This window comes from Bombina bombina, chromosome 3 (genome assembly GCF_027579735.1).
Source record: "Bombina bombina isolate aBomBom1 chromosome 3, aBomBom1.pri, whole genome shotgun sequence".
NCBI lineage: Eukaryota > Metazoa > Chordata > Amphibia > Anura > Bombinatoridae > Bombina > Bombina bombina.
This window is the reverse complement of record NC_069501.1, coordinates 501,304,345-501,448,523: the sequence shown is the minus strand read 5'-3', so window position 1 is coordinate 501,448,523 and position 144,179 is coordinate 501,304,345. Positions and strand designations below refer to the sequence as shown.

The 144,179-nt window shown below is 39.4% G+C and overlaps 1 protein-coding gene across 1 annotated transcript; it reads right to left on the bottom strand.

Moving 5' to 3' along the window:
* Positions 1–29,142: 29,142 nt before the first annotated feature.
* DRAM2 (DNA damage regulated autophagy modulator 2) lies at positions 29,143–142,430 on the bottom strand. The gene is made up of 7 exons (XM_053704733.1): positions 142,191–142,430; positions 92,672–92,739; positions 82,125–82,267; positions 43,910–44,087; positions 40,312–40,394; positions 34,003–34,095; positions 29,143–29,280 (listed from the first exon to the last, which is right to left on the bottom strand). Exons 1-7 carry the CDS (start codon positions 142,319–142,321, stop codon positions 29,200–29,202), a joined length of 777 nt encoding a protein of 258 aa, XP_053560708.1. The 5' UTR covers positions 142,322–142,430; the 3' UTR covers positions 29,143–29,199.
* Positions 142,431–144,179: the final 1,749 nt, after the last annotated feature.

The window sequence follows — 144,179 nt, the reverse complement described above, 5'->3', positions numbered from 1 at the left end:
TGTGCACGTCAAACAAGTTCTTCAATGCCTCAGAGATAATTTGCTTGTTGCTAGGCTGGAGAAATGCAAATTCGATCAAGTCCAAATCCAGTTTCTTGGTTATGTTATTTCTAAAGAATGTTTTGCCATGGATCTTTCAAAGCTAAGAGCAGTTTTGGAATGGCTTCAACCTACCACACTTAAAGAATTACAAAGATTCTTGGGTTTCACAAATTACTATTGTAAGTTTATAAAGAATTTCTCCAAAATCACTGCTCCACTTACTGACTTGACTAAGCCAATAGGGATTGCAAGAACTGGCCCTCAGCTGCTGTGAATGCTTTTTCACACTTAAAAGAAGCCTTTTGCATGCTCCAGTATTACGCTATCCTGATCTTGATCTTCAGTTCACTCTTGAAGTTGATGCCTCTGAGATTGGTGCTGGTGCAGTTCTGACCCAAAGGGAACCTTCCACATCCAAAATGCACCCAGTAGCCTTCTTGTCAGACAATTTTCCCCTGCTGAGAGGATTTAAGATGTGAGAAATTGTGAACTTTTAGCCATTAAGATGGGCCTCACAGAATGGCATAATAGGCTGGAAGGTACTGCTACTCCAATTCAGATCCTTACTGACCATAAGAACTTGACGTATTTGGAGACTGCTCACTGACTCAATCCTAGACAGGCCAGATGGGCTCTATTCTTTTCTGGTTTTAACTTTGTAGTCTTACCTTCCTGGAACCAAGAACAAGAAGGCTGACGCTTTTTCCCGTCAGTTTCTTCAGTCAAAAGAAACCCCTGAAACTCTTATTAAGCATAATAATACTGTAATTTGGGTTGTGGTAGATTGATTTTCTAAGCTTGCCCATTTCGTATCTTTACCTAAGCTGCTCACTGCTCAAGAACTGGCAGACCTTTTTCTTTTACATTTTGTTTGACTTCATGGCATACCCTTGAAAATAGTCTCTGATAGAGGACCTCAATTTGTCTCTACATTCTGTAGAGGTTTGTGCAAATTACTTGGTACTACCATCTCATTGTCCTCTAGTTATCATCTCCAAACTAATGGTTAGATGGAAAGAACGAACCAAGATCTTGAAGCCTATCTCAGAGCCTATGTCAATTTACAGCATTCCAACTAGTCTGAATTGTTAACCTTAGCTGAACTAGCTAAAAATAGTAATTGACACTCTTCTCTACAATGTTCTCCTTTTCAAACTGCTGCAGGTTATCAACCTTGTGTCTTTCCTCTCTCCACTTCTTCTACAGGGGTTCCAGCTGCTGAATGTCAGTTTTCCGACCTCTCTGCTCATTGGCATCGAATACGGTCTGTTATGCTCTGCTGTCTCCAGATACAAGGTATTTGCTCATCATCATCAAGCTACTATTCATGTCTTTTTGGTAGGTGATTGTGTTTTGGTCTCTACCAGACGTATTCTCCCTCCCATAAATTGGGTCCTCATTTTATAGGTCCATACAAAATCCTTAAGAGACTCTCTCCTGTTGCCTATAGAATTGCCTTGCCTAAGACCTTGCATTTCAATCCGGTCTTTCATGTGTCCTTGCTCACGCCCTATCTTGTTAATAGATATACCCAAGTCAGGTCTCCTCCTCCTCCACTCTTGGTCCCAGGTGAACCGGAATATGAGTATAATGCTTGTAGGATATTCCTCTATCAGACCGAACTCGGCCAGTAGTCTTGTTATCCCGGCGTCGAGCCTGAAACATAGGGAATATCCCAGAGCAGAGAAAGTAAGTAAGATGAGGTAGGCGACACTCACCACAGGCAGGACAGTCCCCAGTGACAACAGCAGAGCGGTCCAAGGCAAACCAGTAGAATGGTCAGGCAGGCAGGGATTCGGCAACAGTAAAGCATTCCAAGGGCACACCGCTAGAATGGTCAGGCAGGCAGGATTCAGCAACAGTAAAGCAGTCCAAGGGCACACCACTAGAATGGTCAGGCAGGCAGGCAGGATTCGGCAACAGTAAAGCAGTCCAGCAATTATAGGGTTAAGAGGCAGAGAAGTCAGACAGGCAAAGTTCAGCAGCAAAAACCAATTCAGCAATTATAGGGTTAAGAGGCAGAGTAGTCAGACAGGCAAAGTTTCGCAAGCAATAATTAATCCAGCAATTATAGTACGATCTATCACACCCAGGATCACACAAAGTATCACCTATACTTGGGCGGTGATAGATTGCACTGAACAGATTTAAATAGTGTAGGATTGGCGCCACAGCGTGAGACCAGCATCAGGGAGCGTGCGGCGATGATGTGAGCGCTGCACGCCTCCAGAGCCGACACAGCCCTAGGCAACGAGCAAAGAAGAAGACGCCGCGCCCCTAGCAACGGCTGGAGCGACGCAGAGTGACAATGAGATTGCTAAGATCCTGGACTCCAGACGCTGGAGCAGGCAGCTACAATACCTTGTACATTGGAAGGGCTACAATGTGGCTGACCATTAATGGGTCCCTGCCCATGATGCTCATGCTCCTTCTCTTGTCTCCACGTTTCATGCTGCTTACCCCTCCAAGCCAGCTTATGTCACATACCCGCCGCCTCCGCTCCTCTTTGCTGCTTGATGTTGTGTCCTGCATGCCCGCGGCGCTGCTGTGAAGTCAGTGGTGTCTTTGTGTGCATCCTTGTGCCCCACTGGGCGCACCTTTGTGTCTTGTCCCCTGGAACTCAAGAAGATTCCTTTTATCCTATTTTTGTGGCTGTCACTGCTCTACTCTATTCCTGTAATCCCTTTAATTTTTAGTCCTGGGATTTTTCTTTATCTTTCCACTTGATGCCGGGATAAGAAGACTACTGACCTGGATTGGTCTGATAGAAAAATATCCCATGGAAATAACATTATACTTGGGCCATAGACCCGAATAAGGTAGCAATAGCCATCTCCCTTTAGGGACAAATGTTGGGATCTCATGCCACCCACTTTCAGAATCCTTATTGTATTCCAAATTGGAGACTATCGCTACTCTGCTTGCCTCTCTAGGCACAAGCTGACCCAGTTCCTCGGATTCTGATTCTACCTATCCTGCTACTACTGCGACTGGGATTTTTCTTTATATTTCCACTTGACGGAGAAAGTGAAAGAAGACTACTGGCCAGGATTGGTCTGATAGAGAAATATCCCAAGGACATAACACTGATCAATAGAATTCAGCTACATTTGAGTTCTTTTTCTCTTGTTCTATGTGAGTCACATAAGATATTTTTGCCTCACTACTATCATTTCATGCATAGTTTTACTGTGAAGTTTTTAGCGTTGGCCAACTCAGGTATATATATATATATATATATATATATATATATATATCTGGTTTTGGGAATGAAGGGCACTCTCAGGATTTGTGATAATTGCGTGTCACAAATCCTGAGAGTGCCCTTCATTCCCAAAACCAGTTTTGTATGTTATTTTGAGGATTGCACCCAGGTACTTGAGATTTACCAAGGTTGGAGTGCTGGAACGCCCGCTGTTTCAATTATATATATATATTTTTTTTTTTTTTATTTTTTTTTTATTATTTTAAATTTCCATGTGTCATAGGGATAAGACCATCATTTAACAGTGTTAATAAAATGTTTATTTATATTATTTATAATTCTTAAGGAGGTTTTATCTTTTCTCTAGCTCACTTAGATACATTGTAGTGTGTAAACTGATATTTAAAGGGACAGTCAAGTCCAAAAAAAACTTTCATGTTTCAAATAGGACATGTAATTTTAAACAACTTTCCAATTTACTTTTTTTTTTTTTAAAATATTTTTATTGAGGCAAATAATATAACAGTATAGCACATAGTAACCACAAACATAGGCCCTTAACCTGTAAGGGCAATTATCAAAAATATATATCACTGTCGATACATTGAGCATGACAAATCATAATCAAAGTCATAAATGAGATCTTACATTTCAAAAACCATACATATTAGAGAACTAATAGACAAGAATAATCTAGAAACATAAAGCAGAAAATAGTAGAATTGGACATGAGCTAGTACTAGGAGTGTTAATAGGGCTGTCCAGCGTCCTCTAAACTGAAAATCATCCTTGCTGTAATATTGTGATATATACAGGTTGAGTCTTGGGTTGTTATCTAATAGCATGAAGGAATAATAGCACATTTAAATATTCTATACCCTAAATATAATATATAGTGTAGTATGCAACCTTATATTGCTTCTAGATCTACAATAATACATTTCTAGCATTATGTATTGCAAGATAGTTATAAGACAAGAGTATAATATAGGATTCTTGTTCAATCATCCTTACTGTAATGTTACTATGGATACAGGTTAAATCCTGGGCTTTTATCCAGTAGCCTGAAGGAAAAGTAGCGTATGTAGATATACTATACCCTTAATACAATGCATAATATGGAACCTTGTCCTATTTCCAGATCTACCATAATACATTTCTAGCCTTGAGCACTGGCAGCTCAAATAATGAATTCTTAACATATCAAACTTGCAGATAAAGCCTACAAACACTATAGATGTACAGGTTATATCTTTAAGTATAAAAGTAATGAAATACTTGAAACTAGGCCATTAGCCATATAAGTATAACAAAAGGCTTAAAGGTGGCTTCTTGATAAACATAGTATGGGTTAACAATTTAACATCCTATATAGAAATCCTCTAGGGATAATATATGCATATAAATATCAGTATAACATAGCAGGCTTAATATATCAACCTCAAACATACAATAATAACCGGGATTCTTGAGTATATACTTATGAAAGTTTCAACATACACACTATTAACAGCTCTAAGTGCTTATGTGTCAGCTATGAAAAGATGTGGTAAATAACCTAGAGTCAATGGTAATTTGTAATCTGTCCATTGAGATATGGTATTACGATGGTGTTTAAACAATCCCAATCTTATACCCACAGGCACCAGATTTCATCTGTAATACACGACCCCGCTCCAAACCCATAGGGATGAAACCTGCAGATTCCTCATTAGGGGTTAACTCACTTATGTGACCATAATGTGGCTCCTGTAGTTGGATGCCGATGTCGCGTCTGTCCCACACCACCGCAGCCGATGGTGTTTGCCAGGCATACTCGATGTAAAAATGTCTCCATGGGACTGCAGTTGAAACGCCTGGCCTCAGCAGGTATATCCTGTCATCAGGTAGTTGCACTAAAGAAAGCCCAAGGACTGGGCCTAATATATCCACAGCAACCAGTTTCTGCTATTCACTACTAAGGTCGCCTAGTTCCAACGCCGCCAACTTCTTCTTGTCCTGCTCCTCAGTCAGGACCATATAGAGTTGATCATCGACTCCCCAGCCAAGTTCCCCATCTGACCTTTGAAGACTCCTATAATGTGCGGCTTGATGTCTCCACTGGCGTCCAGCCACAACCCCTAGTGAAGGAATAAGTGGGGTAGGTGGCAGGGGTCCCAATGCCACAACTGTCGGCGAAGTTGGAAAACCCGACAGTGGCAAAACAGTCTTCTGTCTTTGAATTGGATCCTCTGCATTAGTTGGCAATTGCAGAGCAGCACCCTCAGAACCAGCACTTTTCAATTCTGCATTCACTATCCGTTGTAGCGAGATCTCAAATTCATCAAATAAAGTGAGAAGGGCTGTGCAAATGTCCTCCATGTTGGAAAGTCAAAGCAGAAATGTAACTCTTACTAATACCAGTCCCGGGATATTACTATAGTTAGGTCTATGGAAGTTTCTTAACTGCACGCATTATAGAAAGCTCCCACGTGGCTCCATCCAGGGCTCTTATGCAGTCAAATAGGTCGTGAAAGATCAAGTTCACTCCAAGAACTAGTTATGTGTCACTGATCAATGGGTTCCCAATCAGCGAGGTGTATAATTTTTAAGAATCTCAACTTAATTTGGCCTCTAATGTCGGCTATAAGCAGGAGCTCACAGAATATGCGACTTGCCGCTGTGGTAGTTAGCTCCGCCCCCCCACTTTCCAATTTACTTTTATCCCCAATTTTGCTTTGTTCTCTTGGTATTCTTAGTTGAAAGCTAAACCTAGGAGGTTCATATACTAATTTATTAGACCTTGAAGGCCGCCTCTAATCTAAATGCATTTTGATAGTTTTTCACCACTAGAGGGCATTAGTTTACGTATTTCATATAGATAACATTGAGCTCATGCACGTGAATTTACCATGGAGACAGCTCTGATTGGTTAAAATGCAAGTCTGTCCAAAGAACTGAAATAAGGGGGCAGTCTGCTGAGGCTTAGTTACAAAGTAATTACAGAGGTAAAACATGTATTATTATAACTGTATTGGTTATGCAAAACTGGGGAATTGTTAATTAAGGGATTATCTATCTTTTAAAACAACAAAATTCTGGTGTTGACTGTCCCTTTAAACACTGGACATCTCTCAAAGCTCTGCACTTGACGCACTTAACGCACCTCATACAATTGATCCACATCCAGCTCTTAATACAACAGGCCAACGTTAAAGGAGACATTGAACACAGAATCAAATCCTCCATAACTAATTGGGATCCTTATTTACTTCATTTTTTGCAGTACGTACTCAGCTGCTATCTCCCTTTTTCAATAGCATCTTTTTAATGACTGAACAACTTAAGGTACAATTGAATTTAGTAACACAGGACACTTCACAATCATTTTCATTTGAGACTTGTAGCAGGACGCTTCATTGGCTAGACTCATTGACGATCATCTAGAAGTTAATGTTCCTGGGCGGGCCTCAGGCCTCCTCCTGATGCCGACCCTGGACTCATCTAGCGAGAAAGTTTAGTTTAATGCTGTGGCCACTGCGTGGCTTTAGTTAGTTCAATAATATTTCTTAGCTAGCTAGTTTGTTAGTTACTTTTCTTTTAGTTAAACTCACAATAAATCAAAACTTCCTCAAGTCGGTACTAACAAAATTGTTTGACGTAATTTTTTTTTTTTTTTTAGAGGTCATGAGATACAATATCAAACAATCATAACAAGCATTCATTTAACATTGATAATGAAGGGGTCGATCCGATATAAAGCGTCGCCCGCAAAAGCCGGCGACGCCAATATTTGCGCGGATTTGGTATCACATATACGGCGTAACCTAGAAGTTACGCGCGTATATTTCTGCCGTCGCCCGCAGTTTTTTGGGCCATAGGCAGGTATACCAAACCCGCGCAGTTTGGTATCCAATATGCAGCGTAAGGACTTACGTGGCGAAAATGGAGAAAACTTACTCCATTTTCACCTCGCCACAAAAAGCAGCCGTAAGAAGCCTTACGCTGACTATTGGAGCCCCGTAACTCCCTAAACTAACTAGAAAATAAACCTAACACCTATCGCATGCGCAATGTCTATCTCCCTGTCAACCGCGATCTGCTAAAATAAACCTAACACCTAACGCATGCGCAATGTCTATCTACCTGTCAACCGCGATCCCCCCCCCCCCCCGAAATCCCTAATAAAGTTATTACCCCCCTAAACCGCCGCTCCCGGACCCCGCCGCCATCTACATAAACTAACCCCCTACTGTGAGCCTCTAAAACCGCCGCCATCTACCTTATCTATCCCCTAATCTGACCCCTTACACCGCCGCCACCTATATAAAAATGATTAACCCCTAATGTAAGCCCCTTACACCGCCGCCATCTATATTAAAATTATTAACCCCTAATTTAATCTACCTACCCCGCCGCCAGCTATATTATCTATATTAACCCTAAGTATATTATAGTTAATATAGGTATTACATTATATATATTAACTATATTAACCCTAATTATATTAGGGTTAATATAGTTAATATAGTTACTATAGTATTTATATTAACTATATTAACTCTATCTAACCCTAACTAAATTTATATTAAATTAATCTAATTCATTTATAAACTAAAATGTTCCTATTTAAATCTAAATACTTACCTATAAAATAAACCCTAAGATAGCTACAATATAATTAATAATTACATTGTAGCTATGTTAGGGTTAATATTTATTTTACAGGTAAATTGTTAATTATTTTAACTAGGTATAAGAGATATTAAATAGTTATTAACTATTTAATATCTACCTAGTTAAAATAATTACCCAATTACCTGTAAAATAAATCCTAACCTAAGTTACAAATACACCTACACTATCAATAAATTTAATAAACTACTAACATCTATCTAAAAATACAATTAAATTAACTAAACTAAATTACAAAAAAAAAAAAAAACACTAAATTACAAAAAATAAAAAAAAGATTACAAGATATTTACACCTATTCTAAGCCCCCTAATAAAATAATAAACCCCCAAAATAAAAAAAATTCCCTGCCCTATTCTAAATTCAACAAATTTCAAAGCTCTTTACCTTACCAGCCCTTTTGTGGGGCATGCCCCAAAGAATTCAGCTCTTTTGCATACAAGAAATACAATACCCCCCCCCATTACAACCCACCACCCACATACCCCTATTCTAAACCCACCCAAACCCCCCTTAAAAAAGCCTAACACTACCCCCCTGAAGATCTCCCTACCTTGTCTTCACCACACCGGGCCGAACTCCTGATCTGATCCGGGCGATGTCTTCCTCCAAGCGGCAAAGAAGAATTCTTCCTCCGGCGATGTCTTCCTCCAAGCGGCAAAGAAGAATTCTTCCTCCGGCGATGTCTTCCTCCAAGCGGCAAAGAAGAATTCTTCCTCCGGCGACGTCTTCCTCCAAGCGGCAGCAAAGTCTTCATTCTTCCGGCGGCATCTTCAATCTTCTTTCTTCGCTCCGCCGCCGCGGAGCATCCATCCCGGCCGACTGCTGAACTTGGAATGATGTACCTTTAAATGACGTCATCCAAGATGGCGTCCGCCGAATTCCGATTGGCTGATAGGATTCTATCAGCCAATCGGAATTAAGTTAAAAAAATCTGATTGGCTGATTGAATCAGCCAATCAGATTCAAGTTCAATCCGATTGGCTGATCCAATCAGCCAATCAGATTGAGCTCGCATTCTATTGGCTGTTCCGATCAGCCAATAGATCCGGATCGGATCAGGAGTTCGGCCCGGTGTGGTGAAGACAAGGTAGGGAGATCTTCAGGGGGGTAGTGTTAGGCTTTTTTAAGGGGGGTTTGGGTGGGTTTAGAATAGGGGTATGTGGGTGGTGGGTTGTAATGGGGGGGGGGGGTATTGTATTTCTTGTATGCAAAAGAGCTGAATTCTTTGGGGCATGCCCCACAAAAGGCCCTTTTAAGGGCTGGTAAGGTAAAGAGCTTTGAAATTTGTTGAATTTAGAATAGGGCAGGGAATTTTTTTTATTTTGGGGGTTTATTATTTTATTAGGGGGCTTAGAATAGGTGTAATTAGCTTAAATATCTTGTAATCTTTTTTTATTTTTTGTAATTTAGTGTTTGTTTTTTTTTGTAGTTTAGTTAATTTAATTGTATTTTTAGATAGATGTTTGTAGTTTATTAAATTTATTGATAGTGTAGGTGTATTTGTAACTTAGGTTAGGATTTATTTTACAGGTAATTGGGTAATTATTTTAACTAGGTAGATATTAAATAGTTAATAACTATTTAATATCTATTATACCTAGTTAAAATAATTAACAATTTACCTGTAAAATAAATATTAACCCTAACATAGCTACAATGTAATTATTAATTATATTGTAGCTATCTTAGGGTTTATTTTATAGGTAAGTATTTAGATTTAAATAGGAACATTTTAGTTTATAAATGAATTAGATTAATTTAATATAAATTTAGTTAGGGTTAGATAGAGTTAATATAGTTAATATAAATACTATAGTAACTATATTAACTATATTAACCCTAATATAATTAGGGTTAATATAGTTAATATATATAATGTAATACCTATATTAACTATAATATAAAGAAAGAAAAGAGGGCGCAGCTTCATCCGGTAAAAAAGTTCATCTTTATTTATTTAAGTACATGGATAAAATTCCAGCAGCAGCAGGAAACATAGAACAGGGATGAAAGGTCTGACTAGTTTCGGCTATCTCGCCGTAATCGTAAACCTCAGGTTTACGATTACGGCGAGATAGCCGAAACTAGTCAGACCTTTCATCCCTGTTCTATGTTTCCTGCTGCTGCTGGAATTTAATCCATGTACTTAAATAAATAAAGATGAACTTTTTTACCGGATGAAGCTGCGCCCTCTTTTCTTTCTTATTATTCACACATTGGATTACAAGGAATCCTCTTTTGCAGTCTCTGTCCGACATCCCCGGTCCTACCTTCTTAGCGTTTAATGCTTCAGTTTGGAAGCGGATTGTCATCTCAGGAAGGATTCACCACGGAGCGGTTCAGCCAATGGGCTCGCAGTCTCACACACACCCCCAGTTTAGACGTCATGCCTAGGCGCCGGGACGCTTGAAACAGAGAAAGATCAGCAGCGTTACACACCAAGCGGAGGATCTCTATCAGCGCATACCTTGTACAGCCTTGAGCAGTTAATCGTCTAGAATCGGAGAAGATTTTGGCAGAAGGGTGAGTTTGTTTCACTCTATTCCGCAATGGTGGATGCCTGTTTTTCCTTATCACTGGGGGTGTTTGCTGTGTAGACCTGCTGGGGCACATACCGCCACTACTAAACTGACCTTTGTGAAGATTCCACGATATTGGTTTGGAATATTAATATTGGAGAGACACACTAGTTTTCAATTTGGGAATATTTTCTTTGTTGCTATAACTATAATATACTTAGGGTTAATATAGATAATATAGCTGGCGGCGGGGTAGGTAGATTAAATTAGGGGTTAATAATTTTAATATAGATGGCGGCGGTGTAAGGGGCTTACATTAGGGGTTAATAATTTTAATATAGATGGCGGCGGTGTTAGGGGCTCACTTTAGGGGGTTATAGATATAATATAGCTGGCGGCGGGGTACGGGAGCGGCGGTTTAGGGGTTAATAATTTTATTAGGTTGCGGCAGGGTATAGGAGCGGCGGTTTAGGGGTTAATAGCATTTTTATTGTTAGGCTAGTGAGGGGGGATAGCGGATAGAGGGTTAGACAGTGCGGGCTATGTTAGGGAGGCGTGTTAGACAGTGCGGGTGTTTTAGACTTTAGTCAGGTTTTATAGGCGCCGGCAGATTCTAACGTGGCGCAAGTCACTGGCGACACCAGAAATTTGTACTTACGCAGATTTCTGGACATCGCTGGTTTGTCAGACTTACGGCACGTTAGCATCTGACGGCGACCTATATGGGATGGCTCGAGTTGCGAGCTGAAACTGCGGGCGACGCCGGTTCCCTCGCTTGCGCCACAAACTGCGATCGATATCGGATCGTGCCCGAAGTATATATCTAGAAGCATTGCTTTATGACACAATAAAATGTGAATATGCCCTTTCAATATGCATAGTTAGGTATTGCTTGAATATAGAGACAAAAATAAAAGAAACAGCCATTTAAATAGCGTTACGGAACCTGTTGGCGCTCTACCAATACCTGATAATAATAATAGCAACACCGAATTGGAACCTGTTTTTTTTTTAAAGATATTATTTCCTCTCATTTTTCAAGGGGTTACTCATGGACCCATGAGAATCTATTTTACTTACAGAGGAAATTGAATGATATAAATGGACTTTTGGACGTTAGTAAAATATAGAAATATAGGAGATAACTAAGAATTGTCAACTGCTACAACACTCTTAGATCGTAGAAGAGTACAGTAATAATATATATAGTATAGGTGATGTAGTTATAGTGTAGAACAAACTCCAACTATTACCATATAAAAAATAAAACAAAAAAATGATCATCTTCAATCTGTATGCATGATAGATATGGGAATAAGCTAGTTATCCAACTAAGCCATGGAGGAAAAGTGTATTTTAAAGGGGTATTGGTCATATCTGACGAGCTCCTGCTGCCAGATATAATGAGGAAGTTAATGGTTTGCGGTGACTGTTATAATAAGTATGCAATCAATAGGTGTATTAGGGTATGGATAGGAAACCCTAATATTTTGGTGTTGAGGAAGTAAGTAGAACTAGCCACAGGTATTGCTCATATCTGTATTTCTCGCCCTAACGAGTTTGGTTATCTGCCTGTATGCATGTACTTTTTTCCCTTTGTGAGCTCCCTGGTACTATCCAGTAGTTTGTATTTATGGAAACAAGAAGTATTGAAAATGCTCAACCATCTGTCCATTTAACTAGCCCAGTTTTAGAAAGGCTTATTAACTTATTTATTTGTGTCATTATGAGCAAAACATTGACTAATTAAAATATATATATGTAGGGCTAAGTAAAAAATCTGCAGGGTTTCATATTAGTTACTCCACCTTAGACAATGCGAGCAGTCCTGTTCATCAATACAATGTAGCTTCCGTCTAGAAGGATTACAAAGAACTAATTGTCTGTCTCAAGTACAGATGGGTATGATTCAAATGAATATAGAATATACCACAATCCTTTCGCTAGCTTGATGACTGAATCCTATCTAGGTTTGGTATAAATTGTGATATATGAAATGTGCCAACTTGACTGAAATAAAAACAATTGCAAACAGACTCAGTAGGTAAACAGTGCCACATACAATATTAAACATGCTGTCATTAGGACGGTTGGGGAATTTTAAGAACCTCCTATAACTCTATGGGGGGATACCATAGAAAGACATAAATCAAAAAATTAACTGTTTAAACAGCCAGGGTTATGTCCAAGTCCCCATGGAAAGAACACTATAAATAATAGGAGGGGAGCCTGCCAACCTACTGTCTTTGCTACTGTCCTAGCTATCCAATACCAGATTTCTGAATCCAATGTCCCATAACAATCAGGTGGTAATGAAGAGCCTTTTCAGGGGGCTTCAGCACATGAGCCGGACACAGGAAATGAAGGTAACTGCTGTCGACTTTGCTCTTTGGTAAGCGGCTCACCTGCGATCTCTACTGCTACACTTTTTGGGTCATAGCCTCAGAGTGGTAAGGCACAGTGATGCATGCCACTGAGGGGCCGGACATACCCCTCAATGAGAATAAAGCAGTGTTGCAGATTTGGTGCCAAGTATCCGGGACCTGCAAAACATTTTCCACTGCAGGCTGTTGACCTATGCGGTCATCCCTGGCTTTGCCATCAGGCAGAGTAGCTATCATGAAGTCTGTCATCTGTGTGCCTTTGGGATGAGTAGTATTGCTTGGTCGCTTCTGATCTCGTTCAGTATGGGCTTTGGTTTCCTGACCTGGTGTGACAGGTGGCTTCTGAGGTAAGAAGTTAGATGATTTTGGTGATCGTAGGTTGTGTCTCAGATCTGCATTCGGCTTGCATTGTTCAGTGCTTAAAGAGAAGTAAGCAGGGCCGCCTCACTCTGAGTGCAAAAACTAAATCAAGTCGTCAAACTTATTTCAGAGGTTTTTTTTTTTTTAAAGTTAGTGAGGGCTGCAATTATGGCCTAGTAGGGTTCATCTATGGTTAGTGGATATATGACAGGCTATTAAGAATTGTCTGACCTGTGTTACCGGTGGGGTGTGATGGGGCCTCAATAGTAGGCTGCCTCCTGAGTCCTCAACGTTCCGGTTCTGGGCTGAAGGCTCATAAATACAGCAATCTGATCCAGCAAGGTGAGTATGAACCATATATATAGCTATATAGCTATTGCATATAGATACTGTGAATTCCCCTGGATAATTGGCAGATTCTGGAGATCACCTTATCAGCTTCAGAAAATGCGACCGATCATGGCTGCTGCCCGGACACGCCCCCTATTTTCCCCTTATATTATGCTTGTGTAGACATTGCAATTAGACTGCTCCTTTCTTTTCTTCTAGTTAGATTTGAGTTACAAAAATTCTCAAGTGGGAATTAGATCATTGTATGAGTTTGAGATGACATCTGCAAAAAAAATTATTCTTTTGAACTATACTCAAGCTGATATTGTATCTTGTTTTGCATTATTTCTCTTTTGTAATTCCAATTGAGTATTGTTAAATAAAGAGATTTAAAAAAACTTGGATGCAAGATTATAGACCTAAATAATCTGGGGAAAAAAATGGTGGCATATTCAGCATTCTGGAGAAATTGCTCCACACCCTCTTCCTGCTTACCAGATAGGGGCATTCTAAAAAGTTTAAAGATCACACATGGGAACATTTGGGGAGAGTTTTAGTGTATATCTGTCCTGGGCAGAGTAGCAATACTGCACACCTTAAAACGTTTCTTCCCAAAAATCTGTTAAGTATATAATGTTAAAATGAAGTTGGCGCAAAAACAGTTTTGCTGCTTCCTAAAAAACTGGCTAATAAAATGCATATACACAGAATATGTACTCCTGGTCCTAAAGTACTAGCTTATAAACCAGTAGTCAAAATCCTAGATATTCTAATTGTATATATGCATTTTATTAGCCAGTTTTTTAGGAAGCAGCAGAACCGTTTTTGCGCCACCTTCATTTTAACATTATACGATTTGGGGAGAGTTGGGTATTAAATTTGTGGAAGATCTCTATGTAGGGAACTGACTGGCCAAACTTGAGAATTTAACATTGGCTAGAATTGCCCCTGGGTGGTTCCAATTTGAACACCTACAGCTTCTTACAGGCATTTGGTTTTACTTGGACCCTTTCTATACAGTGTACTCAGAGGGGGAAAAAGTGGAACGCAGCTAGTGTTCTCTCTCAAGATGCATCTGGGAATGTGAGATTAAGATTTATTAAAAAAGGACCTTTGTTGTACTAATGTCCTGGGATTACACTTCGAAATTCTATTGTGTTGATTTTTTACACCATCTCTTAGTGCTGAAGTCGGAGAAGTCGGTTCTGATTTACATGTGTAATGAGCGTGTCCTACCCTGGTCTCTGACCCCTATGTGAGAATGAGTATTTTGCTCTTCTTTTGGAATAAATATGACATGTACACCAGCAGTAGGTATTTTCCACGTGGGGGCAGAAAAAAAACCATTAAAGGAACACTAAACCCAATTTTTTTCTTTCATGATTCAGATCTTTCTAATTTACTACTAGTATCATTTTTTTTCGTTCTCTTGCTTTCTTTATTTGAAAAAGAAGGCATCTAAGCTATTTTTTTGGTTCAGAACCCTTGTTTATTGGTAGGTGAATTTACCCACCAATCAGCAAGAACAACACAGTGTGTTCACCAAAAATGGGCTGGCATCTAAACTTACATTCTTGCATTTCAAATAAAGATTTGAATTTTAAATCAACATCTGGGAGTGCTGCCAATATGACCCAGTAATTACACAAACAAAGAGGTATCAGCGCACATTCATTTTCAAAAGCACAACATAATTTTTACTGCTGCAAAAAATTGCCTGCATATACATCAAGAGACAACTAGTCTTTTTTTTTTTTTTTTTTTAAATAATATTGGGAACTTAGTCACACAATATGGCCATATTTTGCTTAGCCAGTCACCGCTTACAAGAGATAGTTGTCTCTTGATGTATATGCAGGCAATTTTTTGCAGCAGTAAAAAATATGTTGTGCTTTTGAAAATGGATTTGCACTGATACCTCTTTGTTTGTGTAATTACTGGGTCATATTGGCAGCACTCCCAGATGTTGATTTAAACTTTTTGTAAGGTGTGCTAAAAAAACAAATTTTGTATTTGTATTTAAAACTACCAGGGAGACTGACCATCTCCCATTGGTTTAAGCACCCCACCCAAGTTCAGGTGTGCTCATTACAGTGTTAAAGAGTTGTGAATAAAAAGCCAGGGAGTCTCATTCTATTATGAAGAGTAAAAGCAGGAATGTTTCAGCCCTCTGTGGCAAAAGGACTTAGAGTAGGACCAGTCGAATTGGGGCACCTTGTAAGCGGTGACTGGCTAAGCAAAATATGGCCATATTGTGTGACTAAGTTCCCAATATTATTTTAAAAAAAAAAAAAAAAAAAAAAAAAAAGATAGTTGTCTCTTGATGTATATGCAGGCAATTTTTTGCAGCAGTAAAAAATATGTTGTGCTTTTGAAAATGGATTGGCAGCACTCCCAGATGTTTATTTAAACTTTTTGTAAGGTGTGCTAAAAAAACAAATTTTGTATTTGTATATATATATATATAATTACTTTATATAAATATATTCAAGGTCCATATACAGAGATGGCCTTGGCCTATTATTGCACGATAGTGGACAGAGAACTATAAGGTTGATCACAATCTTGCTTTTGTTATCATTAGATAATGAAGTCTGAACTTCAGCCGTTATTGTCCATGTGTTTTTACAGTGATCACAATGATAACAATTATTTTGCCATTAGTACCTGGAGCACCAAATCTTTACCTACGAAAAACAGCACAAAATTGTTATCTGTGTTATTAAAGCGACATGAAACCCATTTTTTTCTTTCATTATTTAGCCAGAGCGTGCAATTTTAATCAACTTTCCAATTTACTTCTATTATTTAATTTGCTTTGTTCTTTTGATATCCTTTATCTTGAAAAGCATATCTAAGTAGACTCAGGAGCAGCAACACACTAGTGGGTGCTAGCTGCTGCTTGGTGGCTGCACATATATGCCTCGTCATTGACTCAGCCAATGGGGCATATTTATCAAGCTTCAAATGGAGCTTGATGCCCCGTGTTTCTGGCGAGTCTTCAGACTCGCCAGAAACAGCAGTTATGAAGCAGCGGTCACAAAGACCGCTGCTCCATAATCTGTCCGCCTGCTCTGAGCAGGCGGACAGACATCGCCAGAAATCAACCCGATCGAGTACGATCGGGTTGATTGACACCCCCCTGCTGGCGGCCTATTGGCCGCAAGTCTACAGGGGGCGGTGTTGCACCAGCAGCTCTTGTGAGCTGCTGGTGCAATACTGAATACGGCGAGCGTATTGCTTGCCGTATTCAGCGAGGTCTGGCGGACCTGATCCGCAGTGTCGGATCAGGTCCGCCAGCCCTTGATAAATAGGGGCCAATGTGTTCATCTATCTCCCAGTACTTTATTGCTGCTCCTTCAACAAAGGATACCAAGATAATTAAGTAAATTTGATAATAGAAGTAAATAGGAAAGTTGCTTAAAATTTTATGTTCTCTCTGAATCAGGAAAAATGTGTACTGTCATGCCTCTTTAATTTCCAGATTTTGTTATTCAAAAACCAAATGAGCAGGATTTAGGACAAATTGAGCAGGATACTAAATTGAAAAGAATTTACGTAGTTTCATGAAAATCTATTTTAGCTGTTGAATTCAAAAAGTGAAAAATGACCCTGTAAATGTATCATTAAAGGCACATGAAACCAACAATTCTTTATTCAGATAGGGCATGCTTTGGTCTTTTGGTATCCTATGTTGAAAAGCATATCAAGGTAATCTCAGAAGCAGCCATTTCTCTGGTTCAGCCAATTCCCAGAAGTATATTGCAACAAAGAATACAAAGAGAATGAAGCAAATAGAAATAAAATGAAAAGTTGTTTAAAATTGTATGTTCTGTCTGAATCATGAAAAAATGTAATGTACTTTCAACAGAAGTGTATAACAGTATATTACAATTTTAAGAAAGTTGCCATAAAAAAATTTGAGTTAAAAAATTGGACTAGTAAGAATTTTCCTATTTTTCAATCCATTTGCCTATCTATCCATCTATCTATCTATCTATCTATCGTCTCTCTATATATCATCTATCTACTAATTATACTAATGTTATCAGTGAGTATATGAATCAAGTTATGGCAGGAGAGTTGAGATACGTTCTAACCAGGGACATATTTTCACCTAGGCTAATTAAAGTTGTATCTATGGCTTGATGCTCCTGGTCTAAATCCAATGAGAACCAAATGAAACTAGAGAACTCAAGTTTATCCTTAGCTACTTATAAATGCATGGAAAGCAGACTTTTCCAACCTAAGGTCCAAGGTGCCACAATGCCTTCTAATGCATTTTATCTGGTCCACCACCTCTCCAAATGAATAGTGTACATAGTTTTTAGTACTTATAAAAGCAATATTATCCTTTATGCAGCATCAAGTCAATCTAATAATCCTATATAATAAAAGGCCAAGTGTGTTTGTCCGAAGCTGTCATGCGCAGTAGAGACTGCGCGCGAGGACAAACACACCTGGCCTTCTAACTGACCTGGTATCTGGTGGAGTGGGCGTGGCCCAGACGTGACATTGGTGGGGCCCAGACGTGACATGGGCAGCGCCGGGCGTGATGCGGGGCCAGATGCCGGGGCCGACTGCCGTGAGAGACAGAGAGCTTTAAAGAGGGGGGATAGAGAGAGCAGAAGAGGGGGGATAAAGAGAAGGAGAGAGACAGAAAAAGAGAGGGGGGAGAGTGCAGAAGAGAGACAGCAAAAGAGAGAGGGGAGAGAGAGAGCGCAAATGAGAGGGGGGAGAGAGCGCAAAAGAGAGGGGGGAGAGAGCGCAAAAGAGAGGGGGGAGAGAGCGCAAAAGAGAGGGAGGAGAGAGCGCAAAAGAGAGGGGGAGAGAGCGCAAAAGAGAGGGGGGAGAGAGCGCAAAAGAGAGGGGGAGAGAGCGCAAAAGAGAGGGGCAGAGAGCGCAAACGAGAGGAGAGAGAGACGGCAAAAGAGAGGGAGAGAGACAGCAAAAGAGAGGAGAGAGAGCAAACGAGAGGAGAGAGAGAGAGCATAAGAGAGGAGAGAGAAAGCAAACGAGAGAAGAGAGAGAGCAAACGAGAGAAGAGAGAGAAAGAGCAAACGAGAGGGGGGAAGAGAGAGAGCAAAAGAGAGGAATAGAGACAGCAAAAGAGGGGGAAAGAGAGCGAGCAAAAGAGAGGGAGAGAGACAGCAAAAGAGGGGGAGAGAGAGCAAAAGAGAGGGGGAGAGAGAGAGCAAAAGAGAGGGGGAGAGAGAGAGCAAAAGAGAGGGGAGAGAGAGAGCAAAAGAGAGGGGAGAGAGAGAGAGAGCAAAAGAGAGGGGGAAGAGAGCGAGCAAAAGAGTGGGGGAAGAGAGAGAGAGCAAAAGAGTGGGGGAAGAGAGAGAGCAAAAGAGGGGGGAGAGAGAGAGCAAAAGATAGGGGGGAGAGAGAGCAAAAGAGAGGGGGAAGAAAGAGAGTAAAAGAGAGGGGGAGAGAGCAAAAGAGAGAGGGGAGAGAGAGAGCAAAAGAGAGTGGGGAGAGAGCGCAAATGAGAGGGGGGAGAGAGCACAAAAGAGAGGGGGGAGAGAGCGCAAAAGTGAGGTGGGAGAGAGCGCAAAAGAGAGGGAGAGAGAGCGCAAAAGAGAGGGGGAGAGAGCGCAAAAGAGAGGGGGAGACAGCGCAAAAGAGAGGGGGGAGAGCGCAAAAGAGAGGGGGAGAGAGCGCAAAAGAGAGGGGGAGAGAGAGCAAAAGAGTGGGGGAGAGAGAGCAAAAGAGAGGGAGAGAGACAGCAAAAGAGAGGAGAGAGAGAGAGCAAACGAGAGGAGAGAGAGCGCAAATGAAAGAAGAGAGAGAAAGAGCAAAGAGAGGGGGGAAGAGAGAGAGCAAAAGAGAGGGATAGAGACAGCAAAAGAGAGGGAGAGAGACAGCAAAAGAGGGAGAGAGAGAGAGCAAAAGAGAGGGAGAGAGAGAGCAAAAGAGAGGGGGAGAGAGAGCAAAAGAGAGGGGGGAGAGAGAGAGCAAAAGAGAGGGGGGAGAGAGCGAGCAAAAGAGAGGGGGGATGAGAGCGAGCAAAAGAGAGGGGGGAAGAGAGCGAGCAAAAGAGAGGGGGAAGAGAGAGAGAGCAAAAGAGAGGGGGAAGAGAGAGAGAGCAAAAGAGAGGGGAGAGAGAGAGAGCAAAAGAGAGGGGGAAGAGAGAGAGCAAAAGAGAAGGAAGAGAGAGAGAGCAAAAGAGAGGGGGGAGAGAGAGAGAGAAAAAGAGAGGGGGGAGAGAGTGAAGGAGAGGGAGGAGAGAGAGAGAGAGAGAGAGAGAGAGAGAGTAAAAGTGAAGGGAGGGAGAGAGAGCAAAAGAGGGGGGAGAGAGAGCACAAAAGAGAGGGGAGAAAGAGAAAGCAAAAGAGAGGGGAGAAAGAGAGAGCAAAAGAGAGGGGGGATAGAGAGAAAGCAAGGGGTGGGACCGCTGTATTGCAAAAAATGGCCCGTCTACAAGGGCTTTAGGACTAGTCTATAAATAATTCAGCTATATTAACAGGTTCTATACTTTACAGCAAGCATCCACCATAAATGATAAAACTGAGGGCAATATAGTGTTAATGAGTAATAATAGTTTCTTATGAAGATTATAAATACATTAGGGCATAGTTTTTTGGAATGCCATACATTAATATTTTGTTTTTATTAAAGGGATATGAAACCCCTTTTTTTTTCTTCCATGATTCAGATAGAGCATGCAATTAAGCAACTTTCTAATTTACTCCTATTATCAATTGTCCTTCTGTCTCTTGGTACCTTATTTAAAAAAGCAGGGATGTAAGCTTTCGAGCAGGCACATTTTTGGTTCAGCACATCGGTAGCACTTGCTGATTATTTGGTATCTTTATTTGAAAAAGCAGGAATGTAAGCTTTGGAGCCAGCCCATTTTTGGATCAACACCCTTTGTAGCTCTTGCTGATTGGGGGCTACATTTAGCCAAACAATCAGCAAGCGCTATCCAGGTGCTGAACGAAAAATTGGCTGGCTCCTAAGCTTACATTCCTGCTTTCTTCTGTTAAGTGTGATCAGTCCACGGGTCATCATTACTTCTGGGATATTACTCCTCCCCAACAGGAAGTGCAAGAGGATTCACCCAGCAGAGCTGCATATAGCTCCTCCCCTCTACGTCACTCCCAGTCATTCTCTTGCACCCAACGACTAGATAGGATGTGTGAGAGGACTATGGTGATTATACTTAGTTTTATATCTTCAATCAAAAGTTTGTTATTTTAAAATAGCACCGGAGTGTGTTATTACCTCTCTGGCAGAGTTTGAAGAAGAATCTACCAGAGTTTTGCTATGATTTTAGCCGGAGTAGTTAAGATCATATTGCTGTTCTCGGCCATCTGAGGAGTGAGGTAAACTTCAGATCAGGGGACAGCGGGCAGATGAATCTGCATAGAGGTATGTAGCAGTTTTTATTTTCTGACAATGGAATTGATGAGAAAATCCTGCCATACCGATATAATGTCATGTATGTATACTTTACACTTCAGTATTCTGGGGAATGGTACTTCACTAGAATTACACTGTAAGAAATACATAAAGCTGTTTAATAACTAGAGATTATGTTTAACGTTTTTGCTGGAATGTAAAATCGTTTTCATTTGCTGAGGTACTGTGTGAATAAATGTTTGGGCACTATTTTTCCACTTGGCAGTTGCTTAATCTGTTTTTCTGACAGTTTCTGTTCTCCCTCACTGCTGTGTGTGAGGGGGAGGGGCCGTTTTTTGGCGCTTTTTCTATGCATCAAATATTTCAGTCAGCAACTCTGTATTCCCTGCATGATCCGGTTCATCTCTACAGAGCTCAGGGGTCTTCAAAACTTATTTTGAGGGAGGTAATTTCTCTCAGCAGAGCTGTGAGAATTATAGTTTGACTGAGATAAAAAAACGTTTATTCTGTAATTTGTTTCCTGCTTTCAGAATTTGTTATCTTTCCTAATGGGATTAAACCTTTGCTAAAGTTGTGTTGTTTACAAGGATTGAGGCTATAACTGTTTCAATTTATTAATTTTCAACTGTCATAGATCTTCTGTGCTTCTTAAAGGCACAGTACATTTTAATATTATTCTAATTGAATTGTATTTCCAAGTTGCAAGTTTATTTGCTAGTGTGTTAAACATGTCTGATTCAGAGGATGATACCTGTGTCATTTGTTGCAATGCCAAAGTGGAGCCCAATAGAAATTTATGTACTAACTGTATTGATGCTACTTTAAATAAAAGTCAATCTGTACAAATTGAACAAATTTCACCAAACAACGAGGGGAGAGTTATGCCGACTAACTCGCCTCACGTGTCAGTACCTACATCTCCCGCTCAGAGGGAGGTGCGTGATATTGTAGCGCCGAGTACATCTGGGCGGCCATTACAAATCACATTACAGGATATGGCTACTGTTATGACTGAGGTTTTGGCTAAATTACCAGAACTAAGAGGTAAGCGTGATCACTCTGGGGTGAGAACAGAGTGCGCTGATAATATTAGGGCCATGTCAGACACTGCGTCACAGGTGGCAGAACATGAGGACGGAGAACTTCATTCTGTGGGTGACGGTTCTGATCCAAACAGACTGGATTCAGATATTTAAAATTTTAAATTTAAACTGGAAAACCTCCGTGTATTACTAGGGGAGGTGTTAGCGGCTCTGAATGATTGTAACACAGTTGCAATACCAGAGAAAATGTGTAGGTTGGATAAATATTTTGCGGTACCGACGAGTACTGAGGTTTTTCCTATACCTAAGAGACTTACTGAAATTGTTACTAAGGAGTGGGATAGACCCGGTGTGCCGTTCTCACCCCCTCCGATATTTAGAAAAATGTTTCCAATAGACGCCACCACAAGGGACTTATGGCAAACGGTCCCTAAGGTGGAGGGAGCAGTTTCTACCTTAGCTAAGCGTACCACTATCCCGGTGGAGGATAGCTGTGCTTTTTCAGATCCAATGGATAAAAAGTTAGAGGGTTACCTTAAGAAAATGTTTGTTCAACAAGGTTTTATATTGCAACCCCTTGCATGCATTGCGCCGATCACGGCTGCAGCGGCATTCTGGATTGAGTCTCTGGAAGAGAACATTGGTTCAGCTACTCTGGACGACATTACGGACAGGCTTAGAGTCCTTAAACTAGCTAATTCATTCATTTCGGAGGCCGTAGTACATCTTACTAAACTTACGGCGAAGAATTCAGGATTCGCCATTCAGGCACGCAGGGCGCTGTGGCTAAAATCCTGGTCAGCTGATGTTACTTCTAAGTCTAAATTGCTTAATATACCTTTCAAAGGGCAGACCTTATTCGGGCCCGGGTTGAAAGAGATTATCGCTGACATTACAGGAGGTAAAGGCCATGCCCTGCCTCAGGACAAAGCCAAAGCCAAGACTAGACAGTCTAATTTTCGTTCCTTTCGTAATTTCAAAGCAGGAGCAGCATCAACTTCCTCTGCACCAAAACAGGAAGGAGCTGTTGCTCGCTACAGACAAGGCTAGAAACCTAACCAGTCCTGGAACAAGGGCAAGCAGACTAGGAAACCTGCTGCTGCCCCTAAAACAGCATGAATTGAGGGCCCCCGATCCGGGATCGGATCTAGTGGGGGGCAGACTTTCTCTCTTCGCCCAGGCTTGGGCAAGAGATGTTCAGGATCCCTGGGCGCTAGAGATAATATCTCAGGGATACCTTCTGGACTTCAAATACTCTCCTCCAAGAGAGAGATTTCATCTGTCAAGATTGTCAACAATCCAGACAAAGAAAGAGGCGTTTCTACGCTGCGTACAAGAGCTCTTGTTAATGGGAGTAATCCATCCAGTTCCACGATCGGAACAGGGACAGGGGTTTTACTCAAATCTGTTTGTGGTTCCCAAAAAAGAGGGAACTTTCAGACCAATCCTGGACTTAAAGATCCTAAACAAATTCCTAAGAGTTCCATCGTTCAAGATGGAGACTATTCGGACAATTTTACCTATGATCCAAGAGGGTCAATACATGACCACTGTAGATTTAAAAGATGCTTACCTTCACATACCGATTCACAAAGATCATTATCGGTACCTAAGGTTTGCCTTCCTAGACAGGCATTACCAGTTTGTGGCTCTTCCATTCGGATTGGCTACAGCTCCAAGAATCTTCACAAAGGTTCTGGGTGCTCTTCTGGCGGTACTAAGACCGCGGGGAATCTCGGTAGCTCCATACCTAGACGACATTCTGATACAAGCTTCAAGCTTTCAAACTGCCAAGTCTCATACAGAGTTAGTGCTGGCATTTCTAAGGTCACATGGATGGAAGGTGAACGAAAAGAAAAGTTCACTCGTTCCACTCACAAGAGTTCCCTTCCTGGGGACTCTTATAGATTCTGTAGAAATGAAGATTTACCTGACAGAGGACAGGCTAACAAGACTTCAAAGTGCTTGCCGCACCCTTCATTCCATTCAACACCCGTCAGTGGCTCAATGCATGGAGGTAATCGGCTTAATGGTAGCGGCAATGGACATAGTACCCTTTGCACGCTTACACCTCAGACCACTGCAACTGTGCATGCTAAGTCAGTGGAATGGGGATTACTCAGACTTATCCCCTTCTCTGAATCTGGATCAAGAGACCAGAAATTCTCTTCTATGGTGGCTTTCTCGGCCACATCTGTCCAGGGGGATGCCATTCAGCAGACCAGACTGGACAATTGTAACAACAGACGCCAGCCTTCTAGGTTGGGGTGCCGTCTGGAATTCTCTGAAGGCTCAGGGACAATGGAGTCAGGAGGAGAGTCTCCTGCCAATAAACATTCTGGAATTGAGAGCAGTTCTCAATGCCCTCCTGGCTTGGCCCCAGTTGACAACTCGGGGGTTCATCAGGTTTCAGTCGGACAACATCACGACTGTAGCTTACATCAACCATCAGGGAGGGACAAGAAGCTCCCTAGCTATGATGGAAGTATCAAAGATAATTTGCTGGGCAGAGTCTCACTCTTGCCACCTGTCAGCAATCCACATCCCGGGAGTGGAGAACTGGGAGGCAGATTTCTTAAGTCGTCAGACTTTTCATCCGGGGGAGTGGGAACTTCATCCGGAGGTCTTTGCCCAAATACTTCGACGTTGGGGCAAACCAGAGATAGATCTCATGGCGTCTCGACAGAACGCCAAGCTTCCTCGTTACGGGTCCAGATCCAGGGATCCAGGAGCAGTCCTGATAGATGCTCTGACAGCACCTTGGGACTTCAGGATGGCTTACGTGTTTCCACCCTTCCCGTTGCTTCCTCGATTGATTGCCAGAATCAAACAAGAGAGAGCATCAGTGATTCTAATAGCACCTGCGTGGCCACGCAGGACTTGGTATGCAGACCTGGTGGACATGTCATCCTGTCCACCTTGGTCTCTACCTCTGAAACAGGACCTTCTGATACAGGGTCCCTTCAAACATCAAAATCTAACTTCTCTGAAGCTGACTGCTTGGAAATTGAACGCTTGATTTTATCAAGACGTGGATTTTCTGAGTCAGTTATTGATACCTTAATACAGGCTAGGAAACCTGTTACAAGAAAGATTTACCATAAGATATGGCGTAAATACCTATATTGGTGTGAATCCAAAGGTTACTCTTGGAGTAAGGTTAGGATTCCTAGGATATTGTCTTTTCTACAAGAAGGTTTAGAAAAGGGTTTATCTGCTAGTTCATTAAAGGGACAGATCTCAGCTCTGTCCATTCTGTTACACAAACGTCTGTCAGAAGTTTCTGACGTCCAGGCTTTTTGTCAGGCTTTGGCCAGAATTAAGCCTGTGTTTAAAACTGTTGCTCCACCATGGAGTTTAAACCTTGTTCTTAATGTTTTACAGGGCGTTCCGTTTGAACCCCTTCATTCCATTGATATAAAGTTGTTATCTTGGAAAGTTCTATTTTTAATGGCTATTTCCTCGGCTCGAAGAGTCTCTGAATTATCAGCCTTACATTGTGATTCTCCTTATTTGATTTTTCATTCGGATAAGGTAGTCCTGCGTACTAAACCTGGGTTCTTACCTAAGGTAGTTACTAACAGGAATATCAATCAAGAGATTGTTGTTCCTTCTTTATGCCCAAATCCTTCTTCAAAGAAGGAACGTCTACTGCACAACCTGGATGTAGTCCGTGCTCTAAAATTTTACTTACAGGCAACTAAGGAATTTCGACAAACGTCTTCTCTGTTTGTCATTTACTCTGGGCAGAGGAGAGGTCAAAAAGCTTCCGCTACCTCTCTTTCTTTTTGGCTTCGTAGCATAATTCGTTTAGCTTATGAGACTGCTGGACAGCAGCCTCCTGAAAGAATTACAGCTCATTCTACTAGAGCTGTGGCTTCCACTTGGGCCTTCAAGAATGAGGCCTCTGTTGAACAGATTTGCAAGGCTGCAACTTGGTCTTCGCTTCATACTTTTTCCAAATTTTACAAATTTGACACTTTTGCTTCATCGGAGGCTATTTTTGGGAGAAAGGTTCTTCAGGCAGTGGTTCCTTCTGTATAAAGAGCCTGCCTATCCCTCCCGTCATCCGTGTACTTTTGCTTTGGTATTGGTATCCCAGAAGTAATGATGACCCGTGGACTGATCACACTTAACAGAAGAAAACATAATTTATGCTTACCTGATAAATTCCTTTCTTCTGTAGTGTGATCAGTCCACGGCCCGCCCTGTTTTTAAGGCAGGTAAATATTTTTTAATTTATACTCCAGTCACCACTTCACCCTTGGCTTTTCCTTTCTCGTTGGTCCTTGGTCGAATGACTGGGAGTGACGTAGAGGGGAGGAGCTATATGCAGCTCTGCTGGGTGAATCCTCTTGCACTTCCTGTTGGGGAGGAGTAATATCCCAGAAGTAATGATGACCCGTGGACTGATCACACTACAGAAGAAAGGAATTTATCAGGTAAGCATAAATTATGTTTTTTTTAAATAAAGATACCCAGAGAACTAAGAAAAAATTATAATAGGAGTAAATTGCTTTAAATTGTATGTTCTATCTGAATCATGTAAGAAAAAAAAAAGGGAAACAAATTGGGTTTCATATCCCTTTAATCATTTACTTCACTGTGGTGGGGCTAGAATATACCTAAGCATGCAGCAGGAGATGTAAACAATCAAATAAAAAATCAAAACTGCACAAAAATATGTTACCTGACTTATAAAAGTAAATTGAGAGAGAACTGCAGCTTGCTCTAAAAAATGCCCGGGTTGCAGGACCCATTCTGCAAACAACAACAAAAAAATTCTGCCTGTAAAGTGGCAAGCGGCTATAAGTTTCACAGAAGTTTGTAAATATATTTTACACAAATATATTCTGCTACATAAAAACAAATGTTTACATGAATAAATTGTGAATTAGCACAAAATTATTATACTTGTAATCTCAAATTTATTTAAAGGACCACTAAATATAGAATTGTATAATTAACAAAAGCATATTAAAAATACAGTGCAAAAGTTCTTAGTTTGACTTTTAAATAAGTAGTAGATTTTTTTTCTGACAAATTTCAAAGTTAGTTACATTTTCTTTCCCCTACACCATGTGACAGCCATCAGCCAATCACAAAATGCATATAAGTATATACTGTGAATCTTGCACATGCTCAGTAGGAGCTGATGCTTCAGAAAATGTGCATATTAAAGAAGGTGCACATTTTTGACAATGGAAATTAATTAGAAAATTGTTTATATTTGTGTGCTCTATATAAATCATGAAAGTCTAATTTTGAATTTAGTGTTCCTTTAAAGGGACATGATACCCAAATGTTGAAACACTTAAAAATGCTGCAGCATAGCTGTAAAAAGCTGACTAGAAAATATCACCTGAACATGTAAAAGAAACGAAAGATATTTTACCTTAAAATTTCCTCATACCCCCCAACTGTCCCGATTTTCGTGGGACAGTCCCGATTTTAGGGGTCTATCCCCCTGTCCCGGGTTGCTAGCCATCTGTCCCGATTTGCCCCAGGCATTTAAAAAAAAAAATATATATATATTTTTAAATTCTATTGGGCCCATACTCAGAAGCAGCTGGCTTTGCTCTCACAGGGTTAGATACCTGTTAGATTGCCTGTGGAAAAGGAATGGTGTGTGGGTTAAGCAGGAGTAAGAAGGCTGTATACACACTGACCACGGGTAATGGTGACCTCTCTAACCTACCTCTGGTAGTGATGATGTCTAACCCCTGATGATAATACTAGCATGCCTTCAGTTTTATACAATGAGCAGTGCTAATACCAGGGTAACGAACAGTGGCAGCCGCAGACTGCCAGCTAATGTGCTTGCCAACCCCAGGACCCCATACAATGAATTACAGATACCCATATATGATGTAGTGCGTGTGTCTATCTGTATCCATAACGGTGTGTCTGTATCTGTATGTATAAGTGTGTATCTGCATGTATAAGTGTATGCTATGTAGTGTGTGTGTGTCTGCATGTATAAGTGTATACTATGTAGTGTCTGTGTATCTGCATGTGTAAGTGTATGCTGCATGTATAAGTTTATGCTATGTAATGTGTGTGTCTGTATCTGCCTGTATAAGTGTATGCTAGGGAGTGTGTGTGTATCTGCATGTATAAGTGTATGCTATGTAGTGTGTGTGTATCTGCATGTATAAGTGTATGCTATGTAGTGTGTGTGTATCTGCATGTGTAAGTGTATGCTATGTAGTGTGTGTGTATCTGCATGTATAAGTGTATGCTATGTAGTGTGTGTGTATCTGCATGTATAAGTGTATGCTATGTAGTGTGTGTGTATCTGCATGTATAAGTGTATGCTATGTAGTGTGCTACTGTGCATTTTTGCTGACTTTAAAGGCCAGAATCTAGAATATTAATGGTGAATGCAGAGAGCAGTTTTAAATAATTTATTATTAAATGTCCAATTAAGATAAACATATTTAGCAATATCTTTGCAAAGGCTAATTAAATACATAGCTCACATAGCCATACCAGTGGTTTGAGCTTGTGCTTGATTTGCTGCCTAAGTATATTAAAATATATGACTTTATTTAGAAATTTATATATATTACTTTGGTCTTATGATTTTTTTAAGCCCCGCCCACCACATTTCAAATTTTTTGCCGCGGGGGGGTTGTCCCTCTTTTGAATTTTGAAATGTTGGGAGGTATGTTTCCTTAGTAGCCACATTCCATTGTAAAGGGACTTTAAGCAGCCAATCAGGATGCTAGTCCGGTCATGTGCAGGCACAGTCATGTTATTTCCCTTCTTAGTTTAAGAATGTTTACTGTAAAATCTCATGAGATCACAGTAAAGTGTGACATCAACAATGATGAAGCTGATTGGCTGTTTTTTTTAACATGCAACTAACTGACAGTAGCTGAAAGATAACTGTTTACAAAGCATTTACTATTGTGAGCTGAAAATGTTTTATGGTAAAATATCTCCCTTTTTACATAGAGATGTTCAGGTTATATTTTCTTGTTCGCTTTTTTCAGCTATGCTGTGGCACTTTTAAGTGATTTAGCATATGGGTATTATGTCCCTTTAAGCTTGGCAAATGTACAAGTAGATCAAATGGAAAAATTCATAAAAATGTAGATCCCATCTCCAGAAAGTCTAGGAACCCAGCTGAAAAATGTGTTAATTTGAATTAATCACAAAATACCTATACTGAAGGTGTAGCAATAAATAATAAAACAATATATACTAGAATATAAAAAATAGAGAGTAATTTATTATTTTTATTCCTGGAACCACTTTAGATATACACTTTATATATCACTGTGGACAATATTCCTTTCTTCATCACTTTCATCACCTGGTAATGTAACATCTACATGAATTAAAATATTCTGAAAAAGAAAAAAAAAAGATTATTTGACTTGTGATGTGAAGTACGTAACATAGTGTTTTAATAAGTTACCAAAAAGCAGTGGCGTATTTTGGCCTAGGCAAACAAGGCACTTGCCTAGGGCTGCAGAATTTTTGTGGGGCAGCACTTTTTGAGTCTCACTACATACACATATACACACACACAGCACTACACACACTCACTAAACACACACATACACACACTGCTCTACACTCACTGCATACACACTACACTACACACTCACTACACACACACACGCAGCAGAATTTTGAGTGCCTAGGGCAGCACAAAATTCCACGTCACTGCCAAAAAGCATTAATAAAATGAGAATAGCAGTGTTAACATAGACATGTGCAACCATTAACAACATTAAAAAATGCAAACTTCTAAAGACCTCTAATTGCTCAGCAACTGCATAAATGTTTTGTAGGTGATCCATTAATATAGCCAATGCAGGGGGTTTTTCTTTGAAAATCAGCACAATGATATTTATAAATAAGCAAAACTATACATTTTTACAGACTCCTTCCAAGCACCAAAGTTGGTGTCCCAGCCTAACCTTTTCAACAGTTCTAAACTGGGAGCTTCTAAGTACGTTTTTAAAAGGTTTTATACTGTATCTGTGCATATTATTCTTTAGAGTAGTGACTATTGCATGCAGTTATATGAAAATTGGTGTATACTGCCTCTTTAATATGTGTATTTTTAAGCATAAATGGCACAAATTATAACATGCAATGTGTTTTTAAGCAAAATATATAATCTAAATGATTAGATCATGTGATTTGTTGATTTTGATTACTGGCACTAGATACTTATGTGGAATTGTGGTTAGATTAAACACATACACCTAGATTACGAGTTTTGCGTTAGAGGCTGTGCGGTGCTAACGAGCAGTTTATGCTCACCGCTCACTTACATGCAGCGCTGGTATTACGAGTTTTTACAAACCAGACAAGAAGTGAGAGTTGAGCAAAATTTTGCTCATTACCGCACTCCAATACCAGCGCTGCTTACGTTAGTGGTGAGCTGGTGTAACGTGCTTGTTCACGATTTCCCCATAGGAATGAACGGGGAGAGCCGGCTGAGAAAAAGTCTAACACCTGCAAAAAAGCAGCGTAAAACTCACTAACGCAGCCCCATTGATTCCTATGGGGAAATAAAATTTATGTCTACACCTAACACCCTAACATGAACCCCGAGTCTAAACACCCCTAATCTTACACTTATTAACCCCTAATCTGCTGCCCCCAACATAACCGACACCTACATTATAATTATTAACCCCTAATCTGCCGCTCCGGATATCGCCGCCACCTACATTATACTTATGAACCCCTAATCTGCTGCCCCCAACATCACCGACACCTACATTATATTTATTAACCCCTACTCTGCCGCCCCCAACGTCGCCGCCACTATAATAAACATATTAACCCCTAAACCGCCACACTCCCGCTTTGCAAACATTAGTTAAATATTATTAACCCCTAATCTGCCGCCCCTAACATCGCCGTCACCTACCTACATTTATTAACCCCTAAATCTGCTGCCCCCAACGTCGCCACCACTATATTAAAGTTATTAACCCCTAAACCTAAGTCTAACCCTAAACTTAACACCCCCTAATTTAAATATAATTAAAAGAAATCGAAATAAAATTACTATCATTAACTAAATTATTCCTATTTAAAACTAAATATTTACCTGTAAAATAAACCCTAAGCTAGCTACAATATAACTTATAGTTACATTGTAGCTAGCTTAGGGTTTATTTTTATTTTACAGGCAAGTTTGTATTTATTTTAACTAGGTAGAATAGTTAGTAAATAGTTATTAACTATTTACTAGCTACCTAGCTAAAATAAATACAAAAGTACCTGTAAAATAAAGCCTAACCTAAGTTACAATTACACCTAACACTACACTATAATTAAATAAATTAACTAAATACAATTAAATAAAATTAGCTAAAGTACAAAAACAAACAAACACTAAATTACAGAAAATAATAAACAAATTACAAGATTGTTAAGATAATTACACCTAATCTAATCCCCCTAGCAAAATAAAAAGCCCCCCTAAAATAAAAAAACCCTACCCTACACTAAATTACAAATAGCCCTTAAAAGGGCCTTTTGCAGGGCATTGCCCCAACGTAATCAGCTCTTTTACCTGTAAAAAAAATTACAAATCCCCCCCCAACATTAAAACCCAACACTCACACAACCAACCCTACTATAAAAGCCACCCAATACCCCCTTAAAAAAACCTAACACTAACCCCTTGAAGATCACCTTACCGGGAGAGGTCGGAATTAAGGTGATGCAGTCAGCCAATAGGATTGAGCTGGCATTCTATTGGCTGTTCCAATCAGCCAATAGAATGCCAGCTCAATCCTATTGGCTGATTGCATCTCTACCTTAATTCCGATTGGCTGATAGAATTCTATCAGCCAATCGGAATTGAAGGGACGCCATCTTGGATGATGTCATTTAAAGGAACCTTCATTCAGTGTTAGCCGTTGGATGAAGAGGATACTCCGCGTCGGATGTCTTGAAGATGGACCCGCTCCGCGCCGGATGGATGAAGATAGAAGATGCCTTCTGGAAGACCACTTCGCCCGGCTTGGATGAAGACTTCACCGGTAAGGTGATCTTCAAGGGGTTAGTGTTAGGTTTTTTTAAGGGAGTATTGGGTGGGTTTTAGAGTAGGGTTGGTTGTGTGGGTGGTGGGTTTTAATGTTGGGGGGGGGATTTGTAATTTTTTTTACAGGAAAAAGAGCTGATTACTTTGGGGCAATGCCCCGCAAAAGGCCCTTTTAAGGGATATTTGTAATTTAGTGTAGGGTAGGGCTTTTTTATTTTGGGGTGGCTTTTTTATTTTGTTAGGGGGATTAGATTAGGTGTAATTAGTTTAACAATCTTGTAATTTGTTTATTATTTTCTGTAATTTAGTGGGGGGGGGTTTGTACTTTAGATAATTTTATTTAATTGTATTTATTTTAGGGAATTCATTTAATTATAGTGTAGTGTTAGGTGTAATTGTAACTTAGGTTAGGTTTTATTTTACAGGTACTTTTGTATTTATTTTAGCCAGGTAGCTAGTAAATAGTTTATAACTATTTATTAACTATTCTACCTAGTTAAAATAAATACAAACTTGCCTGTAAAATAAAAATAAACCCTAATATAGATACAATGTAACTATTAGTTATATTGTACCTATCTTAGGGTTTATTTTATAGGTAAGTATTTAGTTTTAAATAGGAATAATTTAGTTAATGATAGGAATATTTATTTAGATTTCTTTTAATTATATTTAAGTTAGGGGGTGTTAGGTTTAGGATTAGACTTAGGTTTAGGGGTTAATAACTTTAATATAGTGGCGGCGACATTGGGGGCGGAAGATTAGGGGTTAATAAATGTAGGTAGGTGGCGGCGATGTTAGGGCTGGCAGATTAGGGATTAATAATATTTAACTAGTGTTTGCGAGGCGGGTGTGTGGCGGTTTAGGGGTTAATATATTTTTTATAGTGGCGGCGATGTCCGGTTCGGCAGATTAGGGGTTACAAAATTTTTTTTTGTGTTTGCGATGCGGGAGGGCCTCGGTTTAGGGGTTAATAGGTAGTTTATGGGTGTTAGTGTACTTTTTAGCACTTTAGTTAAGAGTTTTATGCTACGGCTTTGTAGTGTAAAACTCTTAACTACTGACTTTAAAATGCGGTACCAGTCTTGACAGGAGAGGGTCTACCGCTCACTTTTTGGCAGACTCGTAATACCGGCGCTATGCAAGTCCCATTGAAAAAAGAGGATACCAATTTACGTAAGTGGATTTGCAGTATTTCCAAGTCTGGCCAAAAAAAGTGAGCGGTACACCTGTACCTGCAAGACTAGTAATACCAGCGGGCGTTAAAAAGCAGCGTTAGGACTGGCCAACTCTGCTTTTTAAGCCTAACACACAACTCGTAATCTAGCCGATAGGTTTTAGGAGTAGCAAGAATTGTAGCTCCTGAGCAGAACATAGCTGGTGATTGGCAGGCGGCATGATTACCACTTGTGATTAGCTCAACAGGTGTGTTCTGCTGGGGAGCTGTGATGCTTGCAGCCCCTGGTACTACATTTACCTATGTGTTTATCCCTAGTTAGTAATGCAGATATTACATGCATCACCTAATCAGAGCATGTCATTTTAGCACTAGAATGTTCCTTTAAGTATTCCCCAAATAAAAAAGGAAATGCTTAAAGGGACACTAAACCCCCAAAAAATATTTAATGATTCAGATAGAGAATACAATTTTAAACAACATTCCAATTTACTTCTATTATCTAATTTGCTTCATTCTTTAGATATCCTTTGCTGAAGAAATATCAATGCACATGGGTGAGCCAATCACACGGGGCATCTATGTGCAGCCACCAATCAGCAATGAATAAGCCTATCTAGATATGCTTTTCAGCTAAGGATATCAAGAGAATGAATCAACATAGATATTAGAAGTAAATTACAAAATTGTTTAAAATTTCATTCTCTTTCTAAATCATGAAAGAAAAAATGTGGGTTTAATGTCCCTTTAAATAGAATTTATATATCATGAGCCATTTAACATAAGTCATAAGCTGACTAAAAAAAAATTATACTAGGAGAGCTATTAACAATTTCAATATTAAGAAATATAAATATTAAATTTTTTTTTACATACCTGAAAATCCCTAATGTATGTTAGGAAAAAACTTAGGAATGAAAATGCCAAAACCCATTCGGATATTGTGCAGATGATATGAGGTATGTAGCCCTAATGGAAAAAAAGCTTGAATGAAAACGCCATCATTGAAGAATTAAAACTGATATGTATATTATATATATATATATATATATATATATATATAAAGATACAGAAGTAACTCAGGCACCTCCAGTAGAATGAGATAAAAAGAAAGCTTTATTTAAATCCAAGTGGTAAAAACAGACTAAAGCTTAGTCTATACTGACACAGCCTTAACTTTTAACATACAGTGAATAAGGACTGCTGGGTTCCTGCTGCAGACATGTTTCGTGCTAGGATAGCACTTGTTCACTGCTTACAGGATACCCAGACTCCTCTATGTTTAAATAGGGAATTTCTTAAAGGGACATATGCAATAATTCAATCATCCTTATTGTTCATTACATCCTTATTGATTTTTACAATTCTATGTGAACTTGGATACCAAATTTTGATACACTATCTCCAGTTACTACTATTAAATTTTAACTTTTAAATTGTCAAATTTTGTTAAGATTTAGTAAACACAGTATTATCAAAGAGAATTATTTTTGTGTATTTAGCAATTTTGTTTAATATAAACTGTTATTCAACATATTGATTCCAAAAAATATTGCTAATTCTCTCAGTAATGGTACCATAAATGATTTAAAGTCCTATTTATATAATTATTCACCTCTATAATGTGCACTTGTCTATATAAAATATATGTAACTTATAGACATACCTACTTTATTTAGAGACACCTAAATTAGTAAATTGGGGATTCATTAAGAGGAATTTTGAAAATTAAGATTAAAATTAAAGATAATTTAGGAAGATTTAGGAAGAATTAAAGGGGTATATATTTAGTTAGACACATAGATCAATGTCTCTTCTAAAATTCAACCCATTGGGGATAGAGGTACTGGCTGTAAAAATCCAGAAGACCTCTCTTAGGTCCAGTTTCTCCTCCCTACTACCCCCTCTCCTCCATTGTGGAACATGGTCTATTGCTTGAACTGATAATAATTTTATATCTGAATTATGGTTATCTCTAAAATGCCGTGCAATTGGGGTGTCAGATTCGGGATCTTCAATAGATCTTAGATGTGCCAGAAATCTATCCTTTAAGGATCTTTTGGTTTTTCCAATATATTGTTTTTGGCACCCCCTACAGGTCAACATGTAAACTACATGAGTTGTATTACAATTGAGATAAAAATTTATCTTATGTGTTTTATTTGTGGTAGTTGAAATAAATGTGTCACCCTCCGTTACATAGTCACAGGTCTTACATATTTTCTTTCTGCATTTAAAAAAACCTTTTCGTTGTTGTAACCAACATGTATTGCCTGATTTCCTTGTACAATCAGATGGTGACACATAATTTCCAATCGTTTTCCCCTTTCTTGAGACACAATCACATCCCTCTCTGACAATGTCTTTTAGTCCTGGATCCGTTTGTAGTATTGAAATATTGCGTCTAATAATTTTACATATTTCAGGATATTCCATACTATATGTTGTAATAAATTTTGGCTTACATTTTTTATTATCAGTGTTGCTAAGTTTGGCTTTATACACTAATAACATATCTCTGGACATCAGATCAACCTCATTACGGGCTTTTTTTAATATACTACTATCATAGCCCCTGGCCATTAGCCTTTCGGTTATGATGTCTGCCTGTTTGTTATAGTCTTCAGGACTAGAGCAATAACGCTTGGCTCGAATGTACTGCCCTTTTGGTATACCATGTATTGTATGTCGTGGATGACAAGAGTTGAATTCTAAGGTAGTGTTACCTGATGTTTGTTTCCTGAATAATCTAGTTTCTAAAGAGCCTGACCTCACAAAGATGTCTATATCTAAAAAACTTATTTGTGTTGTGTTTTGTTCCCCTACAAATTTTATATCACATTGATTCATATTTAGATAATCACAGAAATTCTCAACTCCTTTTTCATCGCTGTCAATGATAAAAATCAGGTCATCTATATACCTGGCATATAGTATGACATTTTGTTTGAGGGGGTTACCATCTCCAAAGACGTGGAACCACTCCCACCATCCCATAAAGAGATTGGCGTAACAGGGGGCAAACTTTGCCCCCATAGCGGTTCCACGCCTCTGGAGATAGAAGCTCCCCTCAAACATAAAAAAATTGTGTGTCAGCAAATATTCAATTGAGTATATGATAAATTGTTTAGTGTTGTCATCATAATTGCTTTGGCTTGTTAACATATACTCTATAGCTTTAAGCCCTTGTTCATGAGTTATAGAGGTATATAGAGAGGTTACATCTGCCACTAGGAACCTATAACTCTCTTTCCATTTTATATGTCTCAATTTCAACAATAGGTCTGTGGTATCCCTAATGTAGCTAGGTAATTTGTTAACTAGGGGTTGCAGATAGGTGTCCATGAGATCTGACAGGGGCTCATTAAGTGAATTAATACCCGCGATAATGGGGCGCCCAGGGGGATTGCTCATGTTTTTATGAATTTTGGGGAAGTAATGGTATATTGGAATAGTGGTATTCTCAGGTAATAATGCTTCCACCATTGTTGCTGTTATTACATTATTATTTCTTGCCCTATTAACAATTTTACTCAAGATTTCCTTGTACTTGATAGTTGGATTTTCCTTTAGCCTACTATATACCTCAACATCTTGTATATAGATATACCCCTTTAATTCTTCCTAAATCTTCCTAAATTATCTTTAATTTTAATCTTAATTTTCAAAATTCCTCTTAATGAATCCCCAATTTACTAATTTAGGTGTCTCTAAATAAAGTAGGTATGTCTATAAGTTACATATATTTTATATAGACAAGTGCACATTATAGAGGTGAATAATTATATAAATAGGGCTTTAAATCATTTATGGTACCATTACTGAGAGAATTAGCAATATTTTTTGGAATCAATATGTTGAATAACAGTTTATATTAAACAAAATTGCTAAATACACAAAAATAATTCTCTTTGATAATACTGTGTTTACTAAATCTTAACAAAATTTGACAATTTAAAAGTTAAAATTTAATAGTAGTAACTGGAGATAGTGTATCAAAATTTGGTATCCAAGTTCACATAGAATTGTAAAAATCAATAAGGATGTAATGAACAATAAGGATGATTGAATTATTGCATATGTCCCTTTAAGAAATTCCCTATTTAAACATAGAGGAGTCTGGGTATCCTGTAAGCAGTGAACAAGTGCTATCCTAGCACGAAACATGTCTGCAGCAGGAACCCAGCAGTCCTTATTCACTGTATGTTAACAGTTAAGGCTGTGTCAGTATAGACTAAGCTTTAGTCTGTTTTTACCACTTGGATTTAAATAAAGCTTTCGTTTTATCTCATTCTACTGGAGGTGCCTGAGTTACTTCTGTATCTTTTTACATACCTGTACTGTGGGACAAGCAGTAACTACTCGGCAGCATATCCAGCAGACTTGGTGACGTCATTCCTCCCCCCCCATTGGAGCTCTGAGAAGTGCCGTGAGAGAGCGTGCAGCGTGTAAGGAGGAGGTGATAGAGCGCGACGCTGCAATTGTTGTGGTATATATATATATATATATATATATTTTTTTTTTTTTTTTTTTTTATTATATTGTCTTTCAGGTAATGGGGGTGATTCAAACCTTTTTTTCTTATATTGGAAAAAGGAGACAAGACTTTTTTTTTCATTAACTAAGGGATCACAACCGTTCCAATAGGGTTAAAGGTACAGTGTCACCTGTAGTTTTATACTTAAAGGGCCACTGTAAGTAAATATTTTCTATGCCTGTTACTAACTAACTACCCCAAATACGCTTTTTATCAATAGCATTTCATTAACATATCTCTACCGTATATCAGAAATCTTGTCTGCAAATTTAATTGTTTTCCAAACCCACTCCGTGGGTATCCTTTGCTCTGTACCAATCCGTTTACAATACCTAGGTTTCAAAATGGCGCTTTAAACACAAAGTTATTGGTTTAAGTATTTTGAACACACAGTGCTGAAAATTGTGGGCAGGATAACGTGACATAATCGGCGAATAAAAGATATAACTTTTAGAACGTTATGAAACTTCGTTTTGGAGAAAATATAGGTCAGTAGGTTTTAATTAATGTTTATTAACTTTAATATGTTAGTTGTTTAGCTTAAAAATTATAACAGAAAGTAATCCTTTAAAGTGAAGGTAAATTTTGATGCTAAAGTGCCCGGTTTTTAAAAATTCGATTAAAAACAGGGGCACTTTAATTCATCAAAATTTACATTTCACTCGTGCTGTGAAAAAAAAACTTACCTTTTAATCTTGACAGCAGCTCCAGCTTCCTCCACCCGTCGCAAAGCCTCTTCCTGGGTCTAAAATGATGAATCCGGCTTCCTCCAATCACGGCATTGAATCAGACACTGATTCCCCTGGGGGGGAAGCCGTGATTGGAGGTTGACCTATCCGTCATTTCTGACATCAGAAATGGCTTGCGACGACCGGAGGAAGCTGGAGCTGCTGTGAAGATTAAAAGGTAAGTTTTTTTTCACAACATGAGTGAAATGTAAATTTTGATTAATTAAAGTTCCCCTGTTTTTAATCACATTTTTAAAAACCGGGCACTTTAGCATCAAAATTTACATTCACTTTAAAGGGACAGTCTAGTCAAAATTAAACTCATCATTCAGATAGGGCATGCAATTTTAATCAACTTTCCAATTTACTTTTATCATCAAATTTGCTTTGTTCTCTTGGTATTCTTTGTTGAAAATTAAACCTAGGTAGGCTCATATGCTAATTTCAATGCTATTGTACACTAAATTATTATTTCTCTCTTCTACCTCCCAAGAGGAGTGTAATTTATTCTGCTGGCTATGTTTGCAGAGCTTTTCTATAGCCAATACTTAAGTATACAAACTTTTAGTATAGGTAGGGATACCACAGAAAAAAAATCAGCTAATTCAAATGCTGATATAATAGTAAGGAGCTATTTGTAAACAATTTAATACACTTCACCAAATAAAGTGGATCATTGTGAACTAATGAAAAGGAAGAAAATTGTAAGGATTTAATGATGTATTTAAAGCAAAGATTAACCTTAGAACAGTAAGTATGTAGATATTTTTGTAAAATTATATTAGTCATTAAAATAAGAAATGCTAAGAAAAAAAGTGTAGCGTTTTAGTTATTGTAAACCACTTAAAGTGTCAGTAAACCTAAAATATAATGTTATATAATTCTGCACATAGTGCAGAATTATATAACATTATATTAGTGCTATCGTTATTAAACCTTATATTCCATTTTATTTTTTTTAAAATATGCCTGTTTTTCAGACCCGCTCTCTGTGATCTGCTGAGCGGGTCTGTTTTTATTACACAGCGCATCGGGCCAGCTGTATAGTCACAGCCCGGCCCGACCGCACCATAACACTAACACTCTGTCTGACAGCAGGAGCGAGCTGCACTTAGTGTTATGGTGCGGTCGGGCCGGGCTGTGACTATACAGCTGGCCCGATGCGCTGTGTAATAAAAACAGACCCACTCAGCAGAGTACAGAGAGCGGGTCTGAAAAACTGGCATATTTTAAAAAAATTAAAAGGGAATATAAGGTTTAATAACGATAGCACTATTATAATGTTATATAATTCTGCACTATGTGCAGAATTATATAACATTATATTTTAGGTTTACTGTCCCTTTAAGTTTCAATAAAGTGATGGGTGTAGCTACATTGAAACCTTGGTTTCCCTTATGTGTGTCATATAGATAACATGCTCACGCCCGAGGATTTATTTAAGAGTCAGCACTAATTGCCTGAAATGCAGGTTTGTGAAAAGATCTGAGATAAGGGGGCTGTCTTCAGAGGCTTAGATACAAGGTAATCACAGATGTAAAACACATATTAATATATCAATGTTGGCTGTGCAAAACTGGCGAATGGGTAATAAAGGGATTATCTATCTTTTTAGACAATAATATTGTCAGTGTTTACTGTCCCTTTAACAGTGCTATATCCCACACAGCCATCATTTGCATACTTTATCTGTGTGTACTCAGCAGAATACATTAGACAAGGGAAACCTAGCTTTCAACAAGACAGTTCCCATTACTTTATTGAAACTCAGGGAAATTGTAATTTTCTGATTTAAATTACGTGAAAAGGGGATAAAATAAATATTACAACTATACTGCAAAGCTGTTTTACTACATAAAATTAAACAACTTATATTGCAATTTCAGAGAGTTTAATGTCCCTTTAAATAGCTTGCCTCACCTTATTTTCTGGCATCCAGTGTAATTCTTGGGCTATGTCCCTGTCATGATCAACATTGTGTAAGATTCCATAGGATATAATCACTTAAAACAAAACGATAAGGAAAAATAATTGAATGTAACATATAGTACAAGCAATACACAAACAAGAGGCGTAACTACAGGGGTCTAAGAGATCTCAATTGAGAATGGGCCCACATCTCTAGGGGCCCATCTGGTAAACATTAGTGGCATAATTACAAGTGTCACTATGGGGGGGGATCTGCCCCATATTTGTACAGGAAGGTTGCTCAAGTTTATTTTCTCCAGTGGACATTCCAGTATTTTTTGCAGGTGGTACAGTAAAATCTGTACAAAAATACTGGACACTTATTTAAAGTTTTCTAAGTGGTAGCTACATTGTAAAATGACTCTTATGCTTCTATATATTACTAATATGGCCCTGAAACGAGCAACATTGCACATGTATTGTTATATTTGATTTAGCAGTCAACAATGGATGGGAAAAAATGTATTCAACAGAACACTGCTTTGTGTGTATTACATGTAGCCACTGGGATAAAATCAATGCTCTGGGAACCATGGGGATGTTAAAACTCTATTAGTGCTACTGGCAGCCAAATGGGCTCAACTCAATGATGTGTGTTACTGGCAGCCAAAGAGGTAAAATGATTGTTTTAAATGTTACTTGCAGCCAAGGGGATAACATCACTGGTCATCTGTAAAAAAAATATGTATTGCAGAGTTAAGGGTGGGGCCTAACGTAGAACTTTGAGGTCGGACCATTGTGTGACCCCACCATCAGTGCCCATCTTCTACAGGTCCTCCAGTATTTTTGTTGGGGACAGTTGGCAACCCTACAGACAAACCAATGAGGAGGGACGACTCACAACAACAGAGAAGCAGCTCCTCTTTCTCCTGTGTGGCTGCTGGCTCAGCTTCTGCTACTTTTAAACAGCCAGAAAGGGTACCATTGAAATGAAGGGGCCCTCCACACCCTTTGCCCTGTAGCCTAGTGAGATCTAGTTATGCCTTTAATACAAACAGATATTGATTAGCTTCTGAGCATAAGTGTGTGCATCCAGTTATGTGCCTACTCATTGTAAAGAACAGTGTTTCTCAATTCCAGTCCTAAGGGCACACTATTAGACCAGATTTTCAGACAATCTGAACTAGAGACCAGGTGAAAGAATCAACTGATTAGTAACCATGGTTACTAACCTGCTGTCACCCAAGGTTAGTGTGATTGTAGCCCCCCTTGCAATCTTCCTAAAACTATACCTAGCACTATTACTTTTTTACCTTTGTGCTATAATATAGTTATTCTATATAAGCTCCATTATATTTTGGGGTGTTCAAACATTTTAACTTTTAAATTCAGGTCTCACTGAAATATTTATTCACTCATGGGGACAGTGAACACATTTACAAAATTATATTATGAAAACAAAAATATGTATTAGGAGCTGGAATCTTACATGAGTTCTGTCTCAAAGTGATACAATAAAGTGGACAGAAGTGCCAACCTCATTATTATATAATTATAATAAGAATAAGAACAAACATGAATTAATTCCCCGGGCCCTGCAGCTCTTATGCCAGCCACATACCTAGATAAAATAAGACTCCTGGTACTGCAGCCCCTATGCCAGCCAAATACCCACATCCGACCTCAGATTCTTGGCCCTCAAATGCCACTAGCAGACACTTATCTTACTATTTCCAGGGTCATCTACCTGCTATCTGTTGCTTTGATTTCTCCTGGTTGTGGTGTATTTTCTTTCAGGGCATGTAGACTGGAATAGTGTTGAGCCTAGCTGCCACAATACCTGACTGCCAGGGAGAAATGTGACAAGTGTAGCACTAAAAGTTACTCCTCCAAGTGGCATTACAAATCACACTAAGTGCCATGCATGACACACATAATATAGGTTTCTGACCCTTGCTATATACTTCTATTTAAAGGGACTGTCTACACTAAAATTATTATTGTTTAAAAAGATAGATAATGCCTTTACTACCCATTCCCCAGCTTTGCAAAACCAACATTGATATATTAATATACTTTATAACATTTAAACCTATAAATTTCTGCCTTTTTCTAAGCCACTACAGACAGCCTCTTATCACATGCTTTTTATTTGCTTTTCACAACAGGAGACTGCTAGGTCATGTGGGCCATATAGATAACATTGTGTTCCCACCCAGGGAGTTATTTAAGATTTAGCACAACACAGTACTAAATGCAAGTGAATAGATAATAAATAAAAAGTCATGTGATCAGAGGGCTGCCAGAAGATGCTTAGATACAAGCTAATCACAGAGGTAAAAAGTGTATTAATATTACAGTGTTGGTTATGCAAAACTGGGGAATGGGTAATCAAGGGATTATCTATCTTTTAAACAATAAAAATTATATTGTAGGCTGTCCCTTTAAACAAAACTTCATATTAACAATGTGGAATTGTTTGTACGTTTGTGAGTAGAACATACCTAACACACTAACCCTAATATATGTATACCTAAGGGCATCATAGAAAGGTTAGGAATTAACCAATGTAGAAAGGAAGCTCTTCTCTAACTTCAGCTGTAAGCTAATGACCAACAAATTGTATAGTAAAGTAGTTGGGCTTCAAATGCTTCACTGTAAATTATGATGACCATGCCCTGCACATAAGCAGTTGCATATAATGATAATTCATAGAAAAACATCAATTTCTAGCTCATATATCAAATAAAATACAATGGCAGGACTACATATTGCTCCCAGGCCTTAGTCTGCACCACCAAGAATATGAGGTACAGTGTTGCCATATAATACTGTATATAAGTAACTATACAGGTAGCCCTCGATTTACGCAGGTTCAATTTGCGCTGTTTCAGAATAACAACCTTTTTTTCAGTCATGTGACTGCTATTGAAAAGCTTTGGAAAGCAAAGTGCACTAATTAAAATAGCCAGTAGGTGGAGCTGTCCGATTGTTTTGCAGCAAAGTTATGCAACTTAACACCCTGAAATTGATCTGTGTACACAGAGCAGACATTAGCTATCGAGCAACCACTTCCTTATTATCTTCCTGTCCAGCTGCTTGAGGTGAGGGTGCCTAACTGCTTAATCACTGCAGATTGAAATGCATAGAATAGGTGCAGACCTAATATTATCTAACATGCTAACAATGCAGAGAACTGTTTGCAGAAAAGTGCAAGTAAAAAACATTTTTGTTCATTAAACTTAGTTTGATGATGATGCAGTCTGTTGTGTGATTATTAAAATAGGTGCTGTTAGCAAATGTTTTTGTTCATTAAATTTAGTTTGATTATGATACAATCTATATTATTAGGTTTATAATGCTGTTTATCATTTAAAGTCTTCATTTCAAAGCTTTAAAAATAATGTATTAGGTGTTACTTATGAAAAGTTTGAGAGGGGCCTGGAACCTAACCCCCTCACTTCCCATTGACTTACATTATAAACTGGGTTTCAATGTACAACGGTTTCGATTTACAACCATTCCTCCTGGAACCTAACCCCAGCGTAAACTGAGGGCTACCTGTATATTAATAGCCTTCTTTAATAAGTTTTTCTTTAAAAAAGGATACTGCTTACAATACTCAAGCCACTCCAGATCAACACAACAAGTCGAAACCAAAATACTCCCTTGCCTTCTAATTCCTGTTGCATTTTATTTGTGATGATGATTTGAAACAGAATATATATGGTGCCAAACCCAAAAGTCAGTGCAGCTCCAACTTTGTGCAGATCTGGGAAGAGAGTTTTCTGAAACGATAATAGAAAAAAAAAGTTATTTCTCTAACTTCTTCTTGTATAAATAGTAATCAATAAATTCATCAATGATTTGATTCACTTCATTTTGGAAGTTTTGACATTCCTGTTAACACATAACTTATTCCTGTTTGATGGAGGATTCTACCTGCAGACCTGTGGCGCGGCAATGGGGGCGAAGTTTGCCCACTCGTATGCCAATCTCTATTTGGGCTAGTTTGAATCGTTATATATCTTTGGTGAAAACAACCATTTTCATGACAATGTCAAACTATATGCAAGGTATATTGACAATTTAATAATAGTATGGAATGGCACTGGTCTGCAGGTGGAATCCTTCATGGAACATCTTAATAAAAATGATTTTAATCTAAAGTTTACATATAAAAGTGATATAGCATATCTGGATATCCAACTAACTGGAGGTAATACTTTAAATACCCAATTGTATAGGAAGAGTATGACAGGATACACAATATTGAGGGCAGATTCCTGCCATCCAAAAACATGTTACCAAAGCGATTCCCAAAGGTCAACTAATGAGAATTAGGAGACTATGCAATACAATATCAAAATATGATGAACATTCCCTAGACCTAATTAATCGTTTAGAATGCAGAGATGACAACAAACACAATCTAATGACACTAAAAGCACAGGTGAGAGATTTGGATAGGACCAAACTTTTAAAACGCAGCAGAAATACGGTGAATAAAGCAGGGAAAGAATTTTCAACAAGTATTTTTTGTTACTCCTTTTAGTAATCAATTCCATCAAGATGTACACATAGTTAAAGAAAACTTGTATATTCTGAGGTTGGACCTGAAGATTAATTCTATTCTGGAAAAGGGATGCAAAATTGTATCTTGGAGAGCTCCAACCATAGGGTCCCAGGTTGTTAACTATGTATACAAACAACGAATGGGCAGAGAAATATGGCTCTCTAAAAAAGGCTTTTGGTAGATATATGGCTTATATAGGCTTATGGTAGATATCCATGCATGACGTGTGAACATGTAATTGTAGGCAAAGATTTCAAATCTACAGCAGAAGGCAATAGGTTTAATATGAACTTTAGACTAGATTGCTGTTCTAAATACGTGGTGTATCTAATTACATGTGCAATATGTAATAAGCAATATACAGGTTGTACTAGTCGCAACCTTAAAGATCGAATAAGGGAACACTTATCCTCTTTTGAAAAAGAGCCACCAAAAACTTCAGTAGAAAAACATTTCTGTAAACATCCAGAAGGGAAGAAAGCACTCAGATTTCAGGCAATAGATTTCGTCCATTTCCAGTTGAGAGGTGGAGATAGATTTAAAAGATTACTTGATAAAGAGGTCCAGTGGATTTTTAAACATCACGAGGGAACCGTTTGGAATACATTTGAGATGGGGTATAGATTTATATCAGGGCTTATTCATTTAATCAATCATTACTATAAGCTTCATATATGTATATATATATAAATATATATATTGTTTTGGGCACTATATTGTTACAATTGTACCCATTTACATTATGACTAGACCCATTTCTATATATGTGATTTGCTTTATGCAGGTATGTGTGTGTTTTTTGACTGTCCCCATAAAAAACACATTACCAAATATACTTGAGTCTTGCAATTGCACATCTATTCCGCTTTGTCTTTTATAAGTATTTCTATTTGGGATTACCTTTGATGATCTTAGTTATTTCATACTTACCATTTGAGTACTTTTTGATGTAATATCTTTTTGATATAACGTATTTTGATTCAATGTTTCTGTGTTCATTAGTAATGTGTGTTTATTGTTAAATGTATTGAGTGTTTACCTACGTAATACAGCGTAGTGGAGGCTGGTCTCCTATTAGTTAGATGATTGGTCAGCGTTCTCAGTGGAGCGTTCCTGCAGGGTTTAAAGAGCAGCGCTGGACCAGTATCCACTACACTGTCTTTAAGAAAGCGCCATCAAGGCGTGAAACGCGTCAGTTAACATAGGCTGTGTTCCTTGTTACCTACACTCCTCCATTTGTGTCCACTGAAATTGCAAGTTTTAAAGTGTGGAAATAAAATTTTGAATTGTTATTCTTTGACTAGTGCTATGCTGGTATTGTTGCACTGATCTTTTAGTCACCCATATGCTTGGATAATTTTTCTTTTCTTTTTTCTTTTTTTTTAAGATATTAATCAAGGCAGATCAGGTTTATTATTAACAGTGTATCTAGAAGCAATAGATTAACCTTCTGAGAGATATCTAAAGTTTGAAAGGAGAAACATCTTCATTAAAACCCCAATCACAATGCTATGATAAAAAGTAAAGCCTTTAGCAATGGCAGTGATATTCAGTACATAACAAAACTATTTTAAAGCTTACCTGATATCCTGATATTGTTTTATATTTTTATATATATAAATATATTTCTCTGTATTTCTCTCTTTCAAATCATAATACCAGCGCAACCCGACAAGCACAAAAAGCAGACTTCTAGCACAATTAATGCTATGGCGGGAGCATTAATTAGCAATCTGACCCTTTACGTTTAAACATTTTTTTGTATAGGCTTAGATAAAGTTGTTGTTTTTTTTTTGCATCTTACAGGTTTCCCACATGAGATAAGCTTATTGCCTGTTTAAAGGGACAGTCTACACCAGAATTGTTATTGTTTTAAAAGATAGATAATCCCTTGTTTACCCATTCCCTAGTTTTGCATAACCAACACAGTTATATTTATATATTTTTTACCTCTGTGATTATCTTGTATCTAAGCCTCTGCAGGCTGCCCCTTTATTTGTTCTTTTGACAGACTTGCAGTTTAGCCAATCAGTGATGGCTCCCAGGTAACTTCACGTGCACGAGCACAGTGTTATCTATATGAAAAACATGAACTAACACCCTCTAGTGGTGAAAAACCTGTTAAAATGCATTCTTAAGAGGCGGCCTTCAAGGTCTAAGAAATTAGCATATGAACCTCCTAAGTTAAGCATTCAACTAAGAATACCAAGAGAACAAAGAAAAATTGGTGATAATAATAAATCGGAAAATTGATTAAAATTACATGCCCTATCTGAATCATGAAAGTTTTTTTTGGACTAGACTGTCCCTTTAATGCCATCCTAATCAGTCACTATTTTGGCAAACAACTATTACAGTGGAGTGACAAGAGAAGAAAAAGGAGGCGCCTCATAGGTGGAGTAAGTCCAAACAGGGAGTAAAAACCTTAAGACAGACAAGGGGCAACTCATTTGGTTGGGCACTACACGTAGTGCGCGTGACACGAACTGGGGCACATCGGTCCCCCCAGCAAGACTAACCCAGGCAAAGCAGCTGACTGGTGGAAGCAGCAGACAAGCTCAGCGGTGGTGGTTTGCTGACAAGGTAGTATGAGTGCAGTCTTCAACGTCACAATAAGGTGATCGGCTCGGTCCCAGCTGGTAGATCTCCGATTCCAAAAGCACAATCCAGAAACACCTATTTGTGGGTGCTTAAAGTATGTGCATAATATGTGGATAGGAGCACAGCAACAGAAGGAGACAAAGTTCCTCAGTAAAAAGTTAAAAGGTTTATTAAAAGCAACGCGTTTCTCGGTGGTACATCCACCGTTTCATCGTGTCTGATCGGGATGATTGCAATCCGCCACCTCAGAAGTGTTATGGCTGCTGCTTCTTAAATCATGTTGAATAAGCAGCATCCCCTGCTTAATAAATGTACCCAAATGGATGAGAATTAACCTAAAGGAATAAAGATATCTAGAGAACGAAGAAAAATTGATAATAGGAGTAAACCAGAAAGTTGCTTAAAATTGCATGCTCTATCTAAATCATGAAAGTTTAATTTTGACTAGACTATCCCTTTAAGGTACCTTACACTCAACCTAAAACCTGTTCAAATGCATCTGATGAGCTGTAACAGTTTTCTGAAGGTGATTTTTTATAAATAATTTTGTGGCAGGATATTTAATTTCTTTAAAAGGTTTGTACATTTAGAAAAAGTAAACAAGTTTTCTTTTGTTTGTGGTGTTTTTCTTGTGTTTTTTTTTAATTCTTTAAATTTACCCTGATACGAAATACTTAAAGGGACATAAAACCTTAAAACAAATATTTTATGATTCAGATAGAGCATGCAATTTGAAACAAATTTCCAATTTACTTATTTTATCAAACTGTCTTTTTTTTCTTGTTATCCTTTGTTTAAAAGCAGGTATGTAAGCTAAGGAGTGTGCACATGTCTGTAGCACTTTATGGCAGCAGATTTGCAACAATGTTATACATTAGCAAAAGCACTAGATGGCAGCACTATTTCCTGTCATGTAGTGCTTCAGATGCCTACCTCGTTATCTATTCAACAAAGCATAACATGAGAACAAAGTAAATTTGATAATAGAAGTAAATTGGAAACCTTTTTTAAATTGTATTCTCTATCTGAATCATGAAATAAAAATGTTGGGTTTAATTCCCTTTAAATTATGATGCATAGATGAAGCATTAAGGAACATAAAAACTTAAAATCATAATATAGAAACCATTAGGCTTTTCCTAAAGATTCCTGTGCAGATACAGTTTAAAGGGACAGTCAACACCAGAATTTTTGTTGTTTTAAAAGATAGATAATCCCTTAATTACCAATTCCCCAGTTTTGCATAACCAACACAGTTATAATTATACATGTTTTACCTCTGTAATTACCTTGTATCTAAGCCTCTGCAGACTGCCCCCTCATTTCAGTTCTTTTGACAGACTTGCATTTTAGCCAATCAGAGCTGTCTCCATGGTAAATTCACGTGCAAGAGCTCAATATTATCTATATGAAACACGTGAACTAATGCCCTCTAGTGGTGAAAAACTATCAAAATGCATTTAGATTAGAGGCGGCCTTCAATTAGTATTAGCTTTCAACTAAGAATACCAAGAGAACAAAGCAAAATTGGTGATAAAAGTAAACTGAAAAGTTGTTTAAAATTACATGCCCTATTTGAAACATGAAAGTTTTTTTTGGATTTGACTGTCCCTTTAAGCTTTTTCAGAGAAGAAACAGATCTCTATGCAGACAAAACAAATACTAAATATAATCACTATCGCCTAGATTACGAATGTTGCGCTAACTGTAGCGCAAATGCAATATTTTTTTTATTTTTTTAGGCTCCCTAGAGCGTCTTCAGCCTCTCTAGCCTCACCAGTCCTTATGTTATTAAATAGTACGAGTGGTGCGCACCACTCGTAATCTAGGTGAATGATTATTACTTGAACCATTACATAGTGATGCCCTATGTGTCACATGCAGGGATGGATTTATATTTCAGGTGCCAGGCACAGAAAACTGAAGCGTCCCTCCCTCGGGTATATAGCAAATAGGTTGTGTCACTGGAAATCATTGTAATCACAATTAGTTGAAGGGACACTGAACCCAAATGTTTTCTTTCATGATTCAGATAGAGCATGCAATTTTAAGCAACTTTCTACTTTACTCCTATTATGAATTTTTCTTCATTCTCTTGCTATCTTTATTTGAAAGCAAGAATGTAAGTTTAGAAGCCGGCCCTATGCACTTGTTTATAAGATATTTAAAATAATTCCAAACACTATACTTCATGCACCTGCAAAATTATGCTGCATGAATGGGTTTAAACGTCAGGGAGTATCCCCTGAGAGTCAGTAGATTTCCGTAAATCTAAAGGGTAACCCCAGGTTCTCTGGTTTGCAGGTCATGCCCCTGGTTTGCAAGTCATACCCCTATATAGAATATCTGTAAAAGTAATATATGAATTGATTCTACTATTAATACTAGAAGCCGACTTTGTGTTCCTAGCAACTCTCAGGCAAATGTGATCTGACTCTATAGGTAACACTAACTCTTACTCTTTAATGGCTCACAATAGAAACCATTCACCAAATGAGACTTTCCAATTCAGCATAAAATATAAAAAGATAGGAAATATTACAACCCACTTAAACGTTTCACACAATTATCACAATGCAATAATGATTACAAGAAAAAAGTATATTTCAACAGTTTGTAAAACCCACATAGAAGTCATGTTATTATATACTTGCTCCAGCGTCAGGGAGCAGCTATAGCAATGCGGGAGACTCCCGGAACTTCCGGGAGAGTTGGGATGTCTGGACTTTGCTATATTTATCAAATTCTTTGAGTGCTGTAGGTAGTGATGTGGTGGTGTCAGTTAAGGTGCGTAAGACATCGTCTGCATACATAGCTTTGTGTTTGTTCTTTCCCACTATAACAATTTAATAATTTTACCTCTTTGGCTGCCAGTAGCACACAAACAGTAGTGATTTGACCCTCTTGAACTTCCCTTAATTCGTTCTGCTCCATATTTGTAACGCATTGATGTAATGCTTGTGAGATATTCCACTATCAGACCGAACTTGGCCAGTAATCTTCTTATCCCGGCGTCGAGCCGGAATGATAGGGAATATCCCAGAGCAGAGAAAGTTCGCAAAATGAGGTAAGCGGCACTCACCACAGGCAGGATAGTTTTCGGCCGCAACAGGCAGGGAATCAGAGAAAGGCAGTTCAAAGGTAAACCACTAGAATGGTCCAGCAGACAGGGTTTGGCAACAGTAAAGCAGTCCAGAGGTAAACCACTAGGATGGTCAGGCAGGCATGGTTTGTCAATGGTAAAGCAGTCCAGAGATAAACCACTAGGATGGTCAGGCAGGCAGGGTTTGGCAACAGAGAGGCAATCCAGAGCAATAGGGGTTAATCAAGCAGAGTAGTCAGACAGGCAGGGTTCAGCAATAGAATATCAATCCATCAGTTTAGGGGTAAACAGGCAGAGTGGTCAGACAAGCAGAGTTCAGCAGCAGTATATCATTCCAGCAGTTTAGGGGTTAACTGGCAGAGTGGTCAGACAAGCAGAGGTCAGCAACAATATAACAGTCTAGCATACAACAATAATAACACCCAGGAGAACACTAAGAAACACCTATACTAGGGCAGAGAATGTAAGTGAAGCAAGTACTTACATAGCTGCCGATTCGCGCCAAGAACTCAAGGACCCGGCTTCAGAAAATAGGAGACATGCGGCGATGACGCCATCGCCGCACGCTCAGAGGAACCGCCGGATCCCTGGCAACTGCCATCGCGTCCTAGGCAATGAGCAGAGAGGAAGGGTTGCATCCCTGGCAATAGCCAGGATGGCGTGACATATCCCCCCCTTCAAGGGTTCCCTCCAGGAACCAGAGTTGGCGTCAAAGGATAAGCAGCATGGAATCTGGAGACCAAAGATAGAGCATGCACATCACGGGCAGGAACCCAGGAATGATCCGCCACAGAGTAACCCTTCCAGTGTACCAGATACTGCAGTTGTCTGCGCCTGTATCTGGAGTCCAGGATCTTAGCAACCTCATATTCAGGGTCACCACGGACCAGGAGCGGAGGAGGAGGAGTTCAGAGCCGGGTATATCTATTCTTGTTGTAAGGCTTGAGTAGTGAGATGTGGAAGACTGGGTTTATGCACAGGGTTTTGGGCAAGGCCACTTTGTAGGCAACAGGAGACAGTCTTTTCAGGACTTTGTATGGACCGATAAACCTAGGCCCCAATTTGTGACCGGGTTGACGTATACGAATATGTCGTGTAGAGACCCAAACACGTTCACCTACCAAGATGGCACGTACAGAAGCTCTATGACGATCAGCAAACTTTTTGTATCTAGAGACAGCTGAACGTAGCTGAGAGCGAATACGTTGCCAATGAGTGGTGAGTTCAGTAACGTGTCAGTCTGCAACAGGAACCCCAGTGGACTGAGCAGAAAGAGGGAAGACACAAGGTTGATACCCTGCTGCGTGCCAATGAGTGTTTCTTGCCAGCTCAGCTAGGGGTAACAACTCAGACCAGTTGGTATGGGAGCATCAACAAAGGCTCTAAGGTAGGCCTCGAGATCCTGGTTTACTCTCTCAGTTAGTCCATTGGTCTGAGGATGGTAGCCAGAAGACAAGGAAACAGTGGTTCCAATCAACTTACAAAAGGCTCTCCAAAAGGTAGAGATGAATTGTGGACCTCTGTCAGAAACAATATTCGCAGGAATGCCATGAAGTTGTACCACATGCAAGAGAAAAAGAGACGATAATTCTTGGGCAGAAGGCAGCTTGGTTAGGGGTACAAAATGAGCCAGTCTGGAAAAGCGACCCACCACAACACAGATAACTATATGGTGGTCAGAAGAAGGAAAGTCCACAATGAAATCCATTGTTATGTGTGTCCATGGTTGTTTGGGAATGGACAATGGTTGGAGCAAGCCGGGAGGCAAGGATCATGGAGTTTTGTGCAGGCTTTCACATAATCCTGACCATACGTATTGGGAAAGACGCTTAAAAGTCCTTGTCAAACCAGGATGTACTGAGAGTTTGCTATCATGAGCCCAGGACAGCACAGGAGTGTGTAGGTTCAGAGGTACAAAAAAGATATCGGAAGCCACGGGGACTTCAGGAGGTTTACTAGACTGGGCACGTTGCAGTCTTTGAAGAAGGGTGGTGTTTAGTTGAGCAACCACACAGGAGGGAGGTATGATGTGTTCAATAGGAGCTTCAGAGGAATCACTTGAGTAAGGAAACTGACGTGAAATGGTGTCAGCCTTCTTGTTTTTGGTCCCAGGAAGATAAGAGACCACAAAGTTAAAACGGGAAAAGAATAAGGTCCACCTGGCCTGTCGAGGATTGAGTCGATGAGCAGTCTCTAGGTAAGTCAGATTCTTGTGGTCGGTGAGAATCTGAATGGGATTGGCGGTGCCTTCTAACCAATGGCACCATTTAGTCAAGGCCATCTTAATGGCTGAGTTCACGATAACCCACATCGTAATTCCTCTCTGCAGGAGTAAAGCGTTTGGAAAAAAAGGCTACAGGGTGCGACTTGGAGGTTAAAGGATCCCTTTGGGTTAGAAATGCTCCAGCCCCTATTTTGGAGGCATCAACCTCTAAAGTGAACTGTAGATCAGGATGGCAGACCACAGGAGCAGAACAGAAAGCTTTTTTTAGATGAGTGATGGCATATATGGCCTCAGGGGGCCAATGTTTGCAGTCTTTGTTCTGTTTTGTCAATTCCGTGAGTGGAGCGACTGTTTGAGAAAAGTTCTTTATAAACTTGCGGTAATAATTGGAGAACCCCAAGAATCTCTGTAATTCATTTAATGAAGAAGTGTGGCTACCAAAGAATTGTCTCTGAGACGTTGAAGTACCTGTCTCACATGCTTATGATGCTCCTCCAGAGTGGAAGAGAAAATAAGGATGTCATCCAGGTAGACAATGACAGTGTGATTTGGGAGGTCACAGAAGACATCGTTGACAAATGCCTGGAAGACTGCAGGGGCGTTACACAGCTTAAAGGGCATTATAAGGTATTCGTTATGCCCTGATCTTCTGTTGAAGGCGGTCTTCCATTCGTAGCCTGGGAAGATACGAATCAGATTGTATGCCCCATATAAGTCCAACTTGGTGAAGAAGCGAGCATTCTGGAGTGAGTCATACAGTTCGGTGATCAAAGGAATGGAATATCGATTCATGATAGTTATGTTGTTCAAGGCCCTGTAGTCGATGCAGGGTCTGAGCCCACCATCCTTCTTACTGACGAAAAAGAAGCCTGCCCCAGCAGGAGAGGAGGAAGGGCGAATTAAACCTTTAGCTAGGTTCTCTTGGATGTAATCCTCCATGGATTTGGTTTCAGCTTTGGAGAGTGGATAAGTCCTGCCTTTAGGAAGTGGGGCTCTGGGAAAGAGGTCAATTTTGCAGTCATAAGGACGGTGGGGAGGAAGCACGTTGGCTGCTCTTTTCTCAAACACATCTGCGAAGTCCGCATATACTGAGGGAAGGTTTGGAGGAGTCTGTATACTGGCTATGGGGATGCGGGGCAGAGGAGTGACTTTAGCAAGGCAGGAGGGGAAACAGGAGGTACCCCAGGAGGCCAGTTGTCCTTCAGCCCAGTCGAACTGTGTATTGTGTGTACAAAGCCAAGAAAGAGCAAGGATGACAGGTTGTGCTGGGGAATGAATGACCTCGAACTGTTCGATATGAAGGACTCCCACAGTCAGGGTCAGGGATGCTGACTCAAAATGGTGGATCAACCCTGAACCAAGGGGGGTGCCATTCAGAGTAGTTATTTTGAGACAATGTCTTTTCTGCAGAAGAGGCAAGCCATCTTGAATCATAAAACGGTGATCCAGAAAATTTCCAGATGCCCCTGAATTAATGAAGGCTTGAGTGTGGACAGTATTCTGAAGGAAGGTAAGGGTAACAGGTACCAGAATCAGAGAGGAGTGAGGGGATTTAGTAGTGATCATGCTTAGAGGTACCCCAGTGTTATCCCCTAACCATTGGCTTTTCCCGGCCGAATGTCACAATTCTTCAGTTGGTGGGTGTTAGATCCACAATAAAAGCAAAGTCTCAATCTCCTTCTTCTCTGTCTTTCAGACTCTGAGGGTTTGAAGGAGGAGAGATCCATGGGTTCCTCCACTGGGGTAACTGGAGCTTTTGTAGGGGTTGAAGATACTGCAGAAACCAGACGAATAGAAGGATGGGATGGAAGGACCCTCCGAGTTCTGTCTCTCTCGGCTTGTCTCTCCTGAAAGCGAGAGTCCAGACTGATACAAAGTGATATAAAGTCATCCAAAGAAGAAGGAATATCACGTTAAGTGAGTTCATCTTTAATGCGTTCATGCAGACCCCTCCTAAAGGCTGCCTTGAGAGCACTGCCATCCCAAGTGGTTACAAGTGCCAAGGTGCAAAACTTGATGGCGAATTGTGCCACAGTTCTATTGCCCTGGCGGAGATCCAGGAGAGAAAATTCTGCAGCAGAAGTACGGCCAGAAGTCCCAAACACAGAATAAAATGCAGAAATTAAGAGATCAGCATCATGCAGGAGTGGAGCGTTCTGTTCCAAAAGGGGAGAGACCCAGGCTAGGGCCTTGTCTTTCAGTAAGGAAATGATAAAGGTGACCCTTGATTGGTGAGACTGAAAGATGTGAGGATCGTTACGGAAGTGCAACCTGCACTGGTTAAGAAAACCCCTACAATCAATAGTACCTTCATATTTGTCAGGCATTGAGATCCGGGGAATGCTTCCAGAAGCAGCGGAAGAAGCCTCAGTACTAGGAGCGGAGACTGGTGCTACAACAACAGGAGCAGTATTCCTTGCTGCAACTAGTGCAGAGAGTTGAGCGGTTATAGACTCTGCAACTGTGTGGTATGGGTTCCCAACATCTGTCCTTGAAGATAAACTGCTCTTGCTACCTCGTTTGGCTCCATGGCCCAAGTATGGGATATTCCACTATCAGACCGAACTCAGCCAGTAGTCTTCTTATCCCGGTGTCAAGCCGGAATGATAGGGAATATCCCAGAGCAGAGAAAGTATACAAGATGAGGTAAGTGGCACTCACCACAGGCAGGATAGTCGGCGGCGGCAACAGGCAGGCAATCAGAGAAAGGCAGTTCAAAGGTAAACCACTAGAATGGTCTGGCAGGCAGGGTTTGGCAACGGTAAAGCAGTCCAGAGGTAAACCACTAGGATGGTCAGGCAGGCAGGGTTTGGCAATGGTAAAGCAGTCCAGAGGTAAACCACTAGGATAGTCAGGCAGGCAGGGTTTGGCAACAGAGAGGCAATTCAGAGCAATAGGGGTTAATCAAGCAGAGTAGTCAGACAGGCAGAGCTCAGCAATAGAATATCATTCCATCAGTTTAGGGGTAAACAGGCAGAGTGGTCAGACAAGCAGAGTTCAGCAGCAGTATATCAATCCAGCAGTTTAGGGGTTAACAGGCAGAGTGGTCAGACAAGCAGAGGTCAGCAACAATATAACAGTCTAGCATATTACAATAATAACACCCAGGAGAACACTAAGAAACACCTATACTTGGGCAGATAATGTAAGTGAAGCAAGTACTTACATAGCTGCCAATTCATGCCAAGAACTCAAGGACCCGGCTTCAGAGAGGAGGAGACGTGTGGCGATGACGTCATCGCCGCACGCTCAGAGGAACCGCTGGATCCCTGGCAACCGCCAGAGCATCCTAGGCAACGAGCAAAGAGGAAGCGTTGCGTCCCTGGCAACAGCCAGGGCAGCGTGACAATTGAGGCACTAACACTCAGGGTCTTTAAAAAAAAAATGGACATTTATGTGTCCAGTATTTTTATGAAGATTTTATTTTACAGCCTGCTAAAATACTGGACAGTCCGGTTGAATCCTGGACACCTGGTAACCCTATTGATAGGATTCTGTTCTTTACATCATGGCCATTGTCATCAAGATTATCTACAACCATAATCACATTCTTTTTATCAAGTCTTTGTAACCATACCTCCATTTCTTCATCATATAGAGAATCTGTCACGTTGGTTATGCTGACTCTTCCTCTTTCATGTGATACAAAATTCCAAAATCACATTTGTTCACCTCTTCTCTAAACTTGTGATCACTGCTATTTGAAATGTACCACAGACGAACTGTAGGAACGGGACTGAGCAAGTTGATTAGCCACATATATTATTCCCTGTCAGACCTGATAATTACCCCAGCAGTTAAAGGGGCACTCAAGTCAAAATTAAACTTGCATGATTCAGATAGAGCATGTGATTTTAATTTAATTTTAATGTGATTGGCCGCGAATCTGCAGGAGGCGGCATTGCACAAGCAGTTCACCAGAACTATAGCAATGTTTGGCGGACATGATATGCTGCAGCGTATCATGTCCACCAGACATTGATAAATCAGCCCCTAAGACAACAATTAAGTAACAAGAGAAAAGTTGAGTGCTAAGGACAAGTTACCCTTTTGTTTCATACTGTGTTTTTTTTTTAACTATTTGAAGTAATAAAGAAGTATTGTATTAACCTACTCCAAGTGCTCCTCGATATCATCTTTCTTGCTATAAAAAAACCTTATCTACCCATTGCCCTTAAAGAGACAGATCGGCGGCACCACGGTCCTCTTCATATGATCGTCCGCCGCACACTGAAGATTGAATGCGAGGTACACGTTTTATATTGGGGTACCTTGCATTCCTATTGGCTGAAAATCTCAAATCAGCCAATAGGATGAGATCTGCTTAAATCCTATTGGCTGTTCAAATCAGCCAATAGGATATAAGCAGCTCTCATCCTATTGGCGGATTAGGGGTTAATAGGATGTAAACAGCTCTCATCCTATTGGCGGATTAGGGGTTAATAGTGTTAATAGGTAGTTTGTGATGTGGGGGGATGGCGGTTTAGAGGTTAATACATTTTATTAGTAGTTGTGATGTGTGGGAAGGCGGATACAGGGGTTTTGACGTGTCAGGTTTCATTTTTTGCAGGCGGGTTAAATTTTTATGGGCGACTAAACATTTTTTTTTTAATTAGGCGCCAATAGATCATGTACTGCCGTAAGTCACTGGTAACTCCAGAAATGTGTATTTGCGCACGTCCAGAATATCCGACTTAAGGTAGTATATAATCTGCCGGCACTGTATATGTGATTCACCCGATATGCAAAGTGAATGTATGGGTGGCGTGGGTTTCAGCAGTTGCGCTGAAACCTACGCCGTATATGTAATCTCGCCCAATGTTATCTATATGGCCAACATGAACTAGCAGTCTCTTGTTGTGAAAAGCTAATAAAAAAGCATATAATAAGAGGCTGTCTGTAGTTTAGAAACAGGCTGAAATGTAAAGGTTTAAATGTTATAAAGTATATTAATATACCATGTTGGTTGTGCAAAGCTGGGAAATGGGTAGTAAAGGCATTATCTATCTATTTAAACAATAACAATTTTGGTGTGTCCCTTTAAGGTTTAGAAGAAATTACACTCCTAGTGGGGGGTAGGACAGAAAGATAATAAAATGTCCGTTTTACATTGTTCTCTGTAAGTATTGGTCTTGCTGTGTTTAGAGACATAAGATAATGCACAATAAATTGTGCAAATATTGAGAAATAAGCTAATGAGGTCTGCTCTCCCTGCAAGCTCAGATGATTTAATTAGGTTGTGGTTTCAATTAGAAGAGACATTATTTAGTCCACAAAAATATACCTAAAGGAGCAATTTCCAATACATTTTAAACTCTGCAGCTGGTATAAAAAGTAATTGTAAACACATTTAGGGATAAGCTAATTTACAATTCAATTTCCCTTTTATCACTGTATTGCAAAATATCTGCATACAAAACAAAAATGTTTAATAGCGCTTAAAAATGTCATATTGTCAGCAAACTTTTCTTTTATGATTAAGATAGAGCACATACTTTTAAACATCTTTCCTATTTAATGTATTTTATAATTTGCTTAATTTTCTTGGTGTCCTTTGTTGAAAAGCATATCTACTTAGGATCAGTAGCAGCAGTGCGCAACTTAGGGACCTGATCACATAAGCGGCGTCGCCCACAAAAGCCGGCGTCGGCTGTTTTTAGACAGATGTCGGAATAATTTAGCGCTGCGGAATCTGTTGGCGCTCTACAAATAACCGATAATAATAATAAATAATAATAATAACATATACGGCGCCACATACAAATGCGGCACGTATATTTTACCCGTTGGCCACTGTTTTTACTTACATAAACTAACATAGAACCGATGTCGCAAGTCGTAGCAAGCCTTGCGCTGAGTATATTAGCACCGTAACTCTCTGGATGTTTTAACAAACACCTAACGCATGCGCAATATCTACCTGTCAACCGCCAATCCCCACCGCAATAACTAAATACCTTGCATTCCTACCTATTAACACTATTAATCCCTAACAACCAATAGGATTTCAGTAGCTCTCATCCTATTCGCTGTTTTGAAAATTTCAGCCAATAAGAACGCAAGGTACCCCAATATAAAAAGGGTTCCTTGCATTCACTCTTCAGTGTGCGGCGGATGATAGCATGAAGAGGGCCTCCACATCGCTGAAGACCCCCTGCCGCTGAAGAGGACCAGCGATCCAGATCCGCGCATCGGCAAAGACCGCTCTGCACCTCCAGCAAGAAGAAAGAAAATGTTCCCGCGATGGATGAAGATGGAGCCACCTGGAAGAAGACCTTCACCGCCACACTTCAGGAATGGTGAGTACCTATCTTGGGGTTAGTGTTAGGTGTTGCTTTTTTTTTGGGGGGGGGGGGTTAGATTAGGGATTTTTTTTATTTTTAATGGGCACTAAAGAGCTGATTGCCCATTTAAGGGCAATGCCCATACAAATGCCCTTTTAGGAGCAATGGGTAGTTTAGGTTTTCTTAGAGTTAGTCTTTTTTATTTTGGGGGGTTGGGTGGGTGGAGGTTTTACTGTTAGGGGGTAATTTGTAGTTTTTAAGTAAAAGAGCTGTTAAACTTAGAACAATGAGGGCTATTGGTAGTTTAGTCTTAGATTAGGGGGTGTTTTTATTTTGGGGTGGCTTTTTTGTTTTTTAGGGGTATTAGATTAGGTTTAAAAAAAAATATTTTGGATAATTTTGTTAATTTTTTTGTGTAATCTTAGATTTTTTTTTATTTTAATTTAATTTTAGGTTGTTTTTTTAATGTAATGTTAGGATTTTTTATTTTAATTCTAAGTTAGGATTTTTTTTATTTTAGTAAGTTTTAATTTATTTTTTAAGGAAATAGTCTTTTTTTATTTTATGTAATTAAGGTTAACTTAGGGGGTGTTAGGTTAGGGGGCTTAATGATTAGATTAATACTTTGCGCTGTGGGGGGATGGCGGTTTAGGGGTTAATAGGTTAATTAGGTAGATTGCGTTGTGGGGGGTTGGCAGATTAGGGGTTAATAGTTTTAATAGGTACTTTGCGATGTGGGGGGATGGCGGATTAGGGGTTAATACATTTATTAGGTACTTTGTGATGTGGGGGGATGGCGTATTAGGGGTTAATACATTTATTAGGTAGTTTGCAATGTGGGGGGATGGTGGATTAGGGGTTAATACATTTATTAGGTCACTTGTCGACTCCAGAAATGTCTATTTCCGCACATTTCTGAACGTTGCCGGTTTATCCGACTTATGGCAGTATATGATCTGCCGCTGTTATATATGTGATTCCCTCAATGTGCCCTAGGGGTTTAGCTGCTGATGGGTGGCTGGATATATACATGATTAAGGGTGTTGACACAAAACTTTGTATTAGTTTTACCCAGTCTTGTTGAAATAAACGTCTTTTATATAAAGCCTGGCCAGTGCTGCTGGCTTTGGGACTTCATATATATGCCTCTTGTTATAGGCTCATTATTGTGGTGTACAGTTAGCTCCTTATAGTGCACTGCTGCTCCCTCAATACCAAGAGAATCAAGCTAATCTGATAATAGAAGGAAGTTGGAGAGCTGTTTAACATTCTATGCTCTTATCTTAATCATAAAAGAATATTTATGATTATAAAATTATTATGATTAATGCCAATAATAATCAAAAAGTCAAAGCTTAAGCACAATCATTTTGGATCACATTAAATTAATAATATATTAATTATTATTTCCATATTGTTGTTAAAAAATAATTTACACGGGGGGCGGAGTCTAGCCACGCTGGAAGATGGCTGCTAGTTAGAAGGGCTCCCATCTCCTAAACCGACTATCAGCACTTATTGATGGTATGAAACCCCAAATCCCCCTTTCCTAATCACCCGCCTGCTAACAGAGACAGCTTGCAGTGTTTTGGAACCCATCCGAGATTTAAGCCGCCTCTACCTCCAGGGATTTGACTGAGGCCCAACACCGCATCGGCAGTGAAACCTACAAGGCCCTAACACCGGCTAGCTCATTCACAAGCCCTGCAAAGACTTCAGCGTAGCTGGACTACGATTGCTCCTTACAGTTCTAAAAGGAGCAGGGTCGGCACGGAACGGAGCAATTCATCTGCGCCACAGCATCAATACAGCGTGGCGACATCGAGAGGTAAATCACTTGTTGCAGACATACGCACCATATAAATTTGACAAAAAGCAGCCTTCTTGGCGTATGGTGCGATGTTGATCCACTTGCACAGTGTCCCACATTAATATAATGAACAGCAAGCTAAAAAACAACAAAAACAACTTTTTCGAGTAATCTAGCTGAATATAGTACGATCTGCACTAACTCTGGCAGAGTCCTTCCTTAATATTCACTCAGTAGATCTCCTCAAATAATTGACATACTCAGACTCCTCTATAAGGGCCTCAGGATCAAGCTAGAAACTTTAGGCCGCACGCATCAACATAGCAGAGATCCAGTGGTGGTTCACTAATTAGCTCACAGCTGCAGAGACTCTCAGCATTTTTACTATTCACCCCACCTTTATATTGGGGTAATGCCTTGCAAAAGGCAAAATAAAGGAGACAAGACCCCTTCCTCAAAGACACTCAGCCAATTTTTAATACCCCGTGAACCGCAGATCCCTACATACACAAAAGAAATTACAGACATGCAGGCATCTTCGTCAGCTCAAACACAGCCAGGGGACCCCAATCTGGGCTCCTTTGTTACTAAAAAAGACATTACACATATGTCATCTAAAAACATAATTTATGTAAGAACTTACCTGATAAATTCATTTCTTTCATATTAGCAAGAGTCCATGAGCTAGTGACGTATGGGATATACATTCCTACCAGGAGGGGCAAAGTTTCCCAAACCTCAAAATGCCTATAAATACACCCCTCACCACACCCACAAATCAGTTTAACGCATAGCCAAGAAGTGGGGTGATAAGACAAAAGTGCGAAAGCATAAAAAATAAGGAATTGGAATAATTGTGCTTTATACAAAAAATCATAACCACCACAAAAAAGGGTGGGCCTCATGGACTCTTGCTAATATGAAAGAAATGAATTTATCAGGTAAGTTCTTACATTATGTTTTCTTTCATGTAATTAGCAAGAGTCCATGAGCTAGTGACGTATGGGATAATGACTACCCAAGATGTGGATCTTCCACGCAAGAGTCACTAGAGAGGGAGGGATAAAATAAAGACAGCCAATTCCGCTGAAAATAATCCACACCCAAAATAAAGTTTAAATCTTATAATGAAAAAAACTGAAATTATAAGCAGAAGAATCAAACTGAAACAGCTGCCTGAAGTACTTTTCTACCAAAAACTGCTTCAGAAGAAGAAAACACATCAAAATGGTAGAATTTAGTAAAAGTATGCAAAGAAGACCAAGTTGCTGCTTTGCAAATCTGATCAACCGAAGCTTCATTCCTAAATGCCCAGGAAGTAGAAACTGACCTAGTAGAATGAGCTGTAATCCTTTGAGGCGGAGTTTTACCCGACTCGACATAAGCATGATGAATTAAAGATTTCAACCAAGATGCCAAAGAAATGGCAGAGGCCTTCTGACCTTTCCTAGAACCGGAAAAGATAACAAATAGACTAGAAGTCTTTCGGAAATTCTTAGTAGCCTCAACATAATATTTCAAAGCTCTAACTACATCCAAAGAATGCAATAATCTCTCCTTAGAATTCTTAGGATTAGGACATAATGAAGGAACCACAATTTCTCTGCTAATGTTGTTAGAATTCACAACCTTAGGTAAAAAATTAAAAGAAGTTCGCAACACCGCCTTATCCTGATGAAAAATCAGAAAAGGAGACTCACAAGAAAGAGCAGATAATTCAGAAACTCTTCTGGCAGAAGAGATTGCCAAAAGGAACAAAACTTTCCAAGAAAGTAATTTAATGTCCAATGAATGCATAGGTTCAAACGGAGGAGCTTGAAGAGCCCCCAGAACCAAATTCAAACTCCAAGGAGGAGAAATTGACTTAATAACAGGTTTTATACGAACCAAAGCTTGTACAAAACAATGAATATCAGAAAGATTAGCAATCTTTCTGTGAAAAAGAACAGAAAGAGCAGAGATTTGTCCTTTCAAGGAACTTGCAGACAAACCTTTATCCAAACCATCCTGAAGAAACTGTAAAATTCTCGGAATTCTAAAAGAATGCCAGGGAAAATGATGAGAAAGACACCAAGAAATATAAGTCTTCCAGACTCGATAATATATCTTCCTAGATACAGATTTACGAGCCTGTAACATAGTATTAATCACAGAGTCAGAGAAACCTCTTTGACTAAGAATCAAGCGTTCAATCTCCATACCTTTAAATTTAAGGATTTGAGATCCTGATGGTAAAAAGGACCTTGCGACAAAAGGTCTGGTCTTAACGGAAGAGTCCATGGTTGGCAAGAAGCCATCCGGACAAGATCCGCATACCAAAACCTGTGAGGCCATGCTGGAGCCACCAGCAGAACAAACGAGCATTCCTTCAGAATCTTGGAGATTACTCTTGGAAGAAGAACTAGAGGCGGAAAGATATAGGCAGGATGATACTTCCAAGGAAGTGACAATGCATCCACTGCTTCCGCCTGAGGATCCCTGGATCTGGACAGATACCTGGGAAGTTTCTTGTTTAGATGAGAAGCCATCAGATCTATTTATGGAAGTCCCCACATTTGAACAATCTGAAGAAATACCTCTGGGTGAAGAGACCATTTGCCCGGATGTAACGTTTGGCGACTGAGATAATCCGCTTCCCAATTGTCTATACCTGGGATATGAACCGCAGAAATTAGACAGGAGCTGGATTCCGCCCATACCAGTATTCGAGATACTTCTTTCATAGCCAGAGGGCTGTGAGTCCCTCCTTGATGATTGATATATGCCACAGTTGTGACATTGTCTGTCTGAAAACAAATGAACGATTCTCTCTTTAGGAGAGGCCATGACTGAAGAGCTCTGAAAATTGCACGGAGTTCCAAAATATTGATTGGTAATCTCACCTCCTGAGATTCCCAAACCCCTTGTGCTGTCAGAGACCCCCAAAGAGCTCCCCAACCTGTCAGACTTGCATCTGTTGAAATTACAGTCCAGGTCGGAAGAACAAAAGAAGCCCCCTGAATTAAACGATGGTGATCTGTCCACCACGTCAGAGCGTGTCGTACAATCGGTTTTAAAGATATTAATTGAGATATCTTTGTGTAATCCCTGCACCACTGGTTCAGCATACAGAGCTGAAGAGGTCGCATGTGAAAACGAGCAAAGGGGATCGCGTCCAATGCAGCAGTCATAAGACCTAGAATTTCCATGCATAAGGCTACCGAAGGGAATGATTGAGACTGAAGGTTTCGACAAGCTGAGATCAATTTTAGATGTCTCTTGTCTGTCAGAGACAGAGTCATGGACACTGAATCTATCTGGAAACCTAAAAAGGTTACCCTTGTCTGAGGAATCAATGAACTTTTCGGTAAATTGATCCTCCAACCATGATCTCGAAGAAACAACACAAGTCGATTCGTATGAGATTCTGCTAAATGTGAAGACTGAGCAAGTACCAAGATATCGTCCAAATAAGGAAATACCACAATACCCTGTTCTCTGATTACAGACAGAAGGGCACCGAGAACCTTTGTAAAAATTCTTGGAGCTGTTGCTAGGCCAAACGGCAGAGCCACAAACTGGTAATGCTTGTCTAGGAAAGAGAATCTCAGAAACTGATAGTGATCTGGATGAATCGGAATATGCAGATATGCATCCTGTAAATCTATTGTGGACATATAATGCCCTTGCTGAACAAAAGGCAGGATAGTCCTTATAGTTACCATTTTGAATGTTGGTATCCTTACATAACGATTCAATATTTTTAGATCCAGAACTGGTCTGAAGGAATTCTCCTTCTTTGGTACAATGAAGAGATTTGAATAAAACCCCAGCCCCTGTTCCAGAACTGGAACTGGCATAATTACTCCAGCCAACTCTAGATCTGAAACACATTTCAGAAATGCTTGAGCCTTCGCTGGATTTACTGGGACACGGGAAAGAAAAAATCTCTTTGCAGGAGGCCTTATCTTGAAGCCAATTCTGTACCCTTCTGAAACAATGTTCTGAATCCAAAGATTGTGAATTGAATTGATCCAAATCTCTTTGAAAAATCGTAATCTGCCCCCTACCAGCTGGACTGGAATGAGGGCCGCACCTTCATGTGGACTTGGGAGCTGGCTTTGGTTTTCTAAAAGGCTTGGATTTATTCCAGACTGGAGATGGTTTCCAAACTGATACCGCTCCTGTGGGTGAAGGATCAGGCTTTTGTTCCTTGTTGTGACGAAAGGAACGAAAATGATTATTAGACCTAAATTTACCTCTAGTTTTTTATCCTGTGGTAAAAAAGTTCCTTTCCCTCCAGTAACAGTTGAGATAATAGAATCCAACTGAGAACCAAATAATTTATTACCCTGGAAAGAAAGGGAAAGCAAAGTTGACTTAGAAGACATATCAGCATTCCAAGTTTTAAGCCATAAAGCTCTTCTAGCTAAAATAGCTAGAGACATATACCTGACATCAACTCTAATGATATCAAAGATGGCATCACAAATAAAGTTATTAGCATGTTGAAGAAGATTAACAATGCTATGAGAATTATGATCGGTTACTTGTTGCTCTAAAGCTTCTAACCAAAAAGTTGAAGCTGCAGCAACATCCGCTAAAGATATAGCAGGTCTAAGAAGATTACCTGAACATAAGTAAGCTTTTCTTATAAAGGATTCAATTTTCCTATCTAAAGGATCCTTAAAGGAAGTACTATCCACCGTAGGAATAGTAGTACGTTTAGCAAGAGTGGAGATAGCCCCATCAACCTTAGGGATTTTGTCCCAAAACTCTACTCTGTCAGATGGCACAGGATATAATTGCTTAAAACGTTTAGAAGGAGTAAATGAATTACCCAAATTATTCCATTCCCTGGAGATTACTTCAGAAATAGCATCAGGGACAGGAAAAACTTCTGGAATAACTACAGGAGATTTAAAAACCTTATCTAAACGTTTAGATTTAGTATCAAGAGGACCAGAATCCTCTATTTCTAATGCAATTAAGACTTCTTTAAGTAAAGAACGAATAAATTCCATTTTGAATAAATATGAAGATTTATCAGCATCAATCTCTGAAACAGAATCCTCTGAACCAGAGGAATCTTTATCAGAATCAGAATAATGATGTTCATTTAAAAATTGATCTGAAAAATGAGAAGTTTTAAAAGACCTTTTACGTTTACTAGAAGGAGGAATAACAGACATAGCCTTCTTAATGGATTTAGAAACAAAATCAATTATGTTAACAGGAACACTCTGAGTATTAGATGTTGATGGAACAGCAACAGGTAATGTAACATTACTAAAGGAAATATTATCTGCATTAACAAGTTTGTCATGACATTCATTACAAACAACAGCTGGAGGAACAGATACCACAAGTTTACAGCAGATACACTTAACTTTGGTAGATCCAGCACCAGGCAGCGACTTTCCAGAAGTATCTTCTGACTCAGGGTCAATCTGGGACATCTTGCAATATGTAATAGAAAAAACAACATATAAAGCAAAATTGATCAAATTCCTTAAATGACAGTTTCAGGAATGGGAAAAAATGCCAGTGAGCAAGCTTCTAGCAACCAGAAGCAATAAATAATGAGACTTAAATAATGTGGAGACAAAAATGACGCCCATATTTTTTAGCGCCAAAAAAGACGCCCACATTATTTGGCGCCTAAATGCCTGAGTCAAGGCAAATAAATGTTTGAACACATATATTTAGAACTTTATATAAAAGTGCCCAACCATAGCTTAGAGTGTCACAGAAAATAAGACTTACTTACTCCAGGACATTCATCTACATGTAGTAAAAAGCCAAACCAGTACTGAAACGAGAATCAGTAGAGGTAATGGTATATATAAGAGTATATCGTCGATCTGAAAAGGGAGGTAAGAGATGAATCTCTACGACCGATAACAGAGAACCTATGAAATAGACCCCGTAGAAGGAGATCATTGAATTCAAATAGGCAATACTCTCCTCACATCCCTCTGACATTCACTGCACGCTGAGAGGAAAACCGGGCTCCAACCTGCTGCGGAGCGCATATCAACGTAGAATCTAGCACAAACTTACTTCACCACCTCCATAGGAGGCAAAGTTTGTAAAACTGATTTGTGGGTGTGGTGAGGGGTGTATTTATAGGCATTTGAGGTTTGGGAAACTTTGCCCCTCCTGGTAGGAATGTATATCCCATACGTCACTAGCTCATGGACTCTTGCTAATTACATGAAAGAAAATGATATTAAAGTTGTTCTGCATGAGATGAGAACCCTGTTCAGGGATCTTTGAAAAGACCTAGGGGCCATAGATAAAAGTGTCGTCACCCTGGAAGCAAGCCAAGGCGCCCTCATGAATTCATGACCCCGTAGAAGGAGATCATTGAATTCAAATAGGCAATACTCTCCTCACATCCCTCTGACATTCACTGCACGCTGAGAGGAAAACCGGGCTCCAACCTGCTGCGGAGCGCATATCAACGTAGAATCTAGCACAAACTTACTTCACCACCTCCATAGGAGGCAAAGTTTGTAAAACTGATTTGTGGGTGTGGTGAGGGGTGTATTTATAGGCATTTTGAGGTTTGGGAAACTTTGCCCCTCCTGGTAGGAATGTATATCCCATACGTCACTAGCTCATGGACTCTTGCTAATTACATGAAAGAAAATGATATTAAAGTAGTTCTGCATGAGATGAGAACCCTGTTCAGGGATCTTTGAAAAGACCTAGGGGCCATAGATAAAAGAGTCGTCACCCTGGAAGCAAGCCAAGGCGCCCTCATGACTGAGGTTCAATCTAATTCCTCAAACATTCAGGAACATGATATTAAAATACACATACTCTCTGAAAAGCTAGAAGATCTAGAAAATCGGTGTCGCCAAAATAATCTTAGGATACAGGGTGTCTCTGAATTCATTTTCCCTCCAGCGATTGAAGGTTACCTCCTTCAGGCTCTTTTTAGAGTAATAAAAGACAACCCCTCAGCAGAAGATATTCAGATAGAAAGGGCTCATAGAGCTATAAGACCTAGGCCTCCTCTTAAAGCCCCTCCGAGAGATATAATAGTCAAGTTCCTTAGATATAAAGATAAAGAGGAACTCCTTCGCTGCGCCAGAGAGAAGCACCCAATCTCACACGTGGGTGAGGAAATTCAGCTGTTCACAGATTTATCCCCAATCACCCTCCAGAAAAGAAGGGATCTATCCCACATCACTACCATTCTGAAAAAGCACAAAGTCCAGTACAGATGGGGCTTCCCAGTCTCACTGATAGCTACTGTTAATAATAAAACGGCTATTTTTAGACCAGGGTCAGACCCCAACCTCTTTTACAAAGAACTTTCTTTGCCTTCTGCTCCGGATAGCGACACTCCCAAAGCTCAAGAGATGGACAGATCAATGAGGGGTCCACGGGCAAAAACACTATTCCACGCTGACTCTCCCTTCAATGGATTCTTTTTCAGTTACCCTGTACTGCGTCTACGGCAGTATGATTACAAAATAATCAAAAAAGGACACAGTCTAAAGCGGATAGTGCCAACTCTTCAGGTTGGACATTGCACTAGTTACTCACGGGGACCTCCTAAGCAGGTCCGCTAAGTTCTCATAATAGAGTGATCTGGGTCCCTCACTGCTGTATCCTTTTATATTTTTTATAGGTACAAACGCTCAGATTAAATTTCATAGTTCTGAGCAAAAGTTCTTATTGTTATTTGTTACTATGTTGTTTATCCCTCAAAAAAGGATTTTGCTGGTTCGGGGTAATGATGTCCTATCTACTGTTTAACCACTTTCCACAGGTACAGACATCTGCCTTGTTCGGATAGAAATCTCACTAATTTAATGCTCAGTTATTCTCTCTAATTGTTGGTTTGGACCGATTGCCTTTATTTAATAAGAGTTTTCCAAAATGTTTATATAATTCAAATGTGTTTATGTACTAATGGTTTTAAAATGTTTTATTGTCAGCACGGCATCTACACTAATCTATTCAAACAAGGCTTAAGTAGTGAACATAGTTATAACACTGATAGATGTCCCACAAAAAGTATTATGGAAGATTTCTATCACCTGTCAGCTATAAACAACCACTTTAACAACACTATTTAGACCTTGCCCCTAGGTGGATTCGGTTTGGGTTCCCTTATTTTCAGGGACACGTCTTCATAGTGGATTAGTACCCAAACCACTAGTTGATTTCGACCAATCCATAGATTAGCTAATTTCTCAAAACAATTAATTAGCTTTAATTTTTATTAGTTGATCCTTTTGCAAGTATATCACATTTGGGGTTTGCCCCCCTCGGACTAATTCCTCAATACCTTTTTGAATTACACTCCCCTGTTCCTTCTCCCTTCCCTCTCCTTCCAGCCCATCTCTTCCCCCTCCTCCCCTCTCCCTCCCTTCGTCCCAATCCCCCCCTTCATACCATCTAATATAACCATTTTCAAACACATATTCCACTGAGTTGGTAGTGGAGATACTTCCCCTGTTTAGACATTCAATACAGGTTATCTGCTCCATAAGAGGAGTACTGGTTTAATCAAATACTATGGTCGCTTCGGTTGATCGTATACAAGGGTTCTTTATAATCTCCTTATTGCCTGTTTTTTAGGCACTCTCTCTCCTCTCACTTTTCAGTCTACTCTTCTCTCTACCTTTTCATCTTTTCTCCTTTTCTTCCCCTCTTCTTTTTTTTTTTATTTCTTCCCCTCCTGCAACATGCCCCATAAACTCAGTAGGTTCCAGGACCACTCCTTCCAACTGACCTCCATAAATGCCAAGGGATTTAACAGTCCGGGTAAAAGATCCATAGCACTTAGGGAACTGATCAAATTAAAAAGCCAAATTATATTAATACAGGAGACACATTTTCAAAAAGGTAGAGAACCACATTGGACTCCCATGCACTACCCCATATCCTGTTTTGCTTCAGGGCCAAATAAAAAAGGAGGAGTGGGCATTCTTATTCACAAATCATTACCCTTACAGGTTACACACACCATCAAAGACCCAGAGGGCCGCTATATTCTCCTAGTAGGCCAACTCTATGGCCAACAACTCACTCTCTTAAATATATATGCCCCTAACCAAGCCCAGAATAACTTTTTCAAAGCAATCTCGAATCTACTGCTAGATCATGCCAGGGGGGTGGTATTCATGGCTGGAGATTTTAATCTCTTATTTGACCCGCTGGTAGATGCTTCGAGAGGGGCTACCAATGTGCCCAAATCAGAGTAGTGAAAAACTCCCTGAACAATCTCTCACTCCATGATGTATGGAGAACTTTGCATCCAAACGTGAAAGACTACACTTTTTACTCCTCTCCCCATAATTGTTACACGCAGATAGATTACATATCTACAGACTCCCATGGCCTCTCCCTTACTAATCAATGCGACATAGGCAATATAACATGGTCCGACCACGCCCCTGTCACCTGCTCCATTCTCTGTCCAGATCTCCCAATCACATCCAGGACATGGAAACTTGATGACACACTGCTAGATAATCCAGTCATTCTCGGGGATGTGGAGAGAGATCTAGCTGAATACTTTTCAGTTAACGAGAATACTACCTCGTCGCCTCTAGTTGAATGGGAGGCGCATAAATCCATGATACGCGGCCTATTTATTTAACACAGCACGAGGATTGCCAAACAATCTAGAGAACAGCCCACTAACCTTCTGGCTAAGATCAGTACACTCGAGAATACAGATAAGCGAGATCCGACTAATTATGCCCTTAAGCAAAATTTATTGAACACGAGAAAGGAACTAAAGCAATTCCTGATAAAGGTACACCAACGCAATGCTCTATATCTCAAATAATACTATTACGAAGGGGGCAACAAACCTGGGAAAATTTTAGCAAGAACCCTTCTCAGGAAACAACTATCAGCATACATTCATTCTCTAAAAACAAAAGACAGTCAGCTTATTCATAGTAGTAAACGTATAGCCTCCACCTTCCTAGAATACTATAGTTCACTTTATAATATAGATAACCCTGTGTCTTCCCCTTACTCACAGTTCGAAACAGATAATCTTAGAGAAAACACAGACATCTTCTTTCGAGATCTCGGCGTCCCCTCCCTGAATGACGAAGCGAGAACAAATCTTGAATCTCCTATCACATTAGAAGAGTTACAACGGGCTATCAAAGACACATCGACAGGCAAAAGCCCGGGCCAAGATGGCTACACCCCCAGATATTATAAAATATTTAAAAACATACTGTCCCCTCGCTTGCTCAAGCTTTTTAACAACTTAAGAGACAACCCCACTCTATCTAGATCACTTTTAGAGGCACACATTACTGTCATTCCTAAACCAGGGAAACCAGCTTCTTGCCCTGAGAACTTTAGGTCCCATTTCACTTATAAACACTGATATGAAACTACTAGCTAAGGTTCTTGCCAATAGGTTAAATAAACATCTGCCAAGTCTGATATCCAAAGATCAAGTGGGCTTTATTCCCGGACGGGAAGCCCAAGATAATACTATCAAAATCCTACAGCTAATAAACCATGCTAAAGTCACAGAAACTCCTCTGGTCCTTTTTGCGACTGATGCAAAAAAGGCCTTCGATAGAGTTCGTTGGTCTTTTCTACGCAGAGCTATGATGGAGATGGGTGTCCCAGAACCTTTCTTGAATATGTCCATGGCCTTATATTCCTTCCCAAATGCAAGAATAAGAATCAACGGTACTCTCTCCAAATCCTTCAACATTAACAATGGCACCAGGCAGGGGTGCCCCTTGTCTCCACAGCTTTTTGCCATTTCTATGGAGGTACTGAAAAAAATAAAATTAGAAATAACAAAGAGATCAAGGGGCTTGTTGTAGGGGACACTGAATACAAACAGGCCCTCTACGCTGACGATGCACTGTTCTCACTTACAGACACCGAGGCCTCCATCCCAGAACTCCTTGCTAAGCTGAGCAGATACAGCAAGATTTCAAATTTCCAATTAAATATCACCAAATCTGAAATTTTAAATATAAACATCAACCCGAAGATCACACAACACTTAAGCAACAAATATAATATTCCTATTGCTCAGCATAAACTGAAATATTTAGGGATATATCTGACTCCCTCCGCACATGATTTATACAAATTCAACTACACCATACTAAAAAATGAAATAATTTGAAATCTATCGATCTGGAAAAATAAACAACTCTCATGGCTTGGCAGGATCGGGGTCCTAAAAATGAACATCCTTCCACAAATCTTGTATTTATTTCAGACCCTTCCCGTTCTGCTCCTCGAGGGATTTGTTGTCCAATTGCAAAAAGCTTTTGAGCAATATATCTGGGCTGGATCCAGACCCAGAATTCCAAGAAAAACCATGTATCACTCTAGAGATAAAGGAGGACTGAGGGGCCTAGTTATCAAGCCGTCAACCTCAAATACGCTGGAATTCCGCAGCATATTTGTGGCGCGGCTGATTCGCCTTAGTTATCAAAGGCTCGAGACCGGCAAAAGTAGAATTTTGTGACGTAAACTTCGATCCGCCGGACTCAGTCCGACACCGATCGATTCTTACGTCACTCCAGATGTTCCGCACACAAGTGCGGCACAATCTCACTACTTTTGCTATTTATCAAAAAACTAGCAGGTACGCTCGGCACTTTTACGGCCCAGCGTACCTGGTTTTCAAAGCGCCAGCCTGGAGGCGGCGGATCCCATAGGAATCAATGGGAGTCTGACCATAGCGAAAGTACAAGTTCGCTGCTGACAGACATCCCATTGATTCCTATGGGAGATGTCTACACCTAACACCCTAACATGTACCCCGAGTCTAAACACCGCTAATCTGACCCCCCCTACACCGCCGCAACTAAATAAAGTTATTACCCCCTAAACCGCCGCTCCCGGAGCCCACCGCAAGCTACTCTATACATATTAACCCCTAAACCGCCGCTCCCTGAACCCGCCGCAACCTATATTAAATGTATTAACCCCTATCCTGCCCCCCCTACACTGTCGCCACCTATAACAAATTTATTAACCCCTAATCTGCCCCCCCTACACCGTCGCCACCTATAATAAATTTATTAACCCCTATCCTGCCCACCACTACGCCGCCGCCACTGTAATAAAATTATTAACCCCTAAATCTAAGTCTAACCCTAAACCTAACGCCCCCCTAACTTAAATATTAATTAAATAAATCTAAATAAATTAACTCTTATTAACTAAATGAATCCTATTTAAAACTAAATACTTACCTTTAAAATAAACCCTAATATAGCTACAATATAAATAATAATTATATTCTAGCTATCTTAGGATTTATATTTATTTTACAGGTAACTTTCAATTTATTTTAACCATGTACAATAACTATTAAATAGTTATTAACTATTTAATAGCTTACCTAGCTAAAATAAAGAGAAATGTACCTGTGAAATAAATCCTAACCTAAGTTACAATTACACCTAACACTACACTATACTTTAATAAATTATTCCTATTTAAAAATAAATACTTACCTGTAAAATAAACCCTAAGATAGCTACAATGTAATTAATAATTATATTATAGCTATCTTAGGATTTATATTTATTTTACAGGTAACTTTGTATTTATTTTAGCTAGTTAGAATAGTTATTAAATAGTTATTAACTATTTAATAACTACCTAGCTAAAAGAAATACAAAATTACCTGTAAAATAAATCCTAACCTAAGTTACAATTAAACCTAATACTACACTATCATTAAATTAACTAAATAAACTACCTACAAATAATTACAATTAAATACAATTACATAAACTAACTAAAGTACAAAAAATAAAAAAAGCTAAGTTACAAAAAATAAAAAAATAAGTTACAAACATGTTAAAAATCTTACAACAATTTTAAGCTACTTACACCTAATCTAAGCCCCCTAATAAAATAACAAACCCCCCCAAAATAAAAAAAATCCCTACCCTATTCTAAATTAAATAAATTTCAAAGCTCTTTTACCTTACCAGCCCTTAAAAGGGCCATTTGTGGGGGCATGCCCCAAAAAGTTCAGCTCTTTTGCCTGTAAAAGAAAAATACAACCCCCCCCAACATTAAAACCCACCACCCACATACCCCTAATCTAACCCAAACCCCCCTTACAAAAACCTAACACTAATCCCCTGAAGATCATCCTACCTTGAGTCGTCTTCACTCAGCCGAGCCACCGATGGAACTGAAGAGGACATCCGGAGCGGAAGAAGTTAATCCTCCAAGTGGCGCTGAAGAAATCTTCCATCCGATGAAGTCATCATCCAGGCGGCGCTGAAGAAGTCTTCGATCCGGCCGATGTCATCTTCAAAGAGGCGCTGAAGAGGTCTTCTATCCGGGCGAAGTCATCTTCCAAGCCGGGTCTTGAATCTTCCTTCCGCCGACGCGGAACCACCTTCTTCCCCGACGGACTACGACGAATGACGGCTCCTTTAAGGGACGTCATCCAAGATGGCGTCCCCTCAATTCCGATTGGCTGATAGGATTCTATCAGCCAATCGGAATTAAGGTAGGAAAAATCTGATTGGCTGATGGAATCAGCCAATCAGATTGAGCTCGCATTCTATTGGCTGTTCCGATCAGCCAATAGAATGCGAGCTCAATCTGATTGGCTGATTGGATCAGCCAATCGGATTGAACTTGATTCTGATTGGCTGATTCCATCAGCCAATCAGATTTTCCTACCTTAATTCCGATTGGCTGATAGAATCCTATCAGCCAATCGGAATTGAGGGGACGCCATCTTGGATGACGTCCCTTAAAGGAGCCGTCATTCGTCGTAGTCCGTCGGGGAAGAAGGTGGTTCCGCGTCGGCGGAAGGAAGATTCAAGACCCGGCTTGGAAGATGACTTCGCCCGGATAGAAGACCTCTTCAGCGCCTCTTTGAAGATGACATCGGCCGGATCGAAGACTTCTTCAGCGCCGCCTGGATGATGACTTCATCGGATGGAAGATTTCTTCAGCGCCGCTTGGAGGATTAACTTCTTCCGCTCCGAATGTCCTCTTCAGTTCCATCGGTGGCTCGGCTGAGTGAAGACGACTCAAGGTAGGATGATCTTCAGGGGATTAGTGTTAGGTTTTTGTAAGGGGGTTTTGGGTTAGATTAGGGGTATGTGGGTGGTGGGTTTTAATGTTGGGGGGGGGGTTGTATTTTTCTTTTACAGGCAAAAGAGCTGAACTTTTTGGGGCATGCCCCCACAAATGGCCCTTTTAAGGGCTGGTAAGGTAAAAGAGCTTTGAAATTTATTTAATTTAGAATAGTGTAGGGATTTTTTTTATTTTGGGGGGGTTTGTTATTTTATTAGGGGGCTTAGATTAGGTGTAAGTAGCTTAAAATTGTTGTAAGATTTTTAACATGTTTGTAACTTATTTTTTTATTTTTTGTAACTTAGCTTTTTTTATTTTTTGTACTTTAGTTAGTTTATGTAATTGTATTTAATTGTAGTTATTTGTAGGTAGTTTATTTAGTTAATTTAATGATAGTGTAGTATTAGGTTTAATTGTAACTTAGGTTAGGATTTATTTTAAAGGTAATTTTGTATTTCTTTTAGCTAGGTAGTTATTAAATAGTTAATAACTATTTAATAACTATTCTAACTAGCTAAAATAAATACAAAGTTACCTGTAAAATAAATATAAATCCTAAGATAGCTATAATATAATTATTAATTATATTGTAGCTATCTTAGGGTTTATTTTACAGGTAAGTATTTATTTTTAAATAGGAATCATTTATTAAAGTATAGTGTAGTGTTAGGTGTAATTGTAACTTAGGTTAGGATTTATTTCACAGGTACATTTCTCTTTATTTTAGCTAGGTAAGCTATTAAATAGTTAATAACTATTTAATAGTTATTGTACATGGTTAAAATAAATTGAAAGTTACCTGTAAAATAAATATAAATCCTAAGATAGCTATAATATAATTATTATTTATATTGTAGCTATATTAGGGTTTATTTTAAAGGTAAGTATTTAGTTTTAAATAGGATTCATTTAGTTAATAAGAGTTAATTTATTTAGATTTATTTAATTAATATTTAAGTTAGGGGGGCGTTAGGGTTAGGGTTAGACTTAGGTTTAGGGGTTCATAATTTTATTACAGTGGCGGCGGCGTAGTGGGGGGCAGGATAGGGGTTAATAAATTTATTATAGGTGGCGACGGTGTAGGGGGGGCAGATTAGGGGTTAATAAATTTATTATAGGTGGCGACGGTGTAGGGGGGGCAGATTAGGGGTTAATAAATTTATTATAGGTGGCGACGGTGTAGGGGGGGCAGGATAGGGGTTACTAGGTATACTGTAGGTGGCAGCGGTGTCCGGGAGCGGCGGTTTAGGGGTTAATACATTTATAAGACTTGCGGCGGGGTCTAGGAGCGGCGGTTTAGGGGTTAATACATTTATAAGAGTTGCGGCGGGGTCTAGGAGCGGCGGTTTAGGGGTTAGTAACTTTATTTAGTTGCGGGGGGCTCCGGGGGCGCCGGTGTAGGGGGTAGAACAGTGTAGTTTAGTGTGAGTGCTTAGTGACAGACTAGCAATAAAGCTGGGAAAAAGCCGAAGGGCAGCGAGATCGGATGAGTGATAACTGTCACAGTCCGCTGCTCATCGCCCCGCGGCTTTTTGACAGCTTTATTTGATAACTTAGGCGAACATATTCAAGGTCCGCGGCGGCGAAGGTAGGCGAGCTTAGGCGGACGTATTGGGCCGGCGAAGCCAGAAAAGTAGACGGCTTGATAACTACCCCCCTGGGTGTCCCATGCTTGCAGGCCTACAAACATGCAATAACACTACAACATATAGTTGAATGGGCTCACAACACCAACAATAAGGCATGGATTCAAATAGATAGGCACATTTTTAGGCTAAACAATGTAGCAACGATGGCGTAGACCTTACCCCAAAAAAGACCCAAATTAGTTTATAGTTATCACGTTACAGTTGGTATTTTATCAGAATGGGATCAAATCCTATCCACTAGTACACATATTTCATCCAAATACGCTCCGCTTACTCCACTCCTTGAACACGTAGAACTTCCCTATCACCATTTGGGATTTTCTATAAAGCAACCCTATAGTCTTAAAACAGGATCTATCCATTTCGCCACGGAAAATGGTGCAGTTAAAACACAAACTGTGCTGGAGGAAGCCCATGGGGAGATTTTCTCCTCATGGCTTCATTACCATCAATTACTCCACTTTATTTCTCACCATAAGCATAAGAAAGATCTTGGCAGGGAAATCACGACCTTTAAAAACTTATGCATCTTGCATAATGCATCTTGCATTAACCCAGATTCAACAAACCTTCCGTCCTACACCCATTCCTGGAAAGGGGAACTAGGCTATGATATTGATGCTGAGACCTGGCTTAAAGCTTTCAGGCTAACTAAAAAGTAATCTGTCTCCGCATTAATTCAGAAAATTCATTTAAAATTTCTATTCAGGTGGTACCTAACTCCAAATCATCTACACAAGATTTACCCCTCGCTCAACAGCACATGCTGGAGGGGATGTGGGGAAGAGGGCTGTCTTCTCCACATTTAGTGGACATGTCCTAGACTGAAGAGATTCTGGACAGACATCTTATCAGCTATCTCTGAGATATTTTCGACTCAGATTCCCCATAACCCGAGTACTATCCTATTTCTTTCACTTCCCAAGCTGACTGGCCTAGGCAAACAACCATTGTTACTGATAATGCTTACAGCTGCTAAAAACTTATCCAGAAATATTGGAAAACTTGACAGTCCCCTCAAAAGAAGAATGGAGAACATTAGTTTCTGATCTCCTGACCCTTGAGAGATACCATTATCTAAAAACACACAGATTATAGGTCCATGAAATGATGTTGGCAGTGTGGCATAAAACAATATAACCACAACATTTTAAACCCGAGATGCACGTCCCTCCTCCCAGATAGGGTTTTTTTTTTTTCCTCCTTCCTCTCTCCACCCCCATCCTTTCTGCTGCTTTTCTCTTTCCTTGCTTCTTTTTCTCTCTCTCTTAAAAGAGCCTTTGGGGGCTAGTTATCAAGCCGTCTACTTTTCTGGCTTCGCCGGCCCAATACGTCCGCCTAAGCTCGCCTACCTTCGCCGCCGCGGACCTTGAATACGTTCGCCTAAGTTATCAAATAAAGCTGTCAAAAAGCCGCGGGGCGATGAGCAGCGGACTGTGACAGTTATCACTCATCCGATCTCGCTGCCCTTCGGCTTTTTCCCAGCTTTATTGCTAGCCTGTCACTAAGCACTCACACTAAACTACACTGTTCTGCCCCCTATACCGGCGCCCCCGGAGCCCCCCGCAACTAAATAAAGTTACTAACCCCTAAACCGCCGCTCCTAGACCCCGCCGCAACTCTTATAAATGTATTAACCCCTAAACCGCCGCTCCTAGACCCCGCCGCAACTCTTATAAATGTATTAACCCCTAAACCGCCGCTCCCGGACACCGCTGCCACCTACAGTATACCTAGTAACCCCTATCCTGCCCCCCCTACACCGTCGCCCTCTATTATAAAATTATTAACCCCTATCCTGCTGATCCCGCACCTCTCCGCAACTAAATAAATAGTTTAACCCCTAAACCGCCGCTCCATGAACCCGCCGCAACCTATATTAAACCTATTAACCCCTATCCTGCCCCCCCTACACCGTCGCCACCTATAATAAATTTATTAACCCCTATCCTGCCCCCCACTACGCCGCCGCCACTGTAATAAAATTATTAACCCCTAAACCTAAGTCTAACCCTAACGCCCCCCTAACTTAAATATTAATTAAATAAATCTAAATAAATTAACTCTTATTAACTAAATGAATCCTATTTAAAACTAAATACTTACCTTTAAAATAAACCCTAATATAGCTACAATATAAATAAGAATTATATTCTAGCTATCTTAGGATTTATATTTATTTGACAGGTAACTTTCAATTTATTTTAACCATGTACAATAACTATTAAATAGTTATTAACTATTTAATAGCTTACCTAGCTAAAATAAAGAGAAATGTACCTGTGAAATAAATCCTAACCTAAGTTACAATTACACCTAACACTACACTTTAATAAATTATTCCTATTTAAAAATAAATACTTACCTGTAAAATAAACCCTAAGATAGCTACAATGTAATTAATAATTATATTATAGCTATCTTAGGATTTATATTTATTTTACAGGTAACTTTGTATTTATTTTAGCTAGTTAGAATAGTTATTAAATAGTTATTAACTATTTAATAACTACCTAGCTAAAAGAAATACAAAATTACCTGTAAAATAAATCCTAACCTAAGTTACAATTAAACCTAATACTACACTATCATTAAATTAACTAAATAAACTACCTACAAATAACTACAATTAAATACAATTACATAAACTAACTAAAGTACAAAAAATAAAAAAAGCTAAGTTACAAAAAATAAAAAATTAAGTTACAAACATGTTAAAAATATTACAACAATTTTAAGCTACTTACACCTAATCTAAGCCCCCTAATAAAATAACAAACCCCCCAAAATAAGAAAAATCCCTACCCTATTCTAAATTAAATAAATTTCAAAGCTCTTTTACCTTACCAGCCCTTAAAAGGGCCATTTGTGGGGGCATGCCCCAAAAAGTTCAGCTCTTTTGCCTGTAAAATAAAAATACAACCCCCCCCAACATTAAAACCCACCACCCACATACCCCTAATCTAACCCAAACCCCCCTTACAAAAACCTAACACTAATCCCCTGAAGATCATCCTACCTTGAGTCGTCTTCACTCAGCCGAGCCACCGATGGAACTGAAGAGGACATCCGGAGCGGAAGAAGTTAATCCTCCAAGCGGCGCTGAAGAAATCTTCCATCCGATGAAGTCATCATCCAGGCGGTGCTGAAGAAGTCTTTGATCCGGCCGATGTCATCTTCCAAGAGGCGCTGAAGATGTCTTCTATCCGGGTGAAGTCATCTTCCAAGCCGGGTCTTGAATCTTCCTTCCGCCGACGCGGAACCACCTTCTTCACCGACGGACTACGACGAATGACGGCTCCTTTAAGGGACGTCATCCAAGATGGCGTCCCCTCAATTCCGATTGGCTGATTTAAGGTAGGAAAAATCTGATTGGCTGATGGAATCAGCCAATCAGATTGAGCTCGCATTCTATTGGCTGTTCCGATCAGCCAATAGAATGCGAGCTCAATCTGATTGGCTGATTGGATCAGCCAATCGGATTGAACTTGAATCTGATTGGCTGATTCCATCAGCCAATCAGATTTTCCTACCTTAATTCCGATTGGCTGATAGAATCCTATCAGCCAATCGGAATTGAGGGGACGCCATCTTGGATGACGTCCCTTAAAGGAGCCGTCATTCGTCGTAGTCCGTCGGTGAAGAAGGTGGTTCCGCGTCGGCGGAAGGAAGATTCAAGACCCGGCTTGGAAGATGACTTCACCCGGATAGAAGACATCTTCAGCGCCTCTTGGAAGATGACATCGGCCGGATCAAAGACTTCTTCAGCGCCGCCTGGATGATGACTTCATCGGATGGAAGATTTCTTCAGCGCCGCTTGGAGGATTAACTTCTTCCGCTTTTCTTTTACAGGCAAAAGAGCTGAACTTTTTGGGGCATGCCCCCACAAATGGCCCTTTTAAGGGCTGGTAAGGTAAAAGAGCTTTGAAATTTATTTAATTTAGAATAGGGTAGGGATTTTTCTTATTTTGGGGGGTTTGTTATTTTATTAGGGGGCTTAGATTAGGTGTAAGTAGCTTAAAATTGTTGTAATATTTTTAACATGTTTGTAACTTATTTTTTTATTTTTTGTAACTTAGCTTTTTTTATTTTTTGTACTTTAGTTAGTTTATGTAATTGTATTTAATTGTAGTTATTTGTAGGTAGTTTATTTAGTTAATTTAATGATAGTGTAGTATTAGGTTTAATTGTAACTTAAGTTAGGATTTATTTTACAGGTAATTTTGTATTTCTTTTAGCTAGGTAGTTATTAAATAGTTAATAACTATTTAATAACTATTCTAACTAGCTAAAATAAATACAAAGTTACCTGTAAAATAAATATAAATCCTAAGATAGCTATAATATAATTATTAATTATATTGTAGCTATATTAGGGTTTATTTTAAAGGTAAGTATTTAGTTTTAAATAGGATTCATTTAGTTAATAAGAGTTAATTTATTTAGATTTATTTAATTAATTATTTAAGTTAGGGGGGCGTTAGGGTTAGGGTTAGACTTAGGTTTAGGGGTTAATAATTTTATTACAGTGGCGGCGGCGTAGTGGGGGGCAGGATAGGGGTTAATAAATTTATTATAGGTGGCGACGGTGTAGGGGGGGCAGGATAGGGGTTAATACATTTAATATAGGTTGCGGCGGGTTCAGGGAGCGGCGGTTTAGGGGTTAATACATTTATTATAGTTGCTGTGGGCTCCGGGAGCGGCGGTTTAGGGGGTAATAACTTTATTTAGTTGCGGCGGTGTAGGGGGGGTCAGATTAGCGGTGTTTAGACTCGGGGTACATGTTAGGGTGTTAGGTGTAGACAGCTCCCATAGGAATCAATGGGATGTCTGTCAGCAGCGAACTTGTACTTTCGCTATGGTCAGACTCCCATTGATTCCTATGGGATCCGCCGCCTCCAGGCTGGCGCTTTGAAAACCAGGTACGCTGGGCCGTAAAAGTGCCGAGCGTACCTGCTAGTTTTTTGATAACTAGCAAAAGTAGTGAGATTGTGCCGTACTTGTGTGCGGAACATCTGGAGTGACGTAAGAATCGATCTGTGTCGGACTGAGTTTGGCGGATCGAAGTTTACGTCACAAAATTCTACTTTTGCCGGTCTCGAGCCTTTGATAACTAAGGCGAATCAGCCTCGCCACAAATACGCTGCGGAATACGCAGCGTATTTGAGGTTGACGGCTTGATAACTAGGCCCCTTTGTAGACGCTTGTATATATGCATGTTTTACATTCGTAAAATTTAAAAAATGTTACGCCCTCAGGGGAGCCTTGTCTTATTATGTAACATTTGACTTATACCAAAAGATCCCCTTACACATTCGCTTACCAATAGAAGAGACAACATAAAATTTTCCCACATAAGATCTGTTGTTCCATGTTATTCATGTATTTAACTGTGTAAGAAAGTTGGACTGTATGTTTATTATACCATCAAACATGTTCCAATGTTGTCTTTCTAATTATCTCAATAAATATTTAAATTAAAAATTTTTTTTTACACATATAAAAAAAAAAACATACCTGAAAGTTAGCCACCACACAAAGTCCAAAGCAGCTCAAAAGTCCAATAACTAGTCCAATTTTGTTTGGTAAGGAAATACAACTACTGTAATTGTGATTAAGAGCATCAACATGTTTATATCGAATATACATTGTAAAAATACCTAAAAAGAAACAGTAGCCTTATTATTATTAGGAGGTTAATGGAAAAATAACATAAGAAAAAGAACATTTGTTTTAAATTTAAATTAAACAAATCAGAAATGGCAATATGAATTTACTTATATAGGCTCTTAAAGTAATTTTCCATCTAATTATCTTCAATATGTAGCACAGTAGACTAATATTTTCACAAAATGCATAGCAGGAATACAATATTGGGATTATCAGTATACATGTTTAGAGGTCTTGTTGTGAAACTAAAGCCCTTTCTACTTTTAGTCAGATAGAACAGAATATGTTGGAAACTACAAGTCAGCATTGCTATGTGGCGGCCATATTTGTCAACTGTTGTTGGTCAAATCTAACCTTTGCAGAATGATAGGCACAAAGGGCAGGTATATGAAAGAAATAGTACCTACGAAGACTATGACACATCTACCTTACAGCCTACCTCCAAGTAAACAGACACAATGGGCTTCCTACATGTTTTTGTGTACCTTGCTCTTTGCTAATGGGAAAAAGAACAAGACTTTCTCACAGTGAACTGGCCCTCAGTATAGGTATAATTTTTTCTTTAGTAAAATGATGATGGTCCACAGTCCTCCTTAACATATGAGATATATTTCCTACCACTAGGAGGAGGTCAAGAACCCATATCAAAGCTTAAAATCCCTCCCACCTCACTACTCTCTCTTTGTTTTGTTCTTGGCCTCGTAGGAGAAGGTTGAGAACAGAGGTTGTTACAGGTACTTGCTTATGAATTACAAATTTAGAGCTCAGATCTATGTGAGACCCAGAGTCCCTGGGGAGTATCATTTATAAACAAGACAGAAAAGACTTTTCACAGCAGCTGAATGATACAGGGACACAGGAATACCCTGTTATGTGCACAACATTTCCCTAACAGGATTTCAGCCATAACTATCCTCAGACGTCACAGGGACTTCATCCCTACCCCCCCCCCCCCCCCCGAGGGACACAGGCATTTTCTACTGCAATCCTCTGCGGTACTCGATCCCTGCACTGGATGGGCTATCTACTGGATACTGCTGCAGCTGCATTGCAAAGGATTTGACATGCCTGGTAAGCCAGTGGAGGGGTGCTGGGTAATTCACACACACAGCCCAGAGGCTATTTGTAGGTACTCTGACAACAAGTATTGCATAGCCAGGGTACTTAGCTTGCTCTCCTCATGAAACACTTTTTTCTTCTTTTTTTCAATTCCCTACCTACCCTATTCTTATCAGGGACACAGCCAAGTAACACTGTTGCACTTCACAGCCCTCTGGCAGCCCTGGGGAAATATTTATAGCACTTTTTAGAAAATAGGTGCCTGGCTTTTTTAAGACAACCATTAACTGCTAAGTGGAGTTAGCTGATTATTAGAGGGAACTCTGCTTGTGCAGGGGAGCATGTTGTTATGAGACAAGAGTATTTATTATGCTTGGTGCACAACTGCACATTATAAAATTTTATTATGCTTGATGCACATTATAAAATTTTATTACACTAAAAATGGCTTTCAAGCTTTCTCTACCATGGTAGCCCTGCCCTGAGCTCTCAGGCCTTACTATCCTCTCATGGGTTGTTACTAGGCAGAAATCAGCTTGGGAAATTATTTTATTATTATTCTTTATTTATAAAGCGCCAACAGATTCCGCAGCGCTGCCCATGGGTACAAGGATAACAGTACAATGGAGAAACAATACGATAAAAGACAAAATTTTACAGACAAATACAGGGGGAATCGAGGGCCCTATTCCTGTGGTAACTTACAATCTAGATGGGTAGGAGGATGGGAAACAGGAGGTGGGGACTGCAAAGGTGAGAATGATATTAGTGAGGAGATGGAGGGCAACTGTTAGTTAAGTGAAGTTAGTTTGTTAATAAGTCGGGTGATAAGCTTCCCTGAAAAGAAATGTCTATAGGGAACGTTTAAAGGAGAAGAGGTTAGGGGCAAGTCTGATAGCTTGAGGAAGTGCGTTGCAGAGGGTTTCTGCCACACAAAAGAAGTCCTGTAGTCTAGCATGAGAGGAGGTGATGGTAGAGGACGCAAGAAGCAGGTCATTGTTGGATCTTAGGGGGCGGGCAGGGGTATATTTGTTGATTAGTGAGGACAGGTAGGGTGGGGCAGCATTGGTGAGGGCTTTGTAGGTCAGGGTGAGAATTTTGAATTTAACTCTGTTGTGAATGGGGAGCCAGTGAAGGGACTCAGAGAGTTGCAGCAGAAACAGAGCGTCGAGAGAGGTGGATTAGCCTGGCAGATGCATTTAGGATGGATTGAAGGGTAGAGAGGTGGCAGAGGGGGAGGCCAGTTAGTAAGTTGTTACAGTAGTCAAGTCTGGAAATTACCAGGGAGTGGATTAGCTGTTTAGTAGTTTCAGCACTCAGAAACGGACAAATTTTGGAGATATTGCGTAGGTGGTTGCGGCAGGATGAAGAGAGCAATTGGATGTGTGTAATGAAGGACAGATTTGAGTCAAGCGTGACTCCGAGGCAGCGGACTTGGGGTGATGGGGAGATAGTGGTGCCGCCAACAGTGATAGAAAAATTAGAAACTGTAGTAGAGTTAGAGGGGGGAATTAGAAGTAGTTTGGTCTTGGAGATGTTTATTTTTAGCTGGTGAGAGGCCATCCAGGAGGAAATGCCAGATAAGCAGTCGCTGATGTGAGAATTGACAGAAGGAGAGAGTGCAGGGGTGGAAAGGTAGATCTGGGTATCATCAGCATAGAGGTGATAGCTGAAGCCATTTTATTATATTATTAGGGCCGCTTTTTCTAAAAGCTACTTAAAGGGAAAGTCTACATGAAAATGTGTATTGTTTCAAAAGATAGATAATCCCTTTATTACCTATTCCCCATTATTGCATAACCAACACTGTTATAGTAACCCCTTAAGGACCAGTGACATTCTCTGGATGTCACTGTTTTTTCTATAGGGATTACATTTATAATAGTGTGGTCTCACCACCAGTGGTGGCTATTTCCGGTGGCCAACAAGGGGGAGGGAGTGTATACCCTTACTATTATAACCAAGAGAACCCTTAACGGCCATCGTTGTAGAGGGTACGTCCTGGTCATTAAGGGGTTAATAAACTTTTTACCTCTGTGATTACCTTTTATCTAAGCCTCTGCAGACTGCCTCCTTATTTTAGTTCTTTTGACATACGTGCATTTTAGCTAATCAGTGCTGACTCCTAAATAACTCCATGGGAGGGATCACAGTTTACAAAGCATGTATGAGAGTCAAAATAAGAGCAGACCTACATATTCTGCAGGAAAGTGTAGCTTCTGTCTGGCTTATCCCCTACTATTAACATTTGGAGAATATGTGCTAAATCCCTAGGTAAAAGAATGAAGTCTTAATCCTATGCAGTGCACTAAAACAGAGCCATTAAACTTAAAAACAATTCACCCCTTAAGCACCATGATCCAAAAACCCTTAAACTCATTCTCAAATCTCAGTTATGTCCCCTAAACAGCCATGCACCCCAAACCCCACAATGCAATTAACCCCTTTGTTTGCAATAGCAGTGAGGATACTAGGTTTTCAGGTACTTAGATTTAGCTATACCTGTTTCGCAATAACTAACGGATATCAGGCTACTTAATACAACCTATGTACTGTGAACCTGCACTTTTGAGGTGTCGATAGAAGCTGGCAGCCATTTATAGACTTATATTTATATGATACAATCATATTCTTATCATGTTCTATTCTTTAAGAAAATGAGTAACTCAGGATAGTTAGGTAAAATTAATAGGGTTAAAGACAAGTCCAAAAAGTCTCTAATTAACTTCCAATTCCAAATAAGAGGTTAAGACACGGAGCTCCTTGCAGATGTGTGATGTGACCTCACAGTTCGGCAGCTAACTCTGCCCCCAGCATGCAGCATTACATAGCAATTCATTATTTTATTTATTATTTTTAAAGCGTATGATCATATCAATATATTTTGAGGGGGCACAGCATTCCATTTGGGTGTGCATTGCCCCCTAATGCCCCCCCTTGGAGCCGACTCTGGTGCTACTTGTATTTATTTCCCTATAACTTGCAAAGAACATGTAAACATTGGGTATTTCTAAACTCAGGAAAAAATTTTAGAAACTATTTAGCATGGGTGTTTTTTGGTGGTTGTAGATGTGTAACAGATTTTGGGGGTCAAAGTTAGAAAAAGTGTGTTTTTTTTATAGTTAATTATAAGATAAGATAAAAATAATGGTATCTTTAGAAAATCCATTTATTGGCGAGAAAAATGGTATATAATATGTGTGGCTACAGTAAATGAGTAAGAGGAAAATTACAGCTTAACACAAACACTGCAGAAATGTAAAAATAGCCTTGGGGGCCTATTTATCAAAGGTCTTGCGGACCTGATCCGACAGTGCGGATCAGGTCTGCAAGACCTCGCTGAATGCGGAGAGCAATACGCTCTCTGCATTTAACATTGCACCAGCAGCAATGCCGCCCCTGCTGACTCGCGGCCAATCGGCCGCCAGCAAGGAGGTGTCAATCAACCCGATCGTACTCGATCGGGCTGGTTTCCGGCGATTCCTGTCCGCCTCATCAAAGCAGGCGGACAGGGTTATGGAGCAGCGGTCTTTAGACCGCTGCTTCATAACTGCTGTTTCTGGCGAGTCTGAAGACTCGCCAGAAACACGGGCCCACAAGCTCTGTTCGGAGCTTGATAAATGGGCCCCTTGGTCACAAACGGACAGAAAATGGAAAAGTGCCGTGGTCCTTAAGGGGTTAAAGGGATAGTAAACCCAAAAAAAACCTTTCCATATTTCAAAACCCCTTATCAAATACTTATATAGTGCAAATGACATGTATAAGCATTTTTTTTGGTTTACTTGTATTTCCCTGATGAAATTATTATTGCTGCCAAGCCCATTTTTTGTCCTCATTATTAACAGGTAATTATCGTATTCTACCTGAGTAGAATAATCATGGCGGCCCGCATGCGCAATTCTTATGGCATCTGACCCACGCATGTGCAAATGGATTTCTACTAGTTTAGATTCAGCTGGCGCGTCATCAATCCTAAAATAGCTACAATATAATTATTATTTATATTGTAGCTATCTTAGGGTTTATTTTACAGGTAAGTATTTTGTTTTAAATAGGAATAATTTATTTAAGCATAGTATAGTGTTAGGTGTAATTGTAATTTAGGTTAGGATTTATTTTACAGGTAAATTTCTCTTTATTTTAACTAGGTAGCTATTAAATAGTTAATAACTATTTAATAGCTATTGTAACTGGTTAAAATAAATACAAAGTTACATGTAAAATAAAAATAAATCCTAAGATAGCTACAATATAATTATTATTTATATTGTAGCTATGTTAGGGTTTATTTTACAGGTAAGTATTTAGTTTTAAATAGGATTAACTTAGTTAATAAGAGTTAAATTTATTTAGATTTATTTAATTAATATTTAAGTTAGGGGGATGTTAGGGTTAGTGTTAGACTTAGGTTTAGGGGTTAATCATTTTATTAGAGTTGCGGCGGTGTAGGGGGGGGCAGGATAGGGGTTAATAATTTTATTACAGTGGCGGCGGTGTAGGGGGGGCAGATTAGGGGTTAATAAGTTTAATATAGGTTGCGGCGGGGTCCGGGAGTAGAGGTTTAGGGGTTAAACTATTTAGGTGCGGCGAGGTACGGGATCGGCAGGATAGGGGTTAATAAATTTATTATAGGTGGCGGCGGTATAGGGGGGGCAGGATAGGGGTTACTAGGTATAATGTAGGTGGCGGCGGGGTCCGGGAGCGGTGGTTTAGGGGTTAATACATTTATAAGAGTTGCGGCGGGGTCTAGAAGCGGCGGTTTAGGGGTTAATAACTTTATTTAGTTGCGGGGGGCTCCGGGGGCGCCGGTATAGGGGGTTAACATGTTTAATATAGTTGCGGCGGTTTAGGGGTTAACATATTTAGTATAGCTTGCGGTGGGCTCCGGGAGCGGCGGTTTAGGTGGGAATAAATTTATTTAGTTGCGGCGGTGTAGGGGGGGCAGATTAGGGGTGTTTAGACTCGGGGTACATGTTAGGGTGTTAGGTGTAGACAGCTCCCATAGGAATCAATGGGATGTCGGGCAGCAGCGAACATGAACTTTCGCTATGGTCAGACTCCCATTGATTCCTATGGGATCCGCCGCCTCCAGGGCGGCGGATTGAAAACCAGGTACGCTGGGCCGGAAAAGTGCCGAGCGTACCTGCTAGTTTTTTGATAACTAGCAAAAGTAGTCAGATTGTGCCGCACTTGTGTGCGGAACATCTGGAGTGACGTAAGAATCGATCTGTGTCGGACTGAGTCCGGCGGATCGAAGCTTACGTCACAAAATTCTACTTTTGCCGGTGTCTAGGGCTTGATAACTAAGGCGAATCAGCCTCGCCACAAATACGCTGCGGAATTCCAGCGTATTTGAGGTTGACGGCTTGATAACTACCCCCCTATGTGTGTGTTTTTGTTTTTTGGGATGTTGGGGTGGAGAGCAAAATTGCATGGGGGAGGGGCAAGAAAATGTTTGCCTAGGGTCCAATCAATATTAAAGACGGCCCTGTTTGTGGCTATTATTATTTGTTTTATACGCTTATTAAACTTTCTGCTAATAAAACACTACACGTTGTACATACACAGAGATGTAATCATTTAATACTAAGGGTTCAGATTTAATAATATTTAGGCGGCTGTACACCTCAGCACATTCTTATGTGATCTATAGTGTTCACAATCTACTATAATATGAGCAATTATCTATTGTACTGAACATAATGAAATATGGTGCCATTATCATTTATTATGATTATCTGAGCTATTAATACTTCTTTATAAATCAATTAAGTATTTTACTCCCATCATTGCCAGGGAATGTAAACAAATAGGGCCAGATTATGAGTGGAGCGCAAAATATCGCTTACACGAGTGCGATATTTGCGCTCCACTCAGTAATACCAGCGCACACAAATGTGCGCTGGTATTACAAATTAGGTGCAATTTGAATGTGGCCTCGCATTCGGATTGCATGGAAGCTTAGCGCTCATGAGAGTGTGCTTCCATAGACAATGGGAGCCTTGTACGCATATACATACATATTTACAAGGATAACACAGTCCCCAAAGACCTCAATGTAAAGGCACTTTTCATTCCCGTTTTTTTTCTAACACCCCACCCCGCCAACTTTAACCCCTAGTTATAAGGGTTCAAAAATATGAGATCTCAGGTGTTAGAAAAAGAATCTTACTTCTAGCGCAATTAACGCTCAAGTGGGAGCGTTAATTTGCGCTTCACTTGTACTTTAGAGATAAAATACACTGGTACTTCTTTTATACCTATATTATGTGTAATGTATATCTATGTACAAAGGTTATATTACGCAATACTGAAAATTGATCATTAATATTTTCATTCACAGTGGGGATCCTTTAGAGATAATATTATTGGTATCTCTTTTATACCTATTGTATGAGTAATTTATATGTATGCACATTAATTATGAATATTTCCATTAATAATGTACATTGTGTATCCACTTTGTAAGTATATGAAGTATCTGCTTATTCTGGATATGAATTTACAAGTATCTACTGTGTACCTGTTGGTCTATATATTGTAGGCTGACCATATTGCCGCTTTAAGAAGGAACACATATGAAAAATACATATGTGAGGGTTCTTATACAAAACCATTTCTTTAAACAGCCCTGAAAACAGCCCTGACATATGTATTTTTCATATGTGTCCCTTTTTAAAGTGGCAATATGGTCAGCCTATCTATATGTGGTGCGTCTATAGTCAGCAAGGCCACATGACAGACTAAATATGTGTGTAGGATAAAATATATACATGTATACTACATACTAATGCTTACGTCTTGTACAGATTTATAACTTTGTATAAAATTATGTATAAGTTTATATATTTTAAGATTCACATAAAAAAAAGTTTGGCGATCCGGACTGATTATTGTTATCCTTCAAGGGATCGAGAGTTTGTTCTCTTTGAAACAGTTTTCCTTATTGACCAGCGGTGCTATTGCATGTTGTCAATGATCCTTCAGAGGCAGCAGCCTTTGTAAAAGAATTTGGAGGATATGGGAATAATTAATCCCAGTACCAGTGTCGCCTAAGGGTCAAGGGTTTCACCCCAATCTGTTTATTGTCCAATGGGACTCACAGTTCTGTCCTAGATTTAACTACCCTAAACATGTTTGTCAAGGTTCCGATTTCTATAATGAGAACATTATGGACACTGTTATCCTTTATCCAAAATGGTCAGTTTATGGCTACTATAGACCACAATGATGCATATCTGCGCATCCCTATACATAGTGATTACTTTCAGCTGCTGAAGTTTGAATATCTGCAAAGCACTGCCAGTTTGCCACTTTGCGTTGGGTACAATCTTAGCAGTGTTAAGAATTCAGGGCAATTCAGGCTGTGGTGTTGGCTAAATAGAAACTGTCCCACCCTTTCCGTAACATAGACCATGTGCTTGGGTATTAATTCCATATGTTATGGAGGACTGTGGACCACCTTTATTTTACAAAAGAAAACAAAATTTATGTTTACCTGATAAATTCTTTTCTTTCGGATGATGATGGTCCACAGGATCTGCCGGTTAAATTTTTAGGCAACAGTTCTAATGACACCTCCATAGACTATGCTTTATCTTTCCTACCTATATGTTTCCTATTCTCTACTCAGCTATACGTTAAACTAAGAGAGAGAGAAGGGAGGTGGGAGGGATTTTAAGCTCTGATATGAGTTCTTGACCTCCGCCTAGTGGCAGGAAATATATCCCTTATGTAATGGAGGACTGTGGACAATCATCATTCCGAAACAAAATAATTTATCAGGTAAGCATAAATTTTGTTTTTTTCCTTTCCAGATATCATTTTTATAAGGACAACTAGTGACACAATTCTTTTTCTGACCAAAATAATCAAGTTTCTTTTAAGATGTAGGTTTTCCTGATCAGCAGCTTTAATTATAATGTTGTCTTATACAGTTAAGCCATAGAATAATTACTTTTTTTTAATGTTTTTCCATTTCCATATATATTACAGTACAGTGTTCAGTAAAATAAGCAGTTTACCATACTGTTTTCTCACCAGCATTGCAATATTGCCTGCCTCATAAAAGCATCTCATCCCACCACCATTTCCTATTTTTCACGTTACTCCATTCCCATGTTAAAATAACCCTTTGGGGCATATTTATCAAGCTCCGAATGGAGCTTGATGGCCCGTGTTTCTGGCGAGCTTGCAGGCTCGCCAGAAACAGCAGTTATGAAGCAGCGGTCACAAAGACTGCTGCTCCATAACCTGTCCGCCTGCTCTGAGCAGGCAGACAGACATCGCCGGAAATCAACCCGATCGAGTACGATCGGGTTGATTGACACCCCTGCTGGCGGCCTATTGGCCGCGAGTCTGCAGGGGGCGGTGTTGCACCAGCAGCTCTTGTGAGCTGCTGGTGCAATGCTGAATACGGCGAGCGCATTGCTCGCCGTATTCAGCGAGGTCTGTCGGACCTGATCCGCACTGTCGGATCAGGTCCGACAGACCTTGATAAATAGAGGCCTTTATCTCTCCCCTCTTTTACAGTTCCCTCTTTTAGTTATTATAGAAGTTGGAACTTAGATGCCTTATTTACCTTAATAGATCTACAAAATTAGTAGATTAGGGATCACATTTTTATAGATGCTACTATTTTGTATGTATGGATGTACTAATTCATATGGGATTAATCACAATTGTTTAGAAAAACTTATTAAATGATTTATCTACAAAAATATCCATAGAAATTAAGGGGATTGTAAGTAATTGAACTCTAAATGTACTAAATGTGTGAATGTTAATCTTTAACAACTTTCCAACTAACTTACATTATCAAAATGTTCTATTGAGCATGTGCAAGAATTCACAGTATATACATTTTGTGATTGGCTAATGACTGTCACATGTTGCAGGGCAAAAGAAAATGGAACTAACTGAAATTTGTCAGTAAAAATCTACTCCTCATTTGAGGAATGGTCTTTTTATTATTAAGCATTTGGTGATGATGTGATTCCACTGTATTTAATCGTCATTTCCGTTCTTGAAGTCTAAAAGTTTCTTTATGAAACGTTCAGTTTATTTTATTTAAAACAGCTTCATGTACAGTCAAATTATTACAAAGCAAGTGGTGGAATAAAGGTAATATATTAACATGAATATGTCATTGTATGTAATATACAGTATATATTTAGGGTACTATATTGTACTTTGAATGTATATTATAAACCATCCACACTTCATGGTTATTGTGCAAAAGTGATGTATGACTTAAAAACTATCACAAAGTAATTTAAAACAAGGCACATGGTCATTGTAAGGCAGAGTATACTGGGGGGGATCAATTTGCTTACCTAAAAGGGATGCTATATCCAACATTATTCCAAATACACCTCTTTCTGGGGGGTTGACCCCTGTGTCACTGTAGAAAAACATTATACAAAGAGATACAACATCATGGATTTGTTTATATTAGAGCAGATACATAGCTGTTACCATTAATACAGAAAACATTTTTTTTTTGCCCATATTATAAAATAACAATGCTTGATTCAGGTAAACTACCTAATGAAATGATTCAAATATCCATGAATACGTAGGGTGAGATTACAAGTAGGATTGCCAGGTGTCCAGTATTCAACTGGACAGTCCAGTATTTTAGTAGGATGTCCAGTAAAATCTTTACAAAAATACTGGACACTTAAATGCCCTTTTTTAAGTTTCTGGGGGTTATAGCTAAATATAAAAGCTTCCTATGCCTAATCTCATAACAAATATGGAGCAGAAAAAAGTGAGGAGCAGTTAACAGGGTCGAATCACTTCTGTTTAAGAATGTTACTGACAGCCAAAGAGGTTCAATTATTGATTTGTATGTTACTGGCAGCCAAGGGGTACAATGACTGCTTAGCTGTGAAAAATATGCATTATGGGATCAAAAGTGGGGGGCTAAAGTAGAGCTTTCTGGGAAGTATTGTTTGACCGCATCCACCATTGTGCAAGTCACTGAAGTAATTTTGTGAAAGACAGCTGGCAACCCTAATTACAAGTGGTTCGCAAACATTTGCATTTTGATTTTTGTGCTGTTTTAATTGCACTGATATTACAAGTTGGCGTGAATCATTACCGTGTTTTCAAAGCTGTGGTTAACAGTTAGGCGAAAATAAAAAGTTGTACAAAGCACTTCAAACATACATTACAGATTACAGTTACAGTTACACTCATATTAACACTGTCTAATAAAAAATATTCTCAAAAAATATTACACACAAAATTTATAAGAGCTCAAAAATATGAGATCTGACATACATATATATATTTGTCTATATACAGTATGTGTACAGTGCGGATCAGGTACGCTCTCCGTATTCAACATTTCACCAGCAGCTCACAAGATAACTCTAGCTTAGTTTTTGCTAAAGCGAAAATACAAAATACCACTCTACTTAGTATTTAGTAATCTTAGTGTTAGATGTCAATCACAGTGCAGCTATTTACTGTAGGACCTGTAGATCTGGCACCCCTGTGACCATCAGCAATTAAAATCATAGTACGAAAATAAATTAACCAAACCCAAAATGAACAACTTTTAATAAATTGTGCTTTAACCAGTTGTGCCTTTTGGACGTAGGTACTATGTCACACAGTACTTTGCCCAGTGCATTGTATTGACGTAGTACCTATATCTAACACTTTGGTGCATACAGCGGAGATTGCAGCTGTGGCCAGAAGGCATCTGCCTTCATTTAGTAAGGGAGCACTGATCGCACTACCTTACTATATGAAGCCAGATCGTCGATACAGACAGTGACACAGACAGTGTCACTGTCTGTATCGTGTGCGGTGGTGCAGAGGGATGTTTGGGAGGGAAGAAGGGAGGCAGGTGTGCAGTCCATCGCCAGAAGGAGGAGGGATGGGAGGGTTCCCTATGGTACAGAAATATTTTTGGAAGGGATGAGGGATGGATTGGTGCCTACACTACGGAAAACAGGCTATAAGAGGGATGAGGGGCCCTACAGAGAGATCCCAGGAAGGGGTTGGTGGGGAGGGGTAACACGACATTACAAAAAAATAATTAATTAAAGGGACATGAAACTCAAAATTTTTCTTTAATGATTCAGAAAGAGAATACAATTTTAAACAACTGTCTAATTTACTTCTATTATCTAATTTGTTTTATTATCTTGGTATCATTTGTTGAAGGAGAAGCAATGCACTACTGGTTTCTAACTGAACACATGGGTGAGCCAATGAATATTAGGGAGTCTTGTGATCTCCTAGGATTACATTAATATAATAAGCACTAACAAGCCTTTCACACCCGCATAACATAGATCTTAGTTGCGGCTTCAGCTGTTGTTCCTGAGTTGCAGGCTCACATGCACACAGTGTCACTGTCTGTAACGATCTGAAGACAGATGTCTTCAGATCGTTACAGACAGTGACACTGTGTGCAGGTGAGCGGGCCAGCTTGGGAGGGGCTAGACCAGTACCCTACCTACAGAAAAATTGTTTGGGAGGGAGGGATACAGCAGGGCCCTGCATTTTGGAACATCATGTCAAAGGGAGAGAGACAGAACTGGCCTACCCTTCGTCATAAAAATATTGGGGGAGGGAGATCCTACACTATGAAACCCTAGTTTCCTTCTTAGCTGATGAGAGTACATAGCTTCATAATATGTGAGATATATTCCAGCCTATCAAGGGGAGGTCAAGAATCCTCACAGAGATTTAGCCCCTCCCACCTCTTCCTCTCCAGTTTTGTTCTTGGCTTCTGAGGAGAGAGGTTGAAGATTTCAAAGATGCTCTATTATCAAGAGTTTATTATTTTTTCATATGATTTTTGGGCTCAGACCTGACTTGAGACCCAGTACCTCTAGGCCACTTCACTCCAAGAAGATTAAAGAAGTCTCTGAGTGAAACAGGAATGAGAATTACCTCTGTTATGTGCTTTCCATTACCCTAATGGGTAATATAACAGCCATAACTGCCCTCAGGTATAGTGGGGCCTGTCCCTAGCCTCCCCCTGAGGGGTTACAGGTATATAGTCAGTATCCTCTGCTGTATATTTACTTGCACTGGATGGGCTCTCTACTGAATCAGCAACCTGTGAGTGAGAAAGGCCTCAGCATGCTGGTAAGACATATTGGAGGGGTGCTTCAGTTCAGGTAAGTGATTCAAGCACAACACAGCTCAGGAGCTGTCCAATAGTACTCTCCGTACTACAAATCTGGGGGTCACAGCCTTACACCCGAGGAGCTTTACCTATGTGTTTAACATAGGAATTTGGGGGAATCAGGCACAGGATAGTTCTTATCGAGCATCCTTAGCACTCTTTAGCACTCCTTAGTAGCCCAATGTACCATTTTTACCTCAAAAACCTTATTTTTGCATTTTTCTACAAATGGTTACTGTCTCTTTAAAATCAGTTAGATTGTTCACAGTGCAGTTAGTCAGGAGGACAGAGGGGCCTCAGGAGAGGTGTTTTTTTCACAATTTTAAATTTTGACAGTTTATTTCAAAATCCTGCACAAGTCTTGGGCCTGCTTATTGTTATGGTGATAAGCTCCGCCCCCTCTCCTTGGAAACATTTTCCCTTCTCTGCCTCAGCTGCTGTGAATTTGATCTGGTGGACTCTAAGGCATTTTGGTGTTTTATTCTGGCAATTTTAACCCCTTCTATGCCCTGGAGGTAAGAGCTGCTATGGATGCGGTTTGTAGAAGGTTTTCTGTGCTACTTTTCATTCTCAGCTCTTTTATGTTATGAGGTGTACTGGTGTGAATAATTTTATTCCCAGTGTTATACAGCAATTTGCTTTTTAATTGTGTAACCCCCATTTGTCCACAGTTTTGTCTGCTGAGCAACAAATTTGACCCCCCCTTTAACGCACTAAGGGGCACTTTGACTCCAGTTGGTGTCGCATGCAGCTCTGCCAATCCTGTATTACCACAACATGCAGCAAACTGATCAAACTGCCTTAGTTTCTATAATGAGTTTATATATTCTAAAAGGCTTATCTGCTGTAATTTAACACTTTGCATATTCATTCCTCATATAGGATTTATATATCTCAGCTGCTTAAAAGGACGGTCTACTCCAGATTTGTTATTGTTTAAAAAGATAGATAATCCCTTTATTACCCATTCCCCAGTTTTATATAACCAACACACAGTTATATTAATATACTTTTTACCTCTGTGATTACCTTGTATCTAAGTCTCTGCAGACTGCCCCCTTATTTCAGTTTTTTTTGACTGACTTGCATTTAAGCTAATCAGTGCCCTATCATAAGTAACTCCACGGCGTGAGCACAATGTTATCTATATGGCACACATGCACTAACATCCTCTAGCTGTGAAAAACTGTCAAATGCATCCAGAGAATAGGCGGCCTTCGAGGGCTTAGAAATTAGCAGATGAGCCCAGTGGAGGCTCCTCCATTTGAGCACTCCCGCACGTGAACACCCAAAAGAAAAAGGAAAAAAAAGAAAGAAAATATTTTTTTTGGATGAATAAATATAATTTCTCCTATTGGAAATATTATATTTATTCAGCCAAAAATTTTCTAGTCTAAACTGTCAAGTTGTCAATTTTTATTAAAAAAACCCAACCTCTTTTATATACCTCTATTTCACTTCTCTACAGCACGTGCGGTAGAGCAGTATAGCCTGCCATATAAATTTGCATAATTTTCCTATGTGACTACAGCGCAGCCCATAACTGAGCCTATACCTCTCTTAATCGCACAATATTTAGTGTGCGACTAGTGTTTTTTTTATGGGCGGCCAGCAGATGGAGCACTTTTTTTTTTGCTGGCTGTTAACAGGCAAATACAGTCTACAATGATATCTGTGTCATACAAGTAATGAGGTGATAGCGTATGCAGAGGGCAAACTACTAGTTTCTCAAGTAAGCTTTATAATTAATTGTCTTAATGATTAAGTGTATGAGGTGGATTAGGGAACTGAATGTGACTTTTTATTTTTTAATAGCAAAAAAATAATAAGATTTTAGACTGTCTAAAAGTCTCGTTGATTGGGGTTGGGGCCGGGCCGGGCCAGGTCAGGATGCAGCACTGAGCGCGCTCAATTGAAATTGAGTAGCGAGCGAGTGGAGTCTGGCCCAATGTTCCCTCCAATGTGCGTGGCCGCGCACTTAATTATTCCCAAGCGCCATTGATGTTGTTTAGCCTGGATCCACTCATGTCACGTGGAGTCTGCTGTGGAAACTGAGGTGAAACTGGAACATCCAAATTGTAAGTTTGGGGCATGTTTGGGGTCTGCCTGGCACAGTATTGCATTACAGATATTACTGAATCTGATTACTTATCAGCGGGCTTAATATTTTATAAGTTCTGCTCTGGCGAATAGAGAACTTATAAAAAATATTGAGTCCGCTGATAAGTAATCAGATTCAGTACTGTCTGTAATGCAATTACAGTACTGAATCTGCACAATTTATATTTTCCTCTACTTTTTGCCCTGCTGTGGGCTAGCAGTACACCGGACCATGGGCTAGCAGTACACCGGACCAGCAAGCGAGTAACAGACTGAGTTAACAAGGTGCTGAAACGTATTTGTCTTGGGCTGCAGCCTCATTGTATTATTAGTTTAATAATAAAATGAGACTGCAGCCCAAGACATATACGTTTCAACACCTTGTTAACTCTGTAACTTACAGACACCAACGTAATGGCTGCGCTCCACTAAATAAAGCAGAGGGGGCACTGGGCGAGTATATGCATTGCTGAGTCTGACTGACTTCTACGCCGCACGCTGGGGGACTAAAAAAATGTATGTGCAAAATCCACAATTTCTGAAAAATAAGGCAAACAATATAAGTGTCTGTTTATTAGTATGCAATCTTGTTTTCATGAACTGCAGCAATTTTGTTGACTGCTTAATAAAAGATGTGCTTGTAAAACTGTGTTAGTGTTAGGGTCATGTTTTTACAGCCACAAAAAAAGATATGCAAGGGTTAAACTGCACATAGAAAAGCCACTTGTGTCTCATACATTTTACGGCCATATACACTCATTACCTGCACACCTTCTACATATCTTTATGTATACTGTGCTGTTGTGTGTGCTTCTAGTGCTGTCAGCAACGCTTTGTCTCAGCAGCAGCCATTAAACTTAGTAAAGATCCAACAGAAAAGCTAAGACCGTTTTTTGTGACACGTTGCTTTTCTCTGTGCAGTTTAACCCTTGCATATATTTCTTGTGGCTGTAAAAACATAAACCTATCACTGAGTTTTACAGACATGTTGTGTGCAGCACTCTGACAGCAGACAGCAGTGTGTATCTGAGGGAGTGTGTGTGTGGGTGAGGGAGAGTGTGTCTGTCTCTGTGTGTGTGTGTGTGTGAGGGAGAGTGTGTCTGTCTCTGTGTGTGTGTGGGTGAGGGAGAGTGTGTCTGTCTGTGTGTGTGTGTGGGTGAGGGAGAGTGTGTCTGTCTCTGTGTGTGTGTGGGTGAGGGAGAGTGTGTCTGTCTCTCTGTGTGTGTGTGGGTGAGGGAGAGTGTGTCTGTGTGTGTGTGGGTGAGGGAGAGTGTGTCTGTCTCTGTGTGTGTGTGTGGGTGAGGGAGAGTGTGTCTGTCTCTGTGTGTGGGTGGGTGAGGGAGAGTGTGTCTGTCTCTCTGTGTGTGTGTGGGTGAGGGAGAGTGTGTCTGTGTGTGGGTGGGTGAGGGAGAGTGTGTCTGTCTCTGTGTGTGTGTGTGGGTGAGGGAGAGTGTGTCTGTCTCTGTGTGTGGGTGAGGGAGAGTGTGTCTGTGTGTGTGTGGGTGAGGGAGAGTGTGTCTGTCTGTGTGTGTGTGGGTGAGGGAAAGTGTGTTTGTCTGTGTGTTGGGGCATACTCTGTAAGTACAAGTGATATCACAGTATATGCCAAGGGAAAAGTGTGTCAACGCCACTTACCCTGGTATGCCTACTTCAATAGTTATAGAACACCATACATCACTTCACATTTTTTTTTCTTGCTTTAAAGGGACAAGCTACCCTTGTGGGGCCTATATATATATATATGTGTGTGTGTGTGTGTATATATATATATATATATATATATATATATATATATATATATATATATATATATATATGAGAGAGCAATCTGAGGGGCGTGGCTTTATTTCAAGGGGTGTGGTCAGGGGAGGGGCCAAGTGCACCTCCATCTTCATAATTCACCAGCCGCCACTGGATGAGCCTACCTAGCTTTAGCTTTCAAGAATACCAAGAGAGCAAAGCAAATTTGATGATAAAAGCAAATAGGAAAGTTGTTTAAAATTACATGCCCTATCTGAATCATGAAAGTTTAATTTTGACTTGACTGTCCCTTTAAATTTTCATACAAAATGTGCACATATAATATTGAATGTATGCCCTTGCTGCTAAGTATGACCAATTATGACAGAGAGTTTCTGTAGTGTTATATGAAATACAGAAAAATGGCATACTCGCCTTACAGTATGCAATGTTCAATGTAATCCAGCACCAAGAGTAAGCAGGTGTGCACGCCAACAGATTACTGCAAAAACCTGTGGCAATAAGTCAGACAATCCAATGAAAAGGCAGCAACAACTGGAGTATACAAGAATCTTCCTTTTATTGTCACATAAACAGGAGCAGGTATACAAATGACTATATTTCGGGTCACATACCCTTAGGGCAAGATTTATCAAAGTGAGAATAAGAAAATTCTCACATTTATCGTCAAAAAAACCTCACAAATGATATCACCATATTTATGAAAGGTTATGCGGCAATAAAGTCGCAACTTTTCATATGTGCGAACAAATTGACTCATAACCATTCGCAAGTCTTAAGTATATGCAAATAAGTTATCTGGAAATGCCTAATTCTTGTATTAATCTCTATTGGCATTTTAAAATGCCCGTATATATTCGCAGTTCTCATATATTTATGAAAAGTGGTGCATGTAATATTCACTGCTTTTAATCTCGCCAATTTATAGGTTGCGAGGAGTGAAAAATAAAGAGCGATATTGTTGTTTGTCTGGAGGGAAAATGGAAATATGTATTTTTCTTGCTGTATCTAGGGTTAGAAATTGCCCACAACAAGGCGCAGATCCTGAATAATAATAAATATATTATAAAAAAGTAAAATAATTTAAGTGCAATTGAAATAAGTGTATTAAAAAGAACGAAGATGAGCTCCAAAAAACGGGCAACCTTCCTTAATGAAAGAGAGCCAAAGAAGGGGCAAAATAAAACTAACTTTAATATATAAGAAATAACATTCTTTTAAACAATCACTTGATTAAAACAATAAACCATTTACCGGTGTCTAAAATTAAGATTGATAAATAAAGTGAAAATTTGATTTTCGCAAGAAAACTAGGATCAGCCATGCGCTTGACATTGCAAAAAAATTTTGCCCCAAAAATGTCTCTAGAATTTTGATAAATACTGGCGACATTTTTTACTTCGCACATTGCGAACTATTGCCAAAAATAATTGCGACTTTTTAGGCGCATTTTTTCGGGGCTTGATAAATTTTGCCCTTAGTCATGTCAATTATACAAGTGCAACTTTTCACCTTTAAATACCTTAACCAGGTGGACTAACTCCTCCCCTTTAACTCTTCCTTGCCTGTTACATTCTTAGGTCAATCAAGCTCCCTCTAATGGCAGAAGAGAAACTTTTAAAATTAAAATCAAAACAATTTACACAAATGCATGTGGATATGGAACGGGTGTATCCATTACAAAATTATTTAGGGGGAAATACTATTACACTGACCCTTTATGTTTGTCAACTATAGAAATATACCTAAATCAAAATCTCTATTCATACCTTTATGGTTTAGAGAGTCTAAGCTAAGGTATAAATCCAAAACAATTCTTTTCTTTTCAACAACAGCTCCCTATCGCCCCCTCTCCTGGGTATAGGGAACCAGTCTATTACTTGAAACCTTAACTGTGAAATACTGTGACCTGCCTCTAGAAAGTGACAGGCCACAGGGGCTTCTTACTCCCCTTACAGTACATTAATACTATATATAGCTATGAAATTGTACAACATACTTACATTATCTTATTATACTTACAGATTCAATGACACTTTACTGACTGTTACAGACGAGGAACAGGACTTGGGAATTATTATTTCAGATGATTTAAAACTTAGTAAACAATGTAGTAATGCAGCGAGTAAGGCTAGCAGAATGCTTGGATGTATTGGTAGAGGTATTTGCAGCAGAAATAGTAAGGTTCTTATGCCACTTTATAGATCATTAGTTAGGCCTCATCTTGAGTATTGTGTGCAGTTCTGGAGACCATATCTTCAGAAGGATATTAACAAACTTGAATCTGTGCAAAGGAGGGCTACCAAAATGGTACATGGTCTAAAAAATAAAACTTACCAGGATAGGCTCAATGACCTAAATATGTATAGCTTAGAGGAGAGAAGGGAAAGAGGTGATATGATAGCAACTTTCAAGTACATTAAAGGGTTTAGTAAAACTGAGGCTGTGGGTATTTTACATAAAATGGAAAATTCAAGAACAAGGGGTCATGAGCTCAAGCTAAAGGGTAGTAGATTCAGAAGTAATTTGAGGAAGCACTTCTTTACAGAAAGAGTGATTGATTTATGGAATAAACTTCCTCAAGAGGTAGTAGCAACAAACACTGTGGGGGACTTTAAAAATGCATGGGACAAGCATAGGGCTATCCTACGAACTAGATAAGTTTATACTGTTAGGTAAGGTCGGGCAGACTTGCTGGGCCTATGGCTCTTATCTGCCGTCAATATCTATGTTTCTATCTATGTTTCTATCTATGCAGACTGTTTTATTAATCTGAGTTTGCATAACAGAATATACAAGACCTCTCTGCAGTGGCTCAACCTTGAATATTCATTCCTTCAAGCATGAATATGTACTATGTTAGGGTTACATGACTTTTAACAGGTTGATATACAAATCTCTGTGACATGCATGTTTATTACCATATGTATGGCAGTTTTTCTTTTGTCAAGCTCATATAATATTTAAATTCCTGCATATCTAATTCTAATATATATATATATACTCTAGAACAGCACAGTATTATTCTGCAGTGAGCCAATAACTTGGGTTTACATATCCAATAATTATATATTATCTTTTTGTGCCCATAAGTGAGTGTATTTATAATTGGTTGTATAGCCAATTTATGTCAGCAATATATGTTTTATATGCTCTATCCTGTATAGTCTGACAAATATTAAAGCCCCAAGTATATCAAGGTACTTGGTATTTTAATGTAATATATATATATATATATATATATATATATATATATATATATATGTATATATATATACAGAAGTAACTGCATATTCCAACATATCTACTACATGCCTGGGTATATACCTTTATATCTTCTGTACAACCGATTTCTGTTCAAATAATTGTGCTGTATTACATTTAGTATACGCTCTTAGAGGCTATCAGATGTCTCCCCTGTGATTATACTGCAGTTTTGTACAGCTGCAGCTGAGTAAATAAGAGTAGACTTAAATCTGGGGATCTCACTACTTACTGTTATTGACCCTTTGATTACTACACAATCAATTTATTTTTCAAACACAGTAACAATGGTTTGCTCATATGTTCTTCTATTGACAGCAGTCCTCTCAGTCATTCAGAGTTAATGTACATTTTTATTAAGAACTGTTTGTTTAGTTCTAAGTTAAATTTCTAGGTTGTATATAAAAGTCATTCCTTTGTATCTGGGTGTCATCCATATTATACTTTATCTTTATAATTAAATTTTTAGCAACTGAATCGTATTGTACTTTAACATAGTCAATAATCTAATTCAGATAAATGCAATGGGACATGCATATATGTACCAAATATTTATTCAGTCTAGTAGAGAGGATTTTTGCGAAGATTTTTATGTCAATATTATGAAGCAAGATTGGCCTAAAATTTTTGGGGTAATCTGCAGGTTTACCTGGCTTCAGAATAATAGAGATATGGGCAGCCAGCATAGAGGAGGGGAAACCATTTGAACCCTCCAGTGAGTTATATAGAGACGATAGGTATGGGCCAAGATATTTTTAAAAGTTATTTTAATATTAATATTTTGAGCTAAAGCCGTCGGTCCAGGGCTTTTGCCCATTGGCAAATTTCCAATTGTATATAAGACTTCTTCAGTGGATACAGGAGCGTCCAGGTCTTCTGCTTCTTCTCGTTTCAAATATGGGAGTGTAATTTTATCTAAATATTTGGTGATATCTATGTGACGGACTCCGGCTACCCCGACTGAGTAAAGGGTCCTTCCTGTACCTGGAACTTGTAGCTATAGAGCAGAGAAAGTGATTTTAGCAAGAGCCCACCCTAATAACCAGACAAGACCAATATTAAGGTGAAACACGAACAGACATTATTGAGAAATCCACACAGCTTTTATACACAATCTTATCTTGATAAGAGCCTATCTAATCATGCTATTCCCGCCCCTCCAGACAGGCTGGCGCCTCTATAGGAGCCATAATCACATACAGACCCTCACAGTATCTAGGTCACAGTTTCGGTGTGATCCCAGAGGAGCAGCAGCCCTTCCAGGTTGTTGTTGGAAAGCTCCTGGTCCCTAGATGCCACAGTCCAAAAAGCGACATGATCAGTTTTTGGGGACCAGAGTGACAGCCTCGCAATGGTACTCAGTAACAGCCTGAGTACAGCAAAGGTGGGGGGTGTCCAAAACCCCCGGTTCCAGAGTGAGCTCCCCCTCAGCATCACCCCAACCCCTGTCCACCAAAGGCCTAACAAATCCCCAAAAGAGCAGAGCTCTGGGGCAAAGGGCCTCTGGAGCGAACTATGTTAAAGTTCAGCGGGGACCGCTAGCAAGCCCAGCCGGTGAGTAGTTCCATAAGCCCAGCAAGTCATGAAGGGGCCAAGCAGCAGAGATCAGCTCTTTTTGTGACAATGTGCAATTAGGGTAACAATACAATGGAAGCTGGTGGGGACACAATAATTCCACAATATGGGAGGAGGTGGCCTTGGCAGCCTGGTATCCGTGACAGTGCTCCCCCCTTCAGTGTCCGGCAGACCCAGCTAGATCCTGACAGGTCAAAGGCACCCTTTTCTGGTAAACTATACCGAAATCTTGCACTGAGAAGTTCCAACACAAGCCTAAGACAAAGTATCTCAAAGTTTAATCGATACATTTTCTGAGGAGTTGTCCTGCATGCTATATTGCATTTAAGAGCGGATGCTGTTTTTTCTCCTAACACTTACAAAAGCAGATCAACTGTACATTTGGAAATAAGTGTTTACCTAGATGATTGGAGCCCCATGACTTCATATACACACGTCACCGATACAGCAGAAGAAATAGTAACACAGAGACTGAGCGGCTGTGAAAAGTTTGTATCATCTCGTGTCTACCCACAGTCCGGAAGCCAGGTACTGTGTGACTATATGCTAGAGGATACATATCCTATCTATCACTAACACACTGTTGTGGAATTAGTGAGGTAGCACTTGAGACATTGTTGCACAGATTTCTAGGCAGAAGTTGACTTTTAAATCTGTCAACAGGTGGATACCTGTATCTCTTCTTAAGACTCGAAGTGGTGGCAATAATCCCTGCTTTTTAGTCCTAATATTTTTTCCACATTTTTTAGTATCTGTGACGTCCGAATCTTAATATTTTGGAGTGGTCACCGGTCTTCTCTACTCTAACAAATGTTGCAGGTACGTCTCCCGTAATCCCGGGCCAGAAGAAGGTCTGGGTCAGTTGGTGGCGGGTCCTAGTAATCCCTAGATGTCCTGCCAGGGGAATGTCATGCCTGATGTGCAGCAGGTCATACCGATACATTTGCGGTACCACCAGCTGTCTCTTGGGCTTCTGCTTGCTCCCACCACCCTCGGTAACCGTTACAGAAGTCCTCTGTCCCACTCAAAGTGTTCCCCTCCTAACCCTCCTGGGTCAGTCCCTGCTTGGGCTCAGTAGGGGGCTAACATTGGGTTGCTTAACGTCTCCTGGGCAAGGTCAGAGGGGGAAGCCCGGGAGATAGGGTGGTCGTTCAGGGTAGTAGTCAGGTGAAGGTGGCTTACCTGGGTCCCAGGGTCGAGTGCTGCAGCTTGGATCCTGGCTTTTTGGCAAGTGGTGACTAGGCAATTATCCGTAGGGCCATCCATAATGAAGAAGGATGCGAGATATCCCAAGTCATTTCCCAATAAGACTTCCGCCGGTAAGTGGGCCATGACTCCCACTTCAACAGCATGGGAGCCGCCACCCCAATCTAGGTGCACCTGTGCTGTAGGGATCCAGAGCTCCTTACCCCCAGCCACACTAACTGTAATAGATTTCCTCATCTGGTCCGAACTGGTGACCAGGTGTGGCTGGTTAAGTGTAATGGTGGCTCCGCTGTCCTGTAGTCCTTGGACCTGCCGATCGTTGATCCATACTGGCTGGCAATGGTGCAGCCGATTGTCGCTAGCAGCCGCCTGCACCAGGTCTTCCTCATACAGAACCTAAAATTCTTCTTCGGCCCAAGCGGCGGTGTCCGCTGGACTCGCTGACTCGAAACAGTGAGCCGTTCCTCTGGGGGCCCCAGCTGGTACTCTGGTCCACTTGATTGCACCCATAGCACTGAATTCCTGTCTTTCAGACTGGACCCAGGTGAGCGGAGGGGTGCTGGTGGATCAGGGGGGTGCAGGTGGGTCGAGGAGGTGCATGAGTGTAGTAGGCGGTCGGACGGGGTTCGGAGGGAACCGGGTGTCGGCCATCCAGGAATTGGTCTGCCAGGACGGTAGCTTGATCCACGGTCAAACTTATAAAGAATGTAACAAAGCATGTAAAAAAGGCAATCAAATTAGCCAAAATTAAAGATTAATTGCAAAGGATTCTAAGTCTAACCCTAAAAGTACATAAATAGCAAAACATCTAAGAAGGACAATATAGGTACATTAAAATGCGTGGAGGGTAGCATGATTAACAGTGACAGGAAGAAGATTGCAGAACTAGAAAAAGTTCAGAGAAGAGCCACAAAGCTAATAAGGGGAAGGGAGAATTTAAGCTATGAGGAGAGGCTAGCCAAACTGGGTCTGTTTTCCATAGAAAAAAGGCACTTGAGAGGTGACATGATTACTTTATATACATATATTCAAGGCCCATATACAGAGATGGCAGAAGCTCTGTTTATTCCAAGAAAATTGTTTCTGACAAGAGGTCACAATTTAAGATTGGAGGAAAGGAGATTTAATTTCCTGCAACAGAAACTTTTTTTACTGTAAGAGCAATAAAATTGTGGAACTCATTATCAAAGGAGGTAGTGAATGCTAATACCCTAAATACATTTAAAAATAGTTTGGATACATTTCTGGCTAGAAACAAAATTAATGGATATGATTGCTTGTATTAAATGGGTCACCTTTTAGTGGGATTAATTTAAGCTCAACTGGAGCTTTTTTTTGTAAGTATATTAGATTTGTATAGGTTGAACTCGATGGACTTCGGTCTTTTTTCAACCTTATCTACTATGTTACTATGTCTCCGGTTTCAGATCCCTGACCCATTCATGTACCTTCGGCAGGGAGTGGTCATAAAAATGTTCCATAAGGGTGAGCTGGGAGGCTTGGGCCAGAGTGGTCACTTGGCAACACGAAAACCATTAGTCCAGGGAGCGGGTGAACTGGTGGGTCCACCCTGTAAAGGGTTGTCCCTCTCTCCTCCTCAGGCTCTGGAACTTCAGACGGTGAGCCTCAGGGGTGATGGCATACCTGCTCATAGTTCCATTTGTCTTCCAGTGGAATGGCCTCAAAGGCATCCAAGGCTCTGTAGCTTCTTCTGAGGGGGAGCAGGTTGGCCGGCACGGCTCCCCCATAACTTTCTGGACCTCTACCATCTTGAGTCGTGAAGTGTCCACAATAATCTGCATGATGATCTCCTGGGGTGGGGTAGTCCCAAAGAGTGCCCGCCACCACTGGATCTCCCTCAGAACCTCGGACATCTCAGTCCCCCCAATTGAGTGCTTGCTGGCACAGTCATTGCCCTGGCTGCTGCCGGGCTCACTGGCCTGATTACTGGCTTGATCGCCTTCCATCAGCTCGGCGATGATCGCTGCCTTGAATTTGTTGCTGGCCACTTATCCACGAACTTCCAGCAAATCTTTAAGGGTACTTCTTTTAAGCCCAGTGTGGTGGTTTGGATGTTCCAGGTAGAAGAAAGCATCCCACCGCTGCCATAAGTTGTGACGGGCTCCGGCTACCCCAACTGGGTAGCTCTGCCAAAAGGGTCCTTCCTGTACCTGGAACTTGTAGCTATAGAGCAGAGAAAGGGATTTTAGCAAGAGCCCACCCTAATAACCAGACAAGACCAGTATTAAGGTAAAACACGAACAGACTTTATTGAGAAAACTACACAACTTTTATGTACAATATTATCTTGATAAGAGCCTTATCTGATCCAGCCATTCCCACCCCTCCAGACAGGCTGGCGCCTCCATAGGAGCCATAGTCACATACAGACCCCCACAATAGCTAGGTTTTGGTGTGATCCCCGGGGGGCGGCAGGCCTTCCAGGGTGTCGTTGGAAAGCTCCTGGTCCCCAGATGCCGAATTCCAAAAAGCGACATGATCCATTACTGGGGACCAGAGTGACAGCCTGGCAAAGGTACTCAGGAACAGCCTAAGGTGGGGGTGTCCAAAACCCCTGGTTCTCGAGCTCACCCCCAGCATTCACCCCAACCCCTGTCCACCAAAGGCCTAACAAACCCCCAAAAGAGCAGAGCTCTGGGGCAAAGGGCCTCTGGAGCGACCTAGGTTAAAATTCAGCGGGGACTGCTAGCAAGCCCAGCCGGCGAGTAGTTCCATATGCCCGGCAAGGCATGAAGGAGCCAAGTGGCAGAGATCAGCTCTATCTGTGACAATGTGCAATCAGGGTAACAATACAATGGAAGCTGGTGGTGACACAATAATTGCACAATATGGGAGGAGGTGGCCTTGGTAGCCTGGTATCCGTGACAATTTATAAGTGTCGGGTGTTGATTAGAGTCTAGAGAGGGGTTTTTAAGGTTTTTCAGATTTTACAGGTTATGATAAAAGGCCTGAAAGACTTCTGCGGTAGCTGGACTATCTGAACAGGTCTTATGTTGTTGGTCTATAATGGTATGAATATGAGTCTTTAGTAGTTTTCTTTTTAAGGCTCTTGCTAATAATATCCCTGGTTTATCATCAAAATCATAATATTTTTGTTGGTCTTGGATTTGTAGTCTAGTCTATTATAACAGCGATTGAGTGGTCAAGTCCATGGGTGTTTTTTGATTTTGTAGTTCAAGGGTTTGTACTTTAGTTAGGAGGGAAGCGTATTTGACTCTGGTTTGCTTAGCCAATAGGGCTTTTTGCTTGATAAATTCCCCTCTCAACACACATTTATGGGCCTCCCAAAGTGTATATTTTGTTATCTCATCATTGGATGTATGAGTGAAATAGTCAAGTAATCTTTTCTTTATTTCAGTTCTAGTCAATAACTTGTTGAGTAGAAAGTCAAGTTTCCAAAGGAAGGGATGATCTGGTATGGAGGGCCACTAAAGTGTGCACAAGACTGCAGCGTGGTCAGACCACGTCATTGGCAGAATTTGAGTGTTTGTAATGAGGGCTAGAGGGGATTGATTGGTAAAGCTGTAATCTTTCTTAGTATACCAGTTGTGAGGGTGGGAGAGAAAGGTGTAATCCTGTTGAGTGGTATGGGAGATTCGCCAGCTGTCATGAACAACTAACTCCTCTAGATGTTACAGCATTGTTTAATAATTTGAGCCCTTAGATTAATCTAATGGTGGTTCTTGGGGGAAATAAAAGTCTTCTCCTAGAATTAATACCCCTTTTTGTAGCTCTAAGACTTTGTTTGTTATAGTGGTCATGAATCTATTTTGATGTTGCTTGGGAAAGTATACATTAACTAATGTGACCAGTCTATTATGCAGAGTGCCAACCAGTATCAAATATTGCCCTTCTGGATCTTCTTCTTCTTCAGGTGGAAAGGGGAAGAGTGAAAATTATTCCTACTCCATTTTTTTAGTTGGGCTTGATGCAAAGAAAGATACTGGGTATTTAGAGCAACTCCATCTAGGCTCCTTACCCTCTTTTAAAATAAGGTGGTATATTACGTTGCATTGAAGTCTTGTGATATTGTGAAGGACGCATGATCTTTTTCTCTGGAGTATTTTGTATTTAAAGTCTTTTGACACTTTGTGGGAGAGGGGGGAGGGAGAGAAGAAAAAAAGGGGGGAGAGGTAGGAAGAAGAAATGAGGAGAGAGTAAGAGGGTAAAAGAGAACAATGAAGAGGAGAGGGACTATAATATAGCAAGGGGGCAGTAAGGTGATTACTAGAAATTATTATTGAGAAATAGAATGTGTGTATGACACTAGATCTATTTAGTGATAACTGCTGTCTCTTGATATGTAATCTGAATAGCATGAGAGGTTATGAAGTAGGGATTGGGTAATAGTGGGGAAAGTTAGGTCTAAGAATGACACAGCCAGAAATTGTTATGTGGAAAGAGGTCTGGAAATATGTTGAGTCATTATCCTTACATTCAATTTGGTTAAACATACAATTAAAACAAAAAGTTGTGGGACCAAACAAGCCTTAACAAATCAGGTAGTAAAATGGCTGGTTACTAAGCTCCTGCTAATATATAGGAGAATTGGTACATTGGGTCCATATATGTAGATTACTTGTCATCATGCAATGTTAGATGGTTAATAGAGGACCCAAGCCATTCGGAGGGATCATAACAAATTACGAGCCTCAATATAATAACAACAACATAAGATAGGATTAAATATATAAACAACAGTGATGAGACATCAAATAAGCGTGTTCAATCAAAATACAAAAATAATAACATCTGTAAGGAGTAAACTCCCTATAACCTTATTAAAATAGAACATAATGATGCGTATCACTATCAAGCTGGCTTTAGTTCAGTGAGAGTCCTTCTCTTAACGACTGTCCAGCAAGCTATTAGGTGTTAAGGTCAGGGCAGGATAGCTGGTCTTCGTGTGTTACTTGTCCTGATTGGGAGTCTATAGTCGGTTTGGGAATTGGAATATTTATTTCTAGTTGTTTGCAGAATTCAGGGAGATCCGCTGCAGTCTGAAAAATGAACTGATTGCCATTTTTAGTGGCAATAATACAATCTGGAAACCCCCATTAGTAAGAGATTTGATGTGCTTGAAGTTCTGTGGTGATAACTTTAAGATCCCTCCTCTTTTACAGGGTGGTCGGGCTGAGATCAGAGAAAATTTGCAGAGGGAATCCGGCATGTGTTACCTTCTTGATGGCTCTTGCTTTTTGGGATAATTCATCTTTATCCTTATAATTTATGAATTTAATAATGACGTCCCTGGGTGGTGCCTTAGCACAGTGCCTAGGTCTAAGGGCTCTATGCGCCCTCTCTATTAGTATGGCTGTGGAGCTTGGTGTACCCTTTAAGGTTCTAAATAAATCCTGGAGGTAGCCATCTAGTGAGGTATTGGTGATAGATTCTGGGACTCCCCTGATTTGAAGATTATTTGTTTTCCAAATCCTCAACTTAAGACATCACAAATTGTATTTAATTAATTATTTTAACAAATTATTTGATGAAGTGTATACCTAATGTAAAAATGTTTGTATTGACGAACACCTGATGTTTCAAAACTGCACAGGTGCAATTAGCAGCCTTCTATGGCTCTTTGCCCAAACATATAAAAAATCCCCTTTCACAGAACTGTGGTACCAAATGAGCCACTGTGATTCACAGCTGTAATTAGTGGCCTTCTAATTACCAAAACCAATCACAAGCCCACAGGGGCAGAACTTCCATGGTCGCAACGTTTGCGACTGGGTCTAGAGGTCTGCCACTCTGGGGGGGGGATGACCCGATGACCAGCAGATGCATGCAACAGCTATGAAATATGTATCTGATTGATCCGGCTGGGGGTGGGAGGAATAGGGACCTCATGTGACACTGCGAGCGAACTCCCACTTGGTGCTGCAGCTCCCCCCCCGATGGCTCACAATCACTCATCACTTCCTCCCAGCGTGAGTCCCTCCCAGTCCCAGCATCCTATGCACGCAGCTGCGTGTGCGGGAAGAATGAGAGAGGGAAGAAGCATCCAGCGGGCACAGGGAGGCAACTCAGGCAAGCAGTAGCACTGCAGCAGCGACGAGCTCTTGAAGGGTGTGCTCTGGTTGGTCTTATTTATAGTCAGCTCAGCAGGGAAACAAGACCCACTGCCAGGCTGGGAGATAAGTGACCTGAGACCCCGCCAGCAAGAAGGATCAATAAGGACATTGCCACTGGGAAGCGGCAGAGGGGTGGAGTTACAGAAGAAGGCGTCCGGTTACTATAGCAACCTCTGCTATTACCGGGCCCTGATTGCTATACTAGAGAAAAGCCGGGAATTGGATTGGAAATGAGCTTGGCCTTGATACTACCGGACGGGACAGCCGTGGCCATGGTGGTGAAGCACGCCATGGAGCTTGGTGAATAACTTTCTACTATGCGTGGCATTCTACAGAAAGAAGAGGGTGAATGTGGGAAGAGCAGAGTGGCGAAGCAGGCTGCAGAAGTTGGAGTGCATGCAGTATCAAGGTAGATTATCATAAGTGGATAAGTATCTGCCAGTTCCCAGGGCTAAGTATGTATACCTGTTCAGTTATAGGTATTGAGGGGCAGCTGGGACAGTTAGGATGAAAAAATACATATGAATATTTTTTGGAAATAAGCAAGCCATGTGCCTTGTCCTTGCATCGTTTATTTAAAAAATATATAATCCATGATTTTGTATTGATTAATGCAGGTACAAGTAACACAGTAAGTAACATAGCTTACTTTTTTAACAAAGGATGCAAGTGCGTGCATGCATGCAAAAAAACTGTCAGGGTACCTGTGAAGTAACATTAAATAAACTACAGATGTGTCACATAATTTAATAATTCCATTGAGCTAATATCTAACTGATATAAATTGAATTGGTCTCAATATGACCCCTGCTCCCTCCTTGCTGCTTAAGACAAGCTAGATACAAAAGGAAAGCATTTGGTTCAATTAGTGAAAGCAGATTTCTTCAAAGCAAGTTTTTATATGGCAGTTTTTCCAACTGTAGGCAACGGTCGCTAGGCCTGGGACTGATCTCTTTGAAGCCTAAGTATATGCAAGAGTTGATTACCCCTGCCGAGTTGAATCCACGAATTCCAGACGTCACGTCTATGTGAAGATTAGCTAAGCAGAAACACATGTTTGCATTGTAACTTTGAAACTCAATTTAAAGTACAACTTATGTTTAATTTTCAATAAGGTATACCTCAGTCTTGTATAAAAATGTATATGTACATGGATCTGAGAAATGCATTTCAGGTTTGTAATAAATGTAATGGATAACATATTCTTATATTTTTCAGGCATCTAATAAGTACAATATATAATTGGTGCTTTAAATAATATCATATGTTTTATACACTCAGCAAGAGATATACAGATATGAAATATTTATATGGGATAGTAATCTAATATAGATATAATTATATGAAACTACATCTGATTGCTGATCTCAAGGTATGTATGTGATATTAAGATGATAACTGAGAAAGTAATTTAGTCCATGATGAAGGTATTATAATCCTTTTAAATCTTTTCATAGAAAATATGATTTTTAAACGCATTTTTAAGATATTATAAGTGTAGTATATTCATGTTTAATTAAGCTTGAAATACTTAGAATAAATATTAAACGGACCATATATGGAACATATAATTATTAAAACTATGAGATTAAAAGTATATAAAAATAGGCATTTGGGGGGGGCTGAGTCTAGCCACGCTAGGAGATGGCAGCTTGCAAGAATGGCTCCTGTCTGCCACACCGATCCGGGCGGTTTCTGGCCCGATTACACAGACCGGATGAGTTGCACTGCAGATGCGGCCTAAAATCAGAGGGCCTGAGGCGTATCGGAGGGAGCTGAAATAACCGCGAAAGACGCAAGTAAAGAAGTCAACCGACCCCAGCAGGGGTTGAAGAAACAGCCCGCACTGCTCAGATTTCTATCGCGGGTGGATCGGAGGTGAGCGGAGATTCCCGCGAGCGCTGAAGCTGAGACGGGTAAGACCCAGAGGGAGACTGGCTGCTTCCAGGGGACTTTCCTACTGCTTGGGACTTGGCAATTAGCGGGTAATCCCCTACTTACGCCCGCTGGCAGTATATAACATAAGCTGCCCCTGGAGACCCAGGAAACTATCTATCTTTGTACCGGGCATAGAGTATATAGGCCCAGAGAACATTTAGCAATACTAACTGCGTCACAGCTCTCAGAAGGAGGGAAGTCTTTACTACATAACGGCCTAGATGAGAACAGGGCCCCTTTCCACCTTACCTGACACAACCAGCTTTATAAAAAGATCTAAGGGTGATTACTGAACCTGTTTCTGCCTCGCTCATCTCCCTCACCCTCTAGCTATACCCTTCTATTGAAGCCTTTCACCTCATAGCTCTACTATGCTGAGGACATAGGACTAAGTTTAAACACGCTCACATGACAAGTTCCTTTATAAAGTTACATCTATCTGCAGTGTGCAAAGGTGGACTCTTGCTCCGACCTCACTAACTCACCTAATCAGAGGGCCTTTATCTTTTCTTGGTCTCCCCCTTTGAGTACATATATACACAACAGTTAAAATAAAGTTTAAACCTAAACCACGAGAGTACAGGAGATGCCTTGCAAGAGGCAAGCTAAAAGTGACAAAACACTATCCTCTAGGACCCTCAACCAATATCTGGTGCCCAGAGAACCAATCTCTCCAAATAGTGAGGAGCCTTCTGATTCAGTGGCCTCTAAGACAGTATCAGGAAGCATGGAGACAGCGGATCTAAGCTCTTTTTTAACAAAAAAAGACATTACACATTTATCTTCCAAAGATGACATTAAAGTTGTACTACATGAAATGAGGACTTTATTTGGAGATTTACGAAAGGATTTGGGGCTATGGAAAAGAGAGTTGTGACACTTGAAACAAACCATAATGCTCTAACCACAGAGGTTCAGGCTAATACTGCTGGGGTCCAGGAGCTGGATAATAAGGTTCACCTGCTCTCTGAAAAATTAGAAGATCTAGAGAATAGGACCCGCCGCAATAACCTTAGAATACGGGGAGTTGCGGAGACCGTTTTTCCACAGGCGATTGAAGGATATCTACAGGCCCTCTTTAGAGTAATTAAAGATAGCCCTTCGGGTGAAGACATCCAAATATAGAACAGGCCCATAGAGCCTTAAGACCCAGACCCCCTCCAAAAGTCCCGCCACGAGATATAATAGTCAAATTTCTCAAGTATAAAGATAAGGACGAACTCCTGCGATGCGCAAGAGCAAAACCTACAATTATGCACGCAGGAGAAGAGATACAATTATACTCTGACCTCTCTCCCACGACTCTTCAGAAAAGAAAGGAACTATCCAATGTCACCAATACCTTGAAATTGCACAAAGTACAATATAGATGGGGATTCCCGGTCTCGCTGATAGCCTCTTCCAATAATAAAACAGCTGTCTACCGACCGGGGGCCGACCTTAATCTCTTTTACAAAGAACTTTCGATTCCAGCCTTTTCTGACAGGAGCGACCCCTTGAACGCGGTTGGTGACGCCCATGCCTCCTCCGCTTCATCAAGAGACTCCTCCACTCTGGGATGATTCTCTACAGCCATCTCAAAGCAGGCTCTGCGGCCTGGGCCCAGTGAGTGAGGTTGCTTTGTTTTTTATCATCTGGGACTACCGAGGTTTACATAGATATGGATTGACTGGCACCTTGGATCTGCTTTCACCTTACTACCGTGGGACGGCCTGGGCTGGGGAGCCTGAGGCCCTGGTCTGCTGAGGTTCATGACTTCCACAATCAGCAGAATTGTGGGGGGGGGGAAACTCATCTACTCACCCCACCTTCTCAAGGAGTATCCTTTATGGTTTTCCTGTCTTGGGCCTGTAACACTAAGAGGGCCTTACTGGATTCCAGACTTATCAGACTGGGCTTCATAGACTTGTGAAATTATACAGATTGTTTTGCTTGTTTTTTTTCTCTCCTATTTAGGGTGCCCTCCACATTGGAGGGATAAGAAAAGGTTCTAAACAACTAAATAAGTAACATGTTGTTTCTTTTAAAGTGTGCGCTTTGTACTTGAATTGTTTTAAATGTTTATTGTTCATGCAAATGTTGATGCATTTCTCTGTAATAACGCCCACCTGTTAACTGATATACGGTAAACATTACTATTTCTTTAAGTCAGCTCTGGCCCAAGATTAGCAACATAGCCCTCTCATTCATGTATATCCCCTCAAATTTCTACAATAAATACCTCATTCCCGGGCCCAGACTACCGGTCTCAGGAGTCCCCTGAAGGGGGAGACCTGTTTGGAGTACCCTTAGTCTGAACCTGGATTATATCAGGGTCCATGTATTAGGACATATAGACAATTTTAAGATTGAGGGAAGTCACAAAGCGCACGCTAGGTATTCCCTGATGCCTTCCTTCCCCTTCCTTATCCCTCCCTTCCCCCCTCTCCCCATATTGCCTTCCCCCTCCCCATTAGTATTACCATCATTAGAATAGCCTTGTTCTTAAGTGCTCCACATAGTCGTGTGTGACAACACTACCCCAGTCTTGGTAGCACACTCCTCTTTTGGAGTTTTGTCTTTCTGTCTTTTCTCCTTCTTTCTCTTCAACCTAGAAACCGGTACACTGAAAGCACTTGCTCTTAGTGACTGATTCAGCGTTCTTACCTAACCTTTCTCTTATTACTTTTCTACTTCTATTTCCTTTTTCTCTTTCTCTCCCCTTTTTTTTTTTCCCCCTCTTCTTCCTACCATGCCTCGAAGCAGATTCCGTGAACACGCTCTAAGGCTGACATCAATCAACGCGAAGGGCCTTAATAGCCCGGGCAAACGGTCGGTTGCACTCCGTGAGCTACACAAACTAAAAAGTCACATCATCCTCTTGCAAGAGACCCATTTTCAGAAAGGTAGGGAACCAAAGTGGGCCCCTAAGCACTTTCCCATAGCCCTCTTTGCATCCGGTCCTGATAAAAAAAGGGGGGTTGGAATCCTTATACACAAGACTATGCCCATACAAATTACGCACCTTTCCAAAGACCCACATGGACGTTACATCCTCCTGGTGGGCATGTTACATGGTCAACCCCTCATAATCTTAAATGTCTACACTCCCAACTCGGCCCAGGACAAATTCCTAAAGAATGTTTTAAACATCTTACTGGACCATGCTAGGGGAGTGGTTTTCCTGGCTGGTAATTTTAACCTCGGCCTCAACCCACTCATAGACACCTCAAAGGGAACCACTAGTGTACCAAGCCCAGTTCTCAAGAAAGTCAGATCTGCACTAAACACTCACGCCTTACACGACACCTGGAGAGTCCTGCACCCTAACGATAGGGATTATACCTTTTTTTCTGCACCCCACAACTGCTACACACGCATTGACCACATTATGACTGACTCCCATGGTCTCTCTCATTTTGCATTGCAAAATTGATAACATTAAGTGGTCTGACCACGCCCCTGTTTCTTGCTCCATTCTGTGGCCTGACCTCCCGGTCTGTGCTAAAAACTGGAGACTGGACGACTCTCTCTTAAATGACCCGCTTATCCTAGGGGAAGTAGAGAAAGCCCTTGCTGAATATTTTACACTTAATGCGAACACAACCTCTTCCAATGCGTTGGAATGGGAAGCGCACAAGCCAGTGATTCGCGGTCTATTCATCAAACATAGCATTAGACTATCAAAACAAGCCAAACTATATCACACAAACCTGCTAGAAAAAATTAGCATCTTAGAGGAAATACATAAACAAGACCCCTCCAATGACACCTGTACTCAGGAGTTGCTGTGCAAAAGAGCAGAGCTTAAATTATATCTTAGTAAACAACACCAGCGTAATGCCTTACGCCTTAGACAATACTTTTATGAGGGAGGCAATAAACCGGGCAGAGTCCTTGCGAGAACTCTCCGGCGCCGACAGTTGGCCTCATATATTCAATTTTTGCACACTTCAGAGGGTAAAATAGTTCACAGTAGCAAGTTAATAGCTTCCACCTTTAGAGACTACTACAAGTCACTGTATAATATTAATAATAATATTCCTCCCCATCAGTCTCAACTAGCAGAGGTCACACTCAGGGAGCAAATGGACAGTTTCTTCTCTAACCTTAATCTCCCCACTCTCACTGAGAATGAGAGATTGGATCTAGCATCCAATGTCACATTAGAAGAACTTCAACAGGCTGTAAAAGACTCCCCAGCGGGCAAATGCCCAGGGCCAGATGGATTCACATCTAGATACTTTAAGATATTCAATTCAATCCTGTCCCCCCATCTACTACAATTATTTAATAACCTACAAACTAATCCTACCCTTTCTAGGTCTCTCCTTGAGGCCCACATAACCGTTATCCCAAAAGCTGGCAAATTAGCAACTTGCCCTGAAAATTTTAGACCCATCTCCCTTATAAATTCGGATATGAAATTGTTAGCTAAGGTTCTGGCCAATAGATTAAACAAATATTTACCTAAATTGATTGCTACGGATCAGGTTGGCTTTGTCCCGGGAAGAGAAGCCCGGGATAATACCATAAAGGTTTTACACCTAATTAACCACGCAAAAGTGACACATACCCCCCTGGTCCTCCTGGCGACCGATACGGAGAAGGCCTTCGACTGTGTTCGGTGGTCTTTTCTGCAGAGGTCAGCCCTTTCTCAAAATGGCAATGGCTTTGTACTCATGCCCTAACACTAGAATTGGAGTCAACGACGTCCTCTCGGACGCATTTGACATAAAAAACGGCACTAGGCAGGGCTGCCCTCTGTCCCACCTTCTTTTTTCTATATCTATGGAGGTGTTGGCCCAAAAGATCAGAAATAATGCAGAAATTAGGGGAGTGGTGATAGGAGAGTCGGAACATAAACAAGCTCTTTATGCAGACGATGCGTTGTTCACGCTGACCGAGTCATCTATCCCCGCTTTACTCATGGAAATGAGCAATTATAGTAAGATTTCTAACTTCCAGTTAAACTTTTCCAAATCTGAATTTCTTAATATAAATACTGACCCGAGTTGCATAAATCAGTTGAGTAATAAGTATAGCATCCCCATAGCACGTAACAAATTAAAATACTTAGGAATTTTTCTCTCCCCAAATGTGTCAGACCTATTTAAATTTAACTATAATGCCTTAAAAAGTGATATTGCCCAAGACTTGTCCTCTTGGAAAAGCAAGAAATTATCATGGTTAGGAAGAATTGGGGTGCTTAAAATGAACATCCTGCCCCGATTACTCTATCTGTTGCAGACTCTCCCTGTCTCGCTCCCCGAGGGTTATATTCTGCAGCTACAAAAAGTCTTTGATCAGTATATTTGGGATGGAGCTAGATCCAGAATCCCTAAGAAGACTATGTACCTCCCCAGGGACGAGGGGGGCTTGGGGGTGCCTTGCCTGGAAAGATATAAACTAGCTATCTCTCTCCAACATGTAGTAGAATGGGCCCATAATTCCAATGATAAAGCATGGATTAACATTGACAGGCAAATATATAAGGTAAATAACATGACCACGCCGGGTTGGATGGCCCATCAAAAAAGACCCAAGCTAATTAATAATTATCACATCACGGCAGGTATCCTAGCAGACTGGGACAAAATTATGGCCACAACTACACACATCTCCTCTTTACATGCCCCACTTACCACTATCATAGAGCACGCTGACCTCCCTTTTTGCCGACTAGGCTTCTCCAGGCTACAACCATATAGCCTTCACACAGGGACGATGTCCTTCGTCACGGTGGAGGGGAGGCTCCGAACACACTCCGACATGGCCGAAGTCCACGGGGGGATTTTCTCCTCATGGCTTCACTACCATCAATTGATGCATTTTATCTCCCATCACAAACATAAAGGGGATTTTGGTAGAAAATTAATGCCTTTTGAGGACTTCTACATTTCGCAGACGAATCCGACCCACTTGATATCGAAACTCTACAAAATTCTTAACAAACCTGACTCACAATCCCTCCCTTCCTTCACGTATTCGTGGAGGAAAGAACTAAATTGTACTATTGAGGATGAATCCTGGCATCAAGCATTCCGTATGACCAAAAGATCATCGGTCTCAGCAGTGATCCAAGAAATTCACATAAAGTTCTTGTGCAGATGGTACCTGACCCCGTCTCGGCTGCAAAAAATATACCCCTCGTTTACTAACACCTGCTGGAGGGGCTGCGGCGGAGAGGGCACTCTCCTCCATATATGGTGGGCTTGCCCCCGACTTGGCGAATTCTGGAGAGATATACTGTTAGAAATGTCGGAGATATTGGGTACACAAGTTCCCTATGACCCAAACATCTTACTGTTTCTATCACTCCCCAAATTGCCTGGAATGGGCAAACTTCCGCTGCTACTGATCATGCTAACAGCGGCTAAAAAGCTCATCCCGAAGCTCTGGAAAACCCAGACTATTCCTACCTCTGGCGATTGGAGAGTGACTGTCGCTGATCTTCTCTCCCTGGAGAGATACCATTATCTAAAAATACACAACCTAGTGGTTCATGAGATGATGCTGGCACTGTGGAGCAGACAGATTTAACCTGGGCTCTGGGAGAGTGTGCTATCCACAAGATGCTGATGGTGTGGTCCCCCTCCCCCCCCCCTTTTTTTTTTTTCCTTTCCCCCCCTCTAATTCCCTCTGTCCTTCCTCTCTCTTCTTGAATTTCTTTGCTTAAATCTGGTTGAGATATGTTTCCTCCAGTTTCAACCAATGTATTAAGGGTTTGTATTTAAGCATGTTAAATTTTATTGGAAAATATTATGCTATATGAGAGATTTCGATATAACTTTTTATTCCGATGGCAGGTCTATACCTCTTTCATTAATTGAGATCTCTGTTGTAACGGACAACTTCATTTGCATAGCTAAGAGCGGAACGAAGCTTTGCTCAAAGGACTTGAATATCATTTCTAATGTTTTGTTCTCTGTTTACTACAATCTGATTTGTACACACTTGTTGTCTTCCTGAATATCATAATAAAAAATTTAAAATAAAAAATAAATAAAAAATAGGCATTTAATAAAAATATATATAAGAACTGTATTTACTGTATAGCAGTGTTGAAAATAAAACTGTCTTGTCTGCTGTCTCCGATGGCCTAAATCCAGAATTACAACCAAAAGGCATTTGGCTGTTAAAAATTACATTTTCCCAGTAGCCAATCAGAGAAGTGTATCCAAATCTATCGAATGATTAAGAAATGGGGAGGAGTTTTGTCTCAGACAAAAACTCCCTGCACACAGAGAAAAAGAGGTTTTGGCTGAATTTTTTTTCTTGGTAACGGTTGCATTTCTGCTTGCTGCCATTTTTGCTTATAGAGATACCAGTGTGCAAACACAATTTTCTGTAAGACAAATACGTTGGGACACTCTTTCTGGATAAGAGGCTATCAAGATTAATTCTCTTACAAATGTGCATAATTCCCCTAAGACATATGACGATAGACATATTTGGATATTAACTGAATTCTCAAACTGATGAGCTGGTAAAGTATAAGCAATTGTATATTTAATATTTTAAACAAAGGTATTCTAAAGCTTTAGTTAGATTGTAGTAAGTATACTGGTATTACATATTAATGTTTAGAAAGAATTTTGTATTTTAATATCATAAATTAATTACAATTATTGCTATATATATTTTAGAATTTGCCTTATTGTAGCTAAATAAGAGATTATTTCAGCTCAGATAAATTGGCATATAAATTGGCTGTTTGCATTAATAATATATATAATTTCTGAGGTTTCTAATTGAAGTTATATAGAATCATTTGTGTAACTTAATTATACTTGTCTGAAAATTATCTTAAATCTATTGAGACCCAGTAAGATTTGTGTGAAGTATCTTGGTATATTGTTTATCTAAACACTTTGAAGTTAGCGGTCCATATTCTGGTATTTTATGGTGGTATTTTAATGTGATTCATTGTGAGTAAGGTTAATTTTAAAGGTATATTTTTTTATGATCTGCTGTATAAAATATTGTAACGGAATAAGCGTGTATAATTTGATTCATAGTAAAAAGTTTCAAGAGTCCAACACCTGGGATCCAAGGTGTGCAAACACAGGGGCACTGCACAATACCCCCAGTCAATATAGCAAAAGATGATAGCCGCACCACCAAGTTCAATGAATGAATTTCTTTATTGAGCCAAGATCAAAAAAATCAGCAACGTTTCGGACACAAGTCCTTAATCTTGCATAACAAACAGACACTGATTCACTTCTTATATACCCAAATAAGTCACACCTTAACAGCTAATTGTAACACCTGTAAAGCCAGGTATATCACTAACAGCCAAATGCTGCCACCATGTGGTCAACTACAAAAATCACACCTCTATAAATAATTTTAATTTAACTATTCCTTACTTAGCAATGAATTAATACATAGTCTAAATATATCCATGTACAGTGTAGGCTCTCATGTAATATATTATTTTCACTATTCATTTATATTACATATTAGCATAGATAGATATAAGCATTGTTTTGAATAAAGATTTACATATAAATTTCTACAGAAAAATTGACAAATCTAACTCTTTATTCATGCCACCTGGAGATAATGTACCTAATTCATAAATCCAATATGCTTCACGTTTTTGTAATAATTTAATTCGATCACCCCCTCTTCTAGGATGTTTCACCTGTTCCAAAATCTGGAACCTTAATTGGCTTAGATTATGGCCTGCAGACAGAAAATGATGGGCAACTGGGGCATCCTTTTTCTTGGTTCTAATACTACTTTTGTGTTGGACTATGCGTTCCCTTACGCACTGGGAGGTCTTACCCACATACCCCAGCCCACACGGGCATTTAATCAAATATATCACAAAATCAGTATTACAGGTATAATGTCCCTTAATGAAATATTTTTTACCAGTACTTGGATGGCTAAATGTTGGCCCTTTAATTATACTATTACAATTTGAGCACCCTAAGCAGGGAAAACTCCCCAGATTTTTCTTACCAATATAAGTTTGAACCGATCCCTTCGATGGAGCAATATCTGCCCTTACCAGAACATCTTTTATATTTTTTCCTCTTTTAAAAGCTGGCATAGGGGGAATCTTAAATTCCTGAATATCAGGGTTACAAGTGCTCAAAATGTGCCAATGCCTGCAAATTATCTTCATAACCTGTTGATTCCAAGGTGCAAATTGACTTACAAAAACTAATCTAGGGTTTTTTTTTATTCTTCACAGGTTTTTTCTTTTCCAATAACATCTCCCTAGGGGTGTTTAATGCATTCTTAAATTCAGTCTCAATTAATTCACATGGATATCCCCTTTGAAGGAAATGATCTCCCATTTCTTTAAGCCTGTCCTTAACCACTGTTTCATCAGACACAATACACCTTACACGTAAAAACTGGCTCCTGGGTAAAGATCTTACCAATGAAGGGGGGTGTGCACTCTTATAGTGCAGGAGAGTGTTGCAATCTGTTTCTTTCCTATAAAGGTCCACAGTTAGACCTGATTTACATTTTGACACAACTGTGTCCAGAAATACAACACTCTCCTCACTAAAGACCAACTTAAATCTAATGTGACTAGTAGCTGCATTTAAATCATTAACAAAATTTACCAGAGTTCCAATGTCGCCCCCCCACACACCAAACACATCATCAATATAGCGCCACCAGGTGGCGCCATATGAAAGAAACAAAGAATTATTATATACAAAGTGTTCCTCAAACATATTCATAAAAATATTGGCGTATGTGGGGGCGACATTGGAACCCATGGCAGTCCCTTGGAGCTGAAGATAATAACTATCCTCAAAAAGAAAATAGTTACACCTTAAAACAATATTAAGTAACTGCAAAATAAATTCTGCCTGTGAAGTAGTGTATCTATCAGATTCACTCAAAACTTTCTCCACTGCTCCAATCCCTGCCTCATGTGTGATAGCTGTATACAGTGATGTCACATCAAGACTAAAAAGAATGCATTTACTTTCCTCTAAATATAGATCACGCAATTTAGCTAGAAAATCTCCTGTGTCTTGGATGTATGAACTAGAATTAACAAAGGATCTAAGAACCTTATCCAAATATATTGATACTTTGGACAATACTGAGCCCATGCCTGCCACAATTGGGCGGCCAGGAGGTGCTTGTAGGTCTTTATGCACTTTTGGCAAAGTATACATCACTGGAGTGATGTCCTCAGATTCTAATAAAAACCTTCTCACATCCTTACCAATAATGCCATTATTAAATGCAAACCGAATCTCTTTCTTTATCTCAAAGATAGGGTTGTGGGTCAATGGTTTATATACATCAATATCAGATAATTGTTTTTTAGTTTCTTGGACATAATATTTTTTGTCCAGTAAAACAATTGACCCACCCTTATCTGCACTCTTCACCACCAAGTGTTTGTTCTTATTGAGATTATCCAAAGCACATTTATCCTTAGATGTAAAATTCCTATTGTACTTTAAATAATTAGCATGTGCCCCAGTTTTTTTTATCCAAAGCTGCAATATCATTTTGTACCAATTGTATATACGTTTGTACCCCAGGATTTACCTGCACAGGTGTAAATACACTTTTATTAGAAAGACCTAGTATGTTTAAATTCAATGCTATATCAGTTACAGTGTGAATGCCTCTATTCCCACCACTAGCAACATCAGGCATTTCAGAAAAAAAGCTTTTAAGTTTTAATGTTCTAAAGAACCGATTTAAGTCCTTTTGTAGCTCAAAATTGTCCCCTTTACTTTGAGGGCAGTAGGAGAGACCCTTATCCAATAAGCCCTGTTCAGCAGATGTAAGTGTAACATTGCATAAATTGATAGTTACATTTTGTTGCTGCGGGTATTCACTCTCCGACTGCCTGAAGATCCCGGTTGGCCCTGCATGTTTCCTTTGGCGGCTCCACTTGTGCTTCCTGCCTCCACGTCGCTTGTGTGCTGTTCCGTGCCTGACTCCCCCGACCCGGACTCCGAAATTGTGCCCTGAGAGCTGTTGGAACTTTGCCTTGTCCCGGACCTGTGTTGTCTGCGGCGCCGGAAACCGGAAGTGTCACCTCCAAATCTGTTCCTTGGATCACTCAGCCAGCGGTAAACAGTTCCGGCGGTATAGTCACTCTCATCCCGGGCAAACTTCTGTTTCTTCCGTTCCTGTATCTCTCTCTTCAAGGTGTCCATCTGTGTGTCAAGGAAAGAAATCAATGACTCCATCTCTGCACCGGGTAAGTTTGCAGCCAATTCCTTCTTCATTTCTTCTATCTGTGTACTCTGTTTATCAATTTCTTTTTGCAAACACTCCACAGTTAGCACCATCAAATCGAAACTACATTTATTCAGAATCATCTCAAATTTCTGGCAGTAGTCTTGGTTATCTGTCATCAAAGTGGGTCTAGTGTGCATGCGTAACCCTCTTGGGATACGTTTCACCTCACTGCATGCAGCTCAAAAGCCACATGTTTCTTACTTAAATATTCAAGCTTTTTGCCTACCGCCTGTGAAGGTGAAGACTTCAGAAAGTCGCTTGAGCCAATTAGCTGTTAAGGTGTGACTTATTTGGGTATATAAGAAGTGAATCAGTGTCTGTTTGTTATGCAAGATTAAGGACTTGTGTCCGAAACGTTGCTGATTTTTTTGATCTTGGCTCAATAAAGAAATTCATTCATTGAACTTGGTGGTGCTGCTATCATCTTTTGCTATAATTTGATTCATAATTTGGTCTCTACATAAAAATATTGCAATGTGTATACACATTTTAAGTAATCTAAAGAATGTAGGAATAATTATTAATTTCAATTGTTTCGTATATACATTTTAATTGGGTGTTTGTTTTAAAGAATAATAACAAATAAATTGTATTATAACCGTGCTATATACTGATAAAACAAACAAACAAAACAAAACAATGGAGCATTATATATAGAATGCTCCTTTGTGTATTGTTTTGCCTTCTTCATTTGCACTGTTATTAGTGGTCTTGTTTAAAATGGTTTTATTCTGTAATATACTGATATATACAGTCCACAGCACAAAATGTTAAAAAGTGTCCTTCTTCCACACACATTACACAATTATGCAACGTTTTGAGACAAGCTCTTGCATGATTAAGAGCTTGTTTTGAAACATTGCATACTTGTGTAATGTCTGTGGATTAATAAAGAAGAACGTGTGCTGTGGACTGTATATATCAGTATATGCATAGTGGGGCTATTGGCAGATACCCCAGTCTACATCAGCGCTTATTGTTCCTGAGATAGAGCTGCTGTTGCAATTTTGTCTTGGGTTATGTATATATATATATATATATATATATATATATATATATATATATATATATAGTCCAGCAACAGGAACACACCCTGCTAGTAAAATAGTAAAATAAAAAAAAATGCCAAAGTCAAAACAAGGATAATGGGTAACGGTGGTAAAAGAATCTCCATTTATTCCATCTTTTTATGAAAATAGTTACACACACTAAGTAACAAACAGCACAGAAACCGATCAAACGCGTTTCATCAAAAAGACTGACTTTCTTGGTCATTGAGAAAGTCAGTCTTTTTGATGAAATGCGTTTGTGCTGTTAGTTACTTAGTGTGTGTCACTATTTTCATAAAAAGATGGAATAAATGGAGATTCTTGTACCACCGTTACCCATTATCCTTGTTTTGACTTTGGCGTTCTTTCATTTTACTATTTTACTAGCAGGGTGCGTTCCTGTTGCTGGACTGTGTTGTTCCTGAAGCAGGGTGGACAGCATCTTTCCTTACGGCACCTGCTATCATCTATAATATTTTTTTTTTTTGGTGTTGTCCTTGTACCTTTTACTACTAACTAGAATGGAGTGTCTGGAGCTCGGCTAAGGGTGTGTGTCAGGTATTGCAGCATGAAGACCAGTACGCTGTGCGTGACACTGAGATACAGAGGAGGACTGTCTGAGCGCTGCCCTGGAGGCTGTTTGTTTGTTTGTATATATAGGCCCCCCCACACACACTGGTACGGTGTGAGGCTGGTGTTAGTTACCACGCATTAGTGTATATATGTGTATATATATATATATATATATATATATATATATATATATATATACTAATGCGTGGTAACTAACATCAGCCTCACACCGTACCGGTGGGGGGGCCCTTCATGGATTCTTGCACCGGGGGCCCTGAGGTTTCTAGTTATGCCTCTGCAAGCCCATACATGTCTGCTATTTCTGGGGAACCCAGAGTTTGTGAAAATATTCCCCCCCCCCCCCTCTAAATTATTGCATTTGGCAATTGGCATTTATCTGATTGCCTGCTGTTGGCATAACATATACCAAAATGGGCCTAGAGTAATACCTTGGGTTGTCTACTCTTAAAATTCATTAAGTTTATTTGGGCAGTTATGTAATAAAAAATAAACCATTAACCCTTTGCCTGAACAGAACTGTGATTCACAGATACAATTAGTGGCCTTAGTGGCCTTCTAATTACCAAAACCAATGACAAGCCCACACATGTCTGCTATTTCTGCAAAGCATTTCTCTCTTTTGCACACATATATATATGCAAATTATGACCTGAGGGAAGTCTCCCTAAGGATGATGCGGAAAACAAGACGTGGACCCATTGCTCAATGTCCCTAGAGGGATATGGCTGCACGTGCAATATTTGTTGTGGGCTTTTCAAACTGTAATACATTTTACCTTTAGTTGGAGATGCGCTGTCTCCTTGTATATTTCTAATAGATTACGGCCAACACTTGTGAAAAAGGAACATCCAAGCACCTACACAGCTGCAACACTCAAATGAGGATTATTAATGTTCTGTGACATTGTATCTTTCTGTGTAGGATTGTAATTTGTATACTTTGATTCCATTTGATGTTTTATTGGAATTTTGTTTAAAATAGACTACTGTTGTCTATATTTAACTATTTGAGTGCTAAGCACTTTCCCACCTGGGTGCTAAACATTTTTTAATTTTTTTTGTAATTTAAAAAAAAATAAAAATGTTTTTAACTTACACTGTTGGAAAGGTTAGGCGATTACCTTTCCAACGGTAGGTCTTGGGGGTCTGTATCTGCTTAGATGCCTGAGATACAGGCTTCTAAGCAGCATGCCCCCTGCTCCTATACTTAACATTAAGTATAAATAAAGTTGCGCGGTGACGTCATCATAACGTGAAGCCCTGGGCGATGCCTGTCACTATGCAGGCCCAATCGCCGGGGTAGGAGCGGGTGGGTGCCCCCAGATCTCCCTCAAGGTGGGAGAGTGCTAGCGACGGCTCTGAGCCGTAGTTAGCACCAGAGTGGGAAACTCTGCGACGGCTCAGAGCCGTCGTTAGCACTCAAGGGGTTAAAGGGACACTAAACCCAAATTTTTTTCTTTCATAATTCAGATACAGCATCAAAAATTTTAAGCAACTTTCTAATTTACTCCTATTATCAATTTTTCTTCGTTCTCTTGCTATCTTTATTTGAAAAAGAAGGCATCTAAGCTAAGGAGCTAGACAATTTTTGGTTCAACACACTGGACAGCACTTGTTTAATGGTGGCTGACATTTAACCACCAATCAGCAAGAGCAACCCAGGTTGTGAACCAAAAATGGGCCGGCTTCTAAACTTCCATTCTTGCTTTTCAAATAAAGATAGCAAGAGAATGAAGAAAAAATTATAATAGGAGTAAATTAGAAAGTTGCTTAAAATTGCCTGCTCTATCTGAATCATGAAAGAAAAAAATTGGGTTCAGTGTCCCTTTAAATCTTTTGCATTTTCTAACAATAGCACTGATTTGTATATGCAATGCCTTGTCTTGTCTATTTTAAAAATATATAATAGTATTGAGGGTCGATTTTTAAGAATTCCAGCCATTATGCACCCTTTGCCATAACATGTCTAAAAATACTATTTCAGAAGTTTGGTGCGCAGGTGCAATTAGTGGCCTTCTGATCACCAATAGCAATTATAAACCCATAAATGTCTGCTAGTTCTGGACACAGGGGATCCTAGAGAAGCTTTTCCAAATAATTTCAGTGAGAAAAACAAAGATTGTGAAAAAGTTAATATTTTTTTGGATATGATTGTACTTTGCATAAATCTGACTGCCAAATAGATTCATGAAATATAGCAAAATGGGCCTTCCTAGTTCAATACTTTTGGTAGTTTACTTTAAATATATATATATACTGCTAGATTACGAGTTTGGCGTTAGCCTTAAAAAGCAGCGTTGAGAGGTCCCAACGCTGCTTTTTAACACCCGCTGGTATTACAAGTCTGGCAGGTACAGGGGTACCACTCACTTTTCTTCCGCGACTCGAGCTTACCGCAAATCCCCTTACGTCAATTGCGTATCCTATCTTTTTAATGGGATTTTTAATGGGATTAATGGGATTTGCCTAACGCTGGTATTACGAGCCGGAACATAAAGCTCTTAACTAAAGTTCTAAAAGTACACTAACACCCATAAACTACCTATTAACCCCTAAACCGAGCCCCCCCTCCACATCGGAAACACTTAAATAAATATATTAACCCCTAATCTGCCGACCGGACATCGCCGCTACTTTAATAAATATATTAACCCCTAAACTGCCACACTCCCGCCTCGCAAACATTAGTTAAATTTTATTAATCCCTAATCTGCCGTCCCTAACATCGCCGACACCTACCTACATTTATTAACCCCTAATCTGCCACCCCCAACGTCGCTGCTACTATATTAAAGGTATTAACCCCTAAACCTAACCCTAACCCCCCCTAATTTAAATATAATTTTAAATAATCTAAATAAAATTACTACAATTAAATACATTAATCCTATTTAAAACTAAATACTTACCTATAAAATAAACCCTAAGCTAGCTACAATATAACTAATAGTTACATTGTAGCTAGCTTAGGGTTTATATTTATTTTACAGGCAACTTTGTATTTATTTTAACTAGGTACAATAGTTATTAAATAGTTATTAACTATTTAATAACGACCTAGTTAAAATAAAGACAAGTTTACCTGTAAAATAAATCCTAACCTAAGTTACAATTACACTATCATTAAATAAATTACCTAAACTACCTACAAGTAGTTACAATTAAATTAAATAAACTAAAGTACGAAAAACAACAAACACTGAATTACAGAAAATAAAAAAATAATTACAATTTTTTTAAACTAATTACACCTACTCTAATCCCCCTAATAAAATATAAAAGCCCCCCAAAATAATAAAATTCCTTACCCTATACTAAATTACAAATAGCCCTTAAAAGGGCCTTTTGCAGGGCATTGCCCCAAAGTAATCAGCTCTTTCACCTGAAAAAAAAAATACAATACCCCAACATTAAAACCCACCACCCACCAGGGCCGCCATCAGGGGGTGACAGGGGTGACTCCTGTTAGGGGCCCAATGGGCCAGGGGGGCCCCATGAGGCAAGAATTAAAAACATTTTTTTTTTTTTTTTTACATTTTGGCAGCCACCAGTGGGTACTACAGCAGAGTGCTAATTGAGCATGGGAAATGTTATTACAAGGAGTAAAGTATTAGCATTTGAGAGGATTTTTGAGTGTGCACTAAACTACTATGCACAGTGTGAGACAGACTTGGCACTTTGTTTGTACAGTGTGTGCCTGAGTCAGACGGCAGATCACTTTCATTTGCAGAGGTGGTAGGACTTACTTAGCAAATGTTTTTTATTTCTTTGTGCAATTTTGGATTGTAACTTCAGTGTGGTAGTAGTTGTATGGTGGGGCCAGGGGTCCATAAAAACACATTTTTTAGCAGCAGTGTATTAATGATTATTTGACAATGCTGTAGAAATTCTATATTTAAAACCATGCAGAAATGTTTCCTCCTCAATACACAAATGGTATATATATATATATATTACATTCCAGTTTACTGTCCCTTTATGCAAGGACTTTCCAGATGCAAGGAGGCATTTTATCTAAGATTTTTACATCTGCATAACATGCTATACTCTCAGACTAAGGTTGCTCAGTTTGTCCATTGTCTGTTCCTTTTTAGGAAATTTTGACCTTTTCTACTGATTATTCACATCTTTCTACAGACTTTCAGACTAACGAGACCTTTCCGGAAGTCACCAATCCACCATTTAACCTTTAAATTACTGTTTAGGCAGTTCAGGGCCCTTCCTTTCAGCCACTGCATGCTGTTGTCATCATTTAGTTGGCATCTTCCTTTACAAAAAGATAGAACTCCATATTTTGTTTTCTAAATCTCCTTTTTTTACAAAATTGTAGTTTACCTCATTACTTTACTTGTCAGGTCAGTGTAAACAAGTGCTGAGTGTCTGTTTGGGTGTCTGTGTCCGAGTGTGTTTCTTTGCGTGTCTGCTAGGTGTCTATATGTGAATCCTTATGTGTGAGTGTGTGTGTTTCAGTGTATGAGTGTGTCTGTGTGTGTATATTACTACCTTTACAACATTTCCAAGTTTAAATAGACACTTAAGAATAAAGTGCATATACGTTTTTAGTCAATTGGTCAAAAATTGCACATGTCAGAGAAGTGGGGGGGGGCACTGATCAATGGTTAAGTCAGGGGCCCCAAAATTTCTAGTGGCGGCCCTGCCACCCACACACCCAACCCTACTCTAAAACCCACCCAATCCCACCTTAAAAAAACCTAACACTACCCCCCTGAAGATCTCCCTACCTTGAGCCGTCTTCACCCAGCCGTGCACAAGTGGACCTCCAGAGGGGCAGAAGTCTTCATCCGATCCGAGCAGAAGAGGTCCTCCAAGCGGCAGAAGTCTTCATCCAGGCGGCATCTTCTATCTTCATCCATTCGGAGCAGAAGTATTTAGTTTTAAATAGGAATAATTTATTTAATTATAGTATATTTATTTAGATGTATTTAAATTATATTTAAGTTAGGGGGTGTTAGGGTTAGGGTTAGACTTAGGTTTAGGGGTTAATAAATTTATAATAGTGGCGGCGGCAGATTAGGGGTTAATAAATTTAATATAGTTGCGGCGACATTGGGGGGCAGATTAGGGGTTAATAACTATAATGTAGGTGTCGGCGATGTTGGGGGCAGTAGATTAGGGGTTTGTAAGTATAATGTAGGTGGCGGCGGTGTCCGGAGCAGAAGATTAGGGGTTAATAATATAATGTAGGTGTCAGCAATAGTGGGGGCGGCAGATTAGGGGTTAATAAGTGTAATATTATGGGTGTTTAGACTCTGGGTTCATGTTAGGGTGTTAGGTGTAGACATAAAATCCATTTCCCCATAGGAAACAATGGGGCTGTGTTAGGAGCTGAACGCTGCTTTTTTGCAGGTGTTAGGGTTTTTTTCAGCTAGCTCAGCTCCATTGTTTCCTATGGGGAAATCGTGCACGAGCACGTTTGCCAGTTCACCGCTGACTTAAGCAACGCTGATATTGAGGTGAGATGTGGAGCTAAATTCTGCTCTACGCTCACCTTTTTGCGGCTAACGCCAGGTTTAAAAAAACCTGTAATACCAGAGTTGTCTTAAGGGAGCGGTGGGAAAAAAAGGCTTGTTAGCACCGCAAGCCTTACCGACAAAAACTCGTAATCTAGGCGATAGTTTGGGGTGTCAATTTTGAGAATTAGGCAGTTCTTCTATTCCAAATAAGAGTTACCCCATTGCATCATTTTAGAACATGATATACATAGCTGCAGATAAAAACCTTACAATTATCAAAAAATAATGCAAAATAAATATATGTGTGTGGTCTTAGCTGAATCAGAGAATGCCAATGAACAAATGTTGAGATTTTTTTTTTTTTTTTTTTTACAGTTAGAAAGCTACAGGTAATTGGGTTTGCAAGTGACAGGCAGTCGCACAGCGCCCACATGCCTATTCTACCTAATGATAAATCCGGCCCTGCATGTTATGCTTAAAAAATGATGCAGCATATCTGTAAGAAGCAGACTAGAGAACATCTCTCTGTTAAAGGGCCATAATACCCAAATGTTTAAACACTTGAAAGTGATGCAGCATAACTGTAAAGAGCCGATTAGAAAATATCACCTGAACATCTCTATGTAAAAAAGAAAGATATTTTACCTCAAAAGTTCCTCAGTAGCCACCTCCCATTGTAAAGGATTTCTAAGCAGCATATTAGTATGTCTCTCCTGGGACAACTAAAAGGATGAGCTTCGTGCACTCTCATATTATTTCACCAATCAGGTAAAGGAAGCTTACTATGAAATCTCATGAGAGTTAAGTCAAATCTCATGAGATCACAGTAAGAGTTCATGACCTCAGCACTGCTGATGCTGATTGGCTGCTGTTCATTTCTTCATTTTTTAAATTTTTTTTACCTGCAGCTGGGAGCAGCTGAGTATAACTTTTTACACAGAACTTACTCTGCTGAGCTGAGGAGATTGTGAGGTAAAATATCTTCCTTTTTTACATAGAGATGCTCAGGTGATATTTTCCTGTCAGCTTTTTACAGTTATACTGCATCAGTTTCAAGTGATTTAGCATATAAGTATTATGTCCCTTTAAAAGGGAGTCATTTTGCTTCAAAATCTCCTCAGCAGTTATGATAGTGATTTGCATATTACAGTTAAAATAGTAGCTGAAGTTTAACTGCTCACAGATCACCTACGCTGGTGAGCTGAGGAAATTTTGTGGTAAAAAAAATTCCTTTTTTTACAAATATTTCATATTTACTAGTCAGTTTTTTACAGATATTGTATGCCGTTATTCATCATGTGATTGTTTTTTCTTCTCTAAAATTACTTTATTTATTAAATATTCTACATGTTCCAAGAAGTACTATTACATTATTTAAGATGTGGCTCTAAAACTTGGGTTGTCATGGCAACATTATTCACTAAGTATTTTATTTTTTTCAAGTAGAACATTAACTTAGGCTGTATTAGTAGAAGATACATTTGCATTACAATCTTTATTAAAGGGCCACTAAACCCAAAATCTTTCTTTCATGATTCAGATAGAGAATACAAATTTAAAAAACATTACAATTTACTTCTATTATTTATTTTGCTTCATTTTTTAGATATCCTTATTTGAAGAAAAATCAATGCACATGGGTGAGCCAATCACATGAGGCTTCTATGTGCAGCAACCAATCAGCAACTACTGAGCATATCTAGATATGCTTTTCAGCAAAGAATATCAAGAGAATAAAACTAATTAAATAATAGAAGTAAATTCGAAAGATGTTTAAAAATGCATTCTCTTTCTAAATCATGAAAAACAAAATGTGAGTTTCATGTGCCTTTAAGCTAATCAATTTTTGGAATTTTAAATATAGATATCAATTCTAGTCAAAAATAAACTTTCATGATTCAGATAGGGCATGTAATTTTAAACAACTTTCCAATTTACTTTTATCATCAAATGTGCTTTGTTCTCTTGATATCCTTAGTTGAAAGCTAAACCTAGGTAGGCTCATATGATAATTTCTAAGTCCTTGAAGGCTGCCTCTTATCACATGCTTTTTTTATTTGCTCTTCACAACAGGGGAGAGCTAGTTCATGTGAGCCATATAGATAACATTGTGATCACGCACGTGGCTTGTGGCAGACACTGCACTAATTGGCTTAAATGCAAGTAAATACATAATAAATAATAAAATGTCATGTGATCAGGGGGCTGTCAGAAGATGCTTAGATACATGTTAATCACAGAGGTAAAAAGTGTATTATTATAACGGTGTTGGTTATGCAAAACTGAGGAATGGGTAATAAAGGGATTATTTATCTTTATAAACAATAAAAAATCTGGTGTAGACTGTCCCTTTAACTGTGGTTCTGCACAAAATAAAGTTATCAACATTGGCGATTGAATGCAGACTGGCCTACTGTGAACTTCAGTACCCAGGAGAATTCATAAACATAACAAAATATTTATTCTTTCTATAGTGCAGCAATTTAAAAATAGCACAGAGAGCAAAATAAGTAGTGTTACGGGAACATCCATCCGCCCAAAATATTTCCCTTACATAAATTAATTAACCCATGGTTACACTAAGGGGTCTATTAATTAAAGGAACATTAAACACAAATTGTAAACTACATGATTATGATCCTTCATATCTAATTCATACTCAATATTTCTAAACTTCTTTTTTAATATTGGCAAATAACATAATTTATACTAACCTAATAAATTATTTTCTTTCATGGTAGTGAGAGTCCACAATCCCTTACTGGGAATTGCTTTTCTACTGTTAGGAGGAGGCAAATTTTCCTAAAACCCTAGAGCTCTATATAAACCCTCCAACTTCACACATACCTCAGTCTAAAGTATAGACAAGTAAGTGAGGTAAAAAAGAATTAGGAGTCATAAAATGGAACAGGGGAAAAAAATGTGCTCAAAATAAAAAATAACTCTAGAAAAAGGGTGGGGGCTCGTGGACTGTCACCACTATGAAAGAAAGGTATTTATTATGCTTTCTTTCATACAGGTGGTGAGAGTCCACAATCCCTTACTTATGGAAAGGAATGCCCAAGCTGTGAAAATCCACGAGTAATAACCTAAAGGGAGGGAATTAAAAAAACATATTTTCACTGAGAAAATAAATCCACAACCCCACAAAAGGATTTTTGTTGTTGCCTTTTTATGCACTTAAAAAACTAAAGAAGTCTCAAGTAGAGACAACTGAGCTACTGTAGGGAAAGAGAGAGACTGAAGGTTCAGACAAGCTGAAATAAATTTCATTCTCCTGAGATCTGTCAGAGAAAGTCATGGAATCTATCTGGAAACTAGGAAAGAAATCCTTGTCTGAGGAATTAAAGAACTCTTTGGCAAATTGATCCTCCAACCATGACTTTGAAGAAACAACAACAGTTGTTTGGTATGATATTCTGCTAAAGAAAAAGATAGAGCTTAAACCAAGATATCGTCCAGTTAAGGAAATACTCCAATCCCCTGAGTTCTGATTACAGACAGAAGGGCACCCTCTACAGGTGAATATTCTTGGAGCTGTAGTTAGACCAAATGGAAGAGCAACAAACTGATAATGTCGATTCAGAAAAGCAAACCTCAGAAACTGATGATGTTCTGGGAAAATAGGAATATAAAGATAAGCATCCCTTAAATCTATTTAAGCAGAATAGTCCTAATAGTTTTCATTCTTAAAGCTGGAATCCTTACAAACTTGTTTAGAGTCTTTAGATCTAAAATTGGTCTGAAAGTACCTTCCTTCTTTGGAACAATGAAGAGTTTTGAATAAAATCCCAACCCCTGTTCCTGTAAAGGAACTGGAACAATCACTCCCATTTCCTCTAGAGCTGAGACCGATTGTAGAAAACAGGACTTTTTGGACAGAAAAAACTTTCTACTGGGAGGTCTTGATCTGAATCCTATCCGATAACCCTGAGATACAACATTCTGAACCCATGGATCTGGGACAGACTGAAACCAAGCTTCTTGAAAAAGCTTTAATCTCTTCCCTACCAGAACCTCTGGAATGGGGGCAGCACGTTCATGCCAATTTAGAAACTTACCCTGTGTAGACTTTTTTTTAATTAACAGTAGATCTCCAGACTACACTAGAATTACCTTGTCTCTGAAAAGTGTCAGATTTCTGAACCTTGTTCTGACGAAAGGGAAGAAAACACTTAGGAGCTTTAAATTTCCCTCTGGACTTATTGTCCTGAGGAAGAAAAGCACCCTTACCACCAGTAACAGTAGAATTGATAGAATCTAAATCAGACCCAAAATGCGTCTTTCCTTGAAAAGAAAGAGATAATAATTTAGTTTTTGAAATCATATCAGCATTCCATGATTTAAGCCACAAAGCCCTCATGGATAGAATAGACAGACACATGCTTTTAACATTGATTTTCATAATATCAAATATAGCATCAACAATAAAAGAATTTGCATGTTTAAGCAAATTCAACAAATTATAAGTAGCAATATCAGAAGAATATTGCTGAGCAAGACTATCTAACCAATAAGAGGTAATTGCAGAAACACCACCGACAGCAAAAGCAGGTCTAAGAACATAACCAGATGTAAAAAGGAACTTCTCAGGAAAAATTCTAATTTCCTATCAAGAGGGTCTTTAAAAGAAGTACTATCTTCTAAAGGAATAGTAGTACGTTTGGCCAAAGTAAAAACAGCCGCACCCACTTTAGGAATGGTTTCCCATAACTCCAAATTAGCAGATGGCAAAGGGTATAACTTTTTAAAACCTTGCCGAAAGAATAAAAGACACACCTAGTTTAGACCATTCTTTTGAACTTAAATCAGACACAGACTTATAAACTGAATTTAAATGACTACAGGATTTAGAATCAGTAGGCTTAGGGTTCTTAACCTCTAAGGCAGAGCTTTCCAAACTTTTCATGTTGGTGACACACTTTGTAGACCTACATCATTTCGCGACACAGTAATTCAGTTGTACTAGCAAAAAGGAGGTTAAACTATCTTTTTTTAAGAGATACGGACACATAAATAAATTATATAATAACAAAATGTATTTACAAGTAACAGTAAGTATGTGCAAGAATGAAAAAACATGTTTAATAACACCAATAGCTACTTACTATTTTAATGGGATGTATGAGGTTGATGAGATGAACACAGTTTCGGAATATTTAGGGGAATATTAGATAAAGACCCTCGCATTTCATCATCAAGCATTTTTAAGCTTCCACTTCCTATCCATATATCAAGGGCAGGAGCAGCAATGCACTACTGGGAGCTAGCTGCAAAGAAATCCCACTGACATCTGACTTCAGCTCAGCGTTTAAGCTGCCGCCCTCAGAGCTCTGTGAGTCCGACTGACTACTGCCCGCGCTGCAAACACACTGCTGTCACACTCACTAGCTACACTTGTAGTAACGAGTCAATTAAGGAGACTACACGTGCAGTCAGGAGCCAATGTGCCGCCAAATCTGTCAATGGTAATAGTTTCAGTTCCCACTGAGCTGTGCCAATTGATTAAGATGATCTGTGACCCACTAGGTATCACTCACGTGTCAACCATGTTATATGCGTAGCAAGCAGGTGGAAAGTCAGAAACCAAAAAACTATTTAAAAAAAAAATAATTTAAATTTAAAAAAAATTGTGCTGAAGCAGGGACACACCTACACACTGCTGCCGACACACTAGTGTGTCCCGACACACAGTTTGGAAAGCACTGCTCTAAGGTATTCAAAACTTCCTTTAAAAGAGAGTGAATATACTCAATTTAAAATAAAAAGGATGTATTATCAGATTAAATATAAGGCAAAGATTCCTCAGCAACTGAGGAAATTTCATCATCAGAAGATACAAATGTATCCGCAGTATTAGGACATTCATTGATAGTGTAAGGAAAAACATTAACTTACCTTTTACGTTAGTTAGAAGGAGGCAAGGCAGATAAGGCCTCAGTTATTGCTGTAGAAATACATTTCTTCATAACTGGGGGAATTGCATCCTCATCACCCTGTAAATAACAGACAGTAGGTGCATTATAACCCTTAGAAACATTAGATCTTTTAGAATGAGATAATGAATCTAAACATAAGCCACATAAATGAGCTGAAGAAGGCACTTCAGTTGATTTACAATAAAAACACTTAATATTGGTAGAAATTTGTACAGGAGACTTAGTTGCTAACGACAATTTAGGGACAAATTTTTTCTGCTCCATAATAGTAAAACAAAAATCCTAAAAGTTTCCGTTAAAACAAGCTCTTGAGGAAAGGAAAAAAACTAGACCCCCTAAGCGCAAAGCAAGTCGTAGAGAACGCACGGCAAAAAATACTGGTGTTAAAAATCTCAAAATCTCAATCTCCCAATCTCAAAAAATGTGCCAAAAGACACACCATGTGCGCAAGCCCGATCGCAAAAAACTAAAGAAAAATAGAGAAAAATAATCTAAGACCGACCACACACCTCAACTCATAAATCTCAACACACGAGCATGAACTAAAAAATGAGCAAAAAGAGAAACGTCCATGTGAGCAAGCCTGATCGCAAAAAAACAGAGCATGACTTTAAATAAACGTATATAAACTTTTAAAATCTGGCGTGCAAAACTACAAACGCTACAAAAAACAGAGTGCAACAAAAAGAAGAGCAGCAGAAAAAAAAATCCCAGGGCCATAGTTTAAAATAAAAAGTGCCCAAAGTAAAGCCATATTAGTGTCTATAAGACAAAATGGAACTTAGCCAGAGACACTCGTCCACTAGATCATTGGTAGACAGCCAGTACTGAAACATCAGCAGAAGTAAACGAATAGGAATATATCATCGATCTGTAAAGGGAGGCAGAAGATGAATCCCTTTGACCGAATTTAAAGAAATACTGCAACAATGTAACATGAAACACAGCACTCACTGCACAGCCAGGAACAGGTTCACCAAACCCAGCATCGATATAAAGAAACAAAAATGTTCCAGCTGGTGCAAAAAAGACTTTTATTGTGCAAACAGGGATACAAAAAAGCAACGTTTCAGGCCCACACTTGGCCCTTTCTCAAGCTTGACCCTAGATTAGTGAACAAACATTTAAATAGCCAAAATGGCGCCAAATATTGTGATTGAAAGTGATACAATGTTGCCCTCTAGTGACGAGCAATAATATAACATACAAATGTGTATTAAAGTGCATTTTGATGGCCGACAATATCGCCACCTAGTGAATCATCATCATTTTGTCTGGCAAATATATATACTTCATATCATATGTGAAAAATTCATATATTAAACATTAAAAATAATAAGTGTTAATCAATTTATCAATATATAAATGACAAAAAAACAGATGGATGAATTATTTTTATCAGTTAACTTAATTTTGTAATATCTTAATTTACTATCCATCAGTAGACCGACACACCTACATATTTGGTCAATATTGGATATTCAAGATTATGTACTTATTCACGAACTCTCAGAGACATCAAATCTCATGTCAATATGTACATATGGGCGCACATCCATCTATACATGATTTTAACAGTACAATACTATAAAGAGAAACTTTTTATATCATTCCATTTTATTGAATTACCAAAAGGCAGTCCAATTGCATTCCCTATTTAAGCCTCTCGGCCATAAAGTGCATAATTCATTAATCCAGAATGTTTCTCTCCTAGTCAGTATATTTTCCTTATCACCCCCTCTTCTAGGTGTATTAATCTTTTCAATGATTTGGAAACACAGTTGACTTATTCTGTGGCCTGCCTCTAAAAAGTGACCAGCCACTGGAGCATCCTTCTTTCCACAACAAATATTCGACTTGTGCTCAAAGATTCTCTCTCGTGCCTCCCTGGCCGATTGACCAATGTACATCAAGGAGCACGGACATTTAATTGCGTAAATAATATACTCTGACCTACAAGTCAAATATTCATTTATATAATACTTCTTACCCGTATAGGGGTGACAAAAAGTGTCACCCTTAATCATAGAATTGCAATTAATGCATGATAGACATTTTTGACCAGTTATTGTGCTCTGTATCTGTTTCTTCTTAGACCCAATATCAGCTCTCACCAATTTATCTTTAATGTGAGGGCCACGTTTATAGGCTAACATAGGTGGTATTGAAAAGGCCCCTATACCTAGGTGACATTTGGATAGAATATGCCAATATTTTCGAATGATTTTATTAATTTGATTGCTTCTTGTATTATACTGAGATATAAACTTAATCCTCTACAAATTTTTAGAACCATTTTTGTTCTTATCTTTCCTCACTGTTTTAGATCCACTTCTGTTTATACTCACATCTTGTTTTATGTCTTTGATTAATGATTTAGGATAACCCCTTGAGACAAATTTATCTGACATCTCCTCTAGACGAACCTCCTTAATGGCAGGATCTGACACGATCCTATCAACCCTAAGAAGTTGACTCTTTGGGACAGCCTTAAAGGTAGTGGGTGGGTGGGTGGAAACTCTCAAACCACAAGGTATTATTTTTATCCGTAGGCTTGGAATAAATATCAATTTTCAAACCATCCTCACCTTTATAGACTCTAGTATCCAAAAACTGGATTGAGCATTCATCATATGTTAAAGTAAATTTGATGCCATTAACTGAACAATTAAGATCTTCCACAAATGCCAATAGGGATCCAATGTCGCCATACCATATGCCAAACACATCATCAATGAAACGCCACCAAGTGGCACCATATTGTTTAAATAAATGATGTTCATAAACAAATAATTCTTCAAAATTAATCATAAATATGTTGGTATATGTAGGGGAGACATTGGATCACATCGCTGTCCCCTTCCTTTGGAAATAAAAAGTGTCCTTAAATAAAAAGTAATTGGCATATAGGATAACCTCCAGTAAATCTACAAAAAATTGTATCTGGGCTAAACTGTATTTTTTATTTAAAGAAAGCCTGTGAAGGATTTCCCATGAGGCAAAACCATAGTATCAAAGGACCATACTCCAAGAACATCCCTCCGACAACCACTGCATTCTGAGAGGAGCGTGCCACACGTAGCTGAAAGACCCCTCTCTACAAAGAACACTGCACATCTCCATTCTTCAACCACCTCCAACGGAGGCAAAGTAAAGACTAAGGTATGTGTGAGGTGGGAGGGTTTATATAGAGCTCTTGGGGTTTGGGAATGTTTGCCTCCTCCTAGCGGTAGAGAAGTAATTCCCATGAGTAAGGGATCGTGGACTCTCACCACCTGTATGAAAGACATTCTTGTTTAATGGAGTGTGTGTTTCAGTTGGATAGTGTGTTGTTTCTGTTTTAAACTATATGAATGACATTTGTATATGAGCATGATGGGTATACTGGGCTTGTTTGCAAAATAAAACAATTTGAATTTAGTATTTTAAAAGTGTTTTTTTAGTCATTAAGTAAACCTTGTTTTCTGTTTTGGTGAGATTTTCATATAAAATCAAGAAATTAAGTAGCAAAAAGGGACTTCTTATTTTCTATTTGATATCAGGATTTTAACAGTTCTCATACTGTCATACCTCCCAACTGTCCCTATTTGAGAATGTCAGTTCCTAATTTTGAGCTCTGTCCTTCTGAGACATCTGTGTATTTCGATTTCCAGAATTTCTATTAGCCCCGCCTATATCCCACTACTAAAAATCTACTGTAAATCATGAATCTATTAGGTTACAAGCTTTCAATACTGGCAAAAGTTCCAAACCTCGAAGATGACGACACAAGGTTTTACTTATCGTAAATCACAATGATGAGCCTCTTCTCTGTCATGTGGACTTAAAGGGACACTGAACCCAAATTCTTTCTTTCGTGATTCAGATAAAGCAGGCAATTTTAAACAACTTTCTAATTTACTCCTATTATCAATTTTTCTTTGTTCTCTTGCTATCTTTATTTGAAAAAGAAGGCATCTAAGCTAAGGAGCCAATCAATTATTGGTTCAGCCTTCTGGACAGCACTTGTTTATTGGTGGGTGAATTTATCCACCAATCAGCAAGAACAACCCAGGTTTTTTTTTTTTACCAAAAATGGATCGGCATCTAAACTTACATTCTTGCTTTTCAAATAAAGATACCAAGAGAATGAAGAACATTTGATAATAGGAGTAAATTAGAAAGTTGCTTAAAATTACATGCTCTATCTGAAAAAAATTGGGTTCAGTGTCCCTTTAAATCACAAAAATCATTGGCAACTTTAGCTGTAAAATAAACCTTAGTTTAAACTGGATTTCTCATTAGGCTATGCAATTGCCTATAAACACTGACTCTCAGAAGTTTGCTTTCCTTGTATTTTCAAATACCAAAGTTCTGTAATGCATTTTGAAATATTTTCTTTTAGACAGAAGAGAAAATGTTGGAGTACCAGGTTCCTTTAAGCAGGGTTAACAAGCTAATTAATAATATAAAATGTGTAATCCACAGATGATTTACTTACCTTATATAAGGAACAAATGTATCAACATCTCCACGAACTGTTGCAGTGATATATGGTAAAAGAAAGGCTGCTGATGTCCAGATAACCAACGCTGACGGAAAAAATGATAGTCCCTGGCAGAAAAAGACCATTTTTGCTATTGAAATACACAGGAAGCAAAATCTTACATATAAAAGTGCTGAAAAAATCTAGAGAGCAGTGAAACTTTCCATACGCTTTTTTAAAATGCAATGCTTAGAATTTTGCATGACAAGAATATTACAAGTAGTTTTCAGTTTCAGTTCTGCATTGTTAGACTAAAAAAACATGCAGATAAACTAAGTTCCTCCTCTCTGCATTGAATATGCTAATGATCATCACTATCACATATTTGTAAAAAATATAAATTTATTAAAATTAAACTTTTATTATTCATATAAAGCAGTGTTTCTCAAATACCCCCGACAGCCCAGGTTTTTATTATAGCTGAACCAGTGCACAGATAAAAAAAAATCAGCTGATCAGTAACACTATGGTTACTAAACCTGCTCTCACCCATAAGCTGATTATTTTACCTGTGCACTGGTTCAGCTAAAAACCTGGGCTGTTGGGGGTACTTAAGGACCGCAGTTGAGAAACAATGCTATAGAGCATACAATTTAAACTACAAATACTTGCCAATTTACTTCTATTGTTACATTTTCTTCATTCTCTTGTGATTTTTTGTTGAAGAGCATACCTAAGTAGGCTTGCATGTGACTTGAGCACTATTGGCAGCAGGGTTTACAACATTCATAAACATGCTGCAAGCTGTCCTCCATAAAAATACTGGACAATCTGTAAGTGAGCATGGGTTCCCTCAATGCCCCCCACCACCAAAGTTCTACCTTAGACCCCACTTTTGATCATACCATGTATATTTTTTACAACTTGGCAGTCATTTTACCTCTTGGCTGCCCGTAACATACAAATCAGTCATTGTACATCTTTGGTTGCCAGTAAAACATGTAAACAGTAGAGATTCGACCCCCTTGACTGTCTTTCACATTTTTCTGCTCCATATTTGTAACACGTTGAGGCAGAGGAGGAATTATACATTACTCACTCATGGACAGTATTTATATTAAGATGTTACTGGACTGACTGCTAAAATACTGGAGTGTCCTGTTCAATACTGGACATCTGGCAACCCTATATGCTGCTATATAGTGGCCAGCACAGGTTCCTGAGCCTACCTAGGTATGTTTTTTAACAAAGGATTAAAAGAGAATAAATAAAAATTGGTAATAGAAGTATTTTTTTTCACTATTTCGTTTCACTTTCGTATCCTTTTAACCTACATCTGAGGACTAAAGAATATGCATTTCTTCACACTTAAAGGGACAGTAAACATTTTGAGATTGTAATATAAAATATTTGATTATGTGTATTAAAAAAAACATCCTTTGCAATATACTTGTATTATTTATTCCCCCCACTTTTTCTGTAATTGAAGTCTAAAAAATTTTTTTTAAAAAGTTTTTTTTTTAAATTATTAAAACTGATATCACACAAGGCATATTTCATAAGCTTAACCCCTTAGTGACCAGAGCACTTTTCCATTTTCTGACCGTTTGGGACCAAGGCTATTTTTACATTTCTGCGGTGTTTGTGTTTAGCTGTAATTTTACTCCTACTCATTTACTGTACCCACACATATTATATACCGTTTCTCTCGCCATTAAATGGACTTTCTAAAGATACCAATATTTTCATCATATCTTATAATTTACTATAAAAAAAATATAAAACATGAGGAAAGAATGGAAAAAAACACACTTTTTCTAACTTTGAGCCCCAAAATCTGTTACACATCTACAACCACCAAAAAACACCTATGCTAAATAGTTTCTAAATTTTGTCCTGAGTTTAAAAATACCCAATATTGACATGTTCTTTGCTTTGTTTGCAAGTTATAGGGCAATAAATACAAGTAGCACTTTGCTATTTCCAAACCACTTTTTTTTTCAA

Excerpts from the sequence above, each read along its gene's own strand:
- DRAM2 (XM_053704733.1), bottom strand. The coding sequence starts at position 142,321 with ATGGTCTTTTTCTGCCAGGGACTATCATTTTTTCCGTCAGCGTTGGTT. Across the intron at positions 92,740-142,190 it reads ACATTTGTTCCTTATATAAG|TGACACAGGGGTCAACCCCC; the intron begins GTAAGTAAATCA and ends GTTTTTCTACAG. Across the intron at positions 44,088-82,124 it reads GTGTGGTGGCTAACTTTCAG|AAAACTCTCTTCCCAGATCT; the intron begins GTATGTTTTTTT and ends TTATCGTTTCAG.